Source organism: Macaca thibetana, chromosome 7 (assembly GCF_024542745.1).
Source record: "Macaca thibetana thibetana isolate TM-01 chromosome 7, ASM2454274v1, whole genome shotgun sequence".
Taxonomy (NCBI): Eukaryota; Metazoa; Chordata; class Mammalia; order Primates; family Cercopithecidae; genus Macaca; species Macaca thibetana.
In genome coordinates this window covers 100,748,392-100,884,823 of record NC_065584.1, presented here as the reverse complement: position 1 = coordinate 100,884,823, position 136,432 = coordinate 100,748,392, and the positions used below count along the sequence as shown (strand labels likewise).

Sequence of the window (136,432 nt, the reverse complement as noted above, 5' to 3'; positions counted from 1 at the left end):
CTGGGCGTGGTGGCAAGCACCTGTATTCCTAGCTACTCAGGAGGCCGAGGCAGAGAATTGCTTGAATCCAGGAGGCAGAGGTTGCAGTGAGCCGAGATCGCACCACTGCACTCCAGCCTGGGTAACAGAGCGAGACTCCGACTCAAAAGAAAAAAAAAAATCATTCCCTTCTTTTTTACCCAAAGCTCAATGATTGCCTCTTTCTATCCTTGGTAGAAATGAAGATATTGCTTACCATACTCAATAAAATACACACCTTACAGGAAAATTATGTTCATTGTCACTTTCCCCATCCACCAGCCCAGTTTCTCAGACCTCGACACCGCCTGACCTCATTCCACATCCAATTTACCCACATTCCCCCATCGCAAGATGCACTTGTCAAAGCCATTCTCATCATTTATGTGGACACAGTAGGGCCCTTATGGACTCCCTGCCTCCATTTGGGCCTGCTTGAACCTGCTCAACACAAATTGGATCATTTTATGCCACTGCTAAAAAACCTTCCTTCTCCTTGTAGAGTCCAGACCAGACCTTCTAAAGGAACCCACAAGCCTGGGTACAATCAGCCTGCTCATTTCCTGGCCTCTTCCCCTCTGTTGCAGTGCCCTAGCCACTCTGGCCTTCATCAAGCTCCAGGGCCTTGGCACATCTGTTCCCTCTGCCTGGATCTTCTCTCCCCTATTGCCTTGGTTAATTCCTTTCCATCCTACAAGTCTTCCGCAGGGAAGCTGCCCTGACCTCCCTGACCATGTCAAGCTCCTGTGAGCTCCATTAGCTCCACAAACCTGTTCTGCAAAGCCCCAGAACTCAGTGCAGTCTTCCCTTTGATCTGTGTGGTGATAACTTGAGTCCTGGACTGCAGGCCCCGTGACAGCAGGGCCTCACCAGCACTTAGCACAGTGTCTGGCACACAGTAGGTCCTCATTACTGAGATGTTGAGTGGATGTGCACATGCATGAAGAACTGAGTAAATGAATGAATGAGTCAGTCCAGGAGAAACTCCTTACCAAAGTCTTTCTGGCCTCTGTCTCCCAGCTTGTCCTCACCCTACACCTGCCCCAGGAGAAGTGCTTGCCTCTTCTGAGCCCTTCTCCAAGCATGGCAGGCAGGCAGGACGCAGGTCAGGCCCAAGCATGCCAGGGCCCACATGCCTTCCTGCTCCCTCAGCTCTGCTCCCTGAGGGCCTCACTCGTCTGTTGCCCCTGCCACCCCTGAGCTTGCAGGAAGGCTTGTTAAATAAATGCAATGTGTGAATTGAAGGGACACGTGGATTAATTCAATCAGGCATAAGCAAAACACAAATGCCTGCCACCTCTCATCTGGTGTGTGGAGGCTGAGTCTGAGCACAGGGTCTTTGGGGGAGTCCTGGGTGCCCACCTTTGAGACTGAGGGTGCTCTGAGCCTTTGGCACTTCCCTAAGGGGCCTTGGTCTGGGACCAGCGTGGACTTCCTGCTGCAGTGACCAGCAGCCACCCCATTAGGCTTGGGTGATGACCCCAAGGGGCACTCGTGCAAAATCAGGTGTCAGGAAGGGCTCCAGCTTGGGCGTGGTGAGAGAAGGAGTAGTGGCTCCCAGTGCATGCTGCCAGGCTCCTCCCATCAGGGTGGAATTTGCCAAGCAAGGCCATCTTTATAGCACCCCCCAGGCTGGCACTGGGGTGCCATGCCTGCCCCTGAACAGCCTTTTGATATGTCCCTAACTGAGCCTGCAGCCCCCTCCCACCTTTGCAACAGAAAGACCCACAAGTCGGCCTGAACTAGTCCCTTTTCTAAACAAAGAAAGAGGCCCTGCCTGGCCCACCATGGTCTCTTCCTGTTTGCTTTGGATTCAGACCATAGGCCCAGCTGGCTGGAATCTTTTATCTTCTGGACAAGGCCTCTGGTCTTCCAAGTTGGTGCAGCAGGTAGCCCAAAGTTGGCTCTATAATGAGAGGTCCCTGCTCTAGGCACCAGGCCAACCCAGGCTGGGGGCATAGAGACAGCCAGGCTCTGCAACCCCCACCTTCCGGAACACACAAAAGGGCTTCCCTCCTCCAGTCCCCTGCCACAGCCCAGGCCTGGCCACTTCCACACTCCATCAGGCAGTGGCAGCTATGCTGCCCTCACCTGTCACCCAACCCCACCAGCACACATCAGCAGAGGGCTCTTCCTAAGAGTGTGGGTGGGACTCTCCCATTCAAACCTGGTGCCCAGCCCCTCACTGCCTGCAGAGTGAAACCTCAACTCTGGCTTGGGCCTTAATACCTTCTGTGAACTTGACCCTCTGGCCTGTCCTCTTTCTACTGCCCACTGTGGCTCCAGCTGCCAGCGTCTCCCCAGATCATCTGGGCTTTTTCATACCTCTGTGACTTTGCTCATCCTGTTCCCATTGCCAGGAATGCGTTTCCTCTCCCTCTCGTCAAACTCCTACTCATCCTTCAAAACCCAACTCAATGTCACTGCCTTATCATGCACACCAGTGCCTCCTCCCCTCTGTGCTTCCCCAGTCTCCAGTTCCCACCTCTATCACAGCACTTAGGAAAACGCCACTGAGGCTGAGCACGGTGGCTCACGCCTGTAATCCCAGCACTTTGGGAGTCCAAGGCGGCCAGATCACGAGGTCAGGAGTTCGAGACCAGCCTGGCCAACACAGTGAAACCCTGTCTCTAATAAAAATACAAAAAATAAGCTGGGCGTGGTAACAGGTGCCTGTAATCCTAGCTACTCAGGAGGCTGAGGCAGGAGAATCACTTGAACCTGGGAGGCGGAGGTTGCAGTGAGCCGGGATCTCATCACTGTATTCCAGCCCGGGGGACAGTGCAACACTCCATCTCAAAAAATAAATAAAAATACAAAATTAGCTGGGCGTGGTGGCGCACACCTGTAGTCCCAGCTACTTGGGGGGCTGAGGCAGAAGAATCGCTCGAACCCAGGAGGTGGAGGTTGCAGTGAGCGGAGATCGTGCCACTGCTCTCCAGTCTGAACGACAACAGAACGAGACTCTGTTTCAAAAAAGAAAAAAAAAAAAGAAAGAAAAACCCTAGTGATGTGTTCAAAAGCCTGACGCTATGTGTAAGCACCCCAAAGGAAGGCTTGGTGGCTTCGTATGCCCCTCCATGCCTAGCACAAGGCAGGAGCCCAATACATGTTGGCCAAATGAATGGCAACACCCACAGTCCTTGCCATGACCTATAGGCCCCGTGTAATCCAGCCCCCAGTGATTCTTTGGCCTCATCTCAAGCCCTCTCCCCTGTCACTTCTGTGTTCCACCCCAGTGGTCTCTTTCAGTTCAAGTCCAACCTGTTCTTCCCTCCTTCATTCTCCCTTCCTCCCTACACACAAGCTGATCCTTGGGCCTGGAAAGCTTCCTGCCTTTGCCTCCTCCACTGCTCACTTGCCCTGGAGACTCACGTCAGTGGTACTGCCCCTAGGCAGCCCTCCAAGTGCCTCCATGGGGGTAGCACCAGGTGTGCCGTATCCTCCACACCTGGCATGCAGTAGGCGGGCAACACGTGCTTGTGGAATGGGGCATCAATGCAAGAATGAGAGACAGCAGTTAAGGATGGAACTTCAGAGTCTTGATCCTCGGGACAGGTTCCATCTTCCCTATCCGATATTCCTTCCTGGGCTTCTGGACTGTGCACAAACCACCTTCGTGATTCACCTTTGTGATTATTTACTTCGTATTTTTCTTTAAATCAATTCACTTTCTTAGCCTCCTTCTGAGCAATAATAAAATCACAGTTGGATGTGTTAATTTATATTAACAATTCATGACTATTGGTTTAAGAATTGTTCCTCGGCCGGGCGTGTTGGCTCATGCTTGCAATCCCAGCACTTTGGGAGGCCAAGGCGGGCAGATCACGAGGTCAGGAGGTCGAGACCATCCTGGCTAACACGGTGAAACCCCATCTCTACTAAAAATACAAAAAATTACCCGGTCGTGGTGGCGGGTGCCTCAGCCTACTCGGGAGACTGAGGCAGGAGAATGGCGTAAACCTGGGAGGCGAAGGTTGCAGTGAGCCAGGATCGTGCTACAGCACTCCAGCCTGGGTGACAGAGTGAGACTCCGTCTCAATAAAAAAAAAAAAGAAAAAAGAAAAAAATTGTTCCTCTAGGTAGCTCCTAAAAGCATCTTGTCCAGTTGCACCCGCCTTGGGAACTGCTGCTCCACCCTGTATGATGTTGGGGGTGGCGGCCTTTCGGGTTGTCTTTGGCTCTTTCTGCCAGTGAGCAGAATGCATGTGTTCCTTTCACTGTGAATTTCTTGATGGAGTAGAATCTGAGCTCTCAACCTACCTCAACTAAAGCAGCCCTTCTATGGGTTTATGTATTTCTTCCCTGCCTATGTTTTAGCCCAGAAAATTTAAGTTCTTCTAAACTAAAACCAAAGCCAAAACCAAAAAACATGAAGGTTGACAACGATCATGCCAGGGCATATCTAAGTCACAGGGACAGTGTGGAAGATACCCACACTTGTGGGTGGGGAGAGGTTCTTTGGTCTCAGATGTGAAGTGTAAGAGGCTTTCTACTCTAATATGAAGACTCCAGGAGCCTGGGAGGGGCTGTGGCCAGGATAGCGGAGCACCTGTGGCCGGGTAAGCTGCTGTGTGATCCACGCTCCATCCCTGACCACTGGGTCCTTGGGTAGGCCCCACCCACTCCCACTCAGTGTCCCTGACTGTGAACTATGAGGCTGGGTAGACTGGGAGCTCAGGGACAACTTGGGGCTCATCTGTCTGCTCTGAGGGAGCAGTGAGTGAGAAGGGTAGGGATGAGGCTGGGGCTGGGCCAGGGCACACTCCGTCCCCGCAGGCCCCTGCCTTTCTCCCAGGCTTCTGAGGCCTCTGTCCATAGCTGCATCACCCCAGGGTGCTTCCTCTGGGAGCCCTGGCCATTGCCCCCTCCTGCAAGAACCTCAGAAGGCCCCAGTGGGAAGTTGCCTCTCATCAGCCTCTTCAGCCCAATGCAGGGCACACAGGAGGGAAGGAGCAGAGGCCTTTGTGGGTGGGGGAAGTACACATAGGGGCCACAGATCCTGCCTGGCAACTCCTGTCTGCCAAATGGGGGGTAATTATCCTGGTGGGGCACATAGTAGGTGAAACTGAGCACCTACTATGTGCCCTACCAGGATAATCACCTCCATTTGGCAAACGAAGACACCGAGGCACAGAAAGGTTAAGTGATTTGCCCAAGGTCACACAGCTAGTTAGCAGCAGGTTCAACAGCTTAACTACATATGCTTCCTAAAAATGTCCTCCCATACAGCCCCCCACATCTACTGTGGCAGTGCCTAGGGGAGTTGAAGACCACAGGAGGAGACACACACCCATTTGGCCAGACCAGGGCTGGGAGCTGAGGGGTAGTTCTCGGAAGTAGAACTTGTCACCCAGGGAGTGCTGGGGGCTGCTTCCAGACACAGGCCTGTGGAGGACACACATCTTGCCTCCAAGGTGTGACTGGGACCACTGTAGGGCCAGGAGTGACAGGCACCCGGGGTGGAGCCCAGGCTGGGAATAGATGGCTGCCAGCCAATGTGGATGAGGGCACCCCAGGGCCTCGGTGTGCGGCTGACACACTGTCCATGCCACGCCTCCAGGGCTGTCCAGGAGCCCCAGAATAGGCTTCCACATCTCCCACCAGAGCCACAGCCCAGGAACTGGACCGAGTTCCAATACCTCTACCTCTTCTGACATGGGGACCCCCATCTATGTTCTCAGAATGCCTAGCATACAATTCTTACAGTGATGGGGCTGGAAGCCTTAGCTTAAAGCCTGTAGGGGTGTAAGGAGCGCGAGGGTGTAACGAAGGTCCCACTCCCCAGAAGGCTCTGGGGGAAGCACAGGGCAGGGGGCAAGGCTGCCTCAAGACACTGGGCCGGTTTCCCCATCTGTGAAGTGGGAGCAGCGCTCTTGGTGGCCTCCTTGCACTCATTGTGTGGCCTTGGAGGCCAGGGCTCCACAGGAAGGTGGCCGAGAGTGGATGAGAGCCACATGGGCCCAGCACGCCCTCCCACAGGGAGACGGGAGTCCACCTTCTCACCTGCCCAGCTCCTCCATACCAAATGGGGCCAGCCAGCCTTCCTGTGGGACAGAGGCGGTCCCCACTTCCTCCTGGCCACCCCTGCCGCACACGCCCACCTCCCCAACACAAAACACATGCCCTGAGGGGCCCTCTGGTCCAAGCCTCCCCTTTCACAGGTGAATTAACTGAGGCCCAGTAAGGCCAGGGCGTTTAGAGACTCAGGGATGAAGCCACATCGGACCTCAGGTCTAGCTGAGACCAGGGCTCTGACCACCCCCGAACGCGGCCTGGCGGGTGCAGTCCGGGAGCTGAGGTGGGGGAGGAGTGGGGATGAAGTCACAAAACCCCAGGACATAGCCCACCTGGGCCGTCCCGGCCCACCGCATTGCTGGGGGATATGGAGTCATTTGAGGAAAGGATCCCATTGGCCCAGTTTGGGGAACCCCTTCCCAGACCAAGACTGGATTGCAATGGGGCCCTGGATCTGTCTCAGTTGCTCACCAGGGAGGGCGTGGAATAGGCTCCACAACCCCCAAACCTCGGTCCCCATCCGTGCCCCGGCATCTTGGCCGGGTAGTAGGAGCGAGGGAGAACGCGACTGTAACGCGGGCGTTGAGCACTTAGAGTTCCCCTTCCTCTTCACCGAGGTCTGCGGCGGAGGTTTTAGACCGAGGCGCGAGATCTAAGGTTAAAGAAGGGGCCTCTGAGCCCAGTCTTGGCCAGAGACCCCACAGGCGGGCCGGGTTCGCCCTTCGCATTCGGCCGCTCCCCACCCACGAGGGCCGGGTCCACCCTGCTGCAGCTTGGCTCCGCTCCGCCGCCCTTCCCGTCTGTCCTCCCCAGGCTCACGCCGCCCTCGCCCACCCTGGGGCCCCCTCCCCAGATGGGAGCCCCTCCGACCCCTGCGAGGCCTGCTGGGGACCCACTTGGCCGCGAGATCGTAGTGGGAGCTCGGCCAAAAGAATTCTTCGCTTTCCCTGGTCCTCAGTTTACCCATCTGGGAAGAGAGGCGTCGCGGCCGCAGAAGTCCAGCTCCCCAAGCGCCAAGCGTTGGGTCTGCAGCTCCCTCGGTTCCCGCGCACCCAATGGCCGCGAGACCCCTACCCGCGCCCGCAGCCCCCGCCCTCCCGCCCCACTTGCCTGGGCCGCGGGGCGCTGGACCCTGGAGGGTTCCGAGCCTTCGGGACACCGCGCCGCGCCGCCGCCGTCCCTGCCCCGCCAGCACTGGACTCCTCCTTGCCCGTCTTTTTAAAGGGAAGTAACCTGACCCGACCACTACTCCTCCCGATTCAGCCCTAGCCGGCCGCCCGCCTGCAGCTCCGCCCGGGCTCCGCCCCTGCCCGCCCGCCAGCCCAAGGCTTCCCGGGAGCCCCCCAAGGCTCCTCCGCTCCTCCGACGGCCCGGCCTTCCCCCGCGGGCCTGGGATGCACCAAGGCTCCAGCCGCCCCCGACGGGGCCCCCGTCGCCGAAGCCCGCAGGCCCCACCGGCCACATCTGGACGGCATCTGCCGCGGGGGAGGGGCTCGGAGCCGCGCCCGGAGTGTCCCGCAGGGAGCTTAGCGCATCCGGGGCAGGAAGCCCGCGCATCCCGTGCAGACGGGTGGTGCAGATAACGGACCCACCACAGCACGCAGTTCAACTTTCTTGGTACCTGGGGCTACCAGCGCAAAAGGCTAAGGGAAGTAGCACGACTTTGCGAAAAAGCACCGGAGTCGGGAACACGCGCTTCTCATTTTTTCTTTTTCCTTTTTTTGTTTTTGAGACATAGTCTTGCTCTGTCGCCCAGACTGGAGTGCAGTGGCGCTTTCTCCGCTCACTGCAACTTCCTCCTCCCGGGTTCAAGCAATTATCCTGCCTCAGCCTCCCAAGTAACTGGGATTACAGGCGCACACCACCACGCCTGGTTAATTTTTGGATTATTAGTAGAGACAGAGTTTCACCATGTTGGCAAGGCTGGTCTTGAACTCCTGAGGTCAAGTGATCCGCCCGCCTCAGCCTCCCAAAGTGCTGAGATTACAGGCGTGAGCCACCGCACCTGGCCTGCGCCTCTCATCTTGATCCTGCTTACAGAGGTTGTGTAGCCGCAGGAGCCCCGCCCGGGTGGAGCCATGACCGGCAGGGCTCCCCATCTCTGAACAACTTTACTGGGCGGTACCAGATAATATTTGTGTTGCTTCCCTGTGGCTGCAGTAACACAAACGTAAAACAACACAAATTTACTATCTTACAAGTTTTGTAAAATCAGAAGTCCAAAATGGGTCTCGCTGGACTAAAAGCAAGGGGGTTGAGGGATACAGCTTTCTCAGAGGCTGGAAGGGAGCCTGTTTCTTTGGCTTTTCTGGCTTCTAGAAGCTGCCCACATTCCTTGACTGGTGGCCCCATCCATCTTCAAGCCAGCAGTGGCCCCTAGTCTCTCACAACCTGTGACTGTGACACCAACTGTTCTGCCTCTTGCTTCCACTGGTAAACATCTTTGTGATTACATTGGGCTTACCCAGATAATCCAGGGTAATCTTTCTATTTTAAATCAACGGATTGTCAACTTTAACTCCACCTGCAACTGTAATTTCCCTTTGCGGGGGTAGCATAACGTATTCACAGATTCTGGGCATTAGAACCAGGGCATCTTTTGAGGAGGAGGATATTATTATGTCTACCACAGTATTCAAGCTGACTTCCTGAATTTCAGATTTCTTTTTTGCTTTTTCTTTTCTTTTTTCTTTTTTTTTTTTTTTTTTGAGACGGAGTCTCACTCTGTCGCCCAGGCTGGAGTGCAGTGGCACGATCTCAGCTCACTGCAAGCTCCGCCTCCTGGGTTGACAGCCATTCCCCTGCCTCAGCCTCCCGAGTAGCTGGGACTACAGGCACCCGCCACCTCGCTTGGATAGTTTTTTTGTATTTTTTAGTAGAGACGGGGTTTCACCGTGTTCGCCAGGATGGTCTCGATCTCCTGACCTCGTGATCCGCCCGTCTTGGCCTCCCAAAGTGCTGGGATTACACCGAATTTCAGATTTATAATCAAATTTAAGTTCTTCCTTATCCATGATTGGAATCCTTGGGACAGTTAAAGCCTTGCACTGCATGGTCCAAATTCATTGCTTTGTGACTGGCTGTGTATTATTATTTTACTTATACTTGCTCTTCTTTTGGAAACTTCATGGAGGACCAGGGTACCCCTAGGTAGCAGCCTTGCTTCTCCTTCCTAATTTGCTGCTGTGCTCTTAAAAACCAGGTCACAAACATATTGGAATATACAATTGTGTGTAAAGTAAAAGTAAGTAGGCTCTGAGCGAGACCTGAGAGGCTATTTTGTTTTTTCTCTCTCCAGTCTCATGCATGTCTGACCCTCTCCACTATCATATCTGGCATAATCTCCTCCATGTCTGACAAGCCAAAGAAACACTACATCAGGCCAGGAGAGAATCTTCCACCTGGGGCTCTGCCTCTCCTGCCCAGGCTCCACGGAGATTTTAAGAGGAATAAAGATCCTGCTGTGGCAGAAGTGCAACCCAGCTTTCTGGAGGGCACTTTGGGGATAGGAATGAAGATCACTTTCAGAAATTTAGCCTGAAGAGGCTGAGCGCGGTGGCTCATGCCTGTAATCTCAGCACTTTGGGAGGCCAAGGCACCTCACTTGAGGTGAGGAAGGGGCCAGCCTAGGCAACCTGGTGAAACTCTCTCTGTACTAAAACACAAAAATCAGCCAGGTGTGGTGGCGCATGCCTGTGGTCCCACCTACTTGGGAGGCTGAGCATGAGAATCACTTGAACCCGGGAGGTGGGAGGCTGCAGTGAGCTGAGATCACGTGACTGCACTCCAGCCTGGACGGCAGAGCGAGACGCTGTCTCAAAAAGTAAATAAATAAATTTAGCCTAAGGAAATAGAATATTTATGTGCAAGGCTTTTCACTGCAGTAATACTTGTAATACTGAAAAATCAGAAATAGCCTAAATGGGCCGGGCGTGGTGGCTCATGCTTGTAATCCCAGCACTTTGGGAGGCTGAGGTAGGCAGATCACGAGGTCAGGAGTTCGAGACCAGCCTAGCCAACACAGTGAAATCCTGTCTCTACTAAAAATACAAAAATTAGCTGTGCGTGGTGACGGGTGCCTGTAGTCCCAGCTACTGGGGAGGTTGAGGCAGGAGAATGGCTTGAATCTGGGAAGCGGAGGTTACAATGAGCCGAGATCGCACCACTGTACTCCAGCCTGGGTGACAGAGAGAGACTCTATCCCGGTAAATAAAAAAAAAAAAAAAAAAAGAATATGAAGAGACAGTTCTTGCTCTTGCAAAAAGAAAATTCAAATGGGCTCATAAGCATGTAAGAAGATGTTCAATAACTCACTTATTAAGATAATGAAAATTATAACTACAAAAGATACTATTCTTACCAGATCAGCAAAGAGAAAAAAAAGTTTGGTAGGTCAGGCACAGTGGCTCATGACTGTAATTCCAGCACTTTGGGAGGCTGAGGCAGGAGAATCACTTAAAGCCAGGAGTTCGAGACCAGCCTGGGCCACATGGCAAACCCGTCTCTATAAAATAATAATAATAATAATAATAATAATAATTAGCCGGGAGTGGTGGCACGTGCCTGTAGTCCCAGCTACTTGGAAGGCTGAGGTCAGAGGATTGCTTGAACCTGAGAAGTCAAGACTGCAGTGAGCTGTGATCGTGCCACTGCACTCCAACCAGAGCGATAGAGCAATCGTGCCACTGCACTCCAACCCGTCTCAAAAAAAAAAAAAAAAAAAAGTTTGGTAACACACTGTTTGCAAGGGTGGGAGGAAAACATGCATCCCCCAGCATTGCTGGTTGGTGTGTAAACTGACTCAACCTTGAAAGAGAATATTTGGGCAGTATTTATCAAACATATAAACACATGTCCTATTTGATTTGGCACTTACAGAAATTTATCCTACAGATATGCTCACACATAAGTGAAAGGAATACCCAAAGCTTTTCACTGCATCACTGCAACACTGTAGCCAAAACCGCAATGACTTTTGCACCAACCTAATAGCTAGAAACCACCTAAATGTCCACCAAGAGAGATGGGATAAACGAATGATTATTGTATGCCCTACACTGGAATGCATATGACTATCAAAAATAACTAGGATTCCCCTTACAGAACGCTCCCCAAGACAGGTTGTTAAGTAATAAGACCTGGATGCAGAGCAGTGTTCAAGTCGTTTATCAATTGTACTTAAATGGAAAAAACACAGACACACACAATTGGCTTTTATATGTGCATGCACTGATAACACGAGTTGTTTCCCAGGAAGGAAACTGGAGCTGGAGAACAGGGTGGGAAACACATTTTTCAGCATATCCTTTTCTTCTCTTGAATGTTGAACCATGTGAATACCGTGTCTATTCAAAATGTAAATAAAATTAAAAGTGAAGACAAAAGACTAGAAGATTAACAGGCTTTATATATATATATATACACACACACACACACACACATATATACACACACACACACACACACATATATATATATATTTTTTTTTTTTTTGAGACAGAGTCTCGCTCCATTGCCCAGGCTGGAGTGCAGTGGCGCCATCTCGGCTCACTGCAAGCTCCGCCTCCCGTGTTCACGCCATTCTCCTGCCTCAGCCTCCTGAGTAGCTGGGACTACAGGCGCCTGTCACCACGCCCAGCTAATTTTTTGTATTTTTAGTAGAGACAGGGTTTCAACGTGTTAGCCAGGATGGTCTCGATCTCCTGACCTTGTGATACGCCTGCCTCGGCCTCCAAAACTGCTAGGATTACAGGCACGAGCCACTGTGCCCGGCCATCTTTTTTTTTTTTTTTTTTTTTTTTAAGATGGAATTTTGCTCTTGTTGCCCAGGCTGGAGTGCAATGGCGCCATCTTGGCTCACCACAGCCTCCGCCTCCTGGGTTCAAGCGATTCTCCTGCCTCAGCCTCCTGAGTAGCTGGAATTACAGGCATGTGCTACCATGCCCACCTAATTTTGTATTTTTAGTAAAGACAGGGTTTCTCCATGTTGGTCAGGCTGATCTCAAACTCCCAACCTCAGGTGATCCACTTGCCTCGGCCTCCAAAAATGCTGGGATTACAGGCGTGAGCCACTGCGCCTGGCTATAATATAAAAATTTGAATGCCAGGTGTGGTGGCTCACATCTGTAATCCCAGCACTTTGGGAGGCCGAGGCGGGGGCATTGATTGAGGCTAGGGCAACATAGCAAGACCCCATCTCTATTTTAAAAACGTTTTTTAACTTGGCTGGGCGCAGTGGCTCATGCCTGCAATCCCAGAGCTTTGGGAGGCCGAGGCAGGCAGATCACCTGAGGTCAGGAGGCCTAGCCAACATAGTGAAAGTCTGTTTCTACTAAAAATACAAAAATTAGTCACGCTTGGTGGCAGGCACCAGTTATCCCAGCTACTCAGGAGGCTGAGGCAAGAGAATCACTTGAACCTAGAGGACAGAGGTTACAGTGAGCAGAGATCACATCATTGCACTCCAGCCTGGACGACAAGAGCAAAACTTGTCTCAAAAATAAAAGAATAAAAATTATAAACTTATATTTATGGATGAAATGATTAGATGTCTCAGGTTTGCTTTGACTTAATCAAGAGGGGGTGGAGAAGTCAGGAATGCTCAATACAATTTTCCTCTATTTAAAATAGGGGAAAATCAGAAACAATTAGATGTTCAGTAATGGGGGACTGGTTAAATAAATTATGGGCTTCCATATGATAAAATTACTATGCTACCATTTAAAAAATAATAAATCATAACCAGGCACGGTGGCTCACGTCTGTAATCCCAGCACTTTGGAAGGCCGAGGCAGGTGGATCACCTCAGGTCAGGAGTTCGAGACCAGCCTGACCAACATGGAGAAACCCCATCTCTACTAAAAATACAAAAATAGCCTGGTGGCTATGGTGGCGCATACCTGTAATCCCAGCTACTCAGGAGGCTGAGGCAGGAGAATCGCTTGAACCCAGGAGGCGGAGGCTGCGGTAAGCCGAGATCATGCCACTGCACTACAGCCTGGGCAACAAGAGCAAAACTCTGTCTCAAAATAATAATAATAATAATAATAATAATGGCAATAAATCATATTTTAGAAGTATTGAAAGAGTATTTTGTGTTTTGTTTTGCTAATAATCGTGGAGTGGGAAGACCTTTTTAAGTATATGAAATCCATATTCCACAAATGAAAAGACTGCTACAGTTGACTACATAAAAGTAAAAATCTCTGCATTGCACAACCACCACAAGCAAAGTCAAGCAAAGCCAAAAAGAACACTCCATACCAGGGGAAAATTAGCTATATGTTGCTAATTGTTGAGGCTCAGAAATGGGTATATTGAGGGTTCATTATTACTGTCATTTTTTAGTGTGTTTTCAAATTTCCATAACAAAAGGAAAAACTTAAATATATACAAACTTCTGTATGGCAAAAGCCAAATATTACATTGGACAATAATATTTGCAACACATATAAACAACAACAGATTGATATTAATAATGTCCTAAAAAGGTCCTACAAGGTGTTTGTAAAAAAACCGGGTGCTTGCTGGGCACGGTGGCTCACGCCTGTAATCCCAGAACTTTGGGAGGTTGAGGCGGGCGGATCACAAGGTCAGGAGATCAACACCATCCTGGCTAACACGGTGAAACCCCGTCACTACTAAAAAAAAATAATAATACAAAAAATTAGCCGGGCGTGGTGGCGGGTGCCTGTAGTCCCAGCTACTCCAGAGGCTGAGGCAGGAGAATGGCGTGAACATGGGAGACGGAGCTTGCAGTGAGCCAAGATCACGCCACTGTACTCCAGCCTGGGTGATAGAGTGACACTGTGTCTCTAAATAAATAAATAAATAAATAAATAAACAAACAAACATTAGGGCAGAATAGGACTTGGGAAAATAAAATAAAATAAAAACAACACAATTGAAAACTGGGCAAAGGATTAGATCCAAAACTTCACAAAAGAGGAAATTTTAAAAGCCAACTAACAGGTGAAAAGACGTTTAATCTTAGTTGTACTCAGGAAACACAATTTCAAAACAATGAGATGTCAGTTTTCACTCACGACATTGGCAAAGGTCTAGACCAATGGATAACATCTAGAGTTGGCCAGGGTGTGGGGAACTGGGATCCCCACATAGTTCTGGGGCACTTGGGAATCGCTATGAATAAAATGGCAAGCCGTATTCACAATTTAACCACAGCTACCTTTTCATCCAGTGATCCTGTTTTGGGAAATTTATCCTAAACCCAGGGAGTAACGAAACTAGGGCTTAAACCATTCATGCAGGAGGAGGCTTATTAGAGCATTCCTTGTTCCAGAAGAAAAATAAGCCAAAGCGTCTGTAGAGCACCCTTTAAACAAGTGATTACAGGCCCACAGGAAACACCATACTCAGTCACAGAGTGTGTGCGCTAATTCTCTATGCACCAACTTGGAATGATGTCCATTAGTACATTTTTAAGTTCAAAAGCAAGTTCCAATTTCATCTCACCCTGTATTCATAAGAAAGAACTCTCTCTGGGTTTGTCATTCGGGTGTATTGTCAGGAGTGCTGGGATGGAATGGAAATGAACTTGCCAAATTATTAACCCACTCTGCCTCAGTGAGGTTGACTTGAGCCAGGGGTGGGTTGGGGGAGGGAGACAGGGGAGAGACTATCCAGTTTTTCCTTATATGCTTGTTTATTCTTTGAATTGTTAGAACAAACATGAGATTTTCACAGCAACCAGCCACCACTACAAAACCACTAAAATACTGCTTAAAGGGAGAGGTGTGGTGGCTCATACCTGTAATTCCAGCACTTTAGGAGGCAGAGGAGGGTGGATTGCTTGAGGCCAGGAGTTCAAGACCAGCCTGGCCAACATGGCAAAACCCTGTCCCTACTAAAAATACAAAAATCAGCCAGGTGTGGTGGCGTGCACCTGTAATTCCTGCTTGTTGGGAGCCTGCATCACAAGAATTGCTTGAACACAAGAGACAGAAGTTGTAGTGAGCTGAGATCGTGCCATTGCACTCCAGCCCAGGCTACAGAGTAATACTCTGTCTCAAAAAAATAAAAATAAAAATAAAAAAGAAAAGGTGAGAGTAGGAGGGGCAGGCAGGACTGGGAATGATGCCTCCCTGCTCATCCGTGTGGCACCCCTTGCTGCCACCTCCATCTCAGTGCCTCAGCCCCACATGGTGCTTGGAAGAGCCCTGGCGAGGGGGTGCGTGATCTCGGGGTGTGGTAGCTTAGTGGCGGACTTTTCCCAAAGACCTCTTCTCTAGGCTGGAGTCCCTTGGTGAGGACAGGAGCAGCTGTTTCTAAACTTCCCTCTCGCCACGAGTGTAAGCAGCACAGGCTGCCTGCAGGCACTTTGGTCAGCTGTGTGGATGCGTGGCTCCTGTGCACCGAGGATTCCTGATCTACCTGGGCAACAACAGCAGGGATAATAAGCTCCGTGGGCGCAGGGTTCCTGCCTGCACTGTTTTCCACTATATGCCACCACTTAGCACAGGACTTGGCACATACAGGGTGAACTAAAGAGCCAAAGCAGGGGATGGTGGTGTGCACCTGTCATTCCAGTTTCTCAGGAGGCTGAGGTGGGAGGATCGCTGGAGCCCAGACCTTCAAGGCCAGCCTGGATAGAATGGTGAGATGACACAAGTCCCCCACACTGTGACGAGGGAGGGCAGGAGAAGGTCAGTATCCAAGGGGCAGTGTTGAGGAATGAGGTGCATTGCCAGATGGACAGGTGGAGGGAGGGTGTCCGTAGCAGAGGGACCAACATCTGCAAAAGCAGGAGGTCCAGTGCATGGCGAGGGGGGAGGCTGGAGTGCTCAGGGACAGTGGAGCACTGAATGCTGAACTAGGGAGCTGAGCTCTATTCCTGGGGATGCTGAATCCCTGGTGAAGCTGGAGAAAAGGACACTGATGGAATTAGATTTGCCTTTTAGAGAGAGTCCCTGGGGACAGTCTGGGGACCAGATTGGAAGGGCGCCAGGTAGGAGGCAGGGAGAGCAGTTGGTGGCGGGTGGGGAGGCGGGGTGCTCTCCAGAGACAGAAGGAGAGCAGTTCAGGGATATTCCGGAGGCAGCTTCAGGAGGACTGGTGACCAGTAGTGGGGGAGGGAGTCAGGGGAAGGGAGCACCAGGGCCACTGCTGGGGCTGGGGAGGGCAGTGCTAGAGTCAGTAATTCTGGTGCTGATATATATATATATTTAATTTCTTATTGCTGTTGTTTTCAAGAACTCAGATTGGATTTTATTATAAAATTGATTAAAAACACATTTTTTGGGAAAAAAAAAAAAAGACAAAGAGCAGCTTTTACAGCAAACTTCCTTGGGAACTTTCTCAGGAAGTGGGAAAGGGCCTGTTGTTGTCCGGGCTGTGGAAGGGATGGGAAGGACCTAGAGCCCAGCAGGAGAGATAGAGGTCCCTGAGGCGGCAGCAGGGCGGGGCAGAGTGGGGTGGGGGGAGGAATGGGCCAGGCAAGTGCGGATGCAAAGACCCGCATGGCACCCCTCGGCGGGCTACCTCCCCAGTGCTCCCTGGACGCCACGCCCATGCACAGATCACATGCTCCGGTCTGTGTGTGGTTCCCCCAGGAGTCCTCCAGGGCAGGGCAGAGCAAGGCAGGGTCCCTGCAGAGGAGTGCTGGGTGGGAGGCAGCTTTGCGGTCAGACAGACGTGGCTTCCTCAGGAGGTCTGACACAAGCAGGGCACTGGTCTGGGGTGGTTACTCATGCCTGAGCCATCAGCTTCCTCTATAAAATGGGGACAATCCCTGGAGCTGCTGTAAAAATTAAATGAGAAAAATCCTGTACAGCATTTAGCAATGCTCAGCCCTCAAGAAGCCCTTGCAGTGGAGCCCCCCATGGATTGTCTTAGTGAAGTCTTTGACCAGGTGGCGTGGCTTACACCTCCAAGCTGTCCTCTCTGTAGAGGGGGTTGGGTGGGGGTGAGGGAGGAGACCTCATGCCTTCCGATCTGTCCTGGGCATGAGGTCTCCTATTCTCCATCATGGGTGTCCCACCCACTCCCATGGGTTCACCACCTCCCTGGACACCATCCCCCATTTCCATCCATGGCCTAAGACATCCTGCCCAGCCCCCTCCACAGAACCAGCTCCTTGTAGTCATCTGAACCGGGCATCCTGGGGGCTCTCAAATATACCTCCAAACCTGACCCTGCCATCCTGCCCCTACACCTTGGCCAAGGGTGCCACCCCCACCAGGCTCTTTGCCTCCCTGTCCCCCATCCAATCTGCCCCAATTCTGCTCAATTCTGTAACCACTGCCTCATGACCTGTTTTAGGGGGGCTGCGGCAGCCCCTCACTGGCCACTCCAGCCTCCTGGGTGGTCCCCCTGCCCTCACCACAACCTCTGCCCCACTGGCAGCTGGATTGACCTTTTGGAGATGTCACTGTCTCCCTCTCTCTCCCCTAAATTGCTGAAAATCCTTCAGGACTCCACCAATGCCAAGGTCAAACTCCACGCAAAGCATCACGCTGCCTCCTCTCCCACCATCAGTGCATCAGCCTTTCCCTGGACCTGCAGCGGCCCCCTTGCCTCTCACATGGAGTCTGCTCCCTCCTGAGTGTACCCGGCACTGGCATAAGGCAGACTGCCAGTAAAAAAGGGCTGAGGACGGGCTGGTGGGGCTCGGGGGTTCTGTCACCTGAGCAGTCCCTCAGGTGAATGCATTCCTGGAATTTCTCTTCTTCTGAGCCCTCAGGAGAAGGCTGTGGCGGTTCCACCCACCCAACTTGGCCCGTATTGCTCCAGGGAACCTGGAGAAAGGTCCCGGGCTGTCTTGGGAAGAGGCCCACCTGCATTTGGCCTCCCCAGTCCTCACATCTGCATGAAACGTGGCTCCCAGGACTGGCTGCCTATAGGGGAAGCAGGACCACAGGCTGAGTGTTCACTGAAGCGCACTCCAGGCTTCTGGGGGCTGGGGCCTGCACACAGCTGGAAGTTTCAGGGAAGGGTTAGGCCAGACCCCCAGTCCAACACTGGTACCTTTGAAGGGGGCAGAGCATGGCAGTTAAGGATCAGGCTTCATATCTTGGCTGTGACACTTATTAGCTGCGTGGCCCTGGGTCACTTCTCTGTGCCTCAGTTTTCCCACCAGCAGATGGTAACGATGCTTTGCCTCTCCGGGTGGTGGTGCGGAGTGAGCGAATGCGTGAGAAATGTGCCAGGCAGCAGGGATCCGTGCATCCTGGCCATCTTATACCATCATTCCAGGTAGTCCCGGGCCTCACAGCCTCTGGCTCCATGCGCCCTCCTTCAGCTGCGGTTCCAGGCCTCCTGCTCCCCATGGGGGTGGCCCAAGACCCTAGGACTCAATGATGTAATGACAAAAGTGTTTAGCAACCGGCAGAGAGTGGGCGCAGGGTGCAGGGGGTTGGCCCTGACTTTAGCATTTGCCAGTTTCCATGGTGTAAATAAATAACCCTGCCCTGTCCAATTTCAAGCTGCTGTGGATGTGGCGTTGGGAAGAGATGCCCAGTGGCACACCAGGATATGACGTCTCCACCGCACAGATACAAGAGGTGTGGATAACTTCAAAAGCAGAAACATTTGTGTTCACATAATCAAGAAGTGGTAAGTGTTTCATACTACGTTTGTTCTTTTGACAAACTTTGTGAGTATATGTAATTTAATTTTTAGTGATGGCTATGCTTGACAACTGACCTGTGACATTACTGAAATGTGGACAGTTGGCTCTCCCAAGCAGGTCCAAGTTGGCCCCAGCCGCCTATGGTGCTGTGCTGTGCCCTCTTGCCCATGGCACCAGGACCTGCTCTGAAAACTCTGTGGGGCCTGGCATTGGCCCACCTTCTCTTCATCCCAGGTGTCACTCTTTGGAACACCATATTTAAGTAGGGGCTGTCTCTGGGTTTCTCTGTGTAGCCCATGTTCAATCCTAGGGACCCTCACTCCTGGCCCCTTGTCTGCTAGTCACCTTCCACCCAAGGTTAAAAAGCACAGGGTTTCTAGCCAGGTGTGGTGGCGTGTGCCTATAGTCTCAGCTACTCAGGAAGCTGAGGCAGGAGAATCGCTTGAACCTGCATTCCACCACTGCATTCCAGCCTGGGCGACAGAGCGAGACTGTCTCAAAAAACAAAACAAAACAAAACAACAACAACAACAAAAAACAGCGTGTGGATGCAGACACACCTGGCTCCCATTCTGGACCTGACCTTTAACAGCTGTGTGACCATCAGCAAGTAAGTTAATCCCAAAGAGCCTCATTTGTCTCATCTGTATAATAGGGGTAAGTAACTGACAGGTCACCTCAAAAAAGTTTCCTTGGGTCCCTTGGTCGTCCCTCCCTCCCACCCATCTCCCCAACTCCATTCCCAGGCAGCCACTCACCTACTTTCTATCACTATAGATTGGTTTGCATTTTGTAGAATTTTTTTTTTTGAGACACAGTCTTGCTCTGTTGCCCAGGCTAGAGTGCAGTGGCACGATCTCAGCTCACTGCAACCTCCACCTCCCAGGTTCAAGCGATTTTCCTGCCTCAGCCTCCCAAGTAGCTGGGATTACAGGCACATGCCACCACATCCGGCTTTTTTTTGTATTTTTAGCAGAGATGGGGTTTCACCATGTTGATCAAGCTGGTGTTGAACTCCTGACCTCGTGATCTGCCCACCTTGGCCTCCCAAAGTGCTGGGATTACAGGCGCGAGCCACCATGCCAGGCGAACTTTTGGTCTTGTCTGCAGCCTGGCTAGCTTGAGTCTAGGCTTTCCACTTCCCTTTGAGCCTGTGAGAGCTTCCCCACAGCCCTTCAGCGAGTACCTTTCTGGGTCAATTCTCTGCACTGAGAATGGCCAGGTGCAAGGGAGGCGCTGTGTTCCCATTTCCCAGCTGAGGAAACACAGCAGAGAGAGGTTAGGTGTGTTGCCCAGGGTCACACAGTTGGCAGTGGCGGAGCCAGGATTCAAACCAAGTTCACGTCTCCTTCAGGACTTTAGGACTATGTATCATAGTAAAGTGTCCTCTCATGCACCATTCTGACCACCTGGAAGTGGGCAGATAAGGGACTGGCTCAGGGTTGTGGAAGCCGGGCCTGTGCCCCCACCACACAGTGCCACCTGCCCTCAAGGCTGAGTAGAGCATGGAGCTTCGCACGTGTTGAGAGGGAAGTGGAAGGAGCTGAACGCATTCGTTGATTTGTTGAGCAATCTCGTACTTACTGACAGCTGAATATGTGTCAGGCACTGTCCCTGGCACCAGCAAGGCAGCAGCAAAACAATAGTGAGAAAGACAGTCGACATGGCACACACTGTCACATCGGGTGACAAGCGCCATGGAGGACAAAGTGGGGTGAGGGATGGGGAGTGAGGGGAGAAGTGGCTGCTTCAGCCAGGTGGGACCGGGAAGTCCTCTGCAGGTGAAGACGGAGAGAAGTGAGGAGTGAGGGGGACCTGAAGCCAGAGGCAGAGGGGATGGCAAGGCAAAGGCCCCGCATGGGAATGAGCCCGGCAGGTTTGAGAAGCATAAAGCCCAATGTGGCTGGAAGGAGGGAGCCAGGCAGGGGTGCAAGATGAGAACAGGGGGTGGGTGGGGTCTTGGATTTCTTTGAGGCTAGTGGGAAGCTTTTGGGAGGCTTTAAAGGCTGCAGGGCAGTGGGGGTCTGATGAATGCGTGAGGCGGTTCACTCTGCAGTGGAGCGATGACACGAGCCACAAGGAGACACAGTGGGAGGCAGAGACACTGCTGAGGGGCCGGAGGGGTTGTGGTGGTGTCCGGGCAGGGGCACTGGGGTGGAGGACACAGTGGTGAGATGTGGGCTCCAGGACCACTGACTATTGTGCAGGATCTGGTGCTGGTGGGCAGTGAGTTCCCAGCGAGGGGAACTCGTGTCAGGGAGGAGAAGACAGGGGATGGGGATGCCTGGGGACTGTGGGCCCAGAGCAAAGAGGAGCTGTGACACCCAAAGAAAGGGCCGGGCCTGTGGCCTTTCCAGGGCAGGGGAGCCCTGAGCAGTTGGGCAGGGCTGGGCTGGGCTGGGGCTGAACCAGTTGGGCTGACAAGAAGGCTTGGGTAGGACCTGACAAGGAGGACTTGCTTCGGGGTGTCAACCTGTACCAGGCTCAGGCTGCAAGGCCAGGTAGTATCACCGTAACCCTCACCTGGTTGACACAGGGTTTGGACCCAGGGATTTCCTTCCAACCCTGTAATAACACCATGTACTTTAAACAGCTACTGGGCTGCTTGACAGTTTCTAGGGCTGAGGCAGGACCCAAATGGTGGAGAAGAGGCAGCTACAGGCTGACAACTCAGAAGGGGAATCTCAGCAGAAAACACCCCCAAGGAGCTGAGTCCTGCGGGAGCTCCCACTACGCGAACTGACGGTGTTGTGGGAGCAGGTCCAGCCACACGAAGTTCCAGTAGAGCAGGCTCGGAAGTTGACAGTTCAAATCCTGGCTTGCCTCAGTGCTGCTGGCTTTGGTCCGCAGCTCCCTCTAGCCAGCACATACCCAGCTGGGGAGCCACTCAGGGCTGGACAGGGGTCAGGGAAAGGGCGTTCATGCCAAGTGCCCTGGACCAAGAGGCTGGAGAAAACCTTCAGTTTCAGGCTGCCTAGGGCAAAGGTGGTGATCTTTGGCAGCGCAAAGTGCCCTGGGTTTGTGGCTGTCCTTTGGCCTCCAGTTTCAGCGCCAGACTGGGAGTGTCCAGAGAGATGGTGTGAGATGGTATCTGTCCCTCCCACCACAGTGCCCAAGTGGGAGGAGGCATGCTGACCCATGCAGCAACGCACACAACCCACAGGCCTCATCTCTGCCTCTCCCAGGCAAGCAAAGGAGCAGACTGTAGCAGCCCCCAGATGTGGCTGTTGCCTCGGAAGGAAGAGGAAGGGATCCAGGTGGGAGAGCCCACACGTGACACCAGTAACCCCCACCCCTAAATCAGCTACCTCCATCCTGATTGGTCAATGCCTGAGCCATGCTGGTTGGTAAATATTTTGAGCATCACCTCATTTCGTGGGACCAGTGGACTCATTTGTGAAAACTACCTGGAAACTCCTAGCAATTTTAGCTTTGCCTTTCTTTCACAGTGTGCAAAGGGCATTCATTCTCAGCAATGCAGAAGGCAACCTCCAGCTTGTCTCTCTTGAAGTTACGGCCTGGTCCTTGGAGGCTGGGGGAGGAGACAACCCGTTTCCAAGTGCTCCCGGGAGGCCAGGCTGTCAGAGCTGTACTAAAATGTAAGGTTTGCTCTTGAGAAGGCTCAAAGATCCTCCTTCTCATGGGAAGCGTGGAGTCCCTGCAGGGGCCCCAACTCTCGTCCAGGCCTGCAAGGTCAGAGGCCCTCTTACTGGTCCCCCCAGATCTGAGCTCCTGCCGTGCTTGCTGGGACTGCCAGATGTCCCTCCTGACTCCAGGGAAAGGAAGTTCCGGGCTCCTCTCCCCTCTGACCCCAATGCCGTGGGTCCTGCCAGTTGCTATTCTATGTCTTCAGACTCTCCTCATCTTAAGATTCACTTTCTGCAGACTCCACCACCTCCTCAACTGTTTTATCCAGCTGTGCCTCTGGATACGGGTGTGGGACCCCACTGACAGGTCAGGCCAGGGCCACTGTGCATCACCATCCACGTGCAGCACCCTCATTTCCCCTTCCCCTTCTGCCAGGACCTGAGCTCTTTCTCCTTCCCAGCATCACCGAGCTTACTCCATCCACCTCCTCAACTCCCATTCCCTCTGCAAGTCTCAGTGATAACAGCAGCCAATGTTGACTGAGTTCTTCATCGTCTGCATCAATGATCTCAGTGAATCCACACAGTAACCTACAAGGCAGGAATCATTACTCTCTTTTTCAGACGAGGAGACTGATCTTCCGAAGGTTCAAACTGCACATTGCAGAGCTGGACTGTGACCCACACTAAGTCTGGACCTGCCCCATCACGAGGCGAGAGCCGTCTCTTCACAGTTCTCACTCGGGGGGGCTGGGCTGGGGCCACTGGAAGCCTGAGAGAGGCCATCTCTTCCTGGTCCCCCTCCCCACTGAAAGTGCTCCCTTGACTTGAAGTCGCCCACTGTCCAGATGCTCCTCTCTCCCCTGCCTGCGGGCTCAGTCCCCAACCCTCTCATCCCTTGGCCACAGTGCATGCCCCCACACCTCCAAGCATCATCTCTGGGTGGACACTCATTTCCTCTCCTGCCCACTCAGTTTTCCAGCTGACTGGTGGACATCTGCCCCCAGAGATGCTTGGACAACCCCAACCGAACGCATTCCACATCCAAACTCTTGATTGCTGCCCTCCCAAACCCCCTCCTTCTCTCTCAAGAGCCCCATCCTTCCGCCTCCTCGTTACATGGGCTCCACCTGCCAACACCAGCTCTGCCATCCTCCTCTCCCTCAGCCTCCACAAGTCATCATCAGGTCCTTCCCAGTTTCTGCTCCCAATACCACTATCCTGGTTCTCCTTCCCAAGTTCTGAGCACAGGGCCCTGGAGAGCACATGCTGAGACTGTAAGAATGAACCACCATTTGCCTCAAGTGTTCACTCATCTAACAGTTATTTATTGAACGCCATGGACCAGGCACTGTGCCCAGCAGCTGGGATGCAGCGCTGAACACGAGACAAGCCCCTGCCCTGGAGGGGCTTACATCCCGGCAGGGTAAACAACCAGTAACTTCAGAAACCAAATACCCATCACGTGAGTGCCACGGGAAAGGTATGCTGAGCAAGGAAGGGCAGTGCCAGGGTCAGGGTGCCACTGTACGGGGTGATGGGGAGACCCTCCTCCCTGGAGAGGGCGGCATGATCCTAGTGGGCCGAGGTCAACTGCCAGGGTCAAATGGAACACAACTCACATTCTCAGGAAGACATCCCTAATACAAATCCAGGGACTTTGCTTCTTAACCTTTAAATTGGAAACACTTCTTGCTACCAGGGATGGGGGATGGGGCTCAGCGTTTGGGGACAGAGCGGGAGTCTTCTGCTGAACAGACTTGTTAAGTTTTGAATTACACGAATGTATTTCCTTTTTTGAAAGGAAAAACTGAAATAGGAAAGAATTTTAAGTCTTTTGGAAAGAATTAATCATTTTCATGGAACTACTTCCCTACAGGGGGCCTGTTTTCATATCTGCCAACTTCTGCTGAAACACTGCAGATGGGAGAAGCCTCCAGTGCTCCCCAGAAGGGATACAGTCTTAACCCAGAGGACAGCATCCACCAGCCTGCAAGCACCGACCCTGTGCTGCAGTGTGAGTGCAGCACACACTGGGCTAACCATCACCACAGTGAGACTGGCACCCTTTGCGGGAGGGTAGACTCAGGAAGGTGAAACTCAGGATGTCTGCCAGGAGCTGACAAATCCCTCTGGGACTCTCATACTTCAGAGGCTCTCCAGTTTGGCTATTGCTAAACTTGGACTAGCCCCTACTACCGATCTTAATATCCATGTACCAATCATTGCTGCATCCTATTTGGAAAGCAATGGACAGACAGCCAAGCTGAAAGCCCTTACTAAAGACTGGTCCACAAGATCAGATTTAGCTGCCCCTGGTTTGAGCCTTGCTCCCCTGGTGTCTTTTCTGGTGAAGCTGGGCCCAGAGAGGGTTTTACTAAGTGGGCTCCATGGTAGTGGAAGTGGTGGGGAGAGAAGGCTGGCTCTATATGTGTCAGAGGCCTGAATAAACAGGGATTTGAGAAAGCTCAAGATATCCTGACTTAATCCTCAATGTGGCAAGCACAGGGCCATGGCCAGGCCTAGAGGAAGGTGGGCTGTTTGGAGTATGGCCCAGCAGGGTGTGATGTGATCAGGCAGCAGGTAGGGAAATGGGTCATTGTCCTCTAAATACTACATATATCACAAAGTTACTGACTGCAGTCTCCACGAATTCAGGCTGCCAGTCCGATGCACTGTATCCCAACAATCTGAGCGCTCTGTCAAAGATGCTCACAGAGACAACAGGAGCAGGCAGAGCTTTGTTTCCCTCTTAATCTTCAGAGCCTAGAACTGAGCTTGGCCCTCACCAGGCACTTAGAAATTGCATAATGAAAGAATTTCAGATTTTTATTAGTGGCACTGAGCACTGAAAACCCAGTATTTGGCCAGGTCCAGTGGCTCACACCTGTAATCCCAACACGTTTGGGAGTCCAAGGTAGGAGGATGGCTTGAGGTAAGGAGTTAGAGACCAACCTGTGCAACATAGTGAGACCTTATTCTACTAAAAAAATAAAATTAGCCAGGAGTGATGGTTGCGTGCCTGTGGTTCCAGCTACTTGGGAGGCTGAGGTGAGAGGATCACTTGACCCCAGGGCTTCGAGGCTGCAGCGAGCCATGATCACGCCACTGCACTCCAGCCTGAGCCACAGTGTGAGATCCCCATCTCACAAAAAAAGGAAAGCCGAGTATTCCATATAACCTTAACACACACCCACACACACACACATATATATATATATATATTTTTTGAGACAGAGTCTTTCTGTGTCTCCCATGCTGTAGTGTAGTGGCGCGATCTCGGCTCACTGAAAGCTCTGCCTCCCAGGTTCACGCCATTCTCCTGTCTCAGCCTCCTGAGCAGCTGGGACTACAGGTGCCCGCCACCACGCCTGGCTAATTTTTTGTATTTTTAGTAGAGACGGGGATTCACTGTGTTAGCCAGGATGGTCTTGATCTCCTGACCTCATGATCTGCCTGCCTTGGCCTCCCAAAGTGCTGGGATTACAGGCGTGAGCCACCGCACCCGGCCAACCTTAACATATTTTTTAAAAAGATGTTTATGGCTTTGCTGATAGCAGGCCGGAAAGCTAGCTGAATTTGCAGGCAAGCTTAAGCAGTTAATGAAAAATTATTGTGGCTTGTCCAAAGGGACTGAGTTTTCCAAATAAAAAAACGGGCTTTAGTTTTATGCCATTGTAAGAGGCAGTGTGAGGGATGTTTCAATGCCCACTTTGAATCTGTAGGACCACTCAATGATTTTTTAAAACCATTGGCTTCTGGCAGGCAAAACATTCAAAATCTCAAGGCTATCTCAGGAAATCTAGCACAGGGGCTGTCCTGCAGTAATTCATTAAACCACATAACAAACGAACTCAAGAAGAGGGATGTAGCTCTGGATTTGTGACCCTCAACGTAACACTTACCACCTTGGGCTTTGGCTTCAACCTCAGTTAAATGGAGGGACACAGAAGACTCTTTGGCTCTTATACTCTATGACATGATCACTGACCACCTTAGAAAATCAAGCCTATTTAGACCACGGTTTGGGAGAAGTCACTTAATCCCTTTGAGGCTCAGTTTCATCTATAAAAAAGATGATAACATTGGGAGAAGCCATCTTCAGCAATGAGGAAAGAAAAGGACAATGAAGCCAAGTGAGCAGTCTCGAATCTCAGCCCTGTGTAACCTAAGGGAAGGTTACTGGAACTGCGTCTACTTCCTTCATCTGCAAAATGGGGATAAGAATGTCTGTTGTAAGGACTGTTGAATGATCTTGCTCATGCCAACTTACAGAAGGTACAAAATAAACACTGATCTCCTTTATTCTGATTTCACATTCAGCAAATGAGAGAAATGTGAATGTACTGAAATGTCTGCCAGAAAAAGAAAATCCAACCCTTCAAAAGAATGCTATCAGGGGTTTTGACATCTATTCACCTACACTTCCCTCTTCCACAGTAAGAGGCCCACCTTCTGATCCACATTGCCCATCTCTGCGCTTATCATGGAGCTTTCAAGAGTGAGGACCAGAGGCTGTATGGAGCAGTGGGCACAAACCACAGGGAGCGCTATTCAAAAATGGAAAACGAGGTGGCCCTGACATGGGGTGCTGCTGGGCAGCCTCTCAGACCTGCCCTGCAACAGCATCAGGAGGCTGAGAGTCCCCAACCAGAAGGCCCGAGAGGGGCCCAGGCTGGAAACTTGACTGCGAAGCAGCCCTCATCTCAAGGTGGCTCAACAGCACACCTGAGATCTAGCCCATGCGACAGCGTGGGACCAGGAGGCCCTACTCCACCGCAGTAAGAACATTTATGGGCACCTAAGCTCTGGGAGAATGGCACCTGAGGGAACAGGGCGTGCCCACAAGCAGAGCTCCGGGAGGGAGAAGAGGCAGCCCTGCTCCTAGTCTTAGCCAGCATGCGTCATGTCCAGACCCCAAAAGGGTGACCCTGGCTCAGGTTCTCATGCTCCAGAAGCTGGCCCAGGTGGCAGTGGGTTCCCTGTGGAGGCAGCTCATCATTCACAACACAGCAACGAACCTTCTGCTCCCATGAGGAGAATGTATTTTAAACTTGGGAAGAGTCATAATTCTGGGATGTTCCACATGTTGTCAGCTTTAACCTTCTACAGACACAGGGCCTCTCCTCTGGGAGGAGGGACCTCTGGCACGTGTGGGTGTGTGGTGGGTCCCTCTCCCTATAAGCAGAAATGTGGTGGGCATGCGCCAGGTTTATGATTTGGATCGTGTCCTGCACATAACACCTGTGAGAATACAACTGGGACTAGGACAATGCAGGAAGCATATTCTTCATGAGGTGGTAACCAAAAGTCTCGGCTATACAACAGGAATTCTGGTGGCAGGGCATGGTGGCTCACACCTGTAATGCCAGCACTTTGGGAGGCTGAGGCAGGTGGATCACTTGAGGTCCAGGAGTTCGAGACCAGCCTGGCTAACATGGTGAAACCATTTCTACTAAAAATACAAAAATTAGCTGGGCGTGGTGGTGGGTGCTGTAATCCCAGCTACTGGGGAGGCTAAGACAGGAGAATTGCTTGAACCCAGGAAGCAGAGGTTGCAGTGAGCCAAGATTACACCACTGCACTCTAGCCTGGGTGACAGAGCAAGACTCCGTCTCAAAAAAAAAAAAAACCCACAAAAAAACTACAAAAGGATTCTGGGTGTAACAATCTCAATAGAGTCAGCAGGTGACTCTGGTTCTTCTAAAATTCTGCCCTTACTTGCCACTCACCACACCCCCAAATCTGAAGGGCCAGCCCATTTCTACCTATGACACCTCACCAGCAAGTAAAGGCCATGGGACCTCGGAAGTCTGTGGTGCTAAGGATGAAGACTCCAGTCAGAGAAGGTGCTCAGCCCTAGTGAGGAGGTTCTGGGAAGCAGGCAGGTCTGCTCAATGCAGTCCCTAACCCTTGGGAGTGTCCGTGTGTAAGGTAAAGGTGCGAGTGGCTTGGGCATGCTGACTCCCTGCTGAGGAAGGCAGGGCCCCTCACATCTGCAGCGGCCGTGTGCATCAGAGAACGGCATGGCTGCACATGTGAGAACTGGGCACACCCAAGCAGTGTCAATAGGAATCCCTTCCCCATTCCATGCCAAACAGTCTTCCCCAGACACAAAGGTTCCAGGTCCTGAGGCTTGACTCTTCTATGGCTCAAAATGGGTTCTGTTTCCAGACGTGCTTGTCTTTGCTTGTCTTAAGGACTCTATTTCAGCCCAATCCTTGACCCTCAGACAAACTGGGACAGGTTGGGAACTTTGATGTTGAGATCGCCAATGTTGATGTTCCGAGGAATCTCTGGCAGGTTGATGTTTTTCACAGCAGACACAGCCCGCGCAGGGGCTGCTGAAAGGCCACCCTGAGAAGAAATGAGAGGCGAGTATGAGACAAATTCTCAGTGTTACCTGCTTAACGCTAAAAAAAAGAAAAGAAAATAAAAGAAAAGAAAAAACAAAAACAAACAAGCTCACGCCTGTAATCCTAGCACTTTGGGAGGCCAAGGTGGGTGGATCACCTGAGGTCAGGAGGTCGAGACTGGCCTGGCCAACATGGTGAAACCCCATCTCTACCAAAAATACAAAAATTGGCTGAGTGTGGTGGCGGGCGCCTGTAGTCCCAGCTACTAGGGAGGCTGAGGCAGGAAAATCGCTTGAACCTGGGAGGTGGAGGTTGCAGTGAGCTGAGATCGCGCCACTGCACTCCAGCCTGGGCAACAGAGAGAGACTCTGTCTCAAAAACAAACAAACAAACAAAATAACAGGTGAGGGATGCCTAGAGAAATTCCAAACTGAGCACACACAACTGAAGTTTTAATTTTCCCCCCTTATTCCTCAAAAGTAGCCAACAAAACAATCTTGAGGTTAGATGGGGTTTGGCACAGGGATCCAAAGCCTGCAGTCCTACTAGACTACCAGTTCCTCAGAGGTGGGGTGTGGCCTATGCAGTTTCACAGCCCCAGCATCTCACAGTGCCTGGCACATGGTGGGTACCCAAAAAATGCTGAAATAATCTAAGGTGGTTTGTCAGGGGCACTTTTCTGGTTACAAAACAAAACAAAACCCCTTCCTCAAAAGACTGAAGACTCTTACTGAAACGTGCAAAGTCACAGGGAAATTCTTAAAAGGAAAAGAAAAGCCATGGCTCTAGGGCAACTGCTTGCCAACTAATAATGTGAAATGAAAAGAGCTGGCTTTGGAAGTGTCGTGTGGCAACAAGCTGGGAGAAGGTGGGGGTATCACAGATACAGAAGGGCTGGTGACAAAACGCAGAGTCTGCACATCTACAGTGAACCCCCTACCTGGCAGGCTCATCCCCATGTGGAGAGAAGGGCAAAAGTGGATGAAGACTCTCTCACAATCATTTTTCCCCTATTGCCTTCTTTCCGAATGCCAACTCCAATTCTGCCCTCACCCAGCAAGTCTCCATTTCTTCTCATTTCCAACCCCCTTGCCTCTGACTCACTTACTATTCCTGGAATCTTCCCAGCCTACATTTCTGAAAGAACTATAGCTGTCACAATAGCTGTGGTCTGCAAAAGCTTCTTCCACAGGACTGCCAGTCCTCACAGAAAGAATTCTTGGTTTCGCAAGATCAAGTTCCGTTATACAAGGCAAAGAATCTCTTTAAGACCCTCAGATAATTAAAGAGGTAATTTGTTCTGCTATTTCTGCATGTGAAAGTATATGTCTGTAACCTCTGTGCTCTGGTAAGGCTGAGGAAGGGGATGGAGAGGCCTCAGAGGGATAGGACAGAATTTATGTGAACATCTGTATCAAGCCCAGTACCATGTGGGGGTGGACTGGGGTATGTTATTTTCAAGCCTAGCCCAAACTCTACTGTAGTTTTTTATAAGGCTAACTGGAAATAAGGAAATTGGCAACTCTGAGGTCTGAAAGACACCACGAGAAATGGCTGCTGGGAGATCAGACTCTTAGAGCACACAAACTAGGAAACCACACTGGAATAGGAGAAGAGGGTTCTGGGTCCCTCCAGGGAACGAGTGGCTTTCAAAGGAGGAATTACAAACCACAAACATGGGTCATAACCCCCAAGCCAAAAGCTGTTTGCTTTCCTCTGCCATCTGGCTTTTCTATTTACTCTTTTACCCTGAAAGTCTGAGATTTCAAACCTTGTTATCTGTTTAATTTTCAGGGCTGGTTGACCTTCAAATCCATGAGTTTCAATGGACTCAAGGAAGAAAGAAGATGAGTATCATTTCCTGAGGTTTCACAGCAACACAAACCAACACATGTACACACTCCTGCCTCTGCCCAGGTTTTCTCTACCCAGCCAGGGCTAGAACACAGTTGCTTACTCACCTCGGATTTCTCCAGCCTGTTTTGAGCTTCAATCTGAGCCACGATTTCATTCATGTTTGTTTCCAACACCATCCCACCCATCACCACCTCCTGGAGGATGTAGTGCACCTAAAGTGGAAGCAAAAATCAGAAGAGTCAGAATACTCCGTGGTGGTCAAAGTGTAACCCATGAGGTTTCCTTTTCCTGCAGCAGCAGAGTGGTCAGATATGACAATAGGTCCTGACTCAGAACTCAGACACTCAAGCCCCTTTGCCCATCCACCTCTCCAGTGACACCACGAGGGGTCTCTCCCAGGTCTTGGCACAGGGCAACATGAATCTCTCCCCTCAGCAGTGAGGTGGTAGCTACGAGCATAGGCTTCAAAGTTAGGCAGCTCTTGTTTAAATTCTGGCTCTGCTACTTGCTAGCTGGGTGGCCCTGGGCAAATTATCTTTAAAGTGCTTCAGCTTCCTTCCAGGATTGCAGTGAGGGCTGGATGAGATAAATATGTGTAAAGCACCTAGCCTGATGCCCAGTTCACACTGGGTTCCAAGTAAGTAATTATGGCTTTCATTATTAATATTACCATCATCAACACTGACTGTCATTAAGTAGGTCCAGTTATGACAGAATAATCCCTATCCAAGCAACTGAAATGAATGTCTCCCACCTTCCATAAGGCAGATCCTCCAGGCTGTGCTCCACTGAAGGGACGTGATCAGAGCAAGATAGAGCCCAATTCCTTTGCACCTCTCCTAACCTCATTTCTTACTGCTTAGATTAGAAAGCAGATTCAGCATAAACACCTTTCTAAGCATAAGGCTCACATTTGGGCTTAGGTTCCATCTAGCTAGTTATCTAAACAAAGCTGAATCTCAGTGTACCTAACCGCTGTGATGGGACAGAGGTTGACTCAACCATTGCACCCCATCATAGTAGGAAAGCTGTCACAGAAAGCCCTGGGTGGGTCAAAGCAGAGATGCCCACTGGGGTTCATAAGGAATGGTACTGCATATTTCAAACCAAATCGTATCAAATGGCCCTCAAGGTGCTTTCAGTCAAGGTGAGAAGATAGCAAGTACAACCTTCTATTGTTAACTAAGTGCCAAATGATTGGGATAATCCTGGGGAAGTCAGAGAAGAAAGGGAACTGTGGCTAGAGAGATCAGAGAGTTTCACAGAGACAGTGGGAGGACTGAAGCTGGGCTCTGACATTAGAGAAGCAGGGGAAAGAATTTCAGGTAGAAGGTGTTGGAAGGAGCAATTCAGCTGGTGTGTGGGCAGGTATGGGGAGCTTCTGGGTCTGGCTGGGATGGCAACTTTATTTACGCAGGAGAGAGGCTAAGACAAGGCTGAGAAGGTAATTTGGGTCTGGAGCAGGACTTCTCAGCCTGGGTACCAGTGACATCTGGGGCCAGAAAATTCTCTGCTGTGGGGCTGTCCTGTCGCTGAGGCCTGTTCTCTGGCATCCCTGGTCTCTACTCCTCCAGCTTGACAATCAAAAATGTCTCCAGAATTGTCATATGTGTTCCAGGGGGCAAACTTACCCCAGCTGAGCACCACTGGTCTAAAGTCTACAGTCAACCACCAGTTTACTCTGTAAGCAATGCAGAGTCAAGAAGAAAGATGTGTCTGCATATCTGGGCACTGTGCACTTCTGACATCTGAAGTTCTCTGGCATTGGCTCCCTGTATTTTGCCCTCAGGAAGTGCAGGGAACTTCTGATCTTGAGGACAGAGTATAATAAATCAAATGTATTCCCGTGTATGTGTGCCCACATTGAGCCTTATTAACCACTGTTCTGTCTACATACACACACACTCTCACGAGGTGTTCTTACATTTTATACAATATGAATTATTCATTAGCTATATGCAAATAAAGATTTAATGGTAAAAGTCTCATATTTAGATAATTTACAAAATGTTAAGATTGGTTTTAAAATAATTCCCTGGGGGAATTCCACTGTTTATACTTGTCCCCATCAATAAATAGGCCTCTGAACACAGTATGGTGGTTCCTCAAAAAGATTAAAAACAGAATTACCATATGGCTCAACTATTCCACTTTTGGGTACACACTCAAAAGAACTGAAAGTAAAGACTTGAAGAGAATGTGTACACCCATGTTCATAGCAGTATTATTCACAACAATACCGGAACAATTGGAAGCAGCCCAAGTGTCCATGAACAGACAATTGCATCAACAAAATGTGCCACAGAAATACAACAGAATATTATTCAGCCTTAAAAAGGAAAGGAATTCTGCTTTTTTGGTTTTGTTTTGTTTTGTTTCTATCTGAATTGAGACGCTGTAAAAGGGAAGACACACTGTAACACAGATGAACCTTGAAGACACTGTAAGTGAAACAACCCACACACAAAAGGATGAGGACTGTGTGATTCCACTCCTATGGGGTACCCAGAGTAGTCAAATTCAGAGACAGAAACTGGAATGGGGGCTGCCATGGGCAGGGGGAAGAGGGCAGTGGTTACAGGGCTGTTGTTTTGCAAGATAAAGAGCTCTGGAGATGGATGGTGGTGGCGACTGCACAACAATGTGGACATACTTAATGCCACAGAACTGTAAGTTTAAAAATAGTGAAGACAGGAAACTTTATGTTACATATTTTACCACAATTTAATAAAAAAGGAGAGAAACAGTCCTCTATACCTGTACTTTCAGTATTTATTCCTTTTGTTTAGCTAATCCCTGTGTGGGTAGAAAGTAGTACTTGTTGAGTATCTATTATGAACCAAGTACTTTATGTAACTTACCTTAATTTTACAACATTCATCTAAGGTAGGTAATGTAACCTTCACTTTATTATTATTACTACTACTATTATTATTATTACTATTATTATTTGAGGCAAAGTCTCACTCTGTTCCCCAGGCTGGAGTACAGTGTTATGTACTTGGCTCACTGTACCCTCCGCCTCCTGGGTTCAAGCGATTCTCCCAACTCAGCCTCCTGAGTAGCTGGGATTATATGCACCTGTCACCACGCCCAGCTAATTTTTATATTTTTAGTAGAGTCGGGGTTTCCTCATGTTGGCCAGGCTGGTCCGGAACTCCTGACCTCAGATGATCCGCCTGCCTTGGCCTCCCAAAGTGCTGAGATTACAGGCGTAAGCCACCACGCCTGGCCTGCCTTGTCTTTATATATGAATAAATTGATACATTTTATGTATGAGGAAAAGGCAATAAAATGATCCCAATGTCATGTATGTTAGTAGCAGAATGGTGTTGATTCCAGAGCTCATGTTCTACCCTTTCTATCATACTTCCTCAGAATCCCAAACTGTGTCTTCCACTCTATTCATCCCTGACACCTATTCCACATGAAATCATTTAAGACTTTGGTGTGTTAAGATCTTGTATTAATTCTTCCATGATTTATCTCCAAGGCCTAGAACAATGCTCAGAGTAGGCATGCTGAAAGAATGAAAGGCTTTCCATATATCTGAGTAGCATATTCCTTGGGCTTTAGGGACTTCGAAGACCGACAACAGTGTGGTGGTGGGGGCTTTATGGAGAAGGTATAGTAAAAGGCCTAACACATGATGTCGTGGAGACTAGTGGCTGGTTAACAGAAAAAGTCAGTTAAAGCTTCTTATTTAACACTGCATCAGGCCGGGCGCGGTGGCTCAAGCCTGTAATCCCAGCACTTTGGGAGGCCGAGACGGGCGGATCACGAGGTCAGGAGATCGAGACCATCCTGGCTAACACAGTGAAACCCCATCTCTACTAAAAATACAAAAAATTAGCCGGGCGAGGTGGCGGGCGCCTGTAGTCCCAGCTACACGGGAGGCTGAGGCAGGAGAATGGCGTAAACCCGGGAGGCGGAGCTTGCAGTGAGCTGAGATCCGGCCACTGCACTCCAGCCCGGGCGACAGAGCGAGACTCCGTCTCAACAACAACAAAAAAAAACAAAAAACACTGCATCATAAAGTCAGCATTTTCAAATGCTGTTCAAAATGTGTTCCAAATGCAAAAAGAAGAAATAGAAATGCAAACTCCATTTTTGTTATAACTATAGGATATCCAAAACTCCAAACCCCCAAACAGGTGAAAAAGCTGTCAAAAGCAGGGAGCTCCGGCAGGGACTCCTTTGCTTCACAGAAGGAAAAGAAGAAAGGATGCTACAGGGAGAGGACAGGGAAGCTGGAGATCTCAGAAAGACCTGCAAAAATATGTACTTCCTGTGAGTAAAGGACACACTCCGGTACCAAATTAATTCCTCGGTTTTAGAAGGCAGGAACTTCCTTGGACCTGAAGTTGAGGCTAAATGAGAAATCACACAAGCTACATTTGCCTCACAGACGTGGTCTCCATGGTAGTAGAGAAGACAGCCTTTGCATTGAGGAGATGCTAAGAGACACCTTGCCTATCTCGATTGGCTGGCTGGAGACTAAGGGTACACGGACTCACCCAGAACCCTAAATCAAGGGAACAACTGTAGCCAGCCCAGAACACAGTTTTGGTAGCTCCCCCAGCAAGCATCCTGCAAACAGCTGGTCCCTGAAAAACTTGCCTATTTAAGTATACAAAAAATCTAAACAGGATCTATAAAAATATACAGTGAGGAAAAATTAGGAAAGAAATAGGAAAACCAAATGGCAGACTAAGACCACACACTGGAAAAGGGCCTCCATGGACTAGATACAATGGTAATAAAATATTTTACACAATGAAAAAAAGAAAACTTGACAAAATAGTTGTCTCTATGAAATGAGAGCTCAAAGCAGAAATACAAAACTTCAGCAGAGGTAGGGAGACGAGAAGAGAAGACAAGCTGTATACTAGCAGAACTGAGGAAAGAAGTGAAAGGAAAAATACTGTTATAGAAATGAAGGTGAAACTGGAAGAAGCAAAGGGAGAAGAGAGACTGCTAAAAACACAGTGGGAACAAAAGGAGAGAAATGAAAAAAAAAAAAAAAAAGAAACCAAAAAGGGCTAAAAGAAATAGAGAAGAAACAGTTACAAAAGACAGCAAAGGAGATGTAATATTTGCATAAAAGAAAACTTTAACATGAATGGGAAAAATATGTAAAGATATGTTCATAAAGATAGAATCTAAGATGTTTCTGAACTATAAGAGGATTGGGGTGTACATACTGAAAGGTCACACTGTATCCCAGGGAAAACAAATTCAGAATAGGCAGTACCAAGATACACCTTTAAGTAAGGTTTCTGAGTTCCTGCAACCAGGCAAAAAGATCAAATCACTTAAAAGAGAAACAAAATCATGAAAATTTCCACATTAATATTTGATGCTAACAGAAAATGGAACAATACCTACAAAATTCTCAAGGACAGAAAGTGTGACTCAAGGACTTGACTTATTTTTATTTTCATTTTTGAGATGGGGTCTCGCTCTGTCACCAGGCTGGAGTGCAGTGGCGTGATCTCGGCTCACTGCAACCTCCACCTCCTGGGTTCAAGCAATTCTCCTACCTCAGCCTCCCAAGGAGCTGGGACTATAGGCATGCGCCACCATGCCCAGCTAATTTTTGTATTTTTAGTAGAGATGGGGTTTCACCATGTTGGCCAGGATGGTCCGGATCTCTCAACCTCATATTCCGCCCCCCTTGGCCTCCCAAAGTGCTGGGATTAGGGTGTGAGCCACTGTGCCCAGCAGACTCAAGGACTTTATACCCAGTCAACTGTCCAGCAAGGGTAACAGAATGGGGACCACTGTTCCCAAATATTTTTTTTTTTCTTTCTTTTTTTTTTTTTTGGAGACAGAGTTTCACTCTTGTTGCCCACACTGGAGTGCAATGGTGCTATCTCTGCTCACCGCAACCTCTGCCTCCCTGGTTCAAGCGATTCTCCTGCTTCAGCCTCCTGAGTAGCTGGGATTACAGGCATGTGCACCACGCCTGGCTAATTTTGTATTTTTCGTAGAGATGGGGTTTCTCCATGTTGGTCAGGCTGGTCTCAAACTCCCAACCTCAAGTGATCCACCCACCTCAGTCTCTCAGAGTGCTGGCATTACAAGCATGAGCCACCACACGCGGCCAAGTATTTCTTAAGGAATCTACAAAAGGAAGCACTTGTGCCAACTAAGAGGTGACTGGAAAAACTATGGCAGGGCCAGGCCTGGTGGCTCATGCTTGTAATCCCAGCACTTTGGGAGGCCAAGGCGGGTGGATCATTTGAGGTCAGGAGTTCAAGACCAGCCTGGCCAACATGGTAAAACCCCATCTCTACTAAAAATACAAAAATTAGCCAGGTGTGGTGGCACACACCTGTAATCCCAGCTACTCAGGAGGCTGAGGCAGAATCGCTTGAACCTGGGAGGTGGAGGCTGCAGTGAGCTGAGATTGCGCCATTGTACTCTAGCCTGGGTGACAGAGCGAGACTCCATCTCAAAAAAAAAAAAAAAGTTAGCTGGGCAGAAGTGGCACTTGCCTGTAATCCCAGCTACTTGGGAGGCTGGGGCAGGAGAATCGCCTGAACCCAGGAGGAGGTTGTAGTGAGCCAAGATCATGTCACTGCACTCCAGCCTGGGCAACAAGAGCGAAAATCCTTCTCAAAAACAAAAACAAAACAAAAAACTACGGCAAAAACTTGCAGTGAGCACTGAAACTACTTAACTGTAGGTCTAAGACTAAAATAGGATTAGGGTAACAACGGAGTGTCAATACTATATGCTTTGATGATGTAGAAAACTCCAGCTAGTAAAAACTAGGAAGCGAAGAGGGGAAAAAAGGAGGGAGGTAGAATACGAACACTGATTTCCTCACCCTCAGTAACTGAGAGTCCATGGATAGCATTTAAAACTAAAGTAATAATGGTATGGTTAATCTGACTTTTACTGTGACTTTTCCCATGAATGTCCACACCTACCATTATTTGCTATAAACAAAACTTTGAGAGCCATTAAATTTTTGGCAAAGGCCAAAAAACCCTCTTTTTTTTTTTTTTTTTTTTTTGAGACAGGGTCTTGCTTTGTCACCCAGGCTGGAGTGCAGTGCCATGATTATAGCTCATTGCAGCCTTGAACTACTGGGCTCCAGCAATCCTCCTGCCTCAGTCTCCTGAGTAGCTGGGCCTATAGGCACATGCCACCATGCCCAGCTTTTTTTTTTTTTTTTTTTAATTTTTAAGTAGAGATGAGGTCTTGCTATGTTGCTCAGGTTGATCTTGAACTCCTGAGCTCAAGGGATCCTCCCGCCTCAGCCTCCCAAAGTATTGAGATTACAGGTGTGAGCCAATGTACCCAACCCAGAAAGATCTCTTCTGCTGATTTGAGTTTTTTGCCATTATTGCAAAAAACTCACCCAAAATGCATCATCTACAATTTCCAGTTTCTCTAAAGTTAGAACTCAGACTGCTATGAAACAGTAAGTACAGAATCCTAGATTTTTAGGATTCCTCCACCTCTACTCTTCCATAGTTATCTTACCCAACCTAATTCAGCTTCATTTCATTTTTAAAGTAACTTGTCCTTCCAAAGCATTCCTCTTAGTTTTCACAGAATAATTTTCTTTTCTCTTTTTTTTGGAAACAGTCTCACTCTGTCGCCCAGCTGGAGTGCAGGGGCGCGATCTCGACTCACTGCGGCCTCTGTCTCCCAGGTTCAAGCAATCCTCTTGCCTCAGCCTCCTGAGTAGCTGGGTCTACAGGTGCACGCCACCACGCCAGCTTATCTTTTGTATTTTTAGTAGAGCCAGGGTTTTACCATGTTGCCCAGGCTGGTCTCGAACTCCTACGTGCTAGGATTACAGGCATGAGCCACCACGCACAGCCAGAATAATTTTCTTTTCTTCCTCATAATTTAATACGTATATTATTTAATCAAATTACATAATTACAGTACCACTTTACTGGCATAAAGAGATCTGGAAACATAACAACTGACCTTTAGTAAGCAAAATGACTCAAGTGTAACTGAGCAATGGATAAGTAAACAGCTGCCCGTATTAGTCCTGCTAGTCAGTTCAGACCTTGTCCACTGAACATGAAAAGTTGGCCACGAAAGATGACTAACATTTCTCTGACTGGAGACAGACAGGACTTGAGAAAGTTGGAGGCTGCTAAGCATGGGTGTGGGGAGCAAGCAGTCAAGAATCAATATTGAACTCATGTATCTAAAGAACTGGAGATACAGTCAGGGCACAAAGAAGGGTTCTGTTGAAACAACGGAAGTTGGCTGGTGGGCTGACCTTGAGGAAGCCTGCAGAAATCTAGGTAAATACCTGAGAGAAGACTGACTGACAGATAAAGTCACAAACCAACACAGGGAGGCTGGTAGGGAAAGAAAATCTGAGATGTGAGTCATGTAAATGGCATTCGAAACCACAGGAACAGAAGTAAAGAGGCTAAGTCTTCAAGAGGCCTAAACCCAGACTCACACAGTGTGCAATGAACAAATATGAATTATCAAGTAATGATAATTCAACTTTCTCTCTACTCAGCAAGCATGGGAAATAATGACACTAGCAAAATGCATTCAGAAGTGTTTATTAACAGAGTTTAAACAAAAGTGCTACTGATTTTTCAGTACTTGGCAAATCCAATGGTTATTTAACCTAAAAATAATTACAACCAGGATGAGTTTCATCTGACATAAAGATTAGGATAACCTCAATAAACCAACAGGATATCTTGACATAAGGGGAAGACAACAGAAAAAATGCTTCAGGCGATAAATCTGAAATCTTAAAAGGTAAAATGAGGCATAGATACTGATGTTTTCCAAGATCAAGATACATAAATTTATGACATTTTAGTGAGTGAAAGTTGGTGTTTTTAGCTCTGTCCTATTTAGATTTTTCTCTTGGAACCCCTGAAAATAGTCAAGAGTAGGAATGAATACTTAGTCAAAATGTCAGTTCCTCTAAAGACAATTTAACCTGTTATCGAGTCTCTCCATTCTCCCCCAACACCTCTGGACATCTGTGTCTCTTCATTTTTCTTTTTCTTGAGACATGGTCTCACTCTGTCGCCCAGGATGGAATGCAGTGGCACGATCTCGGCTCATTGCAACCTCCATCTCCCGGATTCAAGCGATCCTATAGCCTCAGCCTCCCCAGTAGTTGGGACTATAGGCCACATGCCACCACACCCGGCTAATTTTTTTTTTTTTTTTTTTTTTGAGACAGAGTCTCGCTCTGTGGCCCAGGCTGGAGTGCAGTGGTGCGATCTCGGCTCACTGCAACATCCGCCTCCCAGGTTCAAGTGATTCTCCTGCCTCAGCCTCCCAAGTAGCTGGGACTACAGGCACGTGCCACCACACCTGGCTAATTTTTTGTCTTTTTTGTAGAGACGGGGTTTCACTGTGTTAGCCAGGATAGTCTCAATCTCCTGACCTCGTGATCCACCCACCTCAGCCTCCCAGGCTGATAGCTTTTTTACTAGTTTCATTAATTCCTAAGAAAGGGCTTCAGAAAATAAGTAGGGAAGAGATTGTTGAGAGATGGGAAATGCATCATTTTCTTGTCTATACTTGAAGGCGTGGTGGCTACTAATAAGTCAAAGGGTAATAAGACGCTCTGAGGTGACTCAGCACTGACAGGGGAAGAGAAAATCATCTGAGAGTCATCTTGGCCCACAGTCAGACTCTAGTTCCCATATTATTCATTTTAGAAACAAATGAAAAGGGGAAGAAGATATCTTTTTTTTTTTTTTTTTTTTGAGACGGAGTCTTGCTCTGTCGCCCAGGCTGGGGTGCAGTGGCCGGATCTCAGCTCACTGCAAGCTCCACCTCCCGGGTTTACGCCATTCTCCTGCCTCAGCCTCCTGAGTAGCTGGGACTACAGGCGCCCGCCACCTCGCCCGGCTAGTTTTTTGTATTTTTTAGTAGAGATGGGGTTTCACCGTGTTAGCCAGGATGGTCTCGATCTCCTGACCTTGTGATCCACCCGTCTCGGCCTCCCAAAGTGCTGGGATTACAGGCTTGAGCCACCGCGCCCGGCCAAGATATCTTTATGAGTAGAATTGAGGGCCTGGTACATATGCCTTTTTCTCTCTTACTCGGTACTTTCATTCCAAAGTCCAATGTTTTATCGGTGTTTTAAGACAAGCAAAGAACTGACTATCCTCATTCCTTTGCACCTCTTTTACCTAAAAACGAACATATGGTAATTAGATTCAATGACTCTTGGGTGGATATCTATGTAGGTGTAACTACAATGAACAACATGAAGCACATTAAGAAGTACCAGGCATACTTGATGTCACTGAAAAGTTGACTTCTAGCTAAGGAGACAAAACAATATGAGTCAAAGAGTTAGACATTAAATCACCATTAAATCATTTTAACAGAAACCTTCAAAAGTATATTACACACTCCCATGACTTCTAAAAAAGAATATTCTAAATGTAATTGGGCTTTTTTGGGGGGGGGGAGTGCTTTTTTTGCAGCTCACTGTTAATATCAAGTAATGAATTGTATTTATTTATTTTTCTTTAGATGGAGTCTCACTCTGTCGCTCAGGCTGGAGTGCAGTGGCACCATCTCGGCTCACTGCAACCTCCACCTCCCAGGTTCCAGCGATTCTCCTGCCTCAGATTCCCAGGCAGTTGGAATGACAGGTGCGTGCCACCACGCCTGGCTAATTTTTTGTATTTTCAGTAGAGACGTGGGTTTCACTGTGTTAGCCAGGATGGTCTCGATCTCCTGACCTAGTGATCCGTATGCCTTGGCCTCCCAAAGTGCTGGGATTACAGGCATGAGCCACTGTGCCCAGCCTATGAATTGTACTTTTTAAAAAAAATTATTTTACTTTAAGTTCTGGGGTACATGTGCAGAATGTGCAGGTTTTTACATAGGTATACACGTGACATGGTGGTTTGCTGCACCCATCAACCGGTCATCTATATTAGGTATTTCTCCTAATGCTATCCTTCTCCTAGCCCCCCACCCCCCAACAGGTGCTGGTATATGATGTTCCCCTCCCTGTGCCCATGTGTTCTCATTGTTCAACTGCCATTTATGAGTGAAAATATATGGTGTTTGGTTTTCTGTTCTTGTGTTAGTTTGCTGAGAATGATGGTTTCCAGCTTCATCCATGTCCCTGCAAAGGACAAGAACTCATCCTTTTTTTATGGCTGCATAGTATTTCATGGTGAATTGTATTTTAATGCTAAGATTCCTTCAGGAACTCTCAGGCACATAGAGCTGTCTGGTCCTAAGCAGCTCTGAAGAAAGCAAGCCAAGAAAGCAACTTTGCTTTGTAAAGTTCTGTTTTCCCTTTCACCTGCTCTTAGTGTCTTCTAAATCACTTTTATGAACTTTTTGACCTTCAGACTGGACATTTCCATGGTTTTCTCTAGATGTCTTCTTGTCATAAAATCCCACAAGACATTCAATCCCTAGCCATTGATTTCTTTCTCTCTTTCACTCACATGATCATACATTGTTTCAATGGGCAATGAATGAATCCAGGGGAGCCTCCTCTTACACATCAGATGGAAGTGGCTGGCTGGTTTAGGGGCCACAGAGATTGAAAATTTGTTTTAAGCATTACAATCACTCTAAGCACTCTAAGATGCACATGAGCACAGGCACATGAGAACAGAGGCAAAGAAGAGCAGATTCAAATCTTCCATGTCACACTCATTCCAGATACACACTAATTAAGTAGAATTGAGGGCTGTATTTAGAATTTTTCGTCCTGTATTTAGAATTTTTCGTCCTGTATTTAGAATTTTTCGTTTCCTTTTTGTTTTTGGACAAATGGATAGAGGTGAATAAGTTAAATGTTTCAGTGAGCCCACTGTACCTACCACATAAAAGGTAGTGTGTTAGGTTCAAGGCATTCACTGATTTTTCTTTTTTTTTTTTTTTGAGACAGGGTCTTGCTCTGTCACTATCACTCAAGCTGAAGAGCAGAGGCGTGATCATGGCTTACAGCAGCCTTGACCTCCGAGGCTCAAGTGATCTCACCTCAGCCTCCAGAGTAGCTGGGACCACCGATGTGCATCACCACGCCCAGCTAATTTTTGTATTTTTCGTAGAGACAGGGTTTCACCATGTTGCCCAGGCTGATCTCAAACTCCTGGGCTCAAGCAATCCTTCTGCTTCAACCTCCCAGAGTGCTGGGATTACAGCACCTGGCCGATTTTTCACTAAAAGAATATAATCTCTAACAATGTCTATTTTCAAATAGGCTTAACATCACAGAATGTTAAGAGCTGGAAGAAGGAAATGAAGATGTGGATCCTGTCCTTAAAGGGTTTAGAATCAAGTAAGAAAGATTAAACATGTAGAGAATTAACTATAATAAAACGAAGTCTGTGATAAATACTATGACCCAAGTACAAAGTGCTATGTTATTTCAGAGAAGGGTGACCTTAAGACTAATTGGCAATTGGAGGAAAAGGCAGCCAGGCAGAGGGAATGGCAAATTACCTAGCAACTCATTAATTATTCTTCATGCTCTACTAATTCATCATCTTTTTTTTTTTGAGACAGATTTTCGCTCTGTCGCCCAGGTTGGATTGTAGTGGTGCGATCTCAGTTCACTGCAACCTCCGCCTCCCAGGTTCAAGCAATTCTCCTGCCTCAGCCTCCTGAGTAACTAGGATTACAGGCATGTGCCACTGCGCCTGGCTAATTTTTCTATTTTTAGTAGAGATGGGGTTTCTCTATGTTGGCCAGGCTGATTTCGAACTCCTAAACTTGTGATCTGCCCAATTTGGCCTCCCAAAGTGCTGGGATGACAGGCATGAGCCACCACACCCAGCTCATCTTCTTTTATAATAAAAGGATCACTCACTCACTGGCTTCATGTTTTATGCTCTTTGAGTATACACAGTTGACTACAGTAAAGTATACTCACTACATATTATTACTTCCTTTTTAAAAAAACGAATTCCTATTATGAGTCAGGGTTCTCTGTGAAATCATTTTTTTTTAAATGTTCTAGCAGGACTTTTTCTTTCTAGCCCAGTGTTTCATCCTCCTTTGGCTACTACCTGTTTGCACTGCTGATCCCAAACGCCAAGCACAGTGGTAAGTATAGAAAAAGATCCAAACCTTGTCCTTTTGAATTTTATCCTTCATTGGTTGCTTATCTGCTAACAAAACATGACACAAACACATTTCCCCATATTTAGGATGTCAAAGGAGGCAGGAACATTACAGGCAGCATTGCAGAGTGTAGAGGGAGCAGGTTCAGAATCTGAATCTGGCTCTATCACTTACCAGCTGTGTGACCTTAGAGAAACTGAGGCTTCCTACCAATAAACCTCAGTTTCTTCATCTGTAAAATGGGGAGAACCAGAGTTCTTGGCTGCCAGGCTTATTCTAAAGATTAAAAAAGATGATGTAGGAAATAAATGAGACACTGTATATAAAGCACTTGGCTATCTATTATGTGCCTGGTTCTTAGTAAGTACTTGATGGATGTTGGTTAATTTGGTAGTTATAATCAAAGTCATCTTGACCAACCTCTTTCCCAGTGCAGGATTCTGTTCTTTGGCTCCTGCAACAGTATAGATCCTTCACTCTGGTGACAGATCCTTCGCCTCCATGAAGAGAGCTCACTACTGTTTCCAAGCTGCTCAGTGGGCTGTTGAGCAGCAACAACTGTCAGAGAGTTTTTAACTGTACTGAGCTACAACAAGCATCAAATAATTTCCACCCCCAATCCTACCTGTGTCCTCTGGAGCAACAGAGAATAAGTCCCTGCTCTCTACCCTGAGATTCTATCACTCTGCCTAAGGCAACCACATAGGCAGGCAGATAAGTGAAGCACAATTTGGCCATCAAAAAAAAAAAAAAAAAAAGTTCAAATGCCACGCCTAGATCTCACAAACCTGTTTCTAAGGAGACTATCTCCATCCCCACAGTCCCCTGCTCCTTCTAAATCGCTGCCCATGGAATAGCCCTGCGCCCCACTCCACCCGCTCACCCTTTACATGCTGGATCAAAGACTTCCAAAGTTGTAACATCCCTAAACACAAGTTACAAAAATAGTTCAGTATCACTGGAGCGTAAAGTTCAAAGCAAGAGGTAAGGCTAGAGAGGCAGGCTGGGCATGCTCACGGAGGTCTTTGTACATGAGAAGGGGCTATGGCTTCACCCTTTTGGCAGTGGTCCCCAACTTTAAAAAAAATCATGAAAATTCACTAAATAACATACTTCCCTCAATCACTTAGTGTCACTGAACTATCCTAAGGTTCTGAGGAAGGTGGTGGAGGGGAGTGAGGCATGTCCTTCTCCTCCTCAAGAATCGCTGCAGTTAGGGGTATACATCAGCAAGAGAGCTAGTAAAAAATACATTTTTAAATATATCGGCCGGGCGCGGTGGCTCAAGCCTGTAATCCCAGCACTTTGGGAGGCTGAGACAGGCGGATCACGAGGTCAGGAGATCGAGACCATCCTGGAGAACACGGTGAAACCCGTCTCTACTAAAAAATACAAAAAACTAGCTGGGCGAGGTGGCGGGAGCCTGTAGTCCCGGCTACTCAGGAGGCTGAGGCAGGAGAATGGCGTAAACCCGGGAGGCGGAGCTTGCAGTGAGCTGAGATCCGGCCACAGCACTCCAGCCTGGGCGACAGAGCGAGACTCCGTCTCAAAAAAAAAAAAAAAAAAATATATATATATATATATCATTAGGAACGTGTGTAAAGGATAGTTTTAAGGCACAATATAAGGAGGCAGAGAGACTAGTAGGAAAAAGTAAAAATAAAGACAAATTCACCATTTATTCAACTAAGAAATTATTCACTAACTCCAATCCTCAAGTAATTGAATGGTAGATATTACTGTATTATATCAAATCTAAGACTTCACTGATTGTAAAACATACCATTTTATGTGCTACTAAAAAAGAAAAATGACATACCATTGATTATAAGAAAAATCTTGATTTGATGTTAAAATTATAAATGGTACTCAAAAAGTGAGTCTAAGAATCAATGAAATGTGATATCATCCCTGTTTTACAACTGAAGAAAATTGAGGCACAAAGAGGTCTTTAAGAGGGTTGCATAAATTACACAGTTAGAATCTGGTAGAGTCAGAAGCCCACAAAAGCACTTCATGCAGAATCCCACTTGAGGAACATAGGGTTCCTAGTTCCTCCTGAGTGCACCTAGAGGTTATCTCCCAAGGGAGCAAAGGCAAAGTGAAAAGTGAGCCCACCCTGAAACTAGCCAGTATGCACAAGTCATAACCTTCAGAGGCAAGGTCTAATTAGAATTTGGTTTTAAAAAATGGGCCTTGGCTGGGTGCAATGGCTCACACCTGTAATTCCAGCACTTTGGGAGGCCGAGGCGGGTGGATCACTTGAGGTTAGGAGTTCGAGACCAGGTTGGCATGGCGAAACCCTGTCTCTACTAAAAAGCACAAAAATGAGGGCCAGGCGCAGTGGCTCACGCCTGTAATCCCAGCACTTTGGGAGGCTGAGGTGGGCAGATCACGAGGTCAGGAGTTCAAGACCAGCCTGGCCAAGATGGTGCAACCCTGTCTCTACTTTAAAAAACACAAAAAATTAGCCGGGCATGGTGGTGTGCACCTGTAATCCCAGCTACTCAGAAGGCTGAGGCAGGAGAATTACTTGAACCTAGGAGGCAGAGGTTGCAGTGAGCCGAGATTGCACCACCGCACTCCAGCCTGGATGACAGAGTGAGACTCCGTCCCAAAAAAAAAAATTAGCTGGGCGTGATGGTGCGCACCTGTAGTCCCAGCTACTCAGGAGGCTGAGGCATGAGAATTGCTTAAACCCAGGAGGCAGAGGTTACAGTGAGCCAAGATTGAGCCACTGTACTCCAGCCTGGGGAACAGAGCCAGATTCTGTCGCAAAATTAAAAAAAAAAAAAAAAAAAAAAAAGCGGGGGTGGGGGGGCCTCTAGCTGTGCTATTCAGATAACATACCTGAAAAGTATGCCTTGAAAATAAAAAAACAGGCTGGGTAAGATGGCTCATGCCTGTAATCCCAACACTTTGGGAAGCTGAGATGGGCGGATCACTTGAGCCCAGGAGTCCAAGACCAGCCTGGGCAACATGGAGAAACCTCATTTCTACAAAAAATAAAAAAAAATTACCCAGGCATGGTAGTGCACGCCTGTAGTCCCAGCTATTTGGAAGGCTGAAGTGGAAGGCGCTCGGAAGCAGAGATTGCAATGAGCTGAGATTGTGCCATTGCATTATAGCCTGGGCAATAGACCAAGACTCTGTCTCAAAAAAAAAAAAACAAAGAAAAGGCCAGGCGCGGTGGCTCATGTCTGTAATCCTTGCACTTTGGGAGGCCGAGGTGGGCGGATCACCTGAGGTCAGGAGTTTGAGACCAGCCTGGACAACATGGTGAAACCCTGTCTCTACTAAAAATACAAAAATTAGCTGGAAATCACTTGAACCCGGGAGGCGGAGGTTGCAGTGAGACAAGATTGTGCCAATGTACTCCAGCCTGGGCAACAGAGTGAGACTCTGTCTAAAAAAAAAAAAAGAAAAGAAAAGAAAAAGAAACTCACAAAATTGGGACACATATCTATTTCACTTCAACTAATCAATTCTGACTGTCCTGTACTGTTTGGATAACCAACAAAGTATTATACACTGACACTATTCCAAAGGAGTTTACAATCTACTAGAAACAATTAGAATTAAAAACATGAGAGCATGAGCAAGAAGACAAACAGTTTGGAGAACTACAATACTGAATTTCAGAGAAAGCTTCATCAAAGGTAAAAACTGGGCTAGGGCTGGGCACGGTGGCTCATGCCTGTAATCCCAGCACTTTGGAAGGCCGAGGCAGGAGGATTGTTTGAGTTCAGGAGTTCAAGACCACTCTGGCCAACATAGCCAGACCTGTCCCTTTTTTCTTTTCAATTTTTTTTTTTTTTTGAGACGAAGTCTCGCTCTTGTCGCCCATGCTGGAGTGCAATGCGCAATCTCGGCTCATTGCAACCTCCGCCTTCTGGGTTCAAGCAATTCTCCTGCCTTAGCCTCCCAAGTAGCTGGGATTACAGGCACCTGCCACTATGGCCGGCTAATTTTGGTATTTTTAGTAGAGATGATGGGGTTTCACCATGTTGGACAGGCTGGTCTTGAACTCCTGATCTCAGGTGATCTGCCCGCCTTGGTCTCCCCCAAAGCGCTGGGATTACAGGTATGAGCCACTGTGCCCAGCCTTTTTTTTTGAGACAGGGTCTTGCTTTGTCACCTAGGCTGGAGTGCAGTGACACAATCATGGCTCAACGCAGTCTCAACCTCCCAGGCTCAAACGATCCCCCCATCTCAGCCTCTGCAGTAACTGGGACTACAGACATGCATCACCATGCCTGGCTAATATTTTTTACTTTTTTGTAGACATGGGGGGTCTCACTATGTTGCCCAGGCTTGTTGTCTCCAACTCCAGGGCTCAAGTGATCCTCCCGCCTCAGCCTTTCAAAGTGCTGGGATTACAGGCATGAACCACTGCACCTGGCTTAAAGAACTCTTTAAATTACTTTTTCCAGAATTGTAATTCAGGATTTTGATTTTTCTGGATTGTGATTTTCAGGACATTAGACTTTAGGAATTTTGATCTTTCCAGATTTCAATATTTGGGATTGTTCCTTTCAGGATTATTATCGGCTTCCCTCTTACTTCTCTCACTTCCTTCCAGTTTCTATTCAAACGCTATCTTATCAAACATTTCTCTGACTATCCTATATAAATTATCAAGCCACATCTACCCAGCCCCTACCCTGCTGTATCTTCTCCCCTGCACTTATCACCACCTATGCTTTATTTTGTCTCCCCTGTTAGAGGTAAGATTCATGAAGACAGGAATGTTTTATTAACTGTTTCCCCAGAATATGGGTGGATATATGAATTCCCGCCTAGAACAGTGGGTGAATATATGAATTCTACAGTAATTAATTAACAAATGTGTGCCAACTATTGTGCTAAAAATGGAAAATACAGTAGTGAACAAGACAATCTGATCCCTACTTTCTTAATACTATCTGATGGGGGAAACAAACAAACAAAATAATGAAATACTTTGTGTAGGCACAGTTCTAAGTACTTTACATATTTTTAATAGTCACAGCTACCACATAAGCAAGGTGCTATCACACACAAGTTTCTTTTCTTTTTCTTTTTTTTTGACACAGGGTCTGGCTTTGTTGCTCAGGTTAGAACACAGTGGCACGATCTCAGCTCACTGCAGCCTTGACCTCCCAGGTTCAAGCCATCCTCCCATCTCAGTTGTCTGAGTAGTTGGGACTACAGGTATGTGCCATCATTCCCAGCTAATTTTGGTGTTTTTTGTAGAGATGGGGTTTTGTAATGTTGCCCAGGTTGGTCTCCAGCTCCTCAGCTCAAGTGATCCGCCTGCCCTGGCCTCCCAAAGTAGTTGGATTACAGATGTGAGCCACTGCGCTCAGCCTCACACAAAAGCTTCTTAGGCACAAGTCATTCGGCTCTTATGTGGCAAAGTCAAGATTTAAGCTCAGACACACAGGTTCTGGAGTTTGTGCCCTTATCCATGCAAACAGGAGAAAACAACACCCTGTGTCAGATGCAGTGGCAAAATTAGTCAAAGGTGCTGGGCAAACAAGACAAGTATATCTATTTCAGTCTATGGGCAGGAGGGGAGTGCCAGGAAAGGCATTTTGAGGGCTGACTTTTTCAAAGGGTGAGTCAGAATTGTCAGTGTGGGTCAGACATGGTGGTTCACACCTATAATCCCAGCACTTTGGGAGGCCAAGGCGGGTAGATCACCTGAGGTCAGGAGTTCAAGACCAGCCTGGCCAACGTGGTGAAACCCAGTCTCTACTAAAAATACAAAAATTAGTTGAGTGCGGTGGCACGTGCCTGTAATCCTAGCTACTCAGGAAGCTGAGGCAGGAGAATCACTTGCAGCCAGGAGGCGGAGGTTGCAGTGAGCCGAGATCGTGCCACTGAACTCCAGCCTGGGCGACACAATAAGACTCTGTTTCAAAAGAAAAAAAAAAGAAAAGGCGGGGCGTGGTGGCTCACGCCTGTAATCCCAGCACTTTGGGAGGCCGAGGCAGGTGGATCAGGAGGTGAGGAGATCAAGACCATCCTGGCTAACATGGTGAAACCCGGTCTCTACTAAAAATACAAAAAATTAGCTGGATGTGGTGGCACGCACCCATAGCCCCAGCTACTCGGGGGGCTGAGGCAGGAGAATCGCTTGAACTCGGGAGGCAGAGGTTGCGGTGAGCCAAGATCATGCCACTGCACTCCAGCCTGGCAACAGAGTGAGACTCCTTCTCAAAAAAAAAGCTAGACGCTATAGCTCATGCCTGTAATCCCAGCACTTTGGGAGACTGAGGCAGGCGGATCATGAGGTCAGGAGATTGAGACCATCCTGGCTAACACAATAAAACCCTGTCTCTACTAAAAATACAAAAAATTAGGCGGGCGTGGTGGCATGCACCTGTAATCTCAGCTACCTGGGAGGTTGAGGCAGGAGAATCGCTTCAATCTGGGAGGTGGAGGTTGTGGTGAGCCGAGATCGAGCCACTGCACTCCGGTCTGGGCGACAGAGCGAGACTCTGTCTCAAAAACAAAAAACAAAAAAAACTGTCAGTGTGAAGATGCAGGAGCTGGAGGTTCTGCTTTGGACATACCATGTTTAAAGTAGAGTGAGTTTGGACAGCAACTGAGGAGTCACCAACAGACAGATAAATGAAGTCATGGGATTGTGAGAGATTTCCTAAGAAGATAATGTCTCAAAGAAAAGAGAAGAATGGCTATTTCAGAGGTAAGAAGCCCAGTGGGCCAGAAAGAGTGGCCAGAAAGGTAGAAAAAAAAAATACCAGTAAATGTGTATCATAGAAACTAAGAACAAAGACTATTTTAAAAATAAGGAAGTGTCAAAATTGCTTGGTGAAGGGCACTGGAAAGTGTCCATCAGATTTACCAATACAGAGGACAAGGTTCTCAACTGGATCACTGTCTACTTCAAACTTCATGATCTCTTATACATACTCTGTATTCTAACCCCATGCTCTTGATCTAGGAAAGTGCTCCCATTCAGAAGGCATTTGGAAATGTATCAGGTAGGCACCCTACCAGCATTTAGTAGAAGGGGCTAAGGACACTAAATACCAGCAATTCAAAGAAAAATTGCACTGCCCAAAATGTAAACAGTGCCTCCTCTGGCAGACCCTTGGTCTGGCTGGAGCTTATGCATAGTTCCAAATCTCCCATAGCCCCCAGCCTTTGTTCCTATTGTCTTGACTCTTAGACTTCTGGTTTTGAAAACAAAAAATCAATAAATTATATAAATTTTTATATCTATCTATATCTATCACATTATTTATGCTTTAAAATTCTCAAATTCTGTGGTTTAGTGGAAAGAACATGGGTTTTAAAGTTTCAGGCACTTTAGCCTGAGTTTCAGCTTCCTCATCTGTTACACAGGAATGCTACCATCTACTTTATAGAAGATTACTGAGAATAAAGTACCTAGCACAATGCCTGGTACTTGGCAGCTGCCCAGTTAACATTAACTTCCCTTCCTATGACTACTCCTCCCTTGATAATTTCTTTTTTCTTCTTCGTCTTCTTTTTTTTTTTATTATTATTTGTGACAGAGTTTCACTCTTGTTGCTCAGGCTAGAGTGCAATGGCGAGATCTCGGCTCACTACAACCTCTGCCCTCTGGGTTCAAGCGATTCTCCTGCCTCACCCTCCTGAATAGCTGGGATTACAGGTGCCCACCACTACACCTGGCTAATTTTTATATTTTTAGTAGAGATAGGGTTTCACCATGTTGTCCAGGCTGCTCTCAAACTCCTGACCTCAGGTGGTCCACCTGCCTTGGCCTCTCAAAGTGTTGGGATTAGAGGCGTGAGTCACACCTGGCCTGATAATTTCTTACTCAGGAATTTATAGTCTTCATTGCTCTTCTCACTTGGCATTGATCTTCTACCCCAAATTGCCAGTGTTTTTTCCCCCAGCTATCTGGCTTAAGGCAAGTCATACCTGCGGTGCCAGGCCAGCCTTGCCTATGTTGTTACACACTCGGCACAGCTCAAGAGCTGTACACTGCACTCAGTCAGGAGGCTGCCTGCCATGCTTCTGTATCTAGGGCCACAGATGCTCAGTTGAAAGCTGCAGATGGGTTACCATCTACTCTGCTAGTCTGTTTCAGAGCCCAGCCTCAGAGACAGCTATTACTTCAAAGTCCTATTCTTTGTTCTCTACTTTTGATCAAATATCATTAAATGAAAGAGCTTATGATTAGGTACTGTATTATTCTGTATAAATAATTTATATGCAATTTAGTGTTACAAAATGCAACCTGCAGATATATACATATTTGACTAAGACATGCTTACGATCACTTCTATGAAAAGCAGTACAGGATGAGAACTCCCTAATATGAACATCATGCCCACTGAAAAATTACACTAAACTTACAGAATGTTTTCCAAAAATATGCCGTTGACTCCAAGACCAAGGGATGTCTCTGTATGATCCATCTATTTACTTCACCTATAAGCTCCTGGTTTTGTTTTGTTTTGTTTTTGAGACAGCCTCTCTCTCTCACCCAGGCTGGAGTGCAGTGGTGCAATCTGGGCTCACTGCAACCTCCGCCTCCTGGGTTCAAGCAATTCTTGTGCCTCAGCCTCCTAAATAGCTGGGATTACAGGCATGCGTCACCATGTTTGGCTAATTTTTGTATTTTTAGTAGAGACGGGGTTTCACTATGTTGGTCAGTCTGGTCTTGAACTCCTGACCTCAAATGACCCATCCATCTCAGCTTCCCAAAGTGCTGGGATTACAGGTGTGAGCCACCACGCCTAGCTTATGAGCTTCTTACAGGTAGAAAATTTGACTTTTATATCTTTGTATCTCTATATTTAGCACACTGTCTTTTTCCTAGTGAATGCTTCATAAATGGTTGCTGTTTGGTAATCAGAGAAAAGACAAAAACACTCTCAACAGACATCGGTACTTCATCAACGTCAGAGAGCCAAGGTGAAGATGAATGATTTGCAGAAAGCCTCTAAGGAAGTAGACACTTGCCTCCCACATATAAAAGCCACTTATTCTGTTAAGAAATTTTATTTTAAGTCACCTTAAATTCATTTGGGAAGTACAGAAGACATAAATACCAAATAATCAGTTAGAGAAATTGAAAAGCTGCTATGTGGAATACCTTTCCTAAGATTCAACCATATTTCCTTCTTATTAGAGCACTCCTCTATTTTTCTGTAACTATAATAATTTCTAGCTTCCCTTCTACAAAGTGATAATAAATCAAATGTCAGCTTTTCCTCTAAGAAAATACATGGAAAAACCATGGTCATCATTGGTAATATTCAACTAGTTCAGGTTCTCCTCTCTCTTGGGCACATAATAGTATCACTTCCCAGTCCCTTGGGTGGGAGCATGTTACTTACTTTGATCACTGAAATGTGAGTGTACAGGGATGTGTCACTTCAAGAGCTGGCACACACACTGCCCAGGTAGAAGCATATGTTGAGGAGATTTCCATTAGCCTGGACCTCAGAGGAATTACAGTGAGCAGAGACACCACGATGGCCACATAGCACAAGTGAAAAATAATCCTCGTTGTCATAAGTCATCGGGATTTTGGAGTAATGCATTACCTAGCCTACCTTGATTGATACAAAAACCAAGCCTGGAAAAGGGTTCTTAGTTAGGAATCAAGAAATTCTGCTTTGCCGGGTGCAGCGGCTCACACCTGTAATCCCAGCACTTTGGGAGGCAGAGGCAGGCAGATCACCTGAGGTTGGGAGTTTGAGACCAGCCTGACCAACATAGAGAAACTCCATCTCTACTAAAAAAAATACAAAACTAGCCGGGCTTGGTGGCGCATCCCTATAATCCCAGCTACTCGGGAGGCTAAGGCAGGAGAATTGCTGCCTCCACCCAGGAGGTGGAGGTTGCGGTGAGCCAAGATCACACCACTGCACTCCAGCCTGGGTAACAAGAGTGAAACTCCGTTTCAAAAAAAAAAAAAAATTCTGCTTTTATCATAGAGTAGGCCAATCCTCTTATGCAATATAAGGAATAATAGCAAGAACAGTAGAATTGAATCTCAATTCCAGCCTTTCAGGGTGCCTGTAAATCAGCAACCAAAGCAAAATACAATTTGTTTTATCTGCAACATATCCAAGTAATACCATGGGTAATAAGCTCTGCTTACTGACTACAACCTTGACAAACACTAGGTTTTACTGAAAAAGGCTAGATATCAAAGGGATATCTCTAAAGGTCAAATTGTGTTGTTTTGTGTACACTGTTATTCCACTAACCAGTAATAAGGAATGACTAACACACCAAACTTGAAGCAGCAGGTAATCAATGAGATTGTGCACTGAGGCAGTCCAAAGTTCAAGTAAGGAAAGTGAGTGCCTATATGGCAGCAGATATTAAGTATAACCTGGAACAATCTTTGTTTTTTTCTTTTCTTTTTTTTCCCCCCTTTCTACTTAAAGAGATGGGGTCTCACTTGTTGCTCAGGCTGATCTCACACTCCTGGGCTCAAGTGATCCTCTTGCCTCAGTCTCCCAAAGTGCTGGGGATTACAGTCGTAAGCCTCCACAACCAGCCTAAGTGTTCTTTCTTTCTTCCCTTCCTTCCTTTCCTTCCTTCCTTTCCTTCCTTCTTTTCTTTCTCTCTCTCTTTCTTTTTCTTTTCTTTTTTTTTTTTGAGATGGAGTCCTGCTCTGTCACCCAGGCTGGTGTGCAGGGGCGTGACCTCGGCTCACTGTAACCTCCACTTCCCAGGTTCAAGTAATTCTCCTGCCTCACACCTCCTGAGTAGCTGGGATTAGGGGTGGGGTAATTTTTGTATTTTTAGTAGAGACGGGGTTTCACCATGTTGGCCAGGCTGGTCTTGAACTCCTGACCTCAGGTGATCCACCCACCTCGACCTCCCAAAGTGCTGGGATTACAAGTGTGAGCCACCACGCCCAGCCCTTCTTTCTTTTTTTTCTAAACAAATTACAGGGATTTTAAAAATTTGAGAAATCATTATTGCTGATCTCTGTCTTTTTTTTTTTTTTTTTTGAGATGGAGTCTCGCTCTGTTGCCCAGGCTGGAGTGCAGTGGCACAATCTCGGCTCACTGCAAGCTCTGCCTCCTGGGTTCATGCCATTCTCCTGCCTCAGCCTCCTGAGTAGCTGGGACTACAGGCACCCACCACCATGCCTGGCTAATTTTTTGTATTTTTTAGTAGAGACAGGGTTTCACTGTGTTAGCCAGGTTGGTCTCGATCTCCTGACCTCATGATCCACCCGCCTCGGCCTCCCAAAGTCCTGGGATTACAGGCGTGAACCACCATGCCCGGCCGATCTCTGTCTTTATGCTACCCTGAGGGAATAAGATTTTGGCCTCTGAAAAAAATATTCTACAGCCAACACTAAGAATTGAAGATAACACATAGAAAGTACAGTAGTCCCCCCTTACCTGCCTACGATATGTCCTAAGACCCCCAGTGGATGCGATGTTTTTTTCCCATACACACATACCTAAGATAAAGTCTAATTTGTAAATCAGGCACAGTAAGAGATTAACAATGATAACTAATAATAAAAACAATTATGACAATATGCCAGCATCACTACTCTTGCACTTTGGGGCCATTATGAAGTAAAATAAAGGTTACCTGAACACAAGCACTGCGACACTGTGACTGTCAAGATGGCTACTAAGTAAGCAATGGGCAGCTAGTGTACATCACATGGATACAATGGATGAGGGGATGATTCCCATCCTGGAGCAGGACAGAGCAACATTTCATCATGCTGCTCAGAATGGCATGCAATTTAAAACATAGTGTTTACTTCTGGAATTTTCCATTTAATATTTTTGGACCATGGTTGACTGTGCATAACTGGAACTACAGAAATGAAACTGCAGATAAAACTGTCTTAATCACGGTTTAACTCTGCCCTTCAACTGGCCTTTCTGTATGTAAGATAATACATTTCTTTATTACTTAAGCCAAAAAAAAAATTCTGCCACAAAATTCTTACCTACCAAGCATCAGTAAAGAAGGGCTTTATAGATGCAATGGAACCCAAGGCTGGCCTCAGCTCCCTTCTTCTCTCTTTGGCACATCCAGATATAGAAATAGAGGCAGCCAGGGATAGTCAAGTGTGTTAACTCACACCTTTTACAAGAACTAAAACTCAAACAGAATATCTTATTCTTCTAGACCAAATAGCTTCTCTTTCATCATCAAAAACACAAACTGTATGTCCCTCACTTGTCCCTCCATTCCTGGAGACCTGCAGTCAGCACACCTGCTTCAACGTCACAGGGTGTGGCGGGTATTAATGAGCTTTGTTATCACAAGCTCTGTTCACAGAAGGGACATCTGGCAAACATAACCCAATATTACTGTTTATGATTCTTTCATCTTAGTGTTCACAAGTCCAATTTTGAACCCTCAGCATTTTTCTATTTTAGCAGCCTATGCTTAGCAGAGATTTAAAATTCCATACTATGAGGTTTTCTTGGATTCAGCACCATTCAGAAGCATATGTTTCCCACTGCAAATTGAAATCTATTAAAAAAAAAAAAAAAAAAAGCTGGATAAATTCCCTTGACATAGCCATTGATTTGTGACTCTGATGACCAAATCTTGAAAGCCCAATTGAATTCTAAATCCAGCTTTGCTATTAGATACTGGTAGATCAGAATATTAGGTCACCCACACAGTTTTCTTTGAACAAAAATTCAATTCACCATAATTAACATCAACACCCAACTCAGTCATGATGTTGAGCTGTGTTTAGGAATTTCTGAAAGCAAAAGGGAACCAAGTGCCCTAGGCTCTAAATAGCACAGCCAGGAGAGCTGATGTCTACCCCAGAGAATATGAAATCAGACCTTACTCCAGCCTCCAACAGTTTAAATCATGAACAACCTTATGAGACGAGAGTCCTGGGAACTCTTTAGTGACACTCACCTGAAGACTACCCCAGTCACTAAAAGGTACCACACTAGATTCAGTGAGGAAGACAAAGATAAGGTAGTCTAATCAAGCAGGGAAAACATAGAAAGGTATATAAATAAAGGTCACAGAAGGATAAAAATAATACTACACATGGTTCAAAGAGATCACAATAGGCTAGACCATGAGGACAAGCTTTAGGGTGGTAGGATTTGAGCTGCATTTGAATGACAGGCAGTATTTAGTACATGAAAACACAATTTAGGCAGAGAGTTGAGGCAGCAATTACAAAGTAAGAGTGGTCTACTGTGGCTGGAGCAGAAAGTGGCAAATAGTTATGGAAGTAAGGCCAAGATAGGATGGAGACAAATTGTGGACAGCCTTGATGTCTGGCCAAGGAGTCAAGGCTAGTCTAAGAAGTACATTAGAAAAACTAATTTCAACAAGAAGGAAGAGAGAATAAGGTTAGAAAACCTGCCAGAAACAAGCAAGAGATATGATAACTAAAGACAATGTTTGACTCATAACTGAAAATGGGATTTAAAAAAAGATCTAAAGGACATTTCTGGGACAATTGGGGAAACTTAAATATGAACTATATATTGGAAAACAATATTTATGAATGTTAAATTTCCCAACTATGTTAATTGTGTTGTGCATCATTAGATAATTATATACAACATATTATATAATAATATTCTTGTTCTTAGGAGATGTCTATTGACATATTTAGGGATGAAAAGTTATGATGTCTGCAACTAACTCTCAAAATGGTTCAGGAAAAAAGTATATATGTATATAGAGATAAAAGCAAGTATGCCAAATGTTAATAGTTGATGAATCTAAGAACAAGATATAAAGAAGGACATTACAGAAAAAAGCAACAGGTTTAGTGATTGGATCTTGGGAGCGAGGAAGAAGGAGAAAAGGTTTTGAACGTAGATGACAGAGGATGGTACTAACACTCCTGGAAAAGGGAAGCTGCAGGGAGAAATGGTTTTCAGAAGACATATGCTGAAGCTGGCTCTGGATAACTGGTAAGAAATTTAGATGTGAGAATGACATTAGCGAGAAATGCCTTCAGGCTGTTGGAAATACAGGAATAGGACTCAAGCCATACATCAAGACTAGATGTATGGTAATTGGTAATGACCATTTTGGGAATTACCTACATAGACAATAGTTTGAGCATAAAAAATGTTTTTTTTTAAATACCCAAGTTTTGCTTTAAGACCTAGAACATGAAAAATGGATGAGATTTATGCTAGAAATATGAGGGAGAAGAGAGAGGTAAGAGATGACTGACAACGTAATTTCCTGATAGAGTGGGAAGAGGAGAAAAATCAAGAGGGTTCTATATTACAGAAATAAAGGTGGAAAAAGATTAAGAGAGTGCTCCATTGAAGGGTTAACAGCATCAGATACCGCAGAAACAAGAAAGAAAGTGATGACTAGGAAACGACCATAGGATTTGAAAATTGGGAAATCATCAGTGAATTTTGGGTAGGAGTGAAAACCAGGCTATGGGACTCTAGAAAGAGAACAGAGAAAGTAGAATTAAAGACTGGGCATAAATCACTCACTAATTCAAGTTCACCTTGCATGAGAACAACGGAAATGGAACTACAGTTAGGGGGGCAGTAGAGCCATGGGAAGGGCTATATTCTCTCTGAGACTGGGGCATTCTGGGGATCTGTAGACACAGAAGAACAAACACTAAGGACACCTTACAGACCGGTGCAAGAAGTGACATTATGGTGTGTGTGTGGGAGAGACAGAAAGAGAACCTGGCTCTAGAAATGGAATGAAATAAACCCTCCTTTAACACAGGAAGAAAAGGAGAGAGAAGAGGTGAAAAAGAGAGAAGCAGTGATAAAGACAGTATACAAAAACAACTTAGGAGGTTAAACAAGAAATCACAAGATTAGGAATAAACAACTTGTCGGAGCTGAGGAATTCAGTTATGTCTAGTCTTTACACAGGCCTACTACTCTGGCCACATCTGCTTAAGGTGGTGGGGTATCTATTCATGACTATTTTTTTTTTGAGATGGAGTCTCACTCTGTCCCCAGGCCGTAGTGCAGTGGCCGGATCTCAGCTCACTGCAAGCTCTGCCTCCAGGGTTCACGCCATTCTCCCGAGTAGCTGGGACTACAGGCACCCGCCACCTCGCCCAGCTAGTTTTTTGTATTTTTTAGTAGAGATGGGGTTTCACCGTGTTAGCCAGGATGGTCTCAATCTCCTGACCTCGTGATCCGCCCGTCTCAGCCTCCCAAAGTGCTGGGATTACAGGCTTGAGCCACCTCGCCCGGCCTATCCATGACTATCTAATGCAGATCTTAAAGACCTAGGAACTGATGAGAGTTTCTGACCTCAAGGTGAAGAGATTCTTTAGTCAAAAAGAACAGAGTTCAAGGTGATGTTCCTATTGTCTTAGGACAAGGCTTTTGCCTATCTTAGTAAAAAGATCATTTTTTATTATCAATAGAAAGAAGCTGTACTTGAATTAGCAACTGTCTCTATGACAGCAAAGATAAGCTTGAAATCCTATGAAAAGGAAGCCACCTGTTGGAAGTCTCAGACATTCTAAAGCTGAATAGGGTAGGATTCTGATTCCTTGCATCACTAGTTTTCAAAAATCTCAGGAGATATGAACAGTTATTTCCTAATACCGCATGAACAACAAAAATAAACAGTTTCATAAACTGTAAAAGAAATTTGCAGTGGCAGCAAAATACTTTATGGAACTTATCTGAAGATAAGACATGAGGGAGAACAACATTTTTATGGCCTTTTATTCCCTTCTAAAAGACATGTCCAATAAAATGGCTGGAAGTGGAATTACTTTATTGCTTTAGAGGGCATCCTTATAGATGTTTACAAAGCAGTATTAGAATGATGATGCAAAAAACTCATGATTACCTCAGGAACTAGAAAAAAGGCTTTTGATAAATTTTAACATCCTTTTGTGATTAAAAATGCTTAGTAGGAAGAGAAAGGAAGAAACATCCTTAACCTGATCATCTTTACCAAAAAAACCTATAGCAAATACTGTACTTCATGGTGACAGGATGAAAGCTTCCCTTTGAAACCAGGAATCAGAGCAGACGCCCACTGTCACTACTTCTATTCAATACAACTTCTACCAACACATTTTTTTTTTTTTTTGAGATGCTCTGTCACCCAGGTTGGAGTGCAGTAGTGTGATCTCGGCTGCCGGGTTCAAGTGATTTTCCTGCCTCAGCCTCTCAAGTAGCTGGGACTACAGGTGCACCACCATGCCCAGCTAATTTTTGTATTTTTAGTAGAGACAAGGTTTCACCATGTTGTCCAGGCTGTTCTCAAACTCCTGACCTAAGGTGATCCGCTCGCCTTGGCCTCCCAAAGTGCTGGGATTACAGGCATGAGCCACCGTGCCCAGCCCTTACAAATACATTTTTAAAACACAGGCTGACAACCTCACAGAAGAACAAAGGCCCTGAATAAACATTTCACTACAGAGGACCTCCTAATAGCCAATAAACAAGAAAAGATGCTCATCTTCGTGAGAAATGCAATTAGAATGACAATGAAATGCCAGTACATACCTACTAGCTTGATAAAAATTAAGTTCTATATCCGTCAGTCAGGACAGGCTTGGTTAAGCCACAGTAACAATTTTAACATTTCATGGCTTAAAGTAACAAGTTTATCTCTCTCATACTATACACACATCCACTGTGGGTCCACTTGGGGACAGTGCTCTACCTCATCCTCAGTTAGGGACCCAGGCCGTGGGAGGCTGTGTATCCATGCTTCCACAAATGGAATATACACACACACACACACACACACACACACACACACACATTCCATTATTATATATATTAGCACTGGCTCCTAAGTTTTGCCTAGAAGTGACACATGGCACTTCCATTCACACTTCAATGGCTAAAGCAAGTCACATGGCTACACCTAACTTCAGGAAGGCATAGAAGTGTAATTTTACCATGTGTCCTTAAGGGGAAAGAACTGTAAATATTTAGTTATCAGTTCTAATGATTACCACACTGAGAATATAAACTTTTGGTGAGCATATGTAGCAAAGGGAACACTCACCCCCCATTGGTGGAAGTATAAATTGATACAATCACTCTGGCAAGTTTGGCATTATCTAACAAAGTGGCAGATACTATGGCCTACAGTCCGGAGGCCTTGAGCCTCAGACTTCTTCTGCCAGTGCTGCAGGCCTGCTGGTGCCTTTGTGGTCCCCTGTTTCTTCCTTCTAGAGGCCTCATCTATGACCCAGGAATTGTACTATTAAGAGAAATAGATGTTTCAAGAAAATGTACAAAAATGTACAATAGCATCTATTTTCAAGAATATTCATGACAACGTATTTCATAAAAGCTCCAAACTCAAAACAATCCAATTCCATTAGTCATAGAATGGATAAAATCATATAATGAAATCCTATGCAGCAATGAAATTAAACTACCTAAGGCTACATGTAACAAAATGGGTGATTCTTACAAAAAACACGGAGCAAAGAAGGTAAAATACAAAACAACAAATGTTGACTTTCAAAGTCACCTAGGAGGCTGGATGCGGTGGCTCACTCACGCCTGTAATCCCAGCACTTTGGGAGACTGAGGTGGGTGGATCACCTGAGGTCAGGAGTTGGAGACCAGCCCGACAGATATGGTGAAACCCCATCTCCACTAAACATACAAAAATTAGCTGGGCATGGTGGCAGGCACCTGTAGTCCCAGCTACTTGGGAGGCTGAGACAGGAGAGGCTTGAACATGGGAGGCAGAAATTGCAGTGAGCCAAGATCACACAACTGCACTCCAGCCTGGGCAACAGAGCGAGACTCTGTCTCAAAAAAAAAAAAAAAAAAAGTCACTGTGGAGGCATACTCCAGGTTGCCTAGACAATGAACTAGCTTAGACCGGGGGGTTGGGAGGCTACCCCTTCTCCCAGTGAGAGGGGCTGCACCCAAGCACAATTTCCCACAGGGCCTGCCACTGTCTTCTCCAGGTGTATATTATCCCACAGATCCCTAAGTTTCCAGGTGTTGGGCAGCTGGCGTTCCCAGACAACTTCCTTTTTTTTTTTGAGATGGAGTTTTGCTCTTGTTGCCCAGACTCAAGTGCAATGGCGCGATCTCGGCCCCCTGCAACCTCTGCCTCCCAGGTTTAGGTGATTCTCCTGTCGGAATTATAGGCATGCGCCACCACACCCGGCTAATTTTGCATTTGTAGAAGAGACAGGGTTTCTCCATGTTGGTCAGACTCATCTTAAACTCCCAACCTCAGGCCTCCCAAAGTGCTGGGATTACAGGCGTGAGCCACCGTGCCCAGCCCCCAGACAACATCTATAAGCAGCTGGCACACAAATACAGATTTCGTGGTGTCTAAGCATTCTGCCGATCTCTCCACTAGTAAAGCTACTCTCATAGGTGCCTGATAAAAAAGACAGCATTAGAAGAGGGGGGTGATACGAAGTCATTCCAGCAGAGACACCTCAATATACCTCTCCATGGGCTCTTCTCTTGCTTTGAAAACTCCCCCTTTCCTAGTAAAATATATCTCTGAATCTCTGAATCTACACCTGAGATGTTAAGAAATTCATCTGCAGCCTGGTGAGCAACAGGTGGCATCTTCAAAGAACGCACTTTGCAAACCAGGTGGTAACTTTGAAAGTAACATCTTGCATTTAATAATTTGGTTTTTTTTTTTTTTTTTTTTTTTTGAGACACAGTCTCGCTCTGTCGCCCAGGCTGGAGTGCAGTGGCGCGACCTTGGCTCACTGCAACCTCCACCTCCTGGGTTCAAGCGGTTCTCCTGAATAGCTGGGATTACAGGCGTGCACCATCAGGCCTGGCTAATTTTTGTACTTTCAGTAGAGACAAGGTTTTGCCATGTTGGCCAGGCTGGTCTTGAACTGCTGACCTGAAGTGATCTGTCCGCCTCAGCCTCCCAAAGTGCTGGGATTACAGGTGTGAGCCACCACATCTGGCCTGTATTTAACAATATTATTTTAAAATAATAACAATAAGGCCTACAGAAGGCACCTCTCCATTCCCCCTATATTTTCTTTTTTTTTTTTTTTTTTTGAGACGGAGTCTGGCTCTGTCACCCAGGCTGGAGTGCAGTGGCGCGATCTCGGCTCACTGCAAGCTCCGCCTCCCGGGTTTACGCCATTCTCCTGTCTCAGCCTCCCGAGTAGCTGGGACTACAGGCGCCCGCCACCTCGCCCGGCTAGTTTTTTGTATTTTTTAGTAGAGACGGGGTTTCACCGTGTTAGCCAGGATGGTCTCCATCTCCTGACCTCGTGATCCGCCCGTCTCGGCCTCCCAAAGTGCTGGGATTACAGGCTTGAGCCCCCTATATTTTCAAGTCTCTTTAATACTTGAAAGGGACTCTAGTCCCTCTAGTCCCTCCAGTACAAAAGGGAACTAGATTTGAGCTATGGCTCTCCTTGATAGAAGTTGCAAAACAGCAGATCTTTAACACATGAAAAGCACAAAACAACTCTAAGTGCTTGCAAAGAGTGCTAAGAGATCTCTGAAGTTTCCAAAAAGTATACAATCCTTTCACATGAAAGGGAGGCTGACTCAAAACCATCAGTAAATACTGGAAGCACCATAAGGTTGTCAGGGAGTCCCAAGTTAAGTATCTAAAGAAGGAACAGGGTTCCATGATGTTTCTGCATTAGGATGCTGATATTTCATAAACATATTTCATAAAAGCTCCAAACTCAAAACAATCTAATTCCATCAGTCATAGAATGGATAAAATCATATAATGAAATCCTATGCAGCAATGAAATTAAACTACCTAAGGCTACATGTAACAAAATGGGTGATTCTTACAAAAAACACGGAGCAAAGAAGGTAAAATACAAAACAACAAATGTTGACTTTCAAAGTTACCTAAGAGGCTGGGCGTGGTGGCTCACTCACTCCTGTAATCCCAGCACTTTGGGAGACTGAGGTGGGTGGATCACCTGAGGTCAGGAGTTGGAGACCAGCCCGACAGATATGGTGAAACCCCATCTCCACTAAACATACAAAAATTAGCCGGGCATGGTGGCAGGCACCTGTAGTCCCAGCTACTTGGGAGGCTGAGACAGGAGAGGCTTGAACATGGGAGGCAGAGGTTGCAGTGAGCCAAGATCACACAAGCCATGTCACAGTTATCCTAGCAAAACAAATCTGAGAACACCTACTTGGGGCCATTTTAATTCTGCCTCTGATAGTCTGCCTTCCTACAGAATATCACCTGACCTTGAATTACATTACAGATCTCTTAGTCACTATATTACTCTTTAGGAAAGATATAAATTTTGCTATCTAAGTCAAAGCCTCTGCATCATGATTATTCCAAAGTTTCATTGTCACTGGCCTATGACTAGGAAACTAATTATATAATCAACATAAAACTACCTCACCTTTGGCCAAGTAGCCAGTGACATCATTCTCCTATATCAAGAAGTCAGTCTGTGAGCAGATGAACCATGATATAGGCCTAGTAATAATCTTATGCACGTTAAAACTGTTAATAGATCTTAGCAAAAACAAAGCAAAACCCAAACTATTAAACCTATTAAATAAAACAGGTTCTAGGACTATCTTAAGAGTAAAAAAAACAGGAAACAAAATGAAGGTGTAGAGGTAGCTAGAGATGCCCAAGGCTCTTGGTTTTCTGGTAACCCTAGTTTGGAAGAGAACTGCAAGAGAATGTACCTTATCCATATGGAAGATCAAATCCAATTCACACACATTTTCAAAACACTTATCCAGAGTTTCCACAAAAACCTAGAAAACAAAGAGAAATAGATAAAGAGGAGAAATAGGAACATATTCACAGCTTTATCAATGTCACATCTGAAAGGCGGCTGTCACAATACTATTTACTTTATGACAAATCTCAAAAAAAAACCACCCACCTTTTGTCTCCAGCATTAGCTGATCACCCTACTTATCTCGATACAGAGGGAATCATCTAGGACAGGAAAACCTTGTTTTCAGGATAGCAACACAACCAGCAGACACATGTGGCTCTTTCCCCCTTTATAAGATGCTAATTTATGGTGGGGCATGGTGGCTCATACTTAACAATCTCAGCACTTTGAGAGGCCAAGGCAGGCGGATCACTTGAGGCCAACAGTTCAAGACCAGCCTGGCTAACAAGGTGAAAACCCATCTCTACTAAAAATACAAAAATTATCCAAATTATCCGGATGTGGTGGCAGAAGCCTATAGTCCCAGCTACTTGGGAGGCTGAGGCATGTGAATAGCTTGAACGAGAATCGCTTGAGGTGGAGGCTGCAGTAAGCAGAGATTGCACCACTGCACTCCAGCCTGAGTGACAGAGTGAGAGTCTCTTAAAAAAAAAAAAAAAAAGAAAGAAAGAAAAAAATTCCATAAAATAACAAATTTAAAAAACCAACTACTAGGCCGGGCTCGGTGGCTCAAGCCTGTAATCCCAGCACTTTGGGAGGCTGAGATGGGCGGATCACGAGGTCAGGAGATCGAGACCATCCTGGCTAACCCGGTGAAACCCCGTCTCTACTAAAAAAAATACAAAAAACTAGCTGGGCGAGATGGCGGGCGCCTGTAGTCCCAGCTACTCGGGAGGCTGAGGCAGGAGAATGGCGTGAACCCGGGAGGCGGAGCTTGCAGTGAGCTGAGATCCGGCCACTGCACTCCAGCCTGGGCGACAGAGCGAGACTCTGTTTCAAAAAAAAAAAACAAAAAACAAAAACCAACTACTTACAATACTATGTCCTCAATGAATACATGTACAAAAAAGTTTTCATTATTACAGGGTTAACATGGCTGTGTTTTAATTTCAGCTAACATTAACTTGGAAACACTTTCCCTTTTTAATTTTTTTGGTCAGAGTTATTTAGCCTACAAAACACCTTCCTATGAATAAATTTAATTTATGTGTTTACAACTTAAAATTTTTTTTAAAAAGCCCTGAGCTTACTTCTCTATGGAACCTTCTAACTTTTAATAAAACGTAACAGAAAAGTGTACAAATGACAAAGGCATAGTTTAATGAATTTTCAGAATGAACATACCATGTAACTACAACCTAGGTATCTGTCCATAACTTTTTAATTTCTCTCAGAGAATGACCTCATTTAAACAATCTCATTGTCAGCAGTGTCACGAATTGTTCAGCACTACATGAAAATGGGTCTTACTTGAGGCCAGCAAGTGATGGAGACCAGGCACACCGTTTCACTGTAGCACAAGATGGGTGCTTGTAGGCAAACCACCCTGCAGCGGCTGCTGGGGAGACAGACCCACTTGCCATGAGGAACCAATGCACACTATTGGAGCTGATCCTGCTCTGTCTCTTCTCTATGTAAGTAAAGCTTTATCCAGTGTTTGCACTGTTTTCCTTGCTGACTCTGATACCAAGATGCAATGGGCAAAAGCATTTAGATTCCTTTCCTGAGACTGATAACCAGTACACTGTGTTCTGTCAGATACCAACCACTTTGGAAAACTATTTGACATTATGTATTCATGTTCTATGACTAGTAATGCTACAGATGAAAAACCACATACAATAATTTCATATTAGTGCTATTCATAAATCTTTACATTTTTAACAGTGCCAGAATATTTCACTGTAAGAACACATAGTTAAATGGGTCTTTTTCTCAATCACTATGCTGGGTACTTGGTAAGCCCTTATAATCCTGCAGTTCAAGTCCTTCAGTTCTGGGAAATTTTATCAAATTATTTTGTTGAGAATTCCCTCCTTTCCACGTTCCTCATCAATCTTTTTGGAGCTGCTTATATTCAAGTATTGGACCTCTGTCTGTCTTTTTTTTTTTTTTTTTTTTTTTTGTTGAGACAGAGCCTTGCTCTGTTGGCCAGGCTGGAGTGCAGTGCCATGATCTCGGCTCACTGCAGCCTCTGCCTCCCGGGTAATTCTCTTGCCTCAGCCTCCCGAGTAGCTGGGATTACAGGTGTGCACTGCCACGCCTGGCTAATTTTTGTATTTTTAGTAGAGATGGGAGTTTCATCATGTCGGCCAGGCTGATCTCGAACTCCTGACCTCAAGTGATCCCCCTGCCTCGGTCTACCAAAGTGCTGGGGTTACAGGCATGAGCCACTGCACCTGGCCTCTGTCTTATTTTCTTATCTTTTCTCTCCCATTTTCTATCTCTGCCCATTCTGAGACAACTGCTTAACTTGATTTTCTAATACTTCAATTGAAGTGGGTTTTCGTTTGTTTCCATTTCCTCTAATTTTTTTATTTCTAAGAGACCATTTTGTTCTGTGAGTGTTTTTGTTTAGCACCCATTTATGTTTGTCTGATTTTATTTCTCTGTGGCTCTTTTTTTTTTTTTTGAGACAAGGTCTCACTCTGTCACCCAGGCTGGAGTGCAGTGGTGTGATCTCAGCACAGTGCAGCCTCAGCCTCCCGGGTTCTGGTGATTCTCCTGCCTCAGCCTCCTGAGTAGCTGGGACTGCAGGCGTACACCACCACGCCTGGTTAATTTTTGTATTTTTAGTAGAGATGGGATTTCACCATGTTGGCCAGGCTTTCTCTGTAGCTTAAGAATAGGGTTTTGGGTTTTTGTTTGTTTGGTTTTTCTTTTTTTTAACTGTTTTCCTTTCTTTATATGGTGTACATTTTAAGTTGCTTTTTATTGTTTGTTCATTTTATCTCCTTCTTCTATGTTAGAGGTTTTCCTCAGACGTCTGATAATCCTTGGTTTTTCATTTGTTACAAGAATAAAAGGCTGACTGGAAGCTCCACAATCATGGATACTTCTTGCCCACCCCCATGGCTATTTGCTTCCCCAGTGAAATCTGTCTCATGTGTCCATGTGAAGAGACCACCAAACAGGCTTTGTGTGAGCAACAAGGCTGTTTATTTCAACTGGGTGCAGGTGGGCTGAGTTCGAAAAGAGAGTCAGCAAAGGCTGGTGGATTATCATTAGTTCTTATAGGTTTGGGGATAGGCGGTGGAGTTAGGAGCAATGTTTTGCAGGCAGTGGGTGGATCTCACAAAGTACGTTCTCAAGGGTGGGGAGAATTACAAAGAACCTTCTTAAGGGTGGGGGAGATTACAAAGTACATTGATCAGTTAGGTTGGGGCAGAAATAAATCACAATGGTGGAATGTCATCAGTGAAGGCTATTATCACTTATTTTGTGGATCTTCAGTTGCTTCAGGCCATCTGGATGCATACTTGCCGGTCACAAGGGATATGATGGCTTAGCTTGGGCTCAGAGGCCTGACAGAATTAGAGCCTGTCCTCGAGATACTACAGGGTACAGTCCATTTGAACTTTTATGTGGACGCACTTTCTTACTCGGCCTCAATCTCGTTCCAGACACCAGACCTCTAGGTGACTATCTTCCAGTCCTCCATCAGGCTAGACAGGAAATTCGTCAAGCTGCTAATCTTCTCTTGCCCAGTCCAGATTCCCAGCCATATGAAGACACTCTAGCTGGACGATCAGTTCTTATTAAGAATCTGACCCCTCAAACTCTACAACCTCGATGGACCGGACCCTACTTAGTCATCTATAGTACTCCAACCACCATCTGCCTGCAGGACCCTCCCCACTGGGTTCATCATTCCAGGATAAAGTTGTGTCTGTCTGATATCAGGACAGCCAGCCTGATATCTCCTCTTCCTCCTGGAAGTTGCCAGTACTCTCCCCTACTGCCCTTAAACTCACTCACATTTCTGAAGAACAATAATAACCCTTATGAGCCTAATACATCCCTTCATTCTGTTAGGTCTATCCATCCTTACCCTACTCTTTGCAACAGGGCTTTATGCAGTCACCCCCACTACTTGGACTGTGCCCCAAAAACCTGTCATTCCTACTATATTCTGTCTAGTCATACTCCTATTTACCATTCTCAACTACTCATAAATGACCTGCTCTTGTTTACACTGCCAGTTTACACTGTTTCTCCAAGACATCACAGCCGATATCTCCCGGTGCCATCCCCAAACCGCCACCCTTGACTCCCTCTTGGAGTAGATAGATGATCTTTGGTGGCAGGGCACCCTCCAATACTTCCACCCTGATGAAATTCTATTCTTTACTTTTATACTCACTCTTATTCTGGTTCCTGTTCTTATGCCACCCTTTACCTCTCCCCAGTTATCTCCACCATACTATCAATCTCACTCTCTCCTAGCCGTTTTTAATCCTTCTTTAACGAACAGTTGCTGGCTTTGCATTTTTCTTTCCTCCAAAATCGCCGAGGCCCTGACTTACTCGCTGCTTAAAAAAAAAAAAAAAAAAAAAAGACTTTGTGTGTGTGTGTGTAGATACATATATACTTTTTTTTTTTTTTTTTTTGAGACGGAGTCTCGCTCTGTCGCCCAGGCTGGAGTTCAGTGGCATGATTTCGGCTCACTGCAAGCTCTGCCTCCCGGGCTTACGCCATTCTCCTACCTCAGCCTCCAGAGTAGCTGGGACTACAGGCGCCCAACACCACACCTGGAGCATTTTTTGTATTTTTAGTGGAGACGGGGTTTCACTGTGTTAGCCAGGATGGTCTCAATCTCCTGACCTCGTGATCCGCCCGTCTTGGCCTCCCAAAGTGCTGGGACTACAGGCATGAGCCACCGCGACTGGCCAAGACTTTGTATATTTTTAAATGAAGAATGTTGTCGTTACCTAAATCAATCTGGCCTAGTATATAACAACATAAAAAAACTCAAGGACAGAGCCCAAAAACTCACCAACCAAGCAAACAATAATGTTGAACCCCACTTGGACACTCCCTAATTGGACATCCTGGGTACTCCCAATTCTTAGTCCTTTAATACCCGTTTTTCTCCTTCTTTTATTTGGACCTTATATCTTTCGTTTAGTTTCTCAATTCATACAAAACTGCATCCAGGCCATCACCAATAATTCTATATGACAAATGCTCCTTCTAACAACCCCACAATATCACCCCTTACCACAAAATCTTCCTTTAGCTCAATCTCTCCCACTCTAGGATCCCACGCCGCCCCTAATCCCACTCCGAAGCAGCCCTGAGAAACATTGCCCATTATCTCTCCATACCACCCCCAAAAATTTTCACTGCCCCAACACTTTACCACTATTTTGTTTTATTTTTGTTATTAATATAAGAAGACAGGAATGTCAGGCCTTTGAGCCCACGCTAAGCCATCATATCCCCTGTGACCCGCAGGTATGCATCCAGATGGCCTGAAGCAACTGAAGATCCACAAAATAAGTGAAAATAGCCTTCACTGATGACATTCCACCATTGTGATTTATTTCTGCCCCAACCTAACTGATCAATGTACTTTGTAATCTCCCCCACCCTTAAGAAGGTTCTTTGTAATCTCCCCCACCCTTAAGAAGGTTCTTTGTAATCTCCCCCACCCTTAAGAAGGTTCTTTGTAATTCTCCCCACCCTTGAGAATGTACTTTGTGAGATCCACCCACTGCCTGCAAAACATTGCTCCTAACTCCACCGCCTATCCCCAAACCTATAAGAACTAATGATAATCCACCAGCCTTTGCTGACTCTCTTTTCGAACTCAGCCCACCTGCACCCAGTTGAAATAAACAGCCTTGTTGCTCACACAAAGCCTGTTTGGTGGTCTCTTCACATGGACACATGAGACAGAATCTTACAATCTCCTGCCTGGAGAATAAAAGACTGGCTGCTAGATACGTGGGAGCTGAGTGGGCTGGCAAATTAGTATTCGACAATCAGAATCCATATGATCATTTAATCCCCGACTTGTACCTTCAAGCACACCTTTTGTCGCCTAAGCCAGAGACACTTTCTTTCACTCTCAGGGAATAAATCTGCAGTCTTGTGCTGGGGAAAGGGCAATTAACCAGAGAACTGGAATTGGGAAAAGGACTTAGGGAGCTAACTGGTTCTCAGACAGCTTTCCCTGTCTGCTCCAGACCCACACCCCAGTGAGACTCTATGCTGCCAGCTCTGTGCCTTTTGAGAGTTCTATCAGCTTGCCTGTCAGCTTTCCCTATTGTTGGCTGGGATGTGGCTTTCCAAGTCAATTACCAGGCATTCATATTCCTGTCTGCTTTCAAAAATTTCATTGCTATTGTCTCCTTTCCTGTACTCTCTGTCCTTGTATGTGTGTGTGTTTTAAAATTCACTTTCTACAGTTTTAAAGGAAAAAAATGAATTTAGAAGTATGGAAGTCCCCAGTAGGACTTTAGAAAATGAAATTTGACAGACTAAAGTTCTTACGGAAAATTAAATGTGAAAGACTACCCTGCCCAAAAAATTTGGAAAAACAGCGATAATAAGGAATGACTTGTCTTTCTAGGTATCAAAATTCATTGTAAAGCTTTGTTAACTAAAATAGTATAATACTAAGGCTGGGTGCGGTGGCTCACGCCTATAATCCCAACACTTTGGGCGGCCAAGACAGAAGGATCCCTTGAGCCCAGGAGTTTGAGACCAGCCTGGGCAACATAGCAAAACATCGTCTCTACAAAAAAATAAAAATAAAAAAATTAGCCAGGCACAGTGGCACACACCTGCAGTCCCAGCTGCTTCAAAGGCTGAGGTGGGAGTATTGCTTGAGCCCAGGAATTCAAGGTTGCAATGAATTATCATTGCACCACTGCATTCCAGCCAGAGTGACATAGCAAGATCTTGTCTCTAAATAAATTTTAAAAATAAAATAAAAGTATAATTCTAACATGGGAATATAGATCAGTGGGGCAGAATATAAATTACTGAAACACGTTTATAACATGCAATTTTTAAAGTAAGAGTTATATTTTAAGTTGGTGGGGAAAAGACAAGCTAACTGATAATGTTAGAACAGTTACCCTTTGGGGGAAAAAATAAAGTTACCTATTTCAATGCAGACATAAAAATATCTAACAGATATTAATGAGCTAAATGTAAAAAATAAATTAAAAAAGCAATGGCAGATCCCCTGGGTGCCATCCAGGCCCCCAGAAGGAGCTATTCAGTCTGTGGCAAAGCTTTGAGGTGGCTGGTACTGCTAAAAGTGGCAAGTGGAGGTGCCACCCTAGTGGCCGGAGCTCTGAACTGTGGCAGCCAGAGAACATGTGAGGAGAGCCAGACCACATTTTGCAGCAGCACTGTGCCAAAAGGCTGTCTTCATTAAAGATGTTTAATGAAATTAAGACTGGGTTCTCAAGATAGGGTAGTTATCCAGGACAAGATGGACTAGCCCCAGAAAAAGACATCCCCAGATGGTGGGGGAAAAAGAACTGTCGGATACATCGGTTTTTCTTACTCAAAATATTATTATTCAAGATCACAATCAAGGTCAAGAGAAAGAAAACGAGAAAGAAAATGAAGGACGAAAACACAAAGAGCATGCTGATGGGCAAAAAGGCTGAACTGAAGACACTGCAGACTCAGGTAGGAAAATAATAAGCCTATTTCATGATAAGGCAAGGAGACAGGAATCCTACAACAATTCCTCTAAGAAATACACTTCTGAGGAGCCTAATGACAAAGAACACTATTCTGATAAAGGAAGAGAGGGACTAAATTCATCTGAAAATGGGCTGGATGCAGTAACTCACGTCTGTAGTCCCAGTACTTTGGGAGGCCAAGGTGGGCAAATTGCTTGGGCTCACAAGTTTGAGACCAGCTTGAGCAACATTGCAAAGCCCTGTCTCTACAAAAAACACAGAAGTTAGCCAGGTGTGGTGGTGTGTGCCTGTGATTCCAGCTACTCAGGAGGCTGTGGTGAGAATCTTGAGCCGGGGGAACAGAGGTTACAGTGAGCTGTGATCATGCCACTGCACTCCAGCCTGGGCAACAGAATGACATGCTATCTCAATAAATAAATAAATTCATCTGAAAATGATGAGGACAGACACAAACACAAACAAAGTCGTCAGGAAGCAGAAGTCCACTCAAGATACAGGTCTCGTGAAAGGCATCATCATAGTAGAAAGAGGGAAAAGAAGTAGTCTCAATCCAGAAGCAGAGAGAAGAACAATCATGATCTAGGAGAAGGAAAAGAAAACCATGGGCTGGACACGGTGCTTCACACCTGTAATCTCAGCACTTTGGGAGGCCAAGTCAGGCAGATCACCTGAGGTTCAGGAGTTTGAGACCAGCCTGGTCAACATGGCGAAACCCTGTCTCCACTAAAAACACAAAAATTAGCCAGGTGTGGTGGTGCACGTCTGTGGTCCCAGCTACTTGGGAAGCTGAGGCAGGAGAATCACTCGAACCCAGAAGGTGGGGGTTTCAGTGAGCTGAGGTCGCACCACTGCACTCCAGCCTGGCCAACAGAGTGAGACTCCATCTCCAAAAAGGAAAAAAAAAAAAAAAAAAAAAGAAAGAAAACCATGGATCAGATCTTGCTCCTGTTCAAGATAAAAACTACATCTGTGTTGTGTGTGAAAAATAAGTAAATAAATAAATATGACACGCATAGGAAAGAAGCAGAAGTAGTACAGGAAGCAGAAGACAAGAGAGAAAGAAGAGCATTGAGAAACTAAGAAGATTTACCAGAAGTTTAAGCCAGATTTCTAGTTCATCTCTCTTCAGAGGTAAAGGCACAGCAATGGATGCATAAGAGTTTTAGCTGGGCCGGGCGCGGTGGCTCACGCCTGTAATCCCAGCACTTTGGGAGGCCGAGGCGGGCGGATCACAAGGTCAGGAGATCGAGACCACGGTGAAACCCCGTCTCTACTAAAAATACAAAAAATTAGCCGGGCACGGTGGCGGGCGCCTGTAGTCCCAGCTACTCAGGAGGCTGAGGCAGGAGAATGGCGTAAACCCAGGAGGCGGAGCTTGCAGTGAGCCGAGATCGCGCCACTGCACTCCAGCCTGGGCGACAGAGCGAGACTCCGTCTCAAAAAACAAACAAACAAACAAACAAACAAACAAAAAAAAAGAGTTTTAGCTGGGAGGATGGAATAGGCAAAGAAATTACAAGAACAGCAAGAAAAAGAAATAGTTGGGATGGGTGTTGCAGAAAAAGTTTTTAAAAGAAAAAGATATTGTTGAAAAACAAAAACAAGAAATAGCTCCAGTTACTAGAGATTTTGTTCTCAATGTTGCTGCCCTGTTGGCATCAGGAATGCCAATAACTCAGATAGCTATGGCAGCTCAAATGAGAGCCCTGCAAGCAACAGCTTTGGCAGAGATGGAACAGCTATACCAAGGGATTATGACACAGCAGCTAGAAATCCAGTGAAATTTGCTGAACAAGAGGAAAAAAATCAAGGCAAGAAAAACTGGGCAAACTCCCCATCTGCTGAACTATGACTTTGGGAAACAAGGACCAAAATGTCATATATAGGAAATTAGCGGGTATTAAGAGTGACGATGAAGCTGGATGTAGCTCAGCTGAAGGAAGAAACTTAGAGGACTGTGAAGCAATAGGAAGTACTGTATTTAGAAATGTAGATGCTCAATATGAAAAGGCAAGATCACAAACCCACACACAAAGAGGAATGGGATTGGGTTTCACTCTTCAACGTAAGAAATGAATGCAGTTTAAAAAAGATCATACTTTTAAGATTTGGGAACTTATAGCCTTCTTGTTCTGATGTCAGGTCCTTGTTCCCAAAGAGCTAGTGTTCCAGTTTGTTGCACTGGCTTTTCTTCCTCTCTTTTTTTTAAGCTGTGGTAAAATACACATAACATAAAATTTACCATCATAGCCATTTTTTAAGTGTACAATTCAGTAGCATTCGATAACGTTCATAATGTGCAACCATCACCACCATCCATGTTCATATCTCTATCTCATAAAGCTGAAACGTGGCTGGGCGCGGTGACTCACGCCTGTAATCCCAGCACTTTGGGAGGCTGAGGCAGGTGGATCACTTGAGGCCAGGAGTTTGAGACCACTCTGGCCAACATGGTGAAACCCTGGGTGGCTTGGTGGCTGAGCCACAAGAATTGCTTGAACCTGGGAGGCGGAGGTCACAGTGAGCCAAGATCATGCCACTGCACTCCATCCTGGGCAACAGAGTAAGACTCTGTCTCAAAATAAAAGTTAAAAAAAAAGAAAAACACCAAAAAACTGAAATGCTATTCCCATTTGCATTGGCTTTAATTTATTGAAAAATAAGATTTTTTCCATAAATATCAGATCAGTGATATAGGTGTTGTAATCATGTTAAACTCACTTCCACTAAACCTGACAGGACTATAGAAGGACAATATTTTTTGGTTCATGAATTCTACTTTTTGAACATAAAATGCTGTAGGTAGAATGAAATCTCATACATGCATTTTTTTTGTGTCTGTTATCTTGTGTACTTTTGTACTTAACCTTGTACAGTTATTTTCATCTTTTAAAACATAAAAGAAATGTTATGCAGATGTTCGTTAGAAGATCTTGCCACTGGTACATAACCCAGCACAAATAAGCTGGGTGGTGATGATAATAAAAATGGTTTTCTCCAAAGGAAAAAAACCAGCAGAACTATTGGAGAATATTTTCATACCTTGGGAGCTATGAAGAAAACAACTTCCAGATGTATCTACATAAAGTAAAAAGACCAATGGACTAGGAGAAAATATTTGCAATAAATATAACAAAAAAAAGAATATCCATACAATTAGGAAAGAATCCAACTTACAAACAAAACAAATGAGCCATTTGATAAGTGGACAAATATCATAGACATTTCCAAATACCAAAGATATGCAGCCTCACTACTATTCAGGGAAACTCTAGTGAAAACAATGAATTTGCATTTTTTCACCCATCAGATTGGCAAACATTTGAAAATATTCTTATCTTATTTTTGAGACAAGGTCTTGGTCTGTCATGCAGGCTGGAGTGCAGTGGTGTAATCATAGCTCACTGCAGCCTTGATCTCCTAGGCTCAAGCAATCCTTCAATCTCAGCCTCCCAAGTAGCTGAGAATCATAGAGGCATGCTACCACCCCAGGCTAATTTTCTTTGTTGTTATTGTGTTTGTTTTGATACAGGGTCTCTGTCACCCAGGCTGGAGTGCAGTGGCATGATCTCAGGCCGTTGCAACCTCCACCTCCCAGGTTCAAGTGATTCTCCCGCCTCAGCCTCCTGAGCAGCTGGGATTACAGATGTCCCGCACCATGGCCCAGCTAATTTTTGTACTTTTAGTAGAGACAAGGTTTCACCATGTTAGCCAGGCTGGTCTCCAACTCCTGACCTCAAGTGATCTGCCTGCTTTGGTCTCCCTAAGTGTTGGGATTACGGGCGTGGGCCACTGCACCCAGCCAGGTTAATTTTTTTGTACAGACAAAGTCTCACTATGCTGCCCAGGCTGGTCTCAAACTCCAGGGTTTAAGCGATCCTCCTGCTTTGGCCTCTCAAAGTATTGGGATTACAAGCGTGAGCCACTGCACCCAGCGTGAAAATATTCTTAATATTCTAATATTCAAAAGTCGGTGAGGTTACAGGTAAACAGATACATTCTTATTACATTCCATTAGTACAAGTATCAAAAGCAAAGCCTTTGTTTGGAGGCAATTCAGCAGTATCTATTCATTTAAAAAACACATACCCTTATTAAAGCAGCAATTCCAATTGAGAAATCTGTACTATGGGAATTAACATATGTGCATACAGATGCACATGGAAGGATGTCATTGCAGCATCCTTTGCAATAGCAAGAAATTGGGAAAAACATAGATGCCCACAAGTGTGGGGAAAAGAAAGAGATCAGCTTGTTACTGTGTCTATATAGAAAGAAGCAGACATAAGAGACTCCATTTTGTTCTGTATTTGAGATGCTGTTAATCTGTGACCCTGCCCCCAACCTTGTCCTTGCAAGAGACATGTGCTATGGTGACTCAAGGTTTAAAGGATTTTGGGCTGTGCAGGGTGTGCTTTGTTAAACAAGTGCCTGAAGGCAGCTTGTTGGTTAAAAGCCATCACCATTCTCTTAATCTCAAGTACTCAGGGACTCCCACACTTCTAGACCTCTGCCTAGAAAACCTAGCTATTGTCCAAGGTTTCTCCCCATGTGAAAGTCTGAAATATGGCCTCGTGGGAAGGGAAAGACCTGATCGTCCCCCAGCCTGACACCCGTGAAGGGTCTGTGCTGAGGAGGACCAGTACAAGAGGAAAGAAGGCCTCTTGGCGGTTGCTGGCAGTTGAGATAGAGAAAAGCATCTGTCTCCTGCCCGTCCCTGGGCGATGGAACATCTCGGTATAAAACCCGATTGTATGTTCTGTTTACTGAGAAAAGAGAAAACCGCCTTAGGGCGAAAGGTGGGACTTGCTAGTGCAATGCTGCTCTTTATGCACTAAAAAGGTTTATGGAGATGTTTACATATGCATATCAAGGCACAGTACTTTTCCTTAAACTTATTCATGTCACAGAGATCTTTATTCATATGTCTTACTGCTTTCTCCCTATAATAATCCTATTATCCTGCCACTTCCTTTTCTTTAAGATGGTAAAGATAATTACCAATAAATACTAAGGGAACTCAGAGACCAGTGCCCGCGTGGGTCCTCTGTATGCTGAGCGCCATCCCCTGGGCCCATTTTTTCTTTCTCTGTACTTTGTCTCTGTGTCTCATTTCTTTTCTCAAGTCTCTCGTTCTACCTAACGAGAAATGCCCACAGGTGTGGAGGGGTAGGCCACCCCTTCACACAAGCAGCATGATGAATCAAAGATGAAGATATGAATACATTCATATTATAGAAAATCACACACCATAAAAAAAATGCATGTGGAAAAAGCTCCAGAACTTAAATGATGAAAAGGAAAGTTTTAGAACTATATATAGAGTGTGATTACTTTTAATTTTTATTAATTTTTATTTTTTGGGGTCTCACTCTGTCACCCAGGCTGGAGTGCAGTGGCACAATCTCGGCTCATTGCAACCTCCACCTCCTGGGTTCAAGTGATTATCCAGCTTCAGCCTCCTCAGTAGCTGGGACTACAGGCACCCATCACCACTCCTGGCTAATTTTTTTGCATTTTTAGTAGAGACAGAGTTTCACCATGTGGCGCCAAGCTGGTTTCGAACTCCTAACCTCAAGGTTAGGTTGCAGTGAGCTGAGATCACATCACTGCACTCTGGGCGACAAGAGTGAGATTCCAAATTACATAACAAACTTATATAGTACTGGAGGCATTATAAATTAACATGCTCTTCATTTTTTTTCTTTTTTTTGAGATGCAATCTCACTCTTGTCGCCCAGTGTGCAGTGGTGTGATCTCAGATTTTAGAGTTATTAAAGTATGATAAAATGTGCACCTTAGCATATATAAAATATGATAATATAAGCCAGGATCTAGAGTTCACTGGAGTCTGGGTGACGAAGTGAGACTCTGTCTCCAAAAAATAAAAAATAAATAAAAGTAACGTAAGTTTCAAAAGAAGAAATGAATAAACAAGAGGGAAATGCTAACTGTTAATTCACTTCTAATTATAATTATAATCCAACAGGGACTTTTTGGGACCTTTACAAATTATTCAAGAATATACATGGATGAATAAATAGTTACAAATATCAGAGAATGTGTTGAAAAACAACTGCCACAAAGGGGAATAACTAGTCTTACTAGGTATGTGAAACTATATTGAAACAATAAATAGCTGGGTGCGGTGGCTCACGCCTGTAATCCCAGCACTTTGGGAGGCCGAGGTCAGGAGTTTGAGACCAGCTTGGTCAACATAGTGAAACCCCGTGTCTACTAAAAATACAAAAATTAGTCAGATGCGGTGGTGGGCGCCCATAGTCCCACCTATTCAAGAGGCTGAAGCAGGAGAATCGCTTGAACCCAGGAGGCAGAGATTGCAGTGAGCCGAGTTTGAGCCACTGCACTCCAGCCTGGGCAACAGAGCAAGACTCCGTCTCAGAAAAAAAAAAAAGAAAAAGAAAAGAAACAATAAATAAAACAACAAGAAAGTAATGCAGAAAGAAAAATGTAACTCAGTGGAATAAAATGAAGAAATGAAGAGTAAAAACTAAATCCAACTATGTATTAAATGTTTATTCAACCAATGTGAAAGGTGTGATGACTACATGCCAGGAACATACCATTGTTGACCATTTTTAGTAGAGACAGAGTTTGACATTGTTGACACCACAGTCAACAAGTCATGTTCTTATCGAGTTTATATTCTGGGTGTGGGAAGAATAAGGAGGCAAATGAAATGAGGTATCTTCTATTGTCCTAAGTGCCCTGAAGGAAGTAAACAGGATGATGTGATGGGGGTTACTTCAGATAGAATGTCAAGGAAGTCTGTCTAAGGATTAAAATTCGAGCTGAGACATAAATGATAAAAGTCATCAGTCATTTGAAGAGCTGAAGTGAAGGAACATAGATGAGAGTATTCCAGGGGACAGAACAAGTACAAAGGCCTGGAGGCAAAAATGTACTTGTGTTTGAAGAACAGCAAGAAGGCCAGAGCACAGTGAAGATGAGAGTGTATCCAGTGAGGGGAGAGAGAGGCAAAGGAGCCAGACCATGCTGGGCCTTACAGGCTATAATAGGGGGCCTGAGTTTTACTCTAAACTTAATACAGTATACAACATTAGAGTTTATTCAACAAGGGGAGGTAAAAATGGATTATTTACACTTAATATAATAAGTTAGACAATAATTAGTTTGAAAAAAATAAGTTTTAAAATAAACTCAAAATACACAGAGATTTACTTATTTGTTGATGATAAGGCAAACCATTGTTTTATCTGCTAACAAAGAAAAAAAAAATGCTGTCAATTATAATTGTAAGATGTCACCCACTATAACACACATCCAGATTTTAGAGTTATTAAAGTGTGATAAAATGTGCACCTTAGAATATATAAAATATGATATTATAAGCCAGGATCTAGACTTCACTGGACAAGTGGTTCAATTATATTACAGAAGGCTGACATGGAAAATAAAATTATAAACTCACATATGGAAAAAGCATGATTAATAAAAATTCAAATATGTGAGGTACCTCTATCTCTGAGTAGAAATTTAAAATGATACACTTCAGTACTAGAGTTACAAGGAAACAAACTTATATAGTACTGGAGGCATTATAAATTAACATACTCTTCATTTTTTTTTTTTTTTTTGAGATATGTCACCCAGGCTGGAGCACAATGGCACAATCTCAGCTTACTGCAACCTCCACCTCCCAGGTTCAAGCAATTCTCCTGCCTCAGCCCCCCGAGTAGCTGGGATTACAGGCGCATGCCACCACACACGGCTAATTTTTTGTATTTTTAGTAGAGACGGGGTTTCACCATGTTAGCCAGGCTGGTCTTGAACTTCTGACCTCAGGTGATCTGCCCGCCTCGGCCTCCCAAAGTGCTGGGATTACAGGTGTGAGCCACCGTGCCTGGCTAACATACTCTTTCTAAATATCTATCTAGCAATACGCATTATGATTAGAAATACTAATTCCCTTTGACCCAGGTATTCTGGTTTTAGCAGGGTATGAATAGGCATAACAGTTTGCATAAAGACTTACAGTAGTTTTATTCATATTAATTAAAAAAAAAAAAGAAACAAAGTATCCAGTGTCTGTTATCCTAGGTGCTCTGCTACCTGAATCAGCTGAGAACACTCATTTTACCCCCCGTTCTGCTTTGACCTTTTTTTTTTTTTTTTGAGACAGAGTTTCGCTCTTGTTGCCCAGGCCAGAGTACAATCTTAGCCCACCGCAACCCCCACCTCCCAGGTTCAAGAGTTTCTCCTACCTCAGCCTCCCAAGTAGCTAGGATTACAGGCACGTGTCACCACACCTGGCTAATTTTTTGTATTTTTTAATAGAGACGGGGTTTCTCCATGTTGGCTAGGCGGGTCTCAAATTCCTGACCTCAAGTGATCTGCCCACCTTGGCCTCCCAAAGGGCTGGGATTACAGGCGTGATGCACTGCGCTTGGCCAAAAGCTACTAATTTCCATATGTTAAACTTGTATTCAGTCACCTTACAGAACTCTATTATTAGTTCCAGTTGTTTCCAACTGATTTCGATTTTCTAATCAATTCATCTGTAACTATTATATATTCTGAAACCTAGTAAAGCAAATCTCCCATCACTGTCCTTTTTCCCTAGAATATACTTTTGCATTTCTTGGCCACTCCTTTTCCCTGATATATTTTGCCTTTACCGAGTTCTATAAACTCTCCTGATGGAATTATACTTGGTTTTCCATTTGATGTGTTGCTCACCACCTTTGGGACTACTGTCATCTTTGCTTGACTCTTTCCAACAAGGGGAGAGTTTGTAGCTCCATTTGTTCCAACTATTCCTTTGTTTCTCCTTTAAGATTTTATAATTTTATTGGAATCAATGTCAAGTATTCCATACCAAGTTCATTCCCAAGCACTAACTATCCTTTATTACTACCGTAAATGAGACTTCTTTAATTATGAATTTTCTAGCTGTTTTCTCAGAAACAGGAAATTTAATTTTGTTGGCTTTATCTCATATTCTGTCATTTTGCTGATATAATTTCCTTACTTATAATTTTTTAAAAAGATTTTCTATGTCCATAATCCAGCCACCTTACATAACTTATCTCTCTGTCTTTCTTTACTATGTCACTTCTTCATTTGTTTTTGTATCACTCACTACGAATGTTTGTTAAAATTAGAGTAAACAATAAAAGATATTCCTTTTTTTTTTTGAGACAGAGTCTCGCTCTGTCACTCAAGCTGGAGTGTAGTGGCGTGAATATGGCTCATTGAAACCTCAACCTCTTGGGCTCAAGAAGTCCTCCTGCTTTAGCCACATGAGTAGCTGGGACCACAGGGGCACACCACCTGATTTTTTATAGGGACTAGGTAGGTCTCACTATGGTGCCCAGGCTGGTCTTGAACTTCTGAGCTCAAGTGATCCTCCTGCCTCAGGCTCCCAAAGGGTTGGGATTATAGGTATGAGCCACTGCACCTGGATGAAACACTCAACAAGAGTATTCACAAATGCCTACAGATTTTACCCTGAGACAACAGTGGCTCTGGTTTCTTGGCTCTTGGTTTTGAAACTAAAATTGATTGCTTCAGGGAAAGTAAACTAAGTGATGAGGGGAAAGGGGAAGGAGGATATTTTTCACCATACAGGTTGAACACTCGAAATCCAAAAATCTGAAATCCAAAACACTACAAAATCCAAAATTTTGTGTGCCGACATGATGCTCAAAGGAAATGCTCATTGGGCATTTCAGGTTTTGGACTTTCAGATTTAGGGTAAGTATAATGCAAATATTCCCAAATGTGAAAAAGTCCAAAATCCAAAACACTTCTGGTCCCAAGCAGTTCAAAGGGATATTCAACCTGCATACTCATAGTGTGTCTCTGAATTCTGAACCACATAACTATATTCATTTCTTCAGAAAGTAAACAATTAATAAATGTGTACTTTTAATCAAAAATGCTTATTCCAGTTTAAGAGTGTATTTAATATAATTTGGATAATCACTCCTCTCAGAAACTACTAATTTTTATTATATTAGTTTTTCTTACTGCTATAATAGACTATTAATTTTTCTTTTTCTTTTTTTTTCTTTTTTTTTTTTGAGATGGAGTCTCGCTCTGTCTCCCAGGCTGGAGTGCAGTGGCCGGATCTCAGCTCACTGCAAGCTCCGCCTCCCGGGTTTACGCCATTCTCCTACCTCAGCCTCCTGAGTAGCTGGGACTATAGGCGCCCGCTACCTCGCTCGGCTAGTCTTTTTGTATTTTTTAGTAGAGACAGGGTTTCACTGTGTTAGCCAGGATGGTCTCAATCTTCTGACCTTGTGATCTGCCGGTCTCGGCCTCCCAGAGTGCTGAGATTACAGGCTTGAGCCACCGCGTCCGGCCAACTATTAATTTTTCTTTGTTACACTGACTTGCATTCTTGGGAATAAATACTATTTGGACACAATGTATAATTCTTCTATTTAATAGTATGCAGTTTTCCTGCTAAAGAAATAATTTTAGGGCTAGAAAAGAATATCTAGTATCTTTGTAGATTAAAAAAAAAAACAAAAACACCCAACACACAGAAGAGACAAAATGCAAAACAAACAAAAACCCTTAAGGCCAATAAAGCCTAGATGATTTGTTTAAGGGTACATTGCTTGTTAATGGGAGAGTCAAAAAGGAAAAAAAAGTCAGGTTTCACAATCCCTTGGTTCAACTGATTGTTGGCTAAGATTTTAGTTAGTATGTAATTTTATACCAATACTAACAAGCAATATTTGACAAACATCTTCCCCTTTTTTTTGTTTTTTGAGACACAGTCTCACTCTGTCACCCAGGTTGGAGTGCAGTGGCGCAATCTCACCTCACTGTAACCTCCGCCTCCCAGGCTCAAGTGATTCTTCTGCCTCAGTCTCCCATGTAGCTGGGACTACAGGCACAGGCCACCACACCCAGCTAATTTTGTTTGTATTTTTAGTAGAGACAGAGTTTCACCACATTGGCCAGGCTGGTCTCAAATTCCCGACCTCGTGATCCTCCCGCCTTGGCCTCCCAAAGTGCTGGGATCACAGGCGTGAACCACTGTGCACGGCCCATCTTGCTTTTTAGAGTCAGGTTTTTGGATGATAACCAATTTATTCCATGAAATACGCTTAGGTAGTAGGATTCCTTGTTCTAAGTTTTAAAAAATAACTGAATGCAACATACAGGTTTTAATGTACTTCAACTTTAAAAAATTCTACTGTGACCCCATTAGGGAGTCAGTTCTTTTTTTTTTTTTTTTTTTTTAACATCTATTATTTATCCTAATATTATTTCAGTGCTTTTATGTTGACCTCATTTGGGCAGTTTTTTGTTTTCATATTTTTTGAGATAGAGTCTTGCCCTGTTGCTCAGGCTGGAGTGCAACGGTGTGATCTCAGCTCACTGCAACCTCTGCCTCCCAGGTTCAAGTGATTTTCATGCCTCAGCTACCCAAGTAGCCAAGCAGCTGGGATTACAGGCATGTGCCACCATGCGCAGCTAATTTTTCTATTTTTAGTAGAGATGAAGTTTCACCATGTTGGTCAGGCTGGTCTCAAACTCCTGGCCTCAAGTGATCCACCCTCCTTGGTCTCCCAAAGTGCTGGGATTATAGGCACGTGCCACTGTGCCAGGCCAGTGCGGTTATTTTTTGTAGTCAGCTATTTCAGATATATTGGTAGTATAACTATGTATATATCATCTCTTTAAAACAATGTTTTCTATTTCTATCTTCTTTATATCAATTAGGCCAACTATTTATTAATTTTTATTTTTTCAAAGATCAGCTGGGTCCAGTGGTTCACACCTGTAATCCCAGCAATTTGGGAGGCCAAAGTGGGAAGACTGCCTAAGCTGAGACGTTCGAGACCAGCCTGGAAAACATGGTGAGACTTCATCTCTAAAAAATTTAAAAAATTAGCCAGATGTGGTGATGCATGCCTGTAGGCCCCATTACTCAGGAGGCTGAGGTAGGAGGATGGGTTAAGCCTGGGAGATGGAGGCTGCGGTGAGCTGTGATCACACCACTGCACTCCAGTTTAAGAGCAAGACCTTGTCTCAAAAAAAAAAAACAAAAACAAAGATCAAACTTTTTAGTTCCTATTATTTTTACATTTTACTTATCTGATCTTACCAAATCCAATGTACACTAAATATTTAATAAATGTCTATTAAATTATAAAGTTAGAGGCCGGGCACAGTGGTTCACACCTGTAATCCCAGCACTTTGGGAGGCCAAGGCAGGCAGATCACAAGGTCAGGAGATCAAGACCATCTTGGCCAACATGGTAAAACCCTGTCTCTACCAAAACTACAAAAATTAGCTGGGTGTGTGTCTGTAATCCCAGCTACTCGAGAGGCTGAGTGAGGCAGAAGAATCGCTTGAAGCAGGGAGTTGGAGGTTGCGGTGAGCTGAGATCGTGCCACTGCACTCCAGCCTGGCAACAGAACAAGACTCTGTCTCAAAAATAAATAAATAAATAAATAATTTTTAAAAAATTATAAAACTGGTCTTTTGTATTATTAATATAAATCTCAAAGGTCCATTTTCTCTAATAACTGTGGCCCAATTTTTTTTTCTCTTTTAAAAAATTTTCCTTATTTTTTATAATATGGAATGCTTCACCAATTTGCATGTCATCCTTACACAGTGGCAATGCTAATCTTTTCTGCATTGGTCCACTTTTAGAATATATGCTGCTGAATGAAGCAAGCACTCTATCCCAATTTTTAAAATACATTATCACTATATTTCCTTAATTTTCAAATAAACTCATATTATGTACACATTTCTATAGCCTGCTACATACAGTTAACAGTAGTATAAAGCACATTCTCACATTTGAATTCTACAACCTAATATCACTTTTCAGATGGTAGATTCATGACTCAAACTCAGATTTCCTGATGCTAGATCTTGAGCTTTTTTTCTTTTTTTGAGACAGGGTCTCACTCTGTTGCCCAGGCTGGAGCGCAGAGGTGCGATCTTGGCTCATTGCAACCTCTGCCTCCTGGATTCAAGTGATTCTCCCACCTCAACCTCCCAAGTAGCTGGGAGTACAGGCACATGCCACCAGGCCCAGCTAATTTTTTCTATTTTTAGTAGAGACAGGGTTTCATCATGTTGACCACGTTGGTCTCAAATTCCTGGCCTCAAGTGATCCACGCACCTCAGCCTCCCAAAGTGCTAGGATTACAGGTATGAGCCACTGCGCCCCACCTTGAGCTCTTTCAATTATGCTGACTCTCAATGTCCAATCTGACTCAGGTTTTAAGAAAGTATTTAAAAATTGTCTCCAAGATGCATCTGTTTTAGATGGGTTCATCTTTATGTATACTTTTATGTATAATTACGTGAATACAATGTATGAAATTTTTAATTATCTTACAAAACTATATATTCAAAATTTCAATTTATTTGTTCCAAGATATGTTTAGCTTTTAAACTTTTATCTTAAGAAAACAAATTTTGTTGTAAGCATTTATTTATTTATTATTTACTTATTTATTTATTTTGAGACAGAGTGTCACTCTGTAGCCCAGGCTGGAGTGCAGTGGCGCGATCTCAGCTCACTGCAAGCTCCACCTCCCAGGTTCATGCCATTCTCCTGCCTCAGCCTCCCGAAGCTTGGACTACAGGCGCCCGCCACGATGCCCGGCAAATTTTTGGTATTTTTAGTAGAGACGGGGTTTCACTGTGTTAGCCAGGATGGTCTCAATCTCCTGACCTCGTGATCTGACCGCCTCGGCCTCCTAAAGTGCTGGGATTACAGGCGTGAGCCACCATGCCCGGCCTATTTATTTTTAATTTATTGTTGTTTTGAGACGGAGTCTCACTCTGTTGCCCAGGCTGGGGTACAGTGGCACGATCTCGGCTCACTGCAACCTCCACATCCCAGGTTCAAACGATTCTCCTGCTTCAGCCACCTGAGTAGCTGGGACTACAGGTGCACACCACCATGCCTGGATAATTTTTGTATTTTTAGTAGAGATAGGCTTTCACCATACTGGCAGGTTGGTCTCAAACTCCTGACCTCAACTGATCCGCCTGCCTTGGCCTCCCAAAGTGCTGGGAGTATAGGCATGAGCTACCATACCTGGCCTGTTGTTGTAAGCATTTAAAATTTACATTTTATAGCTATAGAATTTTCTTTTCCACAATTGTTGTTACTTAAGTTTTCAATGTAGCATCTATTTGAGTGTTTTCTACCTATGGGCTTATTCAAGTACTTAAAAGAAGCTCATCTAGAATCTCACATATAAAATGATGAAATTATGCTAAATGAATAGTTCCCAAGCTAGGGTCCCTACACATCTCAGTTTTCATGAAGGTAATAAAAACAATCTGAAAGCAGATTGTGGGCCACCATGTCCGGCCAAAAGTATAAGTTTGTAAATGAAAACCAAGGCAGTGCAAGGGCTAGATAGAAACCAATAAATCTACAAGTGCTGAGGGTTTCTCAGGAGCTCTCCCAGAGCACCACCTGGTGGACGTCTGGCAACTTTTACCAGTATCAATAAGGAGATGGACACAAGGTTACTCAAAAATCCCATGGAAACTCTCTAAAGTTGCTGCCATCATTAGCTGACTACACATACCTGGATGAGGTCCAAGATTCCAAGTTCACTCTCTGAGGAATCCACACAAAATACAAAGTAGAGGGTAGCATAGTGTCGGTAGATCAGTTTGTAGTCAGAGCCACCAATCAAACTGCAGAAGATGGGAAACATTTAAATGCCCACAGCTTAATTAAACACATCAAAAAGGAACCTTGTGCCAAAGAATGAGAAAGGGCCCACTGGAAAGGAGAAGGCCAGATGCTAGAAGCAGGCCATTCTTACTAGGTGAATGGCAACCAAGTTTGGCAGAGGTACCTAAAGCCACCTTACCTTACCTTTTCTCCTGCCTATCCTCCCAGGGACCGATCATCTAAATGAGCGATATCAGAAGCACAGTAATTGAACTGCGCCCCCAGAGAGAATTGTGTCTTTCCCTGAGCAGATCATGGTGAGACCAGTTAAAGTTGCATCAGGTATCCACCTGACACTTGAGTACTGCCAGAAGATGCAATAATGAAGGGCACTCACAAGTGGATATATGGGGAGAAAAATGAAGCTGACAGTTTACCTTCCACCCTCCAAGAAGTTACAGATGTTGTCATCCCGCTTGAGGACTAAATGGAAAGTCTCTCGAACAATCTGCTGTTGAATTTCTTCTGGCTATGGAACAAAAAGATAAGTGAATCAGTGGGCAGGCCTGAAAAACTACATCCCATCCATGGGGATGGACAGGGAAGAAGTGTTTCTAAGCTGGGAACATCTAAACATTTAGTACTTGTTTCTAGAAATGATAAAAATGATGAGGAAAAAATAAGAGTGAATCTATGAAAAATGGGTGACAAGGCTCTGATACAGGAATTAAGATAGGGTATTTTACCTAAATATCTAAGTCACTAACCATTACTGTCCTATAGGTAAGCTGATATTTAAACAAGAAAAGGAACATTGATAAACTCTCATACAAAGTCAGAGAATAACTAGAAGGCCTGATCCTGAAATATTTTGTCTTCCCCTGGAAAACATCTGTGACAAGTATATAATAAATCTCAACAGGTCTAACATTTTAAGAAGGTCAAGATGTGGGCCAGGTACGGTGGCTCACGCCTGAAATCCCAGCACTTTGGGAGGCCGAGGGGAGTGGATTACAAGGTCAGGAGTTCGAGACCAGCCTGACCAACATGGAGAAACCCCATGTCTACTAAAAATACAAAATTAGCCGGGCGTGGTGGCACATGCCTGTAATCCCAGCTACTTGGGAGGCTGAGGCAGGAGAATTGCTTGAACCCAGGAAACAGAGGTTACAGTGAGCTGAGATCACGCCACTGCACTCCAGCCTGAGCGACAGAGTGAGACTCCATCTCAAAAAAAAAAAAAAAAAAGGTCAAGAAGTAATCATGTAAATGTTTTAAAAAGTTGTATTGGCAAATACAGCTGCCATCTTTTGTACTGGTAATATAGATACTACATATAAGATGCTGTGTTACTCATCAACAAAGTATTATTGAGAAAAATAGATCACAGATTAAAATTCTGAACAATCAGAGAGCTACAAATAAAATGTTTTATTATTATTTTTTTAGACTGAGTCTTGTTCTATTGCCCAGGCAGTGGTGCGATTACAGCTCATTGCAACCTCCAACCCCGGGTTTAAGCGATTCTCCTGCCTCAGCCTCCCCAGTGGCTGAGATTACAGGCATGTGCCACCATGCCCCGCTAATTTTTGTATTTATAGTAGAGATGGGGTTTCACCATGTTGGTCAGGCTGATCTTGAACTCCTAACCTCATGGTGATCCACATGCCTTGGCCTCCCAAAGTGCTGGGATTACAGGTGTGAGCCACCATGTCTGGCCTTATTTTTTCACTTACTACATGCATAAGAAAGCTCAACTCTGATGAAATCACTTTGATAACTCACCTTTGATTTCTAATTATACATATGAGTTTCAGAAGAAGTATGGTTAAAAAGGGTAACGAGAGGGAGAAACCAGCAATTAAGACAGAAAATAATTTAAAGCTCTAGACCATTGCTTCTCAAATAATTTGCAATGAATCAGCTGTGAATGTTGTTAAAATACAGATTCGGATTTAGCAGGTATAGGTTAAATCCTGAGATGCAAGTCTAGTAAGCACCCAGGCAATACCATTTCTGTTGGTCTGGGGACCACACTTTGAGTAACAAAGCATAAGAAAACCTTAAATTGGACTTGCCCCAAGAGTTAGAAAATAGGTTCAAGTAATTTTAATCCCTTTTTTTCTACAGCCCTGAATTTAGCTTTGAAAGGGTTATTTAAAAGAAACAGAGAGGGGAAAAAACAGGGAAAACGTAATTGTGGGGAAATTACTTTGACTCACATGGGTATGGAATGGCTCACAGTATTTACTGAATGAATGAAAACTTGCTAATCATTGGTCACTACAAATTTGAGTAAATTAATCACTATTTTCCTCATTTCCATTTAAAGAACAAAGCTCACAGATGACAGGATGCTGTAAGGAACTAAGTCTATATACTGCAAAATACGAAACATGCTAAACATCAGCACTTTTTAAAACTGAAAACACATCTTTTGAACTAAAGCCTTTTATCTGACTCTGGGGGAAGTGGCAGCAGTGGGAAATGGTATGAAATGATGAGGCTACCTAATTTCTAGTTCAGTAAAAAGGTAAACTACCAATTGCTTACATGCCTCAGTGATTTTAATAACCCCTCATATCATTTTAGTACTCTGTAGTTTTCAAGGTACTTTCATCTATGAGCTCATGAGGTCTTATAAAAATCCTATGATCTCCAAAGATACATGAATGGTCAATAAGCACATGAAAAGATGCTCAACATCATTAGTCATTTTGGAAATTAAAATCAAAACCACAATGGGCCAGGTGAAGTGGCTCACACCTGTAATCCCAGCACTTTGGGAGGCCAAGACGGGCAGATTACTTGAGGTCAGCAGTTCAAGACCAGCCTGGCCAATATAGCAATACCCCATCTCTACTAAAAATACAAAAATTAGCCAGGCATGGTGGCGGGCACCTGTAATCCCAGCAACTTAGGAGGCTGAGGCAGGAGAATCACTTGAACCCGGGAGGCAGAGGTTGCAGTGAGCCAAGATCACGCCACTGCAGCCTGGGAGACAGAGCAAGACTCAGTCTCGGGGGAAAAAAAAAAGCCACAATGAGATACCACTTTATACCCACTAAAATGTCTTTAATCAAAAAATAAATAAATAACGAATGGCAGGGATGTGAAGAAACTGGAATCCTTATACATTGCTGATGGAAATGTAAAATGGTGCAGCCACTTGGAAAGTTTGTCAAATAGTTTGCAGTTTCTCACAATGTTCACCATAGTTACCATATGATCCAGCAATTCTACTCCTAGGTATATAACCAAGAGAAATGAAGTCATAAGTCCACATAAAAACTTGCACAAGAATGTTCATAGCAGCATTAGTTAGAAGAGCCAAAAAGTAGAAACATCAGCTTATAAACAGACAATCAAAATATGGCATACCCATATAATGCAATATTATTCAGCAATAAAAGAAATGAAGATCAGATACATGCTACAACATGGATGAATCTTGAAAACATTATATTACATGAAACATGGCAGACACAAAAAAACCCACTTATTTATGATTTCATTTATATGCAACGGAATAGGCAAATTCCATCTGCCACTCTGGAGTAGGCAAATTCCATCTGCCACTCTGGAATAGTCAAATTCCATTTGCCATTCTAGAACAGGCGAAGTTAGAGGGAAAGAGACTCTCTAGGGCTGGGACAGTCATGGAGAAATAGGCAATGAGTGCTAATGGGCAGAGGTTTCTTTTTGGGGTGACGAAAATGATCTAAAATTGATTGTGGTGATGGTTGTGCAGCTTCTGTGAACGTGCTAAAAAACACTGAACTGTCCCCTTTAAATAGGTAAACTGGGGCCGGACACAGTGGCTCATGCCTGTAATCCCAGCACTTTGGGAGGCTGAGTCTGGTGGATTGCTTGAGCCCAGGAGTTCAAGACCAGCCTGGGCAACATAGAAAGACTTCATCTGTGTAAGTAAATAACGTAAAATAAATAAGTAAATAGTATGGCATGTTAGTTTTATCTCAATAACCCTGTTAGAAAAAAACTAGGGGGGAATCTGTATACACACAAATGCAAATACAAATAGTTATGTTGAATACTCATATTTTTACCTCGATGTAATCTACTTAATTAAATGTAATCTAGCTTTAAAAATCTTATGAAGGAGTAAAATTAGTTTTTCATTTCTAATTGACAAAAGACAGAATAATTTAAGTCTGAAAAGGGTTTATTAACTTGTCAATAGACGCAAGAGTAGAAAAGGTGGAGCTGAAGCCGGAATACGTTTTCTGACTCCCCTCTTCAGTTTGGCCAGTACCCCAATTATGTAACATTTTGAAACCCCGCCATGAAGAAATAAAATATTGGAAGATAGGAAGCAAATACTGATGTTTATGTGTTTGCAAAGGAACGTGTTGGGAAAATTCAAATTTACGTAATCACTTATTGAGCCCTTATGCAGCAGCATTTATAATTTCTCATCATGTTTCCACTTTTAAACTAAAATTTTCTTCAACCCTACAGAGTGAAGGGTATCTAGTCTCTGGAAAGTCCCAGCCAACACTGAAGCAAAATAATTCCAAATAAAGAACTTTTCCAGACCCTTTGGCTATAACAAAAACTTTCAGAAACTTAATATTTCTTCCTCATGAAACTGTGGTCAACAACCAAAAAGATGACAGAACGTGACTTCAATCATTCAAGTTCTCAACGAGGCACACTCCCCACTGTCGCTTCTATCTCGTTCCCAGAGACCCAAGGGAAAATGTCACAAAATGGCACAGAAATGCAGGATCCAGAAAAGGGTCAGAAAGAGCGAGGGCAGTAGGGCGGGAGACAGAATGCCTGGCACCGGCCTGCGCCCAGGTTAAGTGCTTAAGAAGGGTGAGGGTCATGCACGGTGCAGGAGCCCCAGGTGACCAAGGAGCGGTGCCCCCGGGCGCCCAGAGGCCAAAGAGGAGGGAAGAGATAGTGGGCACCCTCAACGGGCGTGGTGAAGCCGGGCCGCACTCACGAAACGCTGGTAGAAGCGGACTAGCCGCGGCTTTCCATGGTTGTTGAAAACCAGAATCGCCTGAATCATCTTTGCCGGCCACGGTTCTCTCAGCACCGGCTACTCCCAGAAATCGCCTCCTTCCGCCACAACACGGCCACTTCCGGTTGGTGCGCTGCTGAGAGCGGCACTCGGAAACTTGGCCCCGGCACCCAGGAGCCCTAGCACCCAAGGGTCCGGCCTCTTTGACGCCCTGGAGAAGGCGGCGGGGTCCCCTGCGGACTGCAGGTGCGGTTGCCCAGAAGCGTGGTCACCTCGACCAGCGTCGGTTGGCCGGTCAGGATGCGAATCCGGATCTATGTCCCTCGCCAAGACCGACAGCTGGCCCCATAAGCCGAAACTTGACCACCAGCCGGGTTGCCAACACAGAGAGGCGGCGCGAGCTTTCCTTTCTCACCGTCCGCTCCAAAACCTGTACTCCCGCCTTCCCCTTAGCGCTCGCAGAACGTTCCGCGGAGTGGAGACGCCGGTCGTTCGGCCGTTCCTCGGTTAAGGAACGTTTCGTTCATTTTTATTTTTCAGTATTACAATGCTGCAGTGAATTACGTAGCTGTCTCTCCGTGCATATGGGCTGTTCCTCCATGGTAGACGGTGAATGGTGGAATTAAAGAATTTTTAGTGCATTTCCTTTAAAATCTCAAATCAATCAAGTTCTTATTTTTGTTTGTTCTTTTAATGACCCAGTGTGGGTAAGGTGGAGCACGTTCGTATACTGCAGATGGAGCAGCGGATACAGCTGCAAATCGATCCAGAGGACTTTTTGGCAATATGGATCAGAAGCCTTTAAAATATGTAACAGTCCAGGCCCGGGGGCTCACGCCTGTAATCCCAGCATTTTGGGAGGCTGAGGCGGGTGGCTCACTTGAGGTCAGCAGTTCGAGACCAGCCTGGCCAACATGGTGAAACCCCGCCTCTACTAAATTACAAAAATTAGCCGGGTGTGGTGGCGCGCGACTGTAGTCCCAGATATTTGGGACTCAGATACCCAGATACTTAGTCCCGGGACTGAGGCAGGAGAATGGCTTGAACCCGGAAGGCGGAGGTTGCAGTGAGCCGAGATTGCACCACTGCACTCCAGCCTGGGCGACAGAGCGAGACTCTGTCTCCAAAAACAAAACTCTCTCTCTCTCTCTCTCTCTCTCTCTCTCTCTCTATATATATATATATATATATATATATATGTATTTATTTAACATTAGACTCAGTGTTTCCAGCTCTGGAATTTATAATAAAATGATTGTGGATGTGTGAAAAGATTTAGCCTCAGGTACATACATTTCTGCCAGAGTATCTTTAGAACAGTAAAAAAAAAGAAGAAGAAAAAAATATATATCTCAGCAGTGTTATTACAGGGGAAAACGGGAAAAAAATTATTACAAAAATGAGAAATTGGTTAAGTGCCTTGTTCTACATGAATATGAGAAATATTAAATAGCTAATAAAAATCATGCTGGGAAAGATTTATGATACAGAAGTGTTCATGACATCTGTTAAGCCAAAAGATTACACGAAGTATGCACAGGGACAACCCACTTTACACAAGATTGGCGGCAAATACACCAAAATATGAATAATGTATCTGATGGAATGGCAGAGTCAGGGTGGTTTGATTTGTACAGGCCCCCGGAACCACACTGCCCTGATTCAAAGCATGGTTCTGCGGACTGCCTGGGCACCCTGGGCAAGTTTCTTCATCTGTAGAAAAGGTGTAATATCAGTTTCCTAAACTGGAAAATGAGTCTACTGACTGCAGACAGTTGTTATAAACACAAAAGGAGTTATTATAATATTTGTAAGCACTTGGAACAGTGCATGGCACATAACTGAGTACCACATAAGTGATTTTAAAACATCTTTGGGTGGTAGGATTATCAAGTTTTCCTTTTATTCCTTCAAAGAAATATGTGCTACTTTTGCAGCCAGAGTTTTGGGGTTTGCTTGTTTGTTTTTTCAGAGACAGGGTCTTACCCAGATTGAAGTGCAGTGGCACAGTCATACCTCACTGTAACCTCAAACTGCTGGCCTCAGGCGATCCTCCAGCCTCAGCCTCCCAAACCCCCACAATGCCTGGTCCAGCGTTTTTTTGTTTTTGTTTGTTTGTTTGTTTGAGATGGAGTCTCTGTTGCCCAGGCTGGAGTGCAGTGGCACAGTCTTGGCTCACTGCAACCTCCGTCTCCCGGGTTCAAACAATTCTCCTGCTTCAGCCTCCCCAGTAGCTGAGATTACAGGCGCATGCCACCATGCCCAGCAAATTTTTGTATTTTTAGTAGAGATGGGGTTTCACCACACTGGCCAGGCTGGTCTCAAACTCCTGACCTCAAGTGATTCGCCCATCTCAGTGTCCCGAAGTGCTGGGATTACAGGCGTGAGCCACTGCACTTGGCATGGCCCAGTTTTTAAAGAAATAAAAACCCAAAGTCAGTTGCACTGAAACTTGACAAAAAATGTTTAAAATGTTGAGGAAAAATATCAAAGAAAATTCTGAAACAGAATTATGAAGAACTAGCTCTGCCAACTATTAAAACCTACTTTGATGGTTCAAATTGTAATTATAGGAAGACTAACTGAAATACTATAAATAATTTAGGCACAAAATAATTTTAATATGTGATGTAGGAGTGGGAAGGAATTCAGTAAATACTATTAGGATAAACTGGTTAGCAATTTGAAAATAAGTAGTTAAGTATAAAACCAGATAATAACCTAAATAGAAGAAAACGAAATTGAATAATATCCAAAAATCTGCATTAGCTTAGAAGCAATAAAAATCACAAAACATCAACAGATATACAAAGATTTTTTTATGAAAAGAATTATTTAATGGAAAAATCATTAAAATATGGCAAATGGTTACATTTAAAATACAAATAACTCTGATAAAGAGGTATCACTCCCCATCTCCCCAGTAGATAAATGGACAAAAAAAACTGAATAACAAAGGGAGAAATACAGCTAGGAAAAGGAAAAAATGTTTAAGCTCACTATAAGTGGGGGGAAAGGCAAATTAAAATATATTAAAATAGGCCGGGTGCGGTGGCTCACGCCTGTAATCCCAGCACATTGGGAGGCTGAGGCGGGTGGATCACGAGGTCAGGAGATTGAGACCATCCTATCTAACATGGTGAAAACCTGTCTTTACTAAAAACGCAAAAAAATTAGCCAGGCGTGGTGGTGGGTGCCTGTAGTCCCAGCTAATCGGGAGGCTGAGGCAGAAGAAAGGCGTGAACCTGGGAGACGGAGGTTGCAGTGAGCCGAGATAGCACCACTGCACTCCAGCCTGGGCGACAGAGTGAGACTCCGGCTCAAAAAAAAAAACTATGTGTATGTGTGTGTGTGTGTGTGTGTGTGTGTGTGTGTATATATAATTTTCACCTTATCCAAAATCATTTTTAAAATGTTTTCATACCCAATTCTGACAAGGGCAGCATAAAAATGGTTCTCCCCTACATTGCTGGTGAAATTATGGTTTAGAACAACTCTCTTGGGAAGCAATTTGGCAATATAACAAGAACTTTACAAAAGATTTCTAGATTCTCAGTAATATGACTCCTGGGATTCTGCTCCTAAAGAAATAACCCAAAAATATAGTTAGAGGTGGGGAATTAAGGGAACTATATAATTTTCAACATTTTTGGAAACAATCCTGTTAGCCACACAGGGATCAATTTAAATATCCAAAAGTTGGACCATGACGGAACTATCCAGTGGTAGCAATCTTAAAAATAATGGTTGCAGGTGGGCATGGTGGCTCATGCCTGTAATCCCGGCACTTTGGGAGGCTGAGGTGGGAGGATCGCTTGAAGTCAGGAGTTCAAGAAAAGCCTGGCTAACATGGTGAAACCCCGTCTCTACTAAAAACACAAAAAACTAGCTGGGCGTGGTGGCGTGTGCCTGTAATCCCAGCTACTAGGGAGGCTGAGGCAGCAGAATAGCTTGAACCTGGGAGGCAGAGGTTGCAGTGAGCCAAGATCGCGCCATTGCACTCCAGCTTGGGCAAAAAGAGTGAAACTCCATCTCAAAAAAAAGAAGAAAGAAAAATGGTTACAAAGACTATGTAGCAATATGGAAAGTGATTATGTAACATTAATCGAAAAAGTAATATCAAATTTTATGTGTGGGCATAGTGTTACAACAACTACGTACAAGTATTACAGATGTTTTAGAATTTGTCTAGCAGGTTTTCCAGTTTGTACCAGAAAACCCCTATGCAAGTTTACAGAAACCAAAACTATGTACACAAATTACATGCTAAAAAACCCAAACACTAAAAATTATGAACATGACTGAGTGAAAATATGAGTTTTTTTCCCCTTTAAATATATTTCCTAAGTGCATTGCTATTTATGGAGATTAGTTTAGTCCCTCAAAAATTCTTCCTATATCGTTCGGGCACAGTGGCTCATGCCTGTAATCCCAGCACTTTGGGAGGCCGAGGAGCATGGATCACCTGAGGTCAGGAGTTCAAGACCAGCCTACCCAACATGGTAAAATCCCATCTCCACTAAAAATACAAAATTAGCTGGGTGTGGTGGCACATGCCTATAATCCCAGCTACTTGGGATTATGGTAACACTCCTGCTGAGGCAAGAGAATCTCTTGAACCCGGGAGGTAGAGGTTGCAGTGAGCCGAGATTGAGTCATTGCACTCCAGCCTGGGCAACAAGAGTGAAATTCCATCTCAAAAAAAAAAAAAAAAAAAAAAATTCCCATATGAATGAAGCTCAGAGGATTTTCTTGGTTCTGTTTGAAGATACAAAATAACTGTCAATTTCCATTATTAGGCCCATAGTGAAAGGCAAGCTGGACACTGGTGGAAGAAAAGAAATTCAGATGGATAGAGGAAAGGGACCTCTCAATAAGAAGAGTCCAGGCAGGGCGATGGAAGTGGGAGAGTGGCCTGCTCCGGAAACAGCCAGCCCCTCCATGGGACCAACACAGCCCTTCCCAAACTGTTTCTCAGAGCAGCTGTCCCATGAAATGCTCCTCACAAAAACGGGTTCTATGACCAAAGAAATGTGGGAAATACTTAATCATACCCTGTCCTGAAGAGTTACAGTAAATGTTAGTATAGTAAAAGCTCTGGGAAATCCTACAGAAATGTTTGAGTTTAACATTACGTTTGTCCCAACAAATTAGATCATAGAAACACCACCGCTTTTTGTTTCTAGCCCTATTAACAACCTGTGGAATATCCCTCGAGCTGGTCTGAAGGGATCGCCGCAGAGTTCTTAAGGAGGAAGCGAGCCAAGAGAGGAGGGTTGTGACGTTGTGATGAGCTCTGAGTTGTATTAAGGAATTTGAACTTTCCATCTGGGGAGTAATAGGCTCCAGTCTAGCTTCTGAAAGCTGCCCCTGCCAGCCACATGGGGGCCCCTGAAAGCAAGGTTTCAGCCCTGCCATATTTGCTCAGCTCCCCACAAGTGTATCTAGGAAGGCTCCTGCCCTGGCTGGGCCTGCCCTAATGCCTGAGCCAGTCCTGACCAGGGCAGGAGGTGCAGCAAAATCAGGGGCTTTGGCCTCACCATCTGCCCATGTAGATGCCCATGCAGCCTCTGAGCCACAGCAGCTTCCCATCTTCTCCCTTCATAGTCCCTAGCCCTAGGGAATAGGATTTTGCATCAGTTTCCCTACCTGCTGAGCCTGGGACCCTATTCTTTCTTTCTTTTTTTTCCTTTTTTGAGGCAGAGTCTCACTCTGTCGCCCAGCTCACTGCAACCTCTACCTGCTGGGTTCAAGAAATTCTCATGCCTCAACCTCCCAAGGCATTGGAACTACAGGCACGTGCCACCATGCCCGGCTACTTTTTGTATTTTTTGGTAGAGATGGGGTTTCACTGTGTTGGTCAGGCTGCGTTCGAACTCCTGACCTCAAGTGATCTGCTCACCTCAGCCTTCCAAAGTGCTGAGATTACAGGCGTGAGCTACTGCACCCGGCCCTGGGGCCCTGTTCTTATCATCAGCCCACTTGGTTTTCCCATCCCTAGGGAGCTGGTTTCAGTTCTCTATACTTCTTAGCCACAGGCTGGGCTCCTCCTAAACAGCAGGTCACCCAGAACCATAACATCACTACTTGTGCACCACAGCACTGCCACTCACCCAGAATCTGGGCATCATTCTTGACCCCTTCGTCTCCCCCCAGGTCCTGTTGATTTTGCCCCCTGAATGCCCCTGAAACCATTCTCTTCTTGTCATCTCCCCTGCCACTGCTATAGCCCAAACCCTCTAGCCTCTCACCCAGGCAACTGCAGCAGTCTCCTAAAGGAGCTCCTCACCTCCAGTTGCTCTGTAGTCAAGTGACCTTTGAAACATAGATCAGATCTCACTCTTCATGGTATCACTGGCTTCCAGGATGTTAAGGGTAAAGTCCCCAAATGCGTGAGGATGCCATGCCCAATCTCCAGCTTCATTTCAAACACCAGCCCCCATTCTCTGAGCTCCAGACACAATGGCCTTTCCCTTTCTGAAGCCCCTCCAAGACACCCCGCCTTTTTTGTTGCTTTAGGACCTCTCCTATTGACACACTGGGCCTCCTTGTTTGGAATGGTGACCTGTCCATATAAGTTTGCCATACCATTTGGGCACAGTGCTTTAGACAGCAGGATGTCTAAAGACACTGGGTGACTCTACCCCCAGTCAGTGTCCCAAGCTATCCTTCTGCTCAACCACCTCCCTGGCCACCCCCATGGTTGAGGTCCCAGCATGGCCTGCCTGTGAGAAAGTCCCATTCAGACACAGAACACCAGTGAAGTGGCTACCACGTCTTCTGGCCCCGTTTCCAAGACCTTTCTTAAAAGTAAGGAAGCAGGGGACAGTGGAAGGAACATAAGATTTGCTTTTGACAGCTCTGGTTTGAATCCTGATTCTGCTACTCATTAGCTGTGTGACTCTGGGCAGGTTGCTTAACCTCTCTGAGACCCTTTTCCTGCTCTGTAATATGAATAGTCCAGTAGTTAAGAATGTGGGCTTTGAAATCTGGGTGCTTGGGTGTAAATTCCTCTTGCCACTGTATACTATCCTAGAGCTCTGAGCTTTAGTCTCATGAAAAAATGGGGATAATCAGTACCTCACGGACTGTTGTGACAAGTAAGATATCGCAAGTGCTTAGCACAAGTATGAGTCATTATTATCATGGAAATCATCCAGCATTGTGTTTGACACATTAGGGGCACTCCATAATTATTAGTTCACCACCACCCTCTCTTTTCCCAAGTCAAGCAAGATCCACATGCCAAAGTCCTGATGACATGGAGACTTCAACTCCAGGTCTCTTCACAGATCTGGGTGTGGGTATACCACCCAAAAAGGCAATGTTCACGACCCAAGATAAATGGCTTCCTTCTCCTAGGAACATTGCTCAGCTGAAAGGCTGTTTACACCTGACAATAACCCAGTAAGGGTGGAGGAATTCCTTTCTGAAGATTTGCTCATTCATAAAAAGTCCTCCAGGTATAAAACAACAACAAAAAAGGTATTCTCAAAACTGTAGCCTGGCAGAGTGAGTCTGAGAGATGCAGACCAGCCAGCCACACCTAGGAACACTGTTGGCCTCTCTGGGAACGCTGTTGGCCTCTCTGGGAATGCCATCTACCAGGAAAGCAGCCAGGGATGTCAGACGACAGGAACCCCCGAGGTGGCATGGGATCAATGGGGGAATAAAGACCTGGCAACTTGGGAGGCGGGGGGAAGGTACAGGGGACACAGAGGCTTGAAGCTGGATAGTAGAGGCTACAACATGGAGTGCTAAGGAGGGGGCCGGTGGGGAAGGAAAGCAGGAAACAATGAGAACAGAGGAAGAGCCCCGCTAACTTCTCTCAGCTGCTCTGCATTTAGACAAGGGATATTCCCCATTCTGCACCAATACCAGGTCCAGTTACTCTCCGGCTGCCCTAGGGTCTCTCCCACCACCTGCCTCCAAAAACCAGGCTGCTATCCAGGGCGAGGGTCAACATGAGGCCGGGTGCGGTGGCTCACACCTGTAATCCCAACACCTTGGGAGGTGGAGGTGGGTGGATCGCTTGAGTCCAGGAGCTTGAGACCAGCCTCGGCAGCACAGTGAGACCTCCATCTCTAATTTTTTTTTTTTTTTTTTTGAGACGGAGTCTCGCTGTGTCGCCCAGGCTGGAGTGCAGTGGCGCGATCTCGGCTCACTGCAAGCTCCGGTTCACGCCATTCTCCCGCCTCAGCCTTCGAGTAGCTGGGACTACAGGCGCCCGCCACCACACCAGGCTAGTTTTTTGTATTTTTTTTTTTTTTTTTTTTTTTTGAGACGGAGTCTCGCTCTGTCGCCCAGGCTGGAGTGCAGTGGCCGGATCTCAGCTCACTGCAAGCTCCGCCCCCCGGGTTTACGCCATTCTCCTGCCTCAGCCTCCCGAGTAGCTGGGACTACAGGCGCCCGCCACCTTGCCCGGCTAGTTTTTTGTATTTTTTAGTAGAGGCGGGGTTTCACCGTGTTAGCCAGGATGGTCTCGATCTCCTGACCTCGTGATCCGCCCGTCTCGGCCTCCCAAAGTGCTGGGATTACAGGCTTGAGCCACCGCGCCCGGCCGTTTTTTGTATTTTTAGTAGAGACGGGGTTTTACCATGTTAGTCAGGATGGTCTCGATCTCCTGACCTCATGATCCACCCGCCTCAGCCTCCCAAAGTGCTGGGATTACAGGCTTGAGCCACCACACCCGGCCTCTAATTTTTTTTTAAAGGGTCATCATGTAATGTCTAGGAAGGCTAGACTCACATGCAGGGAGGGGCCCTCCGTGAGCCACAGCATGGGGCCCCACCACCAACACAGTGGTCATGGGTTTGGTTTTAGCAGAGCTTGTTCAAAGAGTATTCCAAGGTGGCTGTGGGGAAGAACCAGGTAAGACTTGGCTGACTGTTCTCTCCAGCTCCAGAGTAGAAGTTCATGGAAGAAATTCTCAACAATGCTACAGAAGGTGCTGGTGCCCCCGGAGGCAGCCACATCCCTCAGTCATCCTGGAGAAATCCAAGGGGTAAAGAGATACAGAGAGAGCACATGTCATAAACCTCGCTGCAAGTTATCAGACAAACAAGGGTTCAATCGCGTGGTACCTGCGGGGCCCATGAGTGCTTGCCTGGGCCTACCCTCATTAGAGCTGGCCTGGCAGCTCCAACAGCTCTTAGACTGTTTTTCAGTCCAAGACTTGCTTTATGAAGACAAAAAGGAATTCAGACACTCTCATCTGCGTGCCCTTGCTTTCTCTGGCAAAAATCATCTCCATCACCTAGATAGAGCATTTTTCTGTGAATTCTTTGCTTTAAATGTTCATTTTGAGGCCAGGTGTGGTGGCTTAAGCCCATAATCCCAGCACTTTGGTGGATCACCTGATGTTGGGAATTCGAGACCAGCCTGACCAACATGGAGAAACCCCGTCTCTATTGAAACTACAAAATTAGCCAGGCAAGGTGGCACATGCCTGTAATCCCAGCACTTTGGGAGGCTGAGGCAGGAGAATCACTTGAACCTGGGAGGCAAAGGTTTCGGTGACCTAAGATCACACCATTACACTCCAGCCTGGGCAGTAAGAGTGAAACTCCGTCTCGAAAAAATAAAATAAAATAATAAGTGTGCATTTGGGGGCCTTTTGACATCAATTCAACTCTTTGGGTAAAATATATTTCAGAAAAACAACTGTGAACCTGGGCAACATGGCAAGACATTGTCTCTACAAAAAATAAAAAAATTAGCCAGGCATGGTGATGCATGCCTATAGTTCCAGCTACTTGGGAGGCTGAGGTGGGAGGATCACTTGAGCCCAGGAGTTTGAGGCTGTAGTGAGCCATGATCATGCCACTGTGCTCCAGCCTAGGCAACAGAATAAGACTCCGTCTCCAAAAAAAAAAAAAAGAAAAGAAATGAAAAGAAAAGCAACTGTGAATAGGCTGAGGATCAATGAGGGGACTGACTCTCAGCAAAAGAAAAACCAGTAAGGACCAGGTCAGCCATTCTCCAGACACTTCAGGCAAGCAGCCCAAACCAAAGGAGGAAAAACTACGCATTCAGTTGTTCAACTGCCTCAGCATTGTTAATATATTCACCTGAAGTAGAGATGTTTTGAGACTTAATGATCATCATTAATATCCCTCTGCACCCCCTTCTTCCTACCACTTGGGAATCTTTGGGGCATAGTTAGGTTCACAGCCACCTACAAGGAAGGTCCCAGGTTGTCATTCTTCATACCTTAAAGGAATTTTCCTGATGCTAACACACTCCCAGGTGTTTCACAGAATTCCACTAAAGCTGGGGGGTAAGATTCTTCTGTCATCTTCTCATCCTAGCCACAACCTCAACCAGTATGTACCATACTCCTGCCAGGAGATTCAACTGCACCAACACCAGGTGCACAGTTCCCCATTGACCTACCCACTCCTCGTCCTCTGCCCCGTCCCCCTGCTCTCGGATCTCCGCTGCAGCCCGCTCCGAACACTTTTGGGCCATGATGTTGTCTGTCCAGGATGCCCCTGTCTTTCCATCACCAGCGAAATTACACTTTGTCACTGTTCCAGCCTCAAGTTTGGCCAGTGAATCTGAAAGAAGAGATGAAGCTGAATGTCCTCTGTCCCTGTGGTGGAAACATAGCGAGGGCTGGGCCCATTGTGGTGGGGTCCCCTAGGCCTGAGTTAAGCCACTGTTTTTTCCAGGCCTAGATGTGGTCAGTGAATCCCTGGGTGGGATCCCCAAGGTATGGTGGGGAGAGGTCGCTCACAGGAACCATGGGATTGGGTGGCACCTGGGGATCCAGGCTGTCGAGCCTAATGGCCCCAGGGAACCTGTGCAGGGATTTAGGAGTAAATCTCCGGGGCTTGGTTGTGTCCCCACGGAGGCCAGACCTTGCCTGCTCCCATGAGCTCTAGACATTAGGGAGGCCGAGAGCTCCCATGGGCCACACAGGAATGGTGGGCCACAGTGAGGGTTGCACTGCTCACCCAGGAAGGGACCATCGCCCCGAGTCTTCAGCCGTACCCCGGTCCCCAGCTCGAGCTCCATTGCCTCCATCTCCGACTCGGGCATCCAGAACGCCACTGTGTGGTCGGGGGTGAGGCTCTCTGTCAGTGCCAGCAGCTCTGGCTTGTTGACCAGCCCCTTCAGCGCCTCAGGCGTGAGCCTGTCAGTGTCCCCCTTGGCTTCCACCTCTGCAGGCACAGAGCACAGGAGGGTCATTATCACTGTGGCAGCAAGCACTTCCGCAGGGCCTCTCAAGAGCCAGGTGAGGGCTGAGTGGTTCCAAGCTCAGTCACCCGGAGGCTGGGACTCGGTGCCCATTCTGCGAGTCCTCAACAAGGAACTCCACAGCAGAGGCGGACAGGCATGGGCTGGGGACAGGCAGCCTGGTGCAGATCTGGGCTCCACAATAACTTGGACAAGTTACATCACCTCTCTGTACCCGAAAAATAGGATAAAATCGGTACCTACCTGACAGGACTGACATGACATATAAAGGAAATAAAGCACGTAGCACAGCGCCTGGCATGTGGACGCCTCAGTGAGCGTTCATATGTTTTCACTATTCCCATCTTACAGATGAGAAAACCAAGGCTTAGAGAAGTTCAGTAATTAGCTCAAGGTCACATAGTAGTAGAGGAGGCAGGATTCAAAGCACCCCAACACAATTCCATCTTGAGACCCCGGTGGCCAGGAAGGGTTCTGTCCAAGCCCTCAGGGTCTCCTTCGCTGGGGTGAGGTCTACTGGAACCAGGAGTAAACTCTGGTAGTCCCCCTCCTCTTTCCTGTTCCTGGCAGAGTTCGTGGGGTAAGGGAGGAGTCCTAAATCCAGGTGCTGGATTAGGGGAGGGGCACTCCTGGACTGTGAAGTGGGCCCAGCCTCACAGGGCTGGGTGTTCACAAGGCCACGCCCCAGCACAGCAATCCCGGAGCTTGTCCCACAGGCTGCCTGTGCCACGCCAAGCCCAGGTGGCTGCACTTTGCTGAAGAACATCCCAGTCAACCCATGAACACATTTCATGGAGCACATTTCATTCATGGGGTACAACCTCAGCCGACCTCTGTCAGGGATGCCTTCTGGGACTGCACAAGTGGCTGCCCCCACAGGACCGCTCCATTCTCCTCAGCCCTCTGCCCGACACTGGCTAGACGGGGCATCTCACCTTCTTTGCAAGGTAACAGAAGCCATCAAGTGGGGCCTCTCACTTCCCTGACACCACTTACCTGTCAACTCACTTTTTTTTTTTAGATGGAGTCTCACTCTGTCACCCAGGCTGGAGTGCAGTGGCACAATCTCAGCTTATTGCAACCTCTGCCTCCTGGGTTTGAGCAATTCTCCTGCCTTAGCCTCCCGAATAGATGGGATTACAGGTGTGCGCCACCACACCTGGCTAATTTTTGTATTTTTGGTAGAGACGGGGTTTCACCATGTTGGCCAGGAGGGTCTCAAACTCCCAACCTCAGGTGATCCACCCACCTCAGCCTCCCAAAGTGCTGGGATTACAGGCGTGAGCCACCACGCCAAGCCATCAACTCACTTCTGACCACACAAAACATCTCCTCTTTTCTTCAGTCTCAAAGGACAGGAGGCCTCTCCTCCTGCCTCAAGCCAGCTCCTCCATCTGGGCTGCAGACCCCTTCCCACCTCCTGAGGACCTGTCTCTCTCTCCCTACTCCTTGACCTTTCCTCAAGGCCTTCCTGCATTCTGGCTTTGACACCTACTGCTCCAGACCCCGTGTACCCCCACCAGAGTCACCGGTGAGCTCTTAACCGGCAAACCTCTTGGATGCTCCATATCTCAGACCTAACTAACCCTTGGGCAGTGCCTGACCCCATTGTTAGCTCCTCACGCCTGTTCCCCTTGGCTTCAAGGGGCTTTAGAGACATGACACCTTCCCCATCCCTCGGACCTTTCAGTGGTTCCATCTCCTGCTCTTCCTTCTCCATCCACCTCCCGTTGTTGCTGTTTCCCAAGACAACCTCCTGGGCCCACTTCTTTTCTCCTCCTGGGTAACTTGGTCCACTTCCATAGCTTCAATACTCTCAATGTGCTGCAGCCCAGTTCTCTCCCCAAGTTCTAGAACTGTCCTCCAAGGCCTCAGTGGACCTCTACCCAGCAGTGCTCCTGGCAACTCAAACTCGGTGTGTTCCAAACAGATCTCCTCTACACAAACCTCTCACTCCTCCATTCCCCTGAGCCTGGCACCCATGCCCAACCTCTGGTGTCATCACGACTCCTTCCTCTTCCTCCCCAATAGCCAAGCCAACAGGCCACTGTGCCTCCTCTAGCTTGAGCTGCTCCAGTCTCTGCACCCCCACTGACAGGTCCTTAATCCTGGCCTTCTTATCTCTGTCCTAGGTGACCATAACAGCTTCTTCACAGGCCTCGCTGGGCTCCAGGCTATTTGCCTCCCTGGGGATTTTCAAACACAGACCTGATCATGTCACTTGCCTACTTAAAACCACTCACTACAGGGCTGCCCTGCACCCTCGGTTAGAGCTGAGCTCCTCAGTGCCTGCTCTTCCTGCTGCCTGCCCTGCATGGCTTCTCATACCTGGGTCAGGAGCTCTTCAACTTCCAGGCATTGGGCACCCTCTGCCTCTCTGAAACACCCTGCAAATCCCTGGCACCTGGCTGACCTCTGCTTATCTTTCAGGATTCAGTCCTGGTATTCCCTGCTCCAGGGCGTCCCCAGTCATGCCTGCCTGGGCTCAGAACCCTTCACAGGATCCAGGCCCAGGCCTCTCTATCTCCTCTACTGGACCGAGAACATTTCAAGTATACGACTGGGTTTTGTTCATCCCTGGACCCCTCAGTATGTGGCACAAGGGCTGGCACATGATATAGATGATCCCTAATGTTCAGAGAGTCAATGAGTAACTGAAGGCATGAATGAATAAAGTGATGGCGTCCCACTCAACCTCAAAACCTTCTCACCCAGGGGCAGACAGCAAAGAGGCCCTACCAGAGACAAAATTAGGAAGAAGAACAAGATCATGGAGGGTCTGCTATGGTCAGAATGTATCCCCCAAAATTCATATGTTGACAGGAGGCTGAGGCAGGAGAATCACTTGAGCCTGAGAGGTGGAGGTTGCAGTGAGCCAAGATCGAGCCACTCACTCCAGCCTGGGTGACAGAGCCAGACTTTGTCTCAGACAGAAAAAGAAAAGAAAAACAAAGAGACAAACTCAGCTGTCTTTCCTCCACTGACGGAGTATGGACGTAATGCCTAGAAGTAAAGTGGCCACTGAAAAGTATTATTATTATTATTATTATTACTATTATTTTTTTGAGACAGAGTCTCACTCTGTTGCCCAGGCTAGAGTGCAGTGGTGGGATCTCGGCTCACTGCAACCTCCACCTCCAGGGTTCAAGCAATTCTCTTTCCTCAGCCTCCCAAGTAGCTGGGATTACAGGCGCCTGCCACCACGCCTGGCTAATTTTTGTATTTTTAGTAGAGACGGGGTTTCACCATGTTGGCCAGGCTGGTCTCGAACTCCTGACCTCAAGTGATCCACCCACCTCGGCCTCTCAAAGTGCTGGGATTACAGGCGTGACCCACCGCACTCACCCTAAAATTTTTTTAAAAAAGAAAAAAATCATACGTTGAAACTTAATCACCAACGTGATAGTATTAAGAGGTGGGTCCTTTATGAGGTGAGAAGGTCATGGCATATGAGTGGGATGAGTGCCTTTACAGAAGAGGTTGAAGACAGAGCTGCCTTGCCTTCTGCCATGTGGGACTCAGCAAGAAGGCGCCGTCTCTGAAGCACAAAGCAAGCTCTCACCAGACACCGAATCTGCTGGCACCTTGACCTTGGACTTCCCTGCCTCCAGAACTGTAAGCAAGACATTTTTGTTCTTAAGCAGGTGCGGTGGCACACACCTACAGTCCCAGCTATTCTGGAGGCTGAGGAGTGAGGATCACTTGAAGACTGTAGTGCGCTATGATTGCACCTGAGAATAGCCACTATACTCCAACCTGGGCTACATAGCAAAATCCAGCCACTAAAAATGCACAAAGAAATAAAAAATTTTTAAATTAAGAATACAATAAACAAACACATTTCTGTTGTTAATAAATCACCCAGCCTAAGCTATTTTGTTATATAACACGCATGGACTAAGAGCCCAGAACCAAATGAGGATTTGGGCAGTAAAACGGAGACCACCTAGGGCCTGGCCTGGGCTCTGCACAAAGGCAGTTAGAGCCCAAAGCCAGGTTTGTGGGTGATTCTGCCAGACACAGGAAATGGCAGGAGGTGGGAAGGCCAGCCTGCTCCCTGGGATGGAGGGGAGGAAACGGGGATCCTCTGAGTGAATGGGAGGCAGGAAGGAGTCCAGCCCCAGGAGTGGGTGGGGAAGCCTCAGGCCACACACAGGGCTTCAGCATCAAGCAGGATGAGAAGACACTTTCCAGGGGCCAAGAGGCTCAGAAGACAAAGGCTGCCACACTGCAGGAGGGCCCTGAGGGAGGGAGGAAGGGCAGAGGATACCTACTGTAGGATGACATGAGGAAGCCCGTGTTCACCTTCCTGGTGGCACTGAAGTTGGGCTCGATTTCATTTCCCTTGGCGTCGAATTTACGGCGATGGATGTGACCGGGCCGGATATACAGCACATAGTAGCGCTCCTGGGGCCAGGCAGACAGAGAGTGAGGGAGGCGGCCTCATCCCACAACACACACACTCTGGGCTCTGGCTGCAGCCCCGCCAACCTCACATCTACCCTGGAAGCCCACCTCAGCTCCAAAAGATGTTCAAGCTAGACAGACGCCCCAACCCCACCAAATATTTATTCATTCATGGGTTCACAAGAGCACCTGCCACATATAATGAGCCCTGCTAGAAGTTCCTAACAGGGCAAGCCCAGGGCTTCCACACAGCCAAAGACCAAGAGTATATACAGAAAACCGTAACTTGGGCTGGGTGCAGTGACTCACGCCTGTAATCCCAGCACTCTGGGAGGCCATGGCAGGTGGATCACGAGGTCAGGAGTTCAAGACCAGCCTGACCAGCATGGGGAAACCCTGTCTCTACTAAAAATACAAAAAATTAGTCAGGCGTGGTGGCAGGTGCCTGTAATTCCAGCTACTCAGGAGGCTGAGGCCAGAGAATCGCTTGAACCCAGGAGGCAGAGGTTGCAGTGAGCCAAGATCATGCCATTGTACTCCAGCTTGGGCAACAGAGCAAGATTCCATCTCAAGAAGAAAAGAAAGAAAGAAAAGAAAGAAAAAAGAAAGAAAATCATAACTCGGCCAGGCAAGGTGGCTCATGCCTGTCATCCCAGCACTCTGGGAGGCCAAGGTGGGTGGGTCACTTGAAGTCAGGAGTTCGAGACCAGCCTGGCCAGCATGATGAAACTCTGTCTCTATCAAAAATATAAAAAATTAGCGAGGTGTGGTAGCATGCTCCTGTAATCCCAGCTACTCAGGAGGCTAAGGCAGGAGAATCGCTTGACACCAGGAGGCGGAGGTTGCTATAAGCTGAGATCATGCCACTGTACTCCAGCCGGGGTGACATCTCAAAAAAACAAAACAAAACAAAACAAAATCCATAACCCAAGTCCGAGGACCCCAAATACCATGGAGCAGGAATGGGTACTGCCAAGGTACAATGGAAAGGGCACTGAAAAGGAGCCCTGGGTGAGGGTAGCCACTCTGCCCCTTCCAGCAGATGCAGTGCGTGGGACAAGCCACTCAGTTTCCCCAACACATGGGGATAACGCGATGTCTGTGTTTAAGAATATTATGAGGGTTCAACGAGATAACAGAGGGGCAAGCACAGTGCCAAGTGTGAAGTGTGCTGTAAATGCTATTTGCCAGTTGTTCAAGGCAGGTGGGTGAAATGCTCCCAGGGCCTGAAGAACAGGTGGCCACTTCCTGGTAGAATCAATAAAGATGAAGTCTTGGAGGGTGAGGAAGTCTGCCAACTGTGGGAATAAGAAGCCGTAGGAAGAATATTAAAAGCCTGGGACAGTATAGGAAATAAAAGTCAAGAGGCCCCTGTGCATGTTTGAGCCACGCAGGGCACCTGGAGGCCTTCTGGGAGCCCAGGCTGGGAAAGCAAGTGAGCTTGGTTCAGGACAGGCCTTGAGTTGGCATTTGGAGTTTGGATTTTATCTGATGGACAAGGAATCCTGAAAGGTTTCTGAGCAGCAGTGAGACCCTCAGATATGTATTTCTGGAAAGACATTTGTCCTGTTGGCAGCAGGGCAGGGATGAGCTCTGGGGACAGCCAGAAGGCAGAGGGACAGGTGCAAGGTTTTATCAGGACAGGCTGAGGGCCCATCTGAGGTAAGCAGCCATGGAAAGAGGAAGGGAAGGCAGGGGAGGGGGAGGAATGGGCAAGGGAGGAGCCCAGTGGGACCTGGCATTGCTTTCCTGGGGAGGAGACAGTGAGGGTTCGCAGCCTGGTGGCTGGGAGGGCAACTGAACCGTCACCAGGAATGGAACTCAGAGGAGGCAAGTTTTAAGAGGGGCTAGGAGAAGGCCCTGCCTGAGGGCAGCTGAGGCAAGTAAGCCCCATATCAGCATGGAGACACTGCTGGGCTCTCCTGGGCAGGCTGGTTAGGGGCTCTGAGGGGTGTTCCCACCTGCTGATTGTGTGCTAAGGAGGGGAGGGTGCAGCAAAATACCACCTGACATGAAAATAGTGCTGAGTGTTCTCGTGGGGTATAGTAGGGACATGCAGGCTCCACGTAGCACCAGGGCTCTGGCCCTACTGGAGGGGACATTTTTAGAGACGAAGGTCAGTTATAGAGACCAAGGAGATAAGGTGGTCAGCACATCTAGGTGGGGCTATTTGAAAGGGGAATGGAAAGTCAGAACTAGCACTCAGAAAAAAGACACAGGCTAGTAGTGGATGGTGAATGCCAGGTGTACCCACAGACACCTGAGATGGGGTGGTGACACGGGGCATGACCCCAGGAGGCTGAGAGGGCAAAGGCAGCCAGGACATCAACATGGGAACTGAAGCCCCAGACAGTGTCTGAGTTTACATTCAGGCAAGACTGGGGTTTATGGCCTGGTCCGCCTTCTCAGCCATGACCCAGGCTCTTCTGGCAAGAACACAGGCCCTCCCACCTGTCTGCTGCCCAACACAGCCTTAAACTATTCTGCTTCCAGCTGGTGGTCCCATTTGGCTGTAAATCTCCTGACCTACTTCCCACTTGCTTTCTAAGCCCATCAAGAATCCCCACTCATGGCACTGGAAGGACCCAGCACAAGGAGATGCCACAGTGGGTAACGACCGTGAAGTCAATGCCTTCTAGCTAGCACTGAGGAAGCATCCTCACCTTCCTGCCATGAGCGTCCAAGATGCTGTGCCGAGATACATCGATCAGTTCTCCCTCCAGCAGGACACCATCTCCCCTGGGGATGAAGGGAAAGAAAGGATAGTCGGTTCTGTCACTCCTCAGGAAATCTCACCTGTGTCTCCTATTCACCCAACCCTGAGCAGGCTGGGTATTGAGCAGTTCCCTTCCCCGTGCTTCCTACACAGGGGTCTCCAACCCTGCAAGGGTCCCAAAGGCTGGGGCATTGCCCAGATGCCAGGAGGAACCTTGTCAGGCTGTCCTAAGATCAAGTTACGGCCCCCTCCTACAAGGCCACTGGGAGTTACTGGAACCAGAGTCTCAGTCTTATCTACAAAATGGCGAGGAAAACAGCCGCCTCACTCTGCTCCTCTGATGATGACACAAGATCATGTGTGTGAAGGTGTTTTGTAAGCTATTAAGTGCTTACTAAATATAAAATATTTTACTTTTTTATTGGGCCAAATGTGAGGGTAGGTATCTAAGCTGCAATAAGCTATTTTCCCTTTCCACCTGTTTTTAAACACTCTCATATTCCTGTTCTCATTCATATCCAGGTGGTCATTAATCCGAGGAAAAGGTTATTTCTGAGAGGTGAAGAACCCAAAACTCAGGAGTCTGGGACTAGCGCAAGATCACACAGTCCTTCACTGAGGGGAAGTGGACCCCTGGCTTCCTGAATCTGGTTTTCATAAAAGCAGAACCTGGAGGCTTCCTTTTTTGCATCCACAGAAATGGAGAAGGGTGGGGACAGCTGAAGATGACAGTGGAAGAGGGATGGGAGTGGGAAGTGAAAACTCTACCTAACTTGTCTCTATCCAATCCATCCCCACCCCCCCGGGCAATTATTTTTCTAAATATTTAACTGACAAAGACTATATATTCAAGGTGCACAACGCGATGATTTAAGTACACACTATGTAATGATTACCACAAATTAATGAACACACCCACCAGACCCCATGCTGTACATTAGATCCCCAGAAATTGTTTATTCTGTAACTGAAAGTTTGTACCCTTGATCATTTCCCCACCCCCATCCCCACTCCCATCCACTATCCCCTGGCAATCACTGTTCACTGCTCTACTGTTTCTTTTCTTTTGACAGAGTCTCCCTCCGTTGCCCAGGCTGGAGTGCAGTGGCACAATCTTGGCTCACTGCAACCTCCACCTCCCGGGTTCAAGCGATTCTCAGGCCTCAGCCTTCCAGATGGCTGGGATTACAGGTACCTGCCACCACGCCTCGCTAATTTTTGTATTTTTAGTAGAGACAGGGTTTCACCATCAGGCTGGTCTCAAACTCCTAACCTCAAGTGATCCACTTGCCTTGGCCTCCCAAAGTGCTGGGATTACAGCGGTGAACCACAGCGCCCGGTCTGTTCTGCTGTTTCTATGGTTCCACCCCTTTATAGATTCCACATACGAGATCACACAGTATTTGTCTTTCTGTGTCTGGCTTATTTCACTTAGCACAATTCTTTAGTGCAATTGGAAATGGAATGGTCCGTTCCGCCTCATAACCCTGTGACGACAGGGCCTGGCCCTCCAAATCCTCCTCACCCAGGCAGGCCCTGCTCTGGACCAGCACGCCCGCTGTTCCCGCCACAGCACGGCCAGTGTCCCTTCTGGGGCAGCGCATGAGCCTGGGCAAAAGCAGCGCGGCAAGCAGCTGGAGTTTATAGTTATGGGGGTGGGGTAGGGCCGGAGGTCGGCGTGAGGCGAAGCACAGCCTTCCGAGTCCTGTCTGGGGGTCGGGACCCCCTCTCAAGGGCAGGAGGACATGCGGGGAGCTTTAAGCCGATCTGTGTCATGGGGTCGCAGGGCGGGCGCGGTGGCAGGGGCGCCGGGAGGGGTGGACTGGAGGCGGAGAGGCGGCTTTGGCAACCCCAGTTTTTCTCCACCCGCATCCCATCCCCCGATCCTGGAGCGGGGTTCGAGCCGGGGCAGACGAGGCCGACCCGAGGCCGTGCGCCCAGGCCTACCCCTGGTGGGCGGAGGGGTCCCAGGCCCCTGGTAGCCGGACGCTCTGCACCGCCTTGTTCCGAAGCGCGCCGTCGTGGTAGATGCGGCTCATTCTCCCGACCGCCCAGGCACCCGCGCAGAGCCGGCGCACCGGGCTGGGGGCGCGGCGCGGGAAGCGCTGCAGGACGCGCTGGGGACCAGCGATTCCCAGCCGGCGGATCCGGGAATGGCGCGGCCCGGCCCTCCGGCGTTCCTCGGCGGTATTTAAAGGGACCGAGCTCCATTCCTGCCCGCCAGGCCGCGCGCGGCAGGGGTTGGGCTTCCGGGAGGACCCTGGCTGGGGGCTTAGCACAGTGGGGCAGAAAGGCCATGCCTTTCTCTTGTCTCTCTCTCTTCCTCATTCCTAGAGGAAGATTCCTGCCCCAGCACACGCAACAAGGGAAATTGAGGCCCCGAGATCCTATTAAAGAAGATCCTTTGTAGGATTAGCCCGTGAAGGATGGGTTTCTGGGAAGCAGGAATGGAGAACAGCCACTGGGGAGAATTGGGTGGTCAGCTTAGAAGCTGTCCGTTATGCCCTGCCGGCGGCCCTACAATGGCTGAGTCAGGCATCCCAGGGATCTGTGACCAGGGAGCTGGGGCATGGGTGTCAGAACAGAGACGCCTAAGTTTGAATCCCAGCTGTGAGCTTGGGCAAGATCCTCAACCTCTCTGAGCCCATGCTTCTTCCTCTGTAAAATGGGGTCGGTATCAGGAGGATTGTAAAGTTTAACGAGCTCACTCTTTTTACAATATAGCATTGCCCTCCCTCCTTCTTCCCGCACAGCTCCTGAACTCCTCCCTGGTCCCACAGTGCCCTTTGCCCAAGTATGTCATAGTCCATAGGTGCATTTTCCAAGCCTGGTACAGGAGATTCTTCTGACCCTGGGATTGCTGAAGAATCTTGTTCTTCTGTTTGGTTTCTTCGTGCCAGACCTCGGGGCAGGTGGGCCCATTCAGGGAGGCCAGGTGTAACCCCGGTGAGGGTGGGGCGGCATTTAAAGGGGGTGGTGGCCAGGCAGATGCCTAGGAGTCCAGCATGAGCTGTCAATGTTGGAAGAAGCAAGCACTTTCTCCCTTCCCTGCTACACACACACACACACACACACACACACACACACACACACCCCATGACTTTCTTGGGTCCTAGGCACTTTTGTTTTCAAGGGACCCTTTCTCCATTAAAAATTTTTTAAAAATTATATCTTACCACTGGGTTGGCATAAAGATGAATATATGAATTTTATATATTTTATTTTATTTTTTTGAGACAGAGTCTTGGTATATTGCCCAGGCTGGAGTGCGGTGGTGCAATCTTGGCTGACTGTAACCTTTGTCTCCCAGGTTCTAGTGATTCTCCTGCCTCAGCCTCCCGAGTAGCTGGGATTACAGGCGCTCACCACCACACCCAACTAATTTTTGTATTTTTAGTAGAGATGGGGTTTCACCATGTTGGCCAGCCTGGTCTCAAACTCCTGACCTCATGTGATCTGCCTGCCTTGGCCTCCCAAAGTGCTAGGATTACAGGCCTGAGCCACTGCTCCTGGCCTGATGTATTTTCTTCAACCTAAACATATATATATTTTTTTCTGCATACAATCATCCATTACTAAACATATTTTTAGGAAGAAAGAGCACCTGTAGTCCCAGCTACTCAGGAGGCCAAAGTGGGAGGATCACTTGAGCCCAGAAGTTTGAGTCCAGCCTAGGCAACATAGCAAAACCCTGTCTATTAAAAAAAAAAAAATTAATGAAATTAAATTTAAATTTCAAAAGAATAAAAACATTTTGTGGACCACTAAAAGTATGATGGGCCTAATGGATGAATCAGTTCCACTCCTATCTGGCCTACCTGGCTGCCTGGTATATGTCTGAGAAGGAAAAACATAGAAAAGCCCTACTGGAAAGCTCCTCTGGGCAGAACTGTCCCTTGGCCCTCTCTGCTCAAAACCCTCCAGCTGCTCCCAGCCAGCTGGCTGGCATGCCCTCCTCCTCTTTCCCCTTTCTGTGTCACGTTCCCCCTCACTGTGGCTCCAACTCTGAATAGCCATCTATGGTCGCCACTAACCACATGTGACTACTTAAATTTAGATTCTAATTGATTAAACCTAAATGAAATGTAAAACTCGATTCCTCACTTTCACTAGCCACATTTTGAAGTGCTCAATAGCAATGTGTGTTTAGCGACTACAAGACACAGAACATTTCTTCGTTGCAGAACATTCTATTGGACAGGGCTGCTCTACATCCTCTCAGGAAGAGTCATCTGCTTATTAGGCTCTGCAACTTCACCCCATCAGCACGATCTGCAAGCCAGGCACCAGCAAGACAGAGGAACCCAAAAGAACAAAAGGAAAATTTTGGAAAGGTTTTGACATTTATTTCCTAAAAAGCATCAATCATCATGGGAAAAAAAACCCAGAATTTTGTTGGACTTTCTTACATGTATTTTGCAGTTTAATAATGTCTCTATATTAAATTATAAACTACAAGGTACCATGGAGACAGTATCAAGTCATCTTCGATTAACACCATTCAACATTCGATTCCTACACTAACTCCCCTTGCTTTGATTTCTTCATCATCATCAAACTTTCTAAAACGTCCAGTTTTTTGTTGTTTTTTGTTTTCTTGAGGCAGAGTCTCACTTTGTCACTCAGGCTAGAGTGCAGTGGTGCAATCTTGGTTTACTGCAACCTCTGCGATTCTCCCACCTCAGCCTCCCAAGTAGCTGGGATTACAAGCGTGCACCACCACGTGCAGCTAATTTTTTTTTTTTTTTTTTTTTTTTTTTTTGAGATGGAGTCTTGCTCTGTCACCAGGCTGGAATACAATGGCGCGATCTTGACTCACTGCAACCTCTGCCTTCTGGGTTCAAGCGATTCTCGTGCCTCAGCCTCTCGAGTAGCTGGGATTACAGGCATGAGCCACCATGCCCAGATAATTTTTGTATTTTTAGTAGAGACAAGGTTTCACCATGTTGGCCAAGATGGTCTCAATCTCCTGACCTCAGGTGATCCGCCCACCTCAGCCTCCCAAACTGCTGGGATTACAGGTGTGAACCAGGGCGCCCGGCCCTTTTTTTTTTTTTTTTTTTAATTGTTAGCTTAAACAAATTTACAGCTACAGATGCCTAAGCTTTGGGCCTCTCAGTTCCATGAGCCCCTACTTAGGCCAGTGTTGGAAGGCTCTCATAACATGTTCACATGGCCATCCACTTTTGTAAAATTTTCATAGATGAAGCAATTTTGCTTCAAGCAGAGACTACTTTTTTTGCTCAGAATTCTCCTTTGCCTCATGTCAAGTGATGGTGGTATGAAATACGAGTGAGGGGAAGCTGACATGGAATACATTTAGTTTGGGTTTAGTGGAATACTTTTATGTGGTCTGTACTCTTTTCCACCTATAATTAAATTATTGCCAGCCATCCTGGTGTAGAAATATCCTACCTCCCTCTGTGCCAACTCATCTGGTACAGAGCACAAAGTGGATGACATGAAGGAGTAGGGCCAGAGGTCACATCACAGTAGAAATGTGCCCTACAGTGCCTGGCACTGAGACTTTGTGGGTGCTGGAGAAGGAACAAAGTGTGAGTCATAAAGTGCCAGAAGCTGGTGTGTAGAAAATTCTTTGGGCCAGGCACAGTGGCTCACACCTGTAATCCCAGCACTTTGGGAGGTCGAGGCAGGCGGATCACTTGAGGTTAGGAGTTCGAGACCATCCTGCCCAACATGGTGAAACCCTGTCTCTACTAAAATACAAAAATTAGCCAGATGTCATGGTGCACGCCTGTAATCCCAGCTACTCGGGAGGCTGAGGCACAAGAATCACTTGAACCTGAGGAGACGGAGGTTGCAGTAAGCTGAGATGCACTCCAGCCTGGGGGAGAGAGCGAGTCTGTCTCAAAAAAAAAAGAAAAGAAAAGAAAAGAAAATTTTTCCAGTTATCAGACAGATGAAATTATAAGCAGAAGATTCTCCTTAACTGTAGTCAAAATCAAAGTTCTCTCAGGAATGTCTTCCCTAAAGCTGTGCATGTAATTATAAACATACCAACCATTTTTCTCCCTGTCTTTTGATGGGCATCGGGCAAAATAGAATTTATCAGGATTCCTGCGTAGGGCACAAATATCTAGCAGTAAAACAAACAGAAAATGCACTTGTGTATCGAGTTTTAGATTTTAGGCATCACATCAGATCTTAGCATATCTGACACATCTTGTCCTGACAAAGTCTGGTGGTTCCAGAAGAAATAGCATGCCAAATTGCCATCAAGACAGTAAAAAAAAAAAAAAAAAAAAAAAAAAAAAAAAAAAAAAAAAGGCTGAAGAAATTGTATACACACCACAGAGCAAAAGAAAAACAAAGGAATCGCTCAAGAGAGAAAGCATAACATGATGCCAGAATGAAGACCAAACCTATCCATCACATCACATCAATAAATGCAAATGGAGTAACCCTACTTTGGAAAGAAAATCTATGATATGCCTTTAGATCAGACATCTCTTTCTTTCTTTCTTTCTTTCTTTTTTCTTTCTTTCTTTCTTTTCTTTCTTTTTCTTTTCTTTTCTTTTCCTTTTTTTCTTTTCTTTTCTTTTCTTTTCTTTTTTTCTTTTTTCTTTCTTTCTTTCTTTCTTTCTTTCTTTCTTTCTTTCTTTCTTTCTTTCTTTCTTTTTTTTTTTTTTTTTTGACAGAGTCTTGCTCTGTCGCCCAGGCTGGAGTGCAGTGGTGTGATCTCAGCTCACTGCAACCTCCACCTCCCAGGTTAAAGCTATTCTCCTGCCTCAGCCTCCCAAATAGCTAGGTTCAAGCAATTCTGCCTCAGCCTCCCAAGCAGCTAGGATTACAGGCGTGCATCACCGCACCCAGCTAATTTTTGTATTTTCAGTAGAGGCAGGGTTTCACCATGTTGGCCAGGCTGGTCTCAAACTCCTGACCTCAGGTAATCCACCAGCCTCAGCCTCTCAAAGTGCTGGGATTACAGGCATGAGCCACTGCGCCTGGCCTAGATCAAACATCTCTTAATGCCACATCAGAGCCTCTTGGCCTCACATTCTTCCCAGGTCTTTGACCTATTCTGTCCTCACCTCTCTACAGTGATCAATTCTGCCTAGGGCCCCACTGATCTCATGTGGAAACAATCCCTCATGACAGCAATAGGTACACTGTTACTAGTGGTAAGTGGCTCATGATAACCCTTGACATGAAGTGACATCAAAATTATTAAGGTTTTCATCTGTAGTTAATTGGGGGTGAGCTGTAGGTGGAGAGTGAAATTGGGCAGGTAAATGGAGTGTCTGTGGCATTTGATTGGTATGGAGCAATGATCATTATAAGAAATGTTGAGTAGGCTAGCTTTTATTGGGCCAGGTGTGGTGACTCACGCCTGTAATCCCAGTGCTTTGGGCAGACAAGGAGGTAGCATCACTTGAGGCCAGGAATTGAAGACCAACCCAGGCAACATAGTACGATCCTGTCTCTACAAAATTTATTTATTTATTTATTTATTTATTTAACCATGCAACAAAAACCTTTGTTAACATTTTGAACACTTTTAGCTATTATTGAAACTGGTAATTTTACAAAAAAAAAAAAAATGTTTTATTTAGCTGGGTATGGTGAAATATGCCTGTAGTTCTAGCTACTCAGGAGACTGAGGTGGGAGACCATTTTAGCCCAGGAGTTTGAGGCTGCAGTAAGCTATGATTGCCCCATGGCACTCCAGTCTGGGCAACAGAGTGAGACTCTGTATCAAAAAAATAAAGAAAAGAAATATGGGGTAGACCAGCTTTTATTAACAGCATTGAAATCTTACAAAAAAGAAAATGATAGTCTCAGGATAGCTAACAGCCAACTTTAGATATGTACAAGCCATGGGGAGGCTGGGTGTAGGGACAGGATACAATCATTTTAGAATTTTTTTTTTTTTTTTGCAGGAGACCAGAGCTTAATTATTCATTACTCAAATCAGTCTCTAGAAAACTATTTTGGTATCTGTGAAAACTGAACATAGGCAAACCTTATGACCCGGCTGTTCCACTCCCAGGTATACAACCAATAGAAACATTACACCAAGAGATATAGACAAGGCCAGGCACAGAGGCTCATGCCTGTAATCCCAACACTCTGGGAGGCCGAGGGGGAAGAATCCTTTGAGCTCAGAAGTTTGAGACCAGCCTGGGGAACATAGTGAAATCTAGTCTCTACTAAAAATAAAAGAAATTGGCTGGGCCTGGTAGATTATCCCTGTAGTCCCAGCTACTTAGGAGGCTGGGACAGGAGGACCCCTTGAGCCCATGAAATGGAGGCTGCAGTGAGCTCTGGTTGCATCATTGCACTCCCATCTGGGTGACAGAACAAGACCAAATCTCAAAAAAAAGGAGGAGGATCACTTGAGGTCAGGAGTTTGAGACCATCCTGGCCAACATGGTAAAACCCTGTCTCTACCAAAAATATAAAAAATTAGCCAGGCATGGTGGCACACGCCTATAATCCCAGCTACTCCGGAGGCTGAGGCAGGAGAATCACTTGAACCTGGGAGGCAGAGGTTGCAGTGAGCTGAGATTACGCCATTGCACTCTAGCCTGGGCGGACAGAGCGAGACTCCACCTCAAAAAAAAAAAGATATATATGAGAAAATGTATAGAGGCTGGGTGCAGTGGCTCACACTTGTAATCCCAGCACTTTGGGAGGTTGAGACAGGAGGATCACGAGGTCAAGATATGGAGACTATCCTGGCCAACATGGTGAAAACCCATCTCTACTAAAAATACAAAAATTAGCTGGGCGTGGTGGCGCTTGCCTGTAGTCCCAGCTATTCAAGAGGCTGAGGCAGGAGAATCACTTGAACTTAGGAGACAGATGTTGCAGTGAGCCGAGATTGTACCACTGCACTCCAGCGTGGTGACAGAGCAAGTCTCTGTCTCAAAAAATAAATAAATAAATAAATAACAAATAAATAAATAAAATTTATAGCAACACTTTTCATAATAGTTCAAAACTGGAAACAATTCAAATGTCTAGAGAAGGTAGAATTTAGAAATAAATTGCGGTGTAGTCCTATGATGGAATATGATACAGCCATAAAAATGAATGACTGACTGCAACTCACAACAACGGGAGGACTGTCACAAATAGAATGTCGTACGAAAGAAGATAGTCACTAAATAATTCATAGAGCCGTAGATTATATAGTTTCATTTATGCAATGTTCAAAAGTTAGGCAAGACTAAACTATATTGTTTGGAAATAAAAGCTTGGGTGGTTATATTCTAAAAGAAAAGCAAGGAAGTTATCTTTGTGGAAGGGGAAGTAGTGATTAAGAGAGCCCAGAGGGGGCTGGGTGTAGTGCTGATCATGCCTGTAATCCTAGCACTCTGGGAGGCTGATGCAGGAGGCTTGTTTGAGCCCAAGTGTTCAGGACTAGCCTGGGCAACATAGCAAGACTTCATATCTAATAAAATTAAAAAACCAGTGGTTCCCAGCTATTTGGGGGACTAAGGTGGAGGATCAGTTGAGCCTGGGATGTAGAGGCTGCAGTGAGCCCTGATTATCCCACTGCACCTTAACCTGGATGAGAGAGCAAGACTTTCTCTCAAAAAAAAAAAAGAGCCATGGGGAGCTTTGTGGCAGTTTTTTTTTTTTTTTTTTTTTTGAGACGGAGTCTCACGCTGTTGCCCAGGCTGGAGTGCAGTGGCGCGATCTCGGCTCACTGCAAGCTCCGCCTCCCGGGTTCCCGCCATTCTCCTGCCTCAGCCTCCTGAGTAGCTGGGACTACAGGCGCCCGCCACCGCGCCCGGCTAATTTTTTGTATTTTTAGTAGAGACGGGGTTTCACTGTGGTCTCGATCTCCTGACCTTGTGATCCGCCCGCCTCGGCCTCCCAAAGTGCTGGGATTACAGGCTTGAGCCACCGCGCCCGGCCTCTTTGTGGCAGTTTTTAAGGAGACTGTCACTTCCTGAAGCTTCAGGGACAACTGCTAAAAATCGGACTTGGTATCTGATGACGACAGAGCTGTCAAAGGAGGCTGAGTGTGCAGCCTTGATAGGTCTGCCTCTCAGCATGCTGTTCAATTTGTATTAAAAAACAAAAACAGGCTGGGCGCGGTGGCTAACATCTGTAATCCCAGCACTTTGGGAGGCCAAGGCGGGCGACTCGTCTGAGGTCAGGCGTTTGAGACTTCCTCTCTGCTGAGAACTGTCCTAGGTGCTGGAGATATAGAGGTGAACTGAACAGATAAGATCCGAATTGTCATGAGGCAGACATCCTGGTAGAGGAGAGGGGTAATGAACAAATAAAGCAACCCAGAAATGAGAGAGGTTCCGGCAGTAGTAGCTGCTATGAAGGAAACTCAACAAAGAGATGGGGAAGGGAGAGACTGGGTGCACTGGGGTGGTCAGGAGACACGTAGCCAGGGAAGACTTCTCTAGAAGGTGCCTTTTGAGTTGAGACACTGGGACCTGCAAGAACAAAGGTCAGGGGACAAGAGAGAATGTAGAGTGCTGAGGGCACAAAGAAATAAGGCTGATGGAACTCAGTGACTCTTAGGGAGTCCAGCATAGATGAGGTCTGAGTGGTAGGCAAGGCTCAGAATTTGTATTTTATTCTAAGAACATGAACATGTTCTCAGTGCATAAAAAACTGGGGATATACATATACATACATACATATATATGTATGTATATGTATACTATATATACGTATACGTGTGTGTGTGTGTATATATGTATATGTGTATGTATATATTCCTGAATGATCTCAGTTCACTACAACCTCCGCCTTCCAGGTTCAAGCTATTCTCCTGCCTCAGCCTCCCGCGTAGCTGGGATTACAGGCATGCGCCACCACGCCGGCTAATTTTTTGTATCTTTCGTGGAGATGGGGTTTCACCATGTTAGCCAGGCTGGTCTCGAACTCCTGACCTCATGATCCATCCACCTCAGCCTCCCAAAGTGCTGGGATTACAGCCGTGAGCCACCACGCCCAGCCTGCTTCTTTATGTACATAATATTTCTGGAGGGAGAAACAAGAAACTGATTATGGTGGCTGCCTCTGAGGGACTGGGGCTCCAGGGCGGGAAGGAGACTTATGTTTCATAGTGTACTTTTTTATGCTGTTTGATATTTTTACCATGTACATGAATTACTTTTTCAATTAAAAACTAGTTAATTTTTTAAACTGTGAAAACATCTTAATATTCAATCCAGTTGTAATCAGATAAATGCAAATTAAAACATCAGGGAAATAAGATTTTTCAGGAAGGATTTAAAAACTCAAAAAGCTCATTGTTGATGAGGATACGAGAAAATGGACTCACGTGTTGTTTGTATATTTTGTCAGAATGAGTATTGGCAAACCTTTCCTGAGGATCACTTGACTATTTTGGTATCAAAGGCGTTTTTTTAGTATATCCTTGCCTCAACTATTCCATGTCCATGAATTTCCCCAAAGAATAAGAAACAGATGCAAAGATTAAGCTACAAAGATATTCATTCCAGCAGGTTTATAATAGGGAAATTATAGAAACAATTTAAATTTTAACACTAGTGACTTATTTAAATAAACTATGGTATATCCATGTAATAGAATTGTATGACTATATTTTAAATGCTGTCAAAGTATGCTAATGGCATGCAAAAATATTATCAATTTACTGTTGGATGAAAAACACAGTTACAAAAGAGAATGTTCCATATTCCAATTTTAGCACACACACATATGAAGACTACAAAAAGCCCAGGCATGGTGGCTCGCATCTGTAATCCCAATATTTTGGGAGGGCAAGGGTTCAAGACCAGCCTGGGCAACAGTAAGATCCCATCTCCACTTAAAAAAAAAAAAAAAGACTGCACAAGTATTAGCAAGACCTAATAAGTCATGGGTGATTTATGGTCTCTTTATTATCATACATTTTATAAATGACTTTGACTTTTTGAGCTTCAAGTGCATGCAATTAATAGACAGTAGGTTGGGTGTGGTGGCTCATTCCTATAATCCTAACACTTTGGGAAGCCGAGGTGAGCGGATCACCTGAAGTCAGAAATTCGAGACTAGCCTGGCCAACATGGTGAAACCCCGTCTCTACTAAAACTACAAAAATTGGTCAGTCATAGTGGCAGGAACGTGTAATCTCAGCTACTAGCTACTTGCAAGGCTGAGGCAGAAGAATTGCTTGAACCTGGGAGACAGAGGTTGCAGTGAGCCAAGACTGGGCCACTGCACTCCAGCCTGGGTGACAGGGCAAGACTCCATCTCAAAAAAAAAAAAAAAAAAAAAAAAGACTGTAATTCTTAATTATGAACACGTTATAGGCTGGGTGCAGTGGTGAATGCCTGAAATCCCAGCACTCTGGGAGGTGAAGGTGGGAGGGGAGCCAAGTAGGTCAAGACTGTAGTGAGCAATGATCGTGCCATTGCACTCCAGCCTGGGCAATAGAGTAACACCCTGCCTAAAAATATATCTTAAATTAAAAAAAATTTTTAGAACTTAAAGTGTAATTTTTTAAAAATTGAAAAAAAATTTTTTTAAAGAGCCCACTATCATTATTTGCCCCACACATGGTTGAGTATTTTTATAATAGTAATAAATAATAATAATACTTTTTATAATACCCTCTCCACCACCCGACTACAACATTGCCAATAACTATTGCCAATAACTATCCATGGCTTGTTGCCTTTACCATCAACTAAAAGTAACCACCATCCTAATTTTGTGTTTATCAGTGCCCTCCTTTTTTTTTTTTTTTTTCAATTGTGGTAAAAGATGCATAACAAAATTTACTATCTTTACTATCTTTAAGTGTACATTTATGTGGCATTGAATGCACTCATATTTTTATTTTTATTTTTTTTTTAGACACAGTCTCATTCTGTCACCCAGGCTGGAGTGCAGTGGCATGATCACAGCTCACTATAATCCTGTACTCCCGGGCTCAAGCAATCCTCCTGCCTCAGCCTCCCATGTAGCTAGGACAATAGGTGTGTACCACCATTCCTGGCTAATTTTTTAATTAACTAATTAACTTATTTATTTATTTTTGAGACAGAGTCTTGCTCTGTTGCCCAGGCTGGAGGGCAGTGGCATGATCTTAGCTCACTGCAACCTCCATCTCCCGGGTTCAAGCGATTCTCCTGCCTCAGCCTCCAGAGTAGCTGGGATTACAGGCGTCCAACACTACGCCCGGCTAATTTTTGTATTTTTAGTAGAGGCAGGGTTTCGCCAAGTTGGCTAGGCTGGTCTCGACTCCTGACCTCAGATCATCCACCCGCCTCGGGCTCCCAAAGTGCTGGGATTACAGGCATGAGCCTCCGAGCCCGGCCAATTTTTTTAATTTTTGAGAAAAATTTTTTAATTTTAAAAAATTTTTGAGCCTCATCCAGGCCAGAGTGCAGTGGCATGATCATGGCTCACTGCAGCATCCACTTCCCCTGGCTCAAGCAATCCTCCTGTCTCAGCCTCCTGAGTAGCTGGGACTACAGGCACATGTCACCACATTCAGCTAATTTTTTCTACTTTTTGTAGAGATGAGGATTCACTATGTTGCCCAGGCTGGTCTGGAACCCCTGGGCTCAAGTGATCCTCCCACCTCAGCCTCCCAGACTGGGGTGTAGTGGCACCATCTTAGCTCACTGAGTTCAAGTGGCACCATCTCAGCTCCACCTCCTGAGTTCAAGAGATTCTCCCGCATCAGCTTCCCAAGTAGCTGGGACTACAGGTGCCCACAACCTTGCCTGGTTAGTTTTTGTGTTTTAGTAGAGATGGGGTTTCACCATGTCGGCCAGGCTTGTCTTGAACTTCTGACCTCAGGTGATCTGCCTGTCTTGGCCTCCCAAAGTGCTGGGATTTCAGGTGTGAGCCGCCGCACCCAACCAACATAATTTCATATAGCAAATGTTACAAATGGATTCTGAAGACCCTTACTCTTCCCAAATCAACATAACCTGACTACAACAGGATGTGGATGACTTGACTGAGGGACAGAATGTGGGAAATGATTCTTTCTCCCTGATCCCTGATATTTGGTACAAGTATGACAGTTTGCAAGGTAATGTTAACAGGATACCTCCCTAACGCTAGCCCTCAAAGCAGAAATATTAAGGTAGAGTTTCTCCAAGATTGTTCCCATTTAGCAATGCCTGTTTCTTTATGAACATTGAGGAATTGTTCATTTAGATCAATATTTGCAGTGGAAGCTTTAGGAGAACCCCCTGATTCTGACATTCTAATCCTCAGTGATAAGACAAATAAAGATTTAAATACCATTAAAATGTGACCAGATGTCCAAGCAGACAGACCAGATGTCTGATCAGGCAGAATGATATCCAGTAATAAGAGCAGAGGAGCCAGGAGAAGGTCCCTGAATCAATGCCCACAGAAATTACACTGGCCACACTGCTCTGTCAAAGGGTTTCCTGTACAGTCAGCCTTAAAACGTTTCCAACTTTGACTATGAAGAGCATTATTTTCTAAAACTCTGTCTTGCAGATAACCTCAGGAATAAAGAACAAAATGTAATACCAGCAGACAGGAGTCTCAGGCACCTCTGAAACCACAGCTATCCACTGACAGACCTGCGCCCAGTGTGAAGGCCTCTAGTCAAAGGGAAAAGAAGGTTAATTCGTCCCTGGAAACACGGAAGTTTTTCAGGTGCTCTGGTCCAATCAGCCACACTGGGTGGAGCACCAGTAGAGACCCACTGAAAGAGGGCACTTGGCCGGGTGCAGTGGCTCACGCCTATAATCCCAGCGCTTTGGGAGGCTGAGGCAGGCGGATCATTAAGGTCAGGAGTTCGAGACCAGCCTGGCCAACATAGTGAAGCACTGTCTCTACTAAAAATACAAAAGTTACCCATGTGTGGTGGTGCACACCTGTAATCCCAGCTACTCGGGAAGCTGAGGCAGGACAATTGCTTTAACCCAGGAGACAGAGGTTGCAGTGAGCCGAGATTGTGCCACTGTACTCCAACCTGGGTGACACAGTGAGACTCCATCTCAAAAAAAAAAAAAAAAGAAGGAAAACTCAGTCTGGCATAATGGGAATACCTTAGGGGAAGTTACCATCACTGACTGTGATTACCATGGAGGTTCTTGCTGGACAGAGAGAGACCTGCCTGGGAGGCCCAGCATCATTATGTCCTAAGCCCTGACAATTGATTGTCACTCCAGGGGCTCTAATCATTCTAGAATAGATACACCTAGAAAAACAAGTGCAGCAGGAAAATTCAAGGTCAGATTGACAGACAGGATCACAAAGGGGAACTTGCCCTGTTGGTTATTGGATTATCTCATAAAACTAAAAAAATGTTAACCATGGTAGTACATGTACAGATCAGTGGACCAGAATAAAAAGCCAGGAGGCTGCTCTATGTAGTGGCCATTCTTTTATTCCTTTACTTTCCTAATAAACTTGCTTTTACTTAAAAATAAAAAAAAAATAAAAAACCAAGAAATATTTGCAAGTAGAGTATCCATATCTTGGCTGGGCGTGGTGGCTCGTACCTGTAATCCCAGCACTTTGGGAGGCCAAGGTGAGTGGATCACCTGAGGTCGGGAGTTCGAGACCAGTCTGACCAACATGGAGAAACCCCATCTCTACTAGAAATACAAAATTAGCCAGGCATGGTGGCACAGGCCTGTAATCCCAGTTACTCAGGAGGCTGAGGCAGGAGAATCGCTTGAACTGGGAGGCAGAGGTTGCGGTGAGCCAAGGTTGCGCCATTTCACTCCAACCTGGGCAACAAGAGCAAAACTCTGTCTCAAAAAAAAAAAAAAAAAAAAAAAAAAAAAAAAGTATCCATAGCTTTTTTTTAAAGGATATTACAAAGATGGCATTTCAAATAAACTTTCAGGGTTGTATTTAGTTCTGAATATAATGACAAATTGGGAAATATGAGAAGCTGTTATTGATTAATAAGAGAAAGATCAATGCAATGATATAAAAATGGCTTTGCAGTTACCCACAGGCACTTCGTGGAGTGTCTGAGTCAGGGTCATGGGGTCCCTGAAATCCTTGTGCCCTCTGACCCTGCATCCTGTCTGCCAGCATCTTCCTTATACATGATGATTTTGTTTCAGAGCTTCATACTCTTTCCTGCATGTGCGGGAACACTCTAGTTCATCAAACAAGTTTGTGTATGTATATCAGTCTTCAAGTTTGAATGTGGAGAAATTGAAACCCTTGTTCACTGTTGGTGGGAATGTAAAATGGTACAGCTACTATAGAAAACAGTATGGCAGTTTCTCAGAAATTAAAAATAGAACCACCATATGTCCAGCAATTCTACTTTTGGGTATATATCCAAAAGAACTGAAAGTAGGGGCTCGAAGAGGTATTTGTCTATGCATGTTCATAGTGGGCATTATTTGCAATAGCCAAGACGTAGAAGCAACCCAAATATCCATTGACAGTCGAAAGAATAAACAAAAGGTGATATACACAATAGAATGGAATATCATTCAGCTTTACGAAGGAAATTCTGACACATGTTACAACATGGATGAACCTAGAGGACATTATGCAAAGTGAGAAATGAGCCAGTTGCAAAAGGATAAATACTCTATGATTCCACTTACATAAGGTACTTAGGGTAGTCAAATTTATAGAAACGGAGAGCAGGATAGTGGTTGCCAGGGCAGAGGGAAGAGGAAGGGAGGATGTTGTAGTGGCACAGGCACAGGGTTTCCATTTTGCAAAATGAAATGAGTTCCATGGATGGATGGTGGTGATGGTTGTACAACAATGTGAATGGGCCAGGCATGGTGCTCATGCCTGTAATCCCAATGCTTTGGGAGGCCAAGGCAGGTGGATCACTTGAGGCCAGGAGTTCGAGACCAGCCTGGCCAACATGGTGAAATTCTGTCTCTATTAAAAATACAAAAATTAACTGGGCATGGTGCGTGAGAATATAATCCCAGCTACTTGGGAAGCTGAGACATAAGAATTGCTTGAACCTGGGAGGCGGAGTTTGCCATGATCCGAGATCATGCCACTGCACCCCAGCCGGGGTGACAGAGCAGGACTCCGTCTCAAAAAAAGAAAAAAAAACAAAAAAAAGAAAAGAAAAGAAAAGAAATAATGTTTTAGGTTGGGCGTGGTGGATCATGCTTACAATCCTAACAGTTTGGGAGGCCAAGGCAGGAGGATCATTTGAGCCTACGAGTTTGAGACTAGCCTGGGCAACATAGCAAGACCTCATCTCTTTTAAAAAAAAAAAAAGTTTTACAACTTAATACAGTTGACCCTTGAACAATGCGGGGAGTTGGGGCAGTGACACCCCCCCTTCCCCAATGCAGTAAAATATCTGTGTATAACTCTTCACTCTCCAAATACTTAACTACTTTTCTTGCCTGCCTGCCTGCCTGCCTGCCTGCCTGCCTGCCTTCCTTCCTTCCTTCCTTCCTTCCTTCCTTTCTTTCTTTCTTTCTTTCTTTCTTTCTTTCTTTCTTTCTTTCTTTCTTTTTCTTTCTTTCTATTGGAACAGCAGAAATCACTTTACTACTAATAGCCTGCTGTTGACTGGAAGCCTTACCAATGGCATAAACATTTTACTAACATATTTTATATGTTATATGTATTATATGATGTATTTTTACAATAATGTAAGCTAGAGAAAAGAAAATGTTTTAGGAAAATTGTAATGCAGAGAAAATATATTTACTATGTATTAAGTAAAGTTCTTCATCCTTGTCATCTTCACATTGATTAGGCGGAGGAGGAGGAAGAGGAGGGTTGGTCTTGGTGTCTCAGGGGTGGCAGAGGTGGAAGAGGTGGAAGGGGAGGCAGGACAGGCAGGCATACTCAGTGCAACTTGCAGAAATACATCAGAATTTCGGTCTGACTTTTTTGCTTTTTTATTTCTCTAAAAAATGTTCCTGTATGGTCCCAATCCTTCTTCCACCATTTGCTTTAGTTTCAGTGCCTGTACCATAGAAGGGTCCATGTCATAAAAGAAGTCAAGGCAGTCTTAAATAATCGAAACCCTTCTGCCAGATTGTCTAATGTCAATTTGTGTTCTGGCATTGCTGCTTCAATGTCGTCTTCCTCATGGTCTGGGAGCACTCATCAACATCAAGACGTCTTGAATCAGTAGCTTATGCTTTTAGCTTTTTCTTGCTCCTAAGTGTTGGTGGTCTTCCAGAGCACTACCCTACCTTCTAAGCTCAAGTGCCCACCCTGCTACTCCTGACTGCAGGCAGAGGCCTCTGCTGTCCTGTTTTGGTACAAGCAGGGCAGGAAAGCAGGGAGCCAGACCCTTATTCCTACTGTGATACCTGAATTAACCAACTTCATGGTGCCCCAGAACTTCCTTCTGTTCCCTGTACCTACCATCTCCGAGCTCAGAGCCCACAGCCTTGTTTTAACTTTCATGTCATCGGCATTTTTTTCAGAGTCCAAGCTAGTGGTCTTGTAGAAGGACCCTATCTTTTTGATCCTCAACAATGGCTTGAGGCCAGAAGTTCAAGATCACCCTTGGCAGCATAGCTAGAATAGCTAGACCCTGCCTCTACAAAACATTAAAAAAATTAGCCGGGGCTAGGTGCAGTGGCTCACGCCCGTAATCCCAGCACTATGGGAGGCAGAGGTGGGAGGGTCACTTGAGGCCAGGAGTTGGAGACCAGCCTGGCCAACATGGTGAAACTCCGTCTTTACTAAAAATACAAAAAATAGCCAGGCATGGTGGTGGGTGTCTGTAGTCCCAGCTACTCAGGAGGCTTAGACATGAGAATTGCTTGAACCCGGGAGTTCAAGGCTACAGTGAGCTGGGATTGTGCCACCACACCCAGCCTGAGCAACAGAGAGAGACATACATGTCTCTAAAATAAAATAAAATAAAATAAAATAAAATAAATTCATTAAATTAAATAATTTACTTTTTACAAAAGATTAAATAAATTCAAAATTAAAAAACATAATTTTAATAACTGTGTAAAAATCCATTTTATGCATGTGTAGTAACTTGTTAAATCACTCTCCTATGACAACATATTTGTTTCCACACTTTCATTTTTCTAAATGTAGCAGGGTCTTAAAATGCAGCTCAACTATATCTGGGATGTAAAGAAAAAAAATGTAGTTCTTTTATTTTTTCTGGTCTTCCCAAGTTCTCTTCTCTGGTTACTGTGGGGGGAAAAAAGTTACCTTGAAAAGTTAGTCCTATCCAATAATCCTTATACACAGGTCTCAGTCTCTCTAAGAAAAGCAGCCCATCTTCCGCTCCTGTCCCAAGTGATGGCTGGGGAGTATTAGGGGCAGGACTGTGGCTGCTGAGATCCCAGGGGCAGGGGTGGGAGGGAGGCCGAGGGCTCTCTGGCCGTGGGTTTGCTCAGGCCTCTTCTGAACCCAGGGTGATCCCCTCTGGCAACTTCACAGCCCACCCTAGCGACATCTGGATCCCATTCACCCCACGGGGGCTGTACAGAAGTTCAGGAAGGCTGAAGCTCAGCTCCTTGCTCTGCCTACTCAAACTGTGCCTTAATTTGATGAGACTGTGCCTCAGAGAGTTACAGGGCTTCCTCTGAGGCAACCTCCTTCAGGGGCTCCAAGCAGAAGAGAGGCAAAGCCCCCCTCACCATGGGTATCATTGAGTTACTGACTTCTCTAACTCTGGTCGCACTTCTGCCTGAATCCCTCTCCTCCTTTGCTCCCTTTTTATTGTTGTTGTTGTTGTTGTTGTTGTTGAGACGGAGTCTTGCCTTGTCATCTAGGCTGGAGTACAGTGGTGCAATCTCGGCTCACTGCAACCTCTGCCTCTCAGGTTCAAGCTATTCTCGTGCCTCAACCTCTGAAGTAGCTGGGATTACAGACGTGCACCACTATGCCCAGCTAATTTTTGTATTTTTAATAGAGATGGGATTTCACCATGTTGGCCAGGCTGGGCTCGAACTCCTAACCTCAAGTGATCTGCCTGCCTCGCACTCCCAAAGTGCTGGGAGTGAGCCACCGCGCCCGACCCTTCACTGCTTTCTTCTTCCCACTTTCCCCATGGCCTCAAACAGGCAGCCTTCCACCTTGCTCTGCCACACACATCCATCCAGCGAGGCGGCAAGCCTTGAGGCCCACAGTCTAGGCTGAAAGGTCTCTCTTTTCCACTTAGGGGACAACTCTACAGGCTAAGTCCTCTGGGCTTGGTTGTTGAAATGCTAAAGGATGTCTGTGCATAGGATCGAAAGAAAATAATTTAGAAGATCTCTTAAGACAAACACCTATTTTGCAAGGCTAATGTCTTGCTGCATAATCTATTTTGAATGTCAGAACTAGATATTAATTCCTTCTTCTCTCCTCATACTTTCTATAATTTTGCATTTCACCACAACTAGCACCATCAGTTGTAAGATGCACTGTTATTTTAGGTACTCCTAAGAAAGAAAAACAAACTGCCAATTAAATTGTGAACAATGCATTCTTATTTAGAATTTTGGTTTACACTCATTCAAAAGCTCTTTTTAGACTTATTTAGACATATATTTTTATATGTCATCTTGTGCACATGTAAAAAGGAAAATCTAAGTGAAATAGTTGGAAGGTATTTCTATACCTTCTTTATAGAAGAGACTGATGTAGACATTAATTCTTCTGAACCCCTTTTCATATCAAAGTCAATGATGACCAAGTCTCTATACAGCATTGCTGCCTGTACATTGAGAGAGTTGTTGATATAGGATTTCTTCATCCAGTGCTCCACCGCTGCCTCTGGGATTGCCTTCCCAAATGTCGACACTCATTCAGCAAGTTTTTTTGTTTTTCGTTTTTTGAGAGTCTTGCTCTGTCGTCCAGGCTGGAGTACAGTGGTACGATCTCGGCTCACTGCAACCTCTGCCTCCCCAGTTCAAGCGATTCTCCTGACTCAGCCTCCCAAGTACCTGGGATTACAGGTGCCCGCCACCATACCCGGCTGATTTGTTTTATTTTTAGTAGAGACAGAGTTTCACCATGTTGGCCAGGCTGGTCTTGAACTCCCAACCTCAAGTGATCCACCCTCCTCGGCCTCCCAAAGAGATGGGATTACAGGCGTGAGCCACCACACCCGTCCTCATTCTGCAGGTTTTTATGCTGCACCTCCTGTCCTTTTTTTCTTCTTTTAATCTTATAGAAGGTGTCAATAGAAGGTTTTTAGGCCAAGTTTTCATATATGCAGACAATGACAACTATATCGTAACTACTGCCTGGCCAACAGCTATTGTCAGCAAACAGCGATTATAGGGACACATATGAATTTCAAAGAAATAATGAATTCTAGTAAACCTTAATACTATTCCTTCTCGCACCTCTTCTCCTTCCTCTAGGAAGGCTGGATGCTTCAAACCACACGGAGAGAAGGTCATGTACTTGGAAAGGCTCTTTGATACTTTCTAAGATATTAATCCTATTACACAAATACTGCTGAAAAGGAAATCTTTGAATATAAAACTTTGACTACAACTCTGCTATTTCTTCAGATAGAGTCCCAGAAGACAGAGTTTAGATATTTAAAAATAAGGCTTTTTTTTTTTTTTTTTTTTTTTTGAGACAGGGTCTGTCTCTGTTGCCCAGACCAGGGTGTAGTGGTATGATCTCAGCTCACTGCAACCTTTGCCTCCCAGGCTCAAACAATCCTCCTACGCTCAAGCAATCCTTCCACCTCAGCCTCCCAAGTACCTGGACTACAGGCACACGCCACCACATCTAGCTAATTTTTGTATTTTTTTTTGGTAGAGATGGGGTTTTGCCATGTTGACCAAGCTAATCTCAAACTCCTGAGCTCAAGCGATCTATCTGCCTCTGCCTCCCGAAGTGCTGGGATTACAGGCACGAGCCATTGCACCCGGCCTATTCTTTTCATGAATACAAATCACAGTTTTTGGATCAGACGTGAGGTAGGCACATAGATACACACACACACACACACACACACACACACACACACACAGTGGCAACACTGGAAAACAGAGTGCTCTCAGTAGACCATAAATGATCAGGGACCCCTGAAAGGCAGAAAGAGAATGAGGCTACACTACAGGAGGAAACCACAGCCTAAACCACATGCAAGAAAAGATTGCTGTACAAGTCAAGAGCATCTTAGGGGCTCTAAGCTTGGAGATGGTAGATACGGGGAAAAGAAGGAAGCTCTGGGGCACCATGAAGATGGTTAATTCAGGCTTCACAGTGGGAACAAAGGTCTGATTCTCTGCTTTCCTCCCCTTTTTGTACCAAACAGAGGACAGCAGAGGCCTCTGCCTGCAGTTAGGAGTAGCAGGGTGGGCACTTCAGCTCAAAAAGTAGGGCAGTGCTCTAGAAGACCACCAACACTTAGGAGCAAAGAAAAGATAAAAACCATAAGCTACTGGCTCAACCCACCCAGCAGAGTATCCCGTTCCTCTACCACAATAATTGGATTCAGGATGTAGCAAACAGTTAGTGTCACACACTGGTCACATTAGTTAGTAATGTTTAGCAAATAATAAGGAATCTGACTAATAGTGATGCAAGCAAAAAAGACATTTAATGAAATCACATCATGAGATGTCTAGAGATAGGTGGTTTCAGGTTTAGTGTCTCTGACTCAAGGAAGCTATACAGAAAACAGATTTTCTACCTTTCCACTTCATCATCCTTAGTATACAGCTGCCTTATGGTCGCATGATGTATGCTGCACTTCAGATTTAACACTGAGAGGTGAAGCCAGCTGGACTTCCTGGGCCCAGTGGGGACTTGGAGAACTTTTCTGTCTTACAAAAGGATTGTAAAATGCGCCAATCAGCACTCTGTAGCTAGCTAGAGGTTTGTAAAATGCACCAATCAGTGCTCTGTAAAAATGCACCAATCAGCACTCTGTAGCTAGCTAAAGGTTTGTAAAATGGACCAATCAGCACTCTATAAAATAGACCAATCAGCACTCTGTAAAATAGACCAATTAGCATTCTGTAAAATGGACCAATCAGCAGGACATGGGCGGGGACAAATAAGGGAATAAAGGCTAGCCACCGCCAGCCAGTACTGGCAACCTGCTGGGGTTCCCTTCCACTGTGGAACTTTTGTTCTTTTGCTGTTCACAACACATCTTGGCTGCTGGTTAGTGTTTGGGTCTGTGCCAACTTTAAGAGCTGTAACACTTACTGCAAAGGTCCGTGGCTACATTCCTCAAGTCAGCGAGACCACGAACCCACCGGAAGGAACCAACTCCGAACACAACATCTATGTCAAAGGAAAGAAGAAGAGAAAGACGCAGTGTTACTGAGTTTTCATTCAAAAAAGTGTCACTTTTATGATAAAGTGAAAGTTTCCCCAGAAATTCGTGAGTAGGCTTCCACTTATATCTCTTTTTTTTTTTTTTTTTTTTTTTTTTTTTTGAGACGGAGTCTCGCTCTTCCGCCCAGGCTGGAGTGCAGTGGCCGGATCTCAGCTCACTGCAAGCTCCGCCTCCCGGGTTCACGCCATTCTCCTGCCTCAGCCTCCCGAGTAGCTGGGACTACAGGCGCCCGCCACCTCGCCCGGCTAGTTTTTTGTATTTTTTAGTAGAGACGGGGTTTCACCGTGTTAGCCAGGATGGTCTCGATCTCCTGACCTCGTGATCCGCCCGTCTCGGCCTCCCAAAGTGCTGGGATTACTTACAGGCTTGAGCCACCGCGCCCGGCCCCACTTATATCTCATTGGCCAGAACTTTGTCACACATCAGCCCTGCTGCAAGAGAGGCTGGAAAAAAACAAAATTAGAATTACAACAATTGGTTTAGAACCGTCATGATTTGTTACCTGAGCTGGCTGAACATGCAATTGCGCAAACTCAATTAACTTTCTGCTGGTCAGGAAGCAAGAAGTGAGAAATACCTATTACTAGCCCATTGTCAAGGTCTTCTGTGAAAGCCAACAAGGATGCTCAAATATAAAAAGACAGTCGCACATCCAGGAATCAAAAAATATTTGAGGAAAAACACAATCTTAAAACAGAGATACCAAACTCAGGAAACAGAGAAACCAAGGAGACTTCAAATTAATTATATACACTACGATGCAGTATATATAGATAGATGACGCGGCTCCGTGGCTCACACCGGTAATCCCAGCCGAGTTGGAGGATTGCTTGAGCTCAGGAGTTTAAGACCAACCTGAGCAACATAACGAGACCTTGTCTCTACTGGGAAAAAAAAATTACCAAGTGTGATGTCACGTGCCGGTGGACCCAGCTACTCAGGAGGCTGAGGTGGGAAGATTGCTTGAGCACAGGAGACCAAGGCTGCAGTGAGCTACAATCACGCCACTGTACTCTAGCCTGGGTGACAGAGTGAGACCTTCTCACCCCCGCAAAAAAACCCATGGAGGTTCCTCAAAAATTTAAAAATAGAGCTACCATATAATCCAGCAATCCCACTACTAACTCTATATCCCAAAGAAATGAAATCAGTATGTTAAACAGTTTTCAGCACTCCAATGTTTCCTGTAGCACTATTTATAATAGCCAAGATAGGTCATCAACTTAACTGTCAATGGATGAATGATTAAATAAAAAGGTAGTATAGGCAGGGCGTGGTGGCTCACGCCTGTAATCCCAACACTTTGGGAGGCCCAGGTGGGCAGATCACCAGGTCAGGAGATTAAGACTATCCTGGCTAACATGGTGAAACCCCGTCTCTACTAAAAATACAAAAAATTGGCTGGGCATGGTGGCACGTGCCTGTAGTCCCAGCTTCTCAGGAGGCTGAGGCAGGAGAATCGCTTGAACGCAGGAGGCAGAGTTTGCAGTGAGCGGAGATCGTGCCACTGCACTCCAGCCTGGGCGACAGAGCAAGACTCCGTCTCAAAAAAAAAAAAAGAAAAGAAAGGAAAACAACGTACTATATACTTGAAAATTGCTAGGAGAGTACATTTTAAGTGTTCTCAGTACAAATAAGTACGTGAGGTAATGCATACATTAATTAGCTTGATATAGCTATTCCACAGTGTTTACATATCTCGAAACATCATGTTGCTCACCATGATACGTACAATTTTATTTGTCAATTAAAGAAGGAAAAAAAAAATGAACTATACCCAGTGACAGTGTGGTGACATCTCACAATATCAGAGACAAAAGATAAGTCTTGGAGTGGGGTGTGGTGGCATGTGTCTGTAATCCAAGATACTTGGGAGGCTGAGGTGGGAGGACCACTTGAAGCCAGGAGTTCAAGACCAGCCTGGGCAACGTAGTGAACCACCCATCTCTAAAAATATTTTTTTAAAGAAATCCTTCCTTAAGAGAGGAAAAACAGATCAACTAAAAAGGGACAAAAAAATGGATTGGCATCAGCCCTTCTTTTGGTAACACTGGATGCAAGAAGATAATGACAAAGTCTGAGGGGGAAAAATGTTTATTTTTATTTTTATTATTATCTTTTTTGAGATGGAGTTTCACTCTTGTTGCCCAGGCTGGAGTGCAACGGTGCAATCTTGGCTCTCTGCAACCTACACCTCCCAGGTTCAAGCAATTCTTCTGCTTCACCCTCCTGAGTAGCTGGAATTACAAGCGTCTGCCACCATGCCTGGCTAATTTTTGTATTTTTAGTAGAGATGGGATCTCACCACATTGGCCAGGCTGGTCTTAAACTCCTGACCTCAGGTGATCTGCCCACCTTGGCCTTCCAAAGGGGAAAATCATTATGAGCCCAGAAATCTATCCCCATATGTACTATCCACCAAGTGGGAGAACAAAACAGGTCCATTTCAGACCTCTGAGATCTAAAACTTTTTTTTTTTTTTTTTGAGAGACAGAGTCTCACTCCTGTTGCCCAGGCTAGAGTGCAGTGGCCATGATCTTGTTTCACTGCAACCTCCGCCTCCCGCATTCAAGCGATTCTCCTGCCTCAGCCTCCCGAGTAGCTGGGACTTCAGGAGCACACCATCACACCCGGCTAATTTTGTATTTTTAGTAGAGACGGGATTTCTCCATGTTGGTCAGGCTGGTCTCGAACTCCCAACCTCAGGTGATCCTCCCACCTCAGCCTCCCAAAGTGCTGGGATTACAGGCATGAGCCACCATGCCCGGCCGAGATCTAAAACATTTTACCAGTCAAGAACCACAAATGAAAGAATTATTAGAGGATGTGCTTGAACAAGAAAAATTAGTAATTTGTGGCAGACAGACACTAAGAGGGTCCCCAGTGATCCCCACCTCTTGATTGCCCCTTGTATAATGCCCTCTCCATGAGTGTGGGTGGACCTGTGACTTGCTTCTAGCCAATAGGAGACAGCAAAAGTTCTGGCTTCTATTTTGCTAGAAAATTTTCTCCTTTGCTCGCTCAGAGGATCCAGCTGACACGTTGTGAGCTACCCTATGGAGATATCCATATTGCAAGGGCCCAGGGGAAGCCTCCAGCTAATATCCAGCTAGGAACTGAGACCTTGAGGCCAACAGCCCTGAATAAACTAAATTCTGAATCTTTCCCCAGTCAACCATTCAGAGGAGAGCCCAGCACTTGATTGCAGCCTCAAGAGACCCCAAAACAGAGGACCCAGCTAAGCTATGCTTGCATCCTGGCCCATGAAAACTGTGAAATAATACATGTTTCTTTGTTTGTTTACCTAAGACAGAGTCTGTCTCTGTCAGCCAGGCTGGAGTGGAGTGGTGCAATCACAGTTCACTGCAACCTCCACCTCCTGCACTCAAGCGATCTTCCCACTTCAGCCTCCTGAGTAGCTGGGACTACAGGTGCACACCACCATGCCCAGCTGATTTTTGTGTTTTTTTGTAGAGACGGGGATTTCGCTTTGCTGCC

General features: G+C 45.8%; 2 protein-coding genes and 2 non-coding genes across 5 annotated transcripts; 1 reads left to right on the top strand and 3 right to left on the bottom strand.

The window, feature by feature from the left end:
• Positions 1-23,519: 23,519 nt before the first annotated feature.
• AP3S2 (adaptor related protein complex 3 subunit sigma 2) lies at positions 23,520-92,455 on the bottom strand. Its single transcript, XM_050797707.1, has 6 exons — positions 91,398-92,455; positions 86,866-86,957; positions 86,337-86,448; positions 64,094-64,165; positions 30,530-30,637; positions 23,520-28,569 (listed from the first exon to the last, which is right to left on the bottom strand). Exons 1-6 carry the CDS (start codon positions 91,464-91,466, stop codon positions 28,441-28,443), a joined length of 582 nt encoding a protein of 193 aa, XP_050653664.1. The 5' UTR covers positions 91,467-92,455; the 3' UTR covers positions 23,520-28,440.
• Positions 84,344-84,450, bottom strand: LOC126960187 (U6 spliceosomal RNA). Its single transcript, XR_007727775.1, has one exon. It is a non-coding gene; the product is annotated as a U6 spliceosomal RNA (small nuclear RNA).
• Positions 92,456-95,579: 3,124 nt separating the features above from the next.
• LOC126960233 (U7 small nuclear RNA) lies at positions 95,580-95,641 on the top strand. Its single transcript, XR_007727803.1, has one exon. It is a non-coding gene; the product is annotated as a U7 small nuclear RNA (small nuclear RNA).
• Positions 95,642-99,648: 4,007 nt separating this feature from the next.
• Positions 99,649-111,931, bottom strand: ARPIN (actin related protein 2/3 complex inhibitor). Of its 2 annotated transcripts, XM_050797697.1 has the most exons (6): positions 111,691-111,931; positions 109,691-109,766; positions 106,895-107,027; positions 102,377-102,583; positions 101,814-101,977; positions 99,649-100,405 (listed from the first exon to the last, which is right to left on the bottom strand). In XM_050797697.1, exons 1-6 carry the CDS (start codon positions 111,780-111,782, stop codon positions 100,397-100,399), a joined length of 681 nt encoding a protein of 226 aa, XP_050653654.1. In that variant the 5' UTR covers positions 111,783-111,931; the 3' UTR covers positions 99,649-100,396. The 2 variants fall into 2 exon arrangements, with proteins under 2 accessions (XP_050653654.1, XP_050653653.1); XM_050797696.1 differs by lacking the exon at positions 99,649-100,405 and having other exon boundaries at positions 101,449-101,977.
• Positions 111,932-136,432: the final 24,501 nt, after the last annotated feature.

What these genes read in the sequence shown, in the direction of transcription:
- ARPIN (XM_050797696.1), bottom strand. Translation starts at nt 111,782, where the DNA reads ATGAGCCGCATCTACCACGACGGCGCGCTTCGGAACAAGGCGGTGCAG. An exon ending in GACCCCTCCGCCCACCAGGG is followed by an intron (nt 109,767 to 111,690) that starts GTAGGCCTGGGC and finishes CTTCATCCCCAG; the next exon opens with GGGAGATGGTGTCCTGCTGG. An exon ending in GGGCGATGGTCCCTTCCTGG is followed by an intron (nt 101,978 to 102,376) that starts GTGAGCAGTGCA and finishes CTCTTCTTTCAG; the next exon opens with ATTCACTGGCCAAACTTGAG.
- AP3S2 (XM_050797707.1), bottom strand. Translation starts at nt 91,466, where the DNA reads ATGATTCAGGCGATTCTGGTTTTCAACAACCATGGAAAGCCGCGGCTA. An exon ending in GAATCTTGGACCTCATCCAG is followed by an intron (nt 64,166 to 86,336) that starts GTATGTGTAGTC and finishes TTTGTTTTCTAG; the next exon opens with GTTTTTGTGGAAACTCTGGA. An exon ending in TGATCTTCCATATGGATAAG is followed by an intron (nt 30,638 to 64,093) that starts GTACATTCTCTT and finishes CTTCCACTTTAG; the next exon opens with GTGCACTACATCCTCCAGGA.